The sequence below is a fragment of the Anomaloglossus baeobatrachus genome, chromosome 2 (genome assembly GCF_048569485.1).
Source record: "Anomaloglossus baeobatrachus isolate aAnoBae1 chromosome 2, aAnoBae1.hap1, whole genome shotgun sequence".
Lineage (NCBI taxonomy): Eukaryota > Metazoa > Chordata > Amphibia > Anura > Aromobatidae > Anomaloglossus > Anomaloglossus baeobatrachus.
The window spans coordinates 265,325,871-265,470,049 of NC_134354.1; the positions used below are offsets into that span (position 1 = coordinate 265,325,871).

A 144,179-nucleotide genomic window follows, 5' to 3' on the forward strand; every position below is an offset into this window, starting at 1 on the left:
CAGCCCAGAGCGGCCTCCATGGTCGTTCTCCTCCGAGCCCAGCGCGGCCTCCATGGAGGCTCTCCTCCGAGCCCAGAGCGGCCTCCATGGAGGCTCTCCTCCGAGCCCAGAGCGGCCTCCATGGAGGCTCTCCTCCGAGCCCAGATCAGCCTCCATGGAGGCTCTCCTCCCAGCCCAGAGCAGCCTCCATGGAGGCTCTCCTCCCAGCCCAGAGCAGCCTCCATGGAGGCTCTCCTCCCAGCCCAGAGCAGCCTCCATGGAGGCTCTCCTCCCAGCCCAGAGCAGCCTCCATGGAGGCTCTCCTCCCACCCAAGAGCAGCCTCCATGCAGGTTCTCCTCATAGCCGAAAGCAGCCTCAATGGAGGTTCTCCTCCCAGCATAGAGCAGCCTCCATGGAAGTATTCCTCCCAGCACAGAGCAGCCTCCATGGAGGTTTAACTCCCAGCACAGTGCAGCCTCCATGGAGGTCTCCTCATAGCCAAGCTCCCCAGCACAGTGCAGCCTCCATGGAGGCTCTCCTCACAGCCCAGAGCAGCCTCCATGGAAGTTCTCCTTTCAGCCCAGAGCAGCCTCCATGGAGGTTTTTCTCCCAGCACAGAGCAGCCTCCATGGAGGTTCTTCTCCCAGCACAGAGCAGCTTCCATCGAGTTTCTCCTCCCAGCCCAGAGCAGCTTCCATCGAGGTTCTCCTCCCAGCCCAGAGCATCCTCCATGGAGGTTCTCCTCACAGAACAGAGCAGCCTCCTCTTTAGGCCACGCTCATATCAGCGGTATTTTGTCGCAAAACCGGATCCGTCATGAATGCATTTCAGTTCCATTCATTTCCAGTGGAATCGCGGCAAGATGCGTTCACATGCAGTTGTGTATGCACGTAACCACGTGACCACATCTTGCCGCGATTCCACTGGAAATGAATGGAACTAAAACGCAATTGTGACGGATCCGGTTTTGCAGCAAATCAACTTCCTCTTCGGCAGTGTCTAGATCGGAGTTGATAGTTTCAGGGAATGACATCATTGGAAAGGGTGGGGATTCCTCATTGCCATGCAGATCTGTTACCAGTAAGGCTGCTTTCACACATCCGGCTTGAGCTCTGCGGCTCAATCCGGCTGTGCTAGCTATGCAACTGATGCGGTGAACACACCGCATCCTTTGCATAAGTTTTTCCTTTGCGGCCAGTCCGGTTTTTGCCGCTTGCGGCATGCTACTGAGCATACGCAGTGGCAAGAACCGCATGCGGCAGCCGGATGCGGTTATTGCCGCATCGCGCCGCATCCGGCTGTCATAGGCATGCATTGAAAAATGCGTCGCATCGGCCGAATGCGGCGCGATGCGTTTTTTTTTTTGCCGCACGAAAAAACGTGCCAGGCAACGTTCCATCCGGCCGGTGCATCGGCTAAATCTGCCGCATGCAGCAAAAACCGGACCGAACGCGAGCCCATGCGGCACAATGCGGCACTAATTAAAGTCTATGCAGAAAAAACGCAACCGGCAGCAAAAAAAAAAAACGGTTGCGATTTTCCTGCAAAGTGCCGGAGTGTGCCGCATTGCAGAAACCAGAGGTGTGAAAGCAGCCTAAGGCTAAGTTCACACTTCCATTATTTTGCATCAGTCACAATCAGTTGTGTGACTGATGCAACGGATGCATTGCAGATAGTGGCACAACTGATGTGACTGAAAAAATGATCTGCTTGTTCTTTTACTGTTTGATTGCTGGCCACCGGCCAATCAGTTGATCATTTACAAAAGCCGTCTGATCAGCTGATCGTTCCGGCCGCCGGAACTAGAACTGAATTTACAGTCGATCATGGTTTTTCCCTGTGCGCATGCTCACAGTACAAAAACAATCTGCCGCACACAAAAAAAGTTACATTCAGCGTTGCTCCCGCCTGACGGTCAGTCAGTAAACGACTGATCGTCACGCGGCGGATGCAACGCAGTGCCATCAGTCACAATCTGTCTCTAATAGAAGCCTATGGGGAAAAAACGGATTCCTGCTAAATATTTTGCAGGATACCGTAATTCTTCAAAGCGACGGATTGTGACTGATGCAAAACAATGGAATTGTGAACTTACCCTAAGCCGCAGCTCTGCTTTGTCTTGTGCATGCAGAGAGGACTGACCCTGAGGTGGGAGAGAAATTCAGCTTTTGTTCATTAGAGGACTCTGATCTCAAACTGTATTTAGGGGATACAACAAAGTGTCTCTTGTCATTAATAGGGGCTGTAGGTTGATTATATTTCATAGGGAATGGACTAAAGCTGTGAGCACTGTGCTGTGCAGGCTTCCATAAGGATGGGGTGATTTTTGTGGGCTTACACAGGACAGGGGGCGATGCTGCATGTTAGGGTGGCTTGCCCGTGGCAAAGGGCGATGCTGCATGTTGGGGGGAGTGGTCAGGGGGCAATGCTGCATGTTGAGGGGGCTTGCAGGGGCCGATGCTGTATGTTGGGGGGGCTTGCAGGGGCCGATGCTGTATGTTGGGGGGGCTTGCAGGGGGCGATGCTGCATGTTGGGGGGGTTTGCAGGGGGGCGATGCATGTTGAGGGGGCTTGCAGGGGGTGATACATGTTGGGGGGTTTGCAGTGCGCAGTGGGCGATGTATGTTTGGGTGCTTGCACAGGGGCCGATGTTGCATGTTGGGGGGGCTTGCACAAGGGCCAATGTTGCTTTTGGGGGGCTTGCACAAGAGGCAATGTTGAATGTTGGGGGGGCTTGTACTAGACAGGGGGTGATGTTGCACGTTGGGGGGCTTGCACAAGGTCCAATGTTGCACATTGGGGGCTTGCACTGGGGCCGATGTTGCACGTTGAGGGGGCTTGCACAAGGGCCAATGTTGCACTTTGGGGTGCTTGCACAGGGGCCAATGTTGCATGTTGAGGGGCTTGCACTGGGCGCGATGTTGCATGTTGGGGCTTGCACTGGGCAGGAGGTGATGTTGGGGGAGATTTGCATGTTGGAGTGGCTTGCATAAAAGCGGGTGATCTTGCAAGTCTGGGAAACTGGCACAAGGAACTCTGTTATGTGTTATTAATTTTCTCCCTTTGTTTTTCAAATACAGCTTGTGACTACTGGCAACAGGGTGTAATTGCTCCCCCCTGTCATCCCACCTTAGAGACAGAGCGAATAGTATCGTTTAATCCACAACATAACTCCTGTCTGTGTTCTTCAATATATTCAACAAGAAAGGATTTTTATGGTAAATGCAGAAATACAACTTTTCCAACAATTTTTACACCTAAAGCCCGCTTTACACACTGCAATGTATCTTACAATGTGTCGGCGGGGTCACGTCGTAAGTGACGCACATCCGGCATTGTAAGGTACATTAAAGTGTGTGCCAGGTACGTGCGATTGCGATTGAGCGGTAAAACGTTCATCGCATACACATCGTACCTGTCTCTAGAATTGAACGTCAGATTGTTCATCGTACCCGGGGTAGCACACATTGCAGTGTGTGACACCCCGGGAACGATGAACAGATCTCACCTGCCTCCTGCGTCTCCCGGCCGGTAATGCGGAAGGAAGGAGGTAGGCGGGATGTTTACGTCCCGCTCATCTCCACCCCTCCGCTTCTATTGGCCGGCTGCCGCGTGACGTCGATGTGACGCCAAACGTCCTTCCCACTCCAGGAAGTGGATGTTCGCCGCCCACATCGAGGTCGTATGGAAGGTAAGTACAGTTAGGTCCAGAAATATTTGGACAGTGACACAATTTTCGCGAGTTGGGCTCTGCATGCCACCACATTGGATTTGAAATGAAACCTCTACAACAGAATTCAAGTGCAGATTGTAACGTTTAATTTGAAGGTTTGAACAAAAATATCTGATAGAAATTGTAGGAATTGTACACATTTCTTTACAAACACTCCACATTTTAGGAGGTCAAAAGTAATTGGACAAATAAACCAAACCCAAACAAAATATTTTTATTTTCAATATTTTGTTGCGAATCCTTTGGAGGCAATCACTGCCTTAAGTCTGGAACCCATGGACATCACCAAACGCTGGGTTTCCTCCTTCTTAATGCTTTGCCAGGCCTTTACAGCCGCAGCCTTCAGGTCTTGCTTGTTTGTGGGTCTTTCCGTCTTAAGTCTGGATTTGAGCAAGTGAAATGCATGCTCAATTGGGTTAAGATCTGGTGATTGACTTGGCCATTGCAGAATGTTCCACTTTTTTGCACTCATGAACTCCTGGGTAGCTTTGGCTGTATGCTTGGGGTCATTGTCCATCTGTACTATGAAGCGCCGTCCGATCAACTTTGCGGCATTTGGCTGAATCTGGGCTGAAAGTATATCCCGGTACACTTCAGAATTCATCCGGCTACTCTTGTCTGCTGTTATGTCATCAATAAACACAAGTGACCCAGTGCCATTGAAAGCCATGCATGCCCATGCCATCACGTTGCCTCCACCATGTTTTACAGAGGATGTGGTGTGCCTTGGATCATGTGCCGTTCCCTTTCTTCTCCAAACTTTTTTCTTCCCATCATTCTGGTACAGGTTGATCTTTGTCTCATCTGTCCATACAATACTTTTCCAGAACTGAGCTGGCTTCAATGAGGTGTTTTTCAGCAAATTTAACTCTGGCCTGTCTATTTTTGGAATTGATGAATGGTTTGCATCTAGATGTGAATCCTTTGTATTTACTTTCATGGAGTCTTCTCTTTACTGTTGACTTAGAGACAGATACACCTACTTCACTGAGAGTGTTCTGGACTTCAGTTGATGTTGTGAACGGGTTCTTCTTCACCAAAGAAAGTATGCGGCGATCGTCCACCACTGTTGTCATCCGTGGACTCCCAGGCCTTTTGGAGTTCCCAAGCTCACCAGTCAATTCCTTTTTTCTCAGAATGTACCCGAATGTTGATTTTGCTACTCCAAGCATGTCTGCTATCTCTCTGATCGATTGTTTTCTTTTTTTTCAGCCTCAGGATGTTCTGCTTCACCTCAATTGAGAGTTCCTTAGACCGCATGTTGTCTGGTCACAGCAACAGCTTCCAAATGCAAAACCACACACCTGTAATCAACCCCAGACCTTTTAACTACTTCATTGATTACAGGTTAACGAGGGAGACACCTTCAGAGTTAATTGTAGCCCTTAGAGTCCCTTGTCCAATTACTTTTGGTCCCTTGAAAAAGAGGAGGCTATGCATTACAGAGCTATGATTCCTAAACCCTTTCTCCGATTTGGATGTGAAAACTCTTATATTGCAGCTGGGAGTGTGCACTTTCAGCCCATATTATATATATAATTGTATTTCTGAACATGTTTTTGTAAACAGCTAAAATAACAAAACTTGTGTCACTGTCCAAATATTTCTGGCCCTGACTGTACGTGTGACGGGGGGGGGGGGGGTTAATCGTATGTGTGGCACATTCAACAAATTGAACGTGCCACGGTGCCACACATACGAAGGGGGCGTTGCAAATCGCATACGAAATCGTATGCGAAATTGCAACGTGTAAAGCAGGCTTTAAGCGCATTGTGATATTTGTATCCCCGACCTACTGTCTCCTCCCCATTAACCTGTAGACTGTTAGCTCCGGAGGGCAGGGTCCTCTCCTCTTCTGTACCTGTTTGTCATTGTTAGGCTATGTGCGCACACAGCGTTTTTTTGACACTGTATTTTTGGCTGCTAAAAACGCACCCAAACGCAAAAAACGCACCGGTAAAAACGCATGTGTTTTTACCGCATTTTTGGCTGCGATTTTGATCATTGCATTTTTCTGCGTTTTTCCAATGCAATGCATGGGGGGAAAACGCAGGAAAGAATTGACATGTCCATTTTTTTTTTAAAGCTCAAAAACGCAGCTTAAAAAATCAGTTTTGTGTGGACAGCAAAAATGAAAACTCATAGACTTTGCTGGGGCAGCAAAGTTATGCAGTTTTGAGCACAAAAACGCACCCGAAAAACACGTAAAAACGCGAAAAATGCACTGTGTGCACATAGCCTTATACACTTGTATCCCTGGCCTTCTGTCTCCTCCCCACTACCCTGTAGACTGTAAGTCCCCGAGGACAGGGTCCTCTCCCCCTCTGTACCCTTCTGTCAGTGTTGGTTTATTCTCAAATTTATATCTGTACTAGCTGTAGTACCCGGGCATTGTCCGGGATAGTAACTGTGTGACGCCCCTGGACTAGTCAGGACGTCACAGGATACTGCACGCTCTTTACCTCTTAGTGCAGGACTCAACCCCCCATGGTTCTGGGTTCCTAACCTATAGTACTGCCTCCATCAGCATTCAAATCCCAACCACACCTCACACTACACCCTGTCAGACACACCAGTGGGCTGCTGAGTTGGAATAGGGCCGCCCACATAGGGGTCAGGCAGACTGGTCGGAGGGAAGTAGAACAGTGCAGTCAGCTCCAGGGGAGCAAAGGGAGAGGAAGTAAGAACAGTGTTAGTCCTCGAGTAGTGAAGAGCTAGGGGAGTGTGTGGCTCCCTGGGTGTTAGAGGTTGGGTCGCAGACGGTGGTCTGGGCTTGGAGGAGTCGGAGACCTGGTCGCAGGATATTGAGGCTGGATGCCTAGACCTGGTCTTGGAAGACAGTCAGCAGCTCAAGTCTAATAACCGGTCCAGGACCGAAAGCACGGCAGGGTACTGGACCCTAGGTCGGGGAGTAGCTTCAGGCAACCCGGCAATTAACCTGCGGAGGATAGTGACTTTATGGACCCAAGAAGCTCAGAGATCAGGGGCACTAGCGCAATGAGGGGGATAGGGTTTCCAACCCATGCAGCCCACAGAAATACAAAGCATGAGCCCTTGAGAGCACAGCTCCACTACCAACAGTATGGAGCGGGGGTCGGACAGCTTTACGCCAATGGGCCATCACAACACTTCAAACTTGTGCACGGAGGCAGGCTTCGGACTACCTGGCAGTACTATAGGGGACGGATACCCGGACAGGCTCCCCCAAGTGGGCAGCGGCACACAGAGACTTGGTTTACCTTGATGTCAGAGTCTGCTTTTCATCGCCGATGCTGCCTGAGTGAGTACATGGTTCTCTTCTGCTTTCCACTAGCCCTGCGCTCCCCTGCACCAGCCTCCCAACATCTGGAGTCCCGGGGCCTCCCCTACCTGTGGAGGGAAATGTCATCTGGCTACCCCCACTCCATCTCCCCCTTGTACTTCCATCGGCAGTGGCGGTACTCCTCTTTACCATGAACCACGGGTAGCGTCACAAACTCTCTCTACCCTGTAAATAGCCCCCTTTTCATTTGAGAGTGGCCGTGAGCCCCGGGTCCGGAGACCCTCAAGCCACAGCAGCAACCCCTGGATCCAAGCGGTTCGACCGCTGCAGGTACGGCACAACTGTCTCTTTGTCTCAAAGACAGAATAAGGATGTGATATCCAAAACGCTTCCTTCTGCTCTATTTCTCTGCCAGACATGATGAAGTTTTATCCATTATTAAATAAATTTATATATTTTTAAAGAAGAAACTATCCGACTTGATTGCTGGACTATATCCTATTTTCATTCATCTTTCCAAGTCTGTCTCTTTCCAGGTCTGTCTCTTTTCACGGTCTGTCTCTTTTCCCGTCTTTCTCTGTCTGTGCTTGTCTGTCTATTTCTGTCTCTCAGTCTGTCTCTCTCTCTCTATCCGTCTCTCCACCGACATCATATTACCTCACACAAAAGCTTCTTATACTATGAATGTCCTTTGTTTCTATCGCAACCAATCATAGCTCCTATTAATAGCCTGTAGCTCGCAGCTCCATTCACTTTAATGAAGGCAGGTTTTTAGAGAGTAACTGTGAAGTGCGCGGTTACATTTTCTTGTCAAAACATAGTCTATGACTTTCCCTGAGTCATATGGGGTGTCTGTGCAAAATTTTATGATTGTAAATGCGACGGTGCGGATTCCTTTAGCGGACACAGACACATACATACACTCAGCTTTATATATTAGATTTTGTATGTTACCCATTCCCATGTATAGCATGGAATCAATGGTCCTCTATAAATAATTATAAAAATGTATAAACATGTTTTCTCCTTTTTGTTCGAATTATTGATATACTTGTGTTTAAAATAACTTTAGAAGTATGGGATAAAGTTTAATTTCTATAGTTGTAAAGCTCGGTGTGATATTAGTGAACAGTAACTGCCGGTTAGATCTGTATTGGGCTGCGTTCACACTTTGTTGTAGATTGTTTCCACAACTTACAAAGTTCTCACATGTAACCCACACTACATTGTTCAGATCACGCTGGCAATTTATTTTCTGTTTTCAGCAGCACCCTTACACAAAACAAAAAAAAAACACGATCCTCGCTTATGCTCCCCATTTATTTGGCCCCAGTCATGTTTCTCGGTGTTTCATGCCTTTTGTGGCGACTTAGCTTTCCATATGGCCTTATTTACATCATATAGGGCGAAACATTTTTTTACAGGTTTTTTTTTTTTTTTAAATGGACGTAAGTTGCTTTTTGCTGAGGGTATCAAAATGTTCCATAGGAAGTGCTCTGGCAGAGGTCACACTACATATTTTACAGAGTACTAATATTCCTCTTAGAAATTTTGAGAAGTATTTTTAGCCGAGGAGAACATTATAAGTTGCAGTAACTCAAATCTATAGTACAGAGATGGGTATCCATAATACTAAGAACAACCCCTTTACCCCTCTTCTATCTAGCAGAATGCGGCACTTTTATCTTTTGGAATTGAGCAGCGGTGCACATGCTCAGTTTGAGCTCCATCCATCTACTATGTAGTGCACATGCTCAGTCTGAGCTCCATTCTTGTCCTATGGGGCTGCCACGTGATGTTCTGTTGGTTTTTCTGGCAGTCACATTGAGAATTAGAAGAGCAGTGGTTGGAAATTCAACTTGTTGATCCATTTTGTAATAAGTATTTCCCGTTTTTCATATCAGTGCAAGTCCCAGTGATCAGACACTGATCAACAAATTATCATCTAGCCCATGGATAGGTGATAACTTGTTTTCACTACACAAACTCTTTAAAACCCCACGATTGTTTGGCCTACTGCTCTCTCTTGAATATAACATACAGGAATACTCGGCCAAATGTACTTGTGTTCTCTATTAGAGAACAGATGTCAGCCTCCTCTGGTGGCGGCTTATCTTTGAAGAGAACTAAAGGATCAACAATGGAATTTCGAACACGCCGGTTCCTTCATATCCATTCTCAAAGAAGAGGCGGGAAGCCCCAATACACATCGGAATGTTGTCTGATCCTGCCGACTTTAGGCTTATGTGTATGGAGTTTCTGTACACAAGAGGTCCTTATAGATAGTATTGTGAGCTCAGAAATCAAGAACTTAAATGCAGCAACTCCGATCTAGTCATCTCTGTAGTGAGATAGCTAGAATGGAGATGTTGCAGGTAGGAAGGCCAGTACAGTACGAAAACTCATGGACCTAAATGCAACAACTCCGACCTAGTTAACTCTGTACTGAAACATCTATAATGGAGTTGTTGTTCACAGGATGTCCTTATAGACAGTACCGTGAGCTCAGAAATCATGAGGCTCAGTGCAGCAACTCCGATCTGGTCATCTCCGTAGTGAGACAGCTAGAATTAACTTGCTGCAGCGTGTTTCCTTATTTCTTGGCAGACAGTCATACAAGATTACAGCCCCAGTTCTTACAGAACAGAATTTTGCATGTCAGTATTAATAAAGGGGGAGGTTGAGAAACTTGGGCCATAGTGTGTATTATTTTTTTTTATATATTAATCATTTTTTTTTCATTATTATTGCCTTTTGTAATTTAAAAAAATTTACACATAGCCCTGATTGTTAAATTTTTATAAAATTCATCTTTTCTTGTATGTACACCAGCCTTGGTCACCACCACCATTTTGAAGACGTGAATCATCTAGAATCCAGTGTTGTACATTATCACGACTGTCGGCTGCGCTCTGTTACACTTCTCCCCGTGAGGTTCCGCCCACCATTCAAAAAAAACTCCATTCTAGTGACCTCAGCACCGACCTGTCCAGAGTGGGGGCTACAATGAGATCCTACAAAAAATCCACTCCACACATCCTCTCTGATATTTAGGCAAATGTTTGCTATTTTTCTTGTTTGCTTTGGATAGTGAGCAAAGGATGGGATGGAAAGTTTTATCATGTAGTGTCCCACACCCATTGGTAGGCGCCATAGTTGGTGACTCCTAACACAACCTCCCCACAAAGGGTTTTTTTTCTCTCTTTCTTACCCAGTTTCCTCCCTGTACAAATGAACAGGAAAGGTTGTGTATGCTTACCCTGTCCACAGGGGGGAGAGATAGGGGGGGGGGGGAAGACTTGCTTTTTCCCTCCTCTCTTCCCTTTTTTTTGGTAAAACCAGTGGTTTTTTTTTTACTTCTGTTGTGAATTGAGGTCTTATCTTGTCTTTGCCCTTCCCCCTTCATTCTTGTTTCTCTTCCTTTAGGACTACTGGGCTTGTGGTGGTATTGGCCTCCTGCCATTTCAAGGACAATCTGGACCCTGGTGGTCCTCATAGTACAAAGTTAACTTGGATAAAATGTCATGTGCCTGCCTTTTTTTTTCCTTTCTACCAAGCAATGGCTAAAATATTAACACTAAATGTAAAGGGTCTCAACTCTACCACTAAGAGGCGTATGGTACTGAATGACATGACAACATATTGTAGTTTTTTTTTTTTTAAATAAAAAACCCATTTCAATTCTAGTGGAAACTGCAATTTTGCCAAACATTTGTATCCCAAAATATACCTAGCATCACAGATCAGGAAAAAAGCAGGGGTGGCCATACTAATCTCTGTAACATAGCCAGTAAGAATAACATCAGAGATACTGGATCCGCAGGGAAGATATATTATATTGCAAGGTGCTTACAAGGAAATACCAATCATACTATGTAAAGGCAGAAAAAATCCAGTGAGGTAGATTATAAAACATCCAAGACTTTATTTTTTCTTATTAAAAAACATTCCACAGGGAAACAAAATTAGAAAATATAAAACCGGAGACAATTTACCGACGCCACCTCATTCGCGTCCAAACACAGACGTGTTTCGGGACTGACTCCTTTCTCAATGTGACGTTAGGATTGAGCATGCTACAGGGCTTAATTTTATAATTAAAAGACTTGTCCCGGTTTGAGATAAGGCTGCTGAATTTTCACAGCATTTCCACTGCACACTTTTAGGATTCTCTACTGCCAATGGTGAGATTGGACGGTCATATGAGCACAAGTATGCAATTTGTATACTTCTGGCCACATTCTGACTAGAAGTGTCCGGCTTCACTCAATTCATTTTCATCGATCAATGCCACACATGTCTATTCGGCACATGACTGCATGTATGTAAATAGCATACTTGTGGTTTTGTTACCTCCCACTCTCACCCCCGGCACCAGATAATACTGACAGACTGCAGTGTGAGCTCTGTGAGAACTCATTAGTCTGTAGTCCCACAGAGTGACACATAGTGACTGTAAACTCATCACAAACTTGGGATGGCCCCTTTACTTCTCCTAACATTAAAGAACATAGTTCCCTTTAAATTGGCAGATGGCACAATACTTTTAACATAGCCCTGTATAATGTAATCTTACAAGTTCTGAGCGGTTACATTTGTACAGGATCAGGACTAAACAGCACAGGAATACATCAACTGAGAGCCACCAGAGGTACAGAAATATATCACCAGAGCATCAGTACAGAAACAGCATCAAAACTCTCATCAGTACAGAAACACATCACTAGATCCCCCATCATTACAGAAACACATTACCAGAACCACCATAGGTACAGAAACAAAGCATCAAAATGCCCATCAGTGCAGAAAGTCATCATCAGAACCGCCATATAACCTGTTATGATTCAGTGACCGAGGAGGATCAGAATAAAGACCAACACTAGGAAACCCAGAATGTACCAGAGTGGTTGGAATCTCAGCGAACTGCAGACCTACCACTAGCACACAACTAGAAGTAGTCGTGGAACGTGCCTACGATGAGCTGGTCGCCTCGACACAGCCAGAGAACTAATTATTCCTACAGAGAGAAATACAGGAAAGGCTAATCTGCCTCGGAGCAGTCCCCAAGGATATTGATAGCCCCCCACATATAAAGATTACGGTGATGTAGGAAAACACAATACACAGGTAGAAAATAGAGTCAACAAACATGAGGCCCAAACTATCTAAATAGGAAAGGACAGAAAAGAACACGCAGCCATGCAATACCCTAGATGCAATACCCTAGAAAAAGAACCAACATGCCTGATATGAAAAAATACTAAGCCCACATGGACTCTCCCCCACTATAACAGTACTCTGGTGTTACTGGAATCCAAACAAAACACTAATATAGAGGAAGGACTAACATTAATACCAAGCATAACAAAACAAAATACATAGCAGAATATGGAGCAAGGTACACAGACATTCCCAGCAGGGAAGCCTTAGTACCTAAACAGAAAAACAACAAAAAGGTGGAAACCACCAGCGGAGGTACAAGAACCAACTTATCTGAAAGTTGTTCTGGTAGACATAGAAGGAAAGGCTGGCTTCAGAATGTTCTTAGCACACAGGAGACAACATTGAGCACCGGACAGGAACAAGAGAACACTACTCAGTTATATAGGCCCAATCAGAAGAACCTGATGCCAATCATCCCCAGCTGTCTGGTTTCTATTCAGCAAGCCCCAAACTGGCACCCAGTCCAAATGTATTCACAACAATAACCCCTCATCAGTACAAGAATACATCACAAGAATCGGTACACAGTTCATCAATTGTAATGTCCGGTCAGCCCTGTATATATATATATTTCGCATGAACCTAGAACTTCCAGTATGTCCTTAACAATGGTAAGAAGATACTGGGAGTTGTAGTTATCAGGCTACAGACCATACAGGTACTGATGAGAATGTCAGTATCACAAGAAGGGAATTTTGTTTACTTACCGTAAATTCCTTTTCTTCTAGCTCCTATTGGGAGACCCAGACAATTGGGTGTATAGCTTGTGCCTCCGGAGGTCACACAAAGCATTACACTTAAAAGTGTAAACCCCTCCCCTCTGTCTATACACCCCCCCGTGCATCACGGGCTCCTCAGTTTTGGTGCAAAAGCAGGAAGGAGGAAACTTATAGATTGGTCTAAGGTAAATTCAATCCGAAGGATGTTCGGAGAACTTAAACCATGAACCAAAGAACAATTCAACATGAACAACATGTGTACACAAAAGAACAACAGCCCGAAGGGAACAGGGGCGGGTGCTGGGTCTCCCAATAGGAGCTAGAAGAAAAGGAATTTACGGTAAGTAAACAAAATTCCCTTCTTCGTCGCTCCATTGGGAGACCCAGACAATTGGGACGTCCAAAAGCAGTCCCTGGGTGGGTAAAAGAATACCCCGGTAATAGAGCCGAAAGACGGCCCCTTCCTACAGGTGGGCAACCGCCGCCTGGAGGACTCGCCTACCTAAGCTGGCATCTGCCGAAGCGTAGGTATGCACCTGATAGTGCTTCGTGAAAGTGTGCAGACTCGACCAGGTAGCCGCCTGACACACCTGCTGAGCCGTAGCCTGGTGCCGCAATGCCCAGGACGCACCCACGGCTCTGGTAGAATGGGCTTTCAGTCCTGAAGGAACCGGAAGGCCAGAAGAACGGTAGGCTTCAAGAATTGGTTCCTTGATCCACCGAGCCAAGGTTGACTTGGAAGCCTGCGACCCTTTACACTGGCCAGCGACAAGGACAAAGAGCGCATCCGAGCGGCGCAGGGGCGCCGTACGAGAAATGTAGAGCCGGAGTGCTCTCACAAGATCTAACAAGTGCAAATCCTTTTCACATTGGTGAACTGGATGAGGACAAAAAGAAGGTAAGGAGATATCCTGATTGAGATGAAAAGGGGATACCACCTTAGGGAGAAATTCCGGAACCGGACGCAGAACCACCTTGTCCTGGTGAAACACCAGGAAGGGGGCTTTGCATGACAGTGCAGCTAGCTCAGACACTCTGCGAAGTGATGTGACTGCCACTAGGAAGATCACCTTCTGCGAGAGGCGAGAAAGAGAAATATCTCTCATTGGCTCGAAAGGTGGTTTCTGAAGAACCATTAGCACCCTGTTCAGATCCCAGGGTTCTAGCGGGCGCTTGTAAGGGGGGACTATGTGGCAAACCCCCTGCAGGAACGTGCGTACTTGCGGAAGCCTTGCTAGACGCTTTTGAAAAAATACAGAGAGCGCCGAGACTTGTCCCTTAAGAGAGCCGAGAGACAGCCCCTTTTCCATTCCGGATTGAAGGAAAGACAGAAAAGTGGGCAAGGCAAATGGCCAGGGAATAAAACCCTGATCAGAGCACCAGGATAAGAAGATCCTCCATGTCCTGTGGTAGATCTTGGCTGACGTTGGTTTCCTGGCCTGTCTCATAGTGGCAATGACCTCTTGAGATAACCCTGAAGACGCTAGGATCCAGGACTCAATGGCCACACAGTCAGGTTGAGGGCCGCAGAATTCAGATGGAAAAATGGCCCTTGAGACAGCAAGTCTGGTCGGTCTGGTAGTGCCCACGGTTGACCCACCGTGAGATGCCACAGATCCGGGTACCACAACCTCCTCGGCCAGTCTGGGGCGACGAGGATGGCGCGGCGGCAGTCGGACCTGATCTTGCGTAACACTCTGGGCAGCAGTGCCAGAGGAGGAAAGACATAAGGCAGTCGAAACTGCGACCAATCATGAACTAAGGCGTCTGCCGCCAGAGCTCTGTGATCTTGAGACCGTGCCATGAATGCCGGGACCTTGTTGTTGTGCCGGGACGCCATTAGGTCGACGTCCGGCTTCCCCCAGCGGCAACAGATCTCTTGAAACACGTCCGGGTGAAGAGACCATTCCCCTGCGTCCATGCCCTGGCGACTGAGAAAGTCCGCTTTCCAGTTTTCCACGCCCGGGATGTGTACTGCGGAGATGGTGGAGGCTGTGGCTTCCACCCACAGCAGAATCCGCCGAACTTCCTGGAAGGCTTGCCGACTGCGTGTGCCGCCTTGGTGGTTGATGTATGCCACCGCCGTGGCGTTGTCCGACTGAATTCGGATCTGCCTGCCTTCCAGCCACGGCTGGAACGCCTTCAGGGCTAGATACACTGCCCTTATCTCCAGAACATTGATCTGAAGGGAGGACTCTGGCTGAGTCCAGGTACCCTGAGCCCTGTGGTGGAGGAAGACCGCTCCCCACCCTGACAGACTCGCGTCCGTCGTGACCACAGCCCAGGATGGGGGCAGGAAGGATTTCCCCTTCGACAAAGAAGTGGGAAGAAGCCACCACTGAAGGGAGGCCTTGGCTGCCCGAGAAAGGGAGACGTTCCTGTCGAGGGACGTCGATTTCCTGTCCCATTTGCGGAGAATGTCCCATTGAAGAGGACGCAGATGAAACTGTGCAAATGGAACTGCCTCCATTGCTGCCACCATCTTCCCTAGGAAGTGCATGAGGCGTCTCAAGGGGTGCGACTGGGCTCGGAGGAGAGATTGCACCCCTATCTGTAGTGATCGCTGTTTGTCCAGCGGAAGTTTCACTATCGCTGGGAGAGTATGAAACTCCATCCCGAGATATGTCAGCGATTGTGTCGGTGTCAGTTTTGACTTTGGGAAATTGATGATCCACCCGAACCTCTGGAGTGTCTCCAGAGCAATGTTCAGGCTGTGTTGGCATGCCACCCGAGAGGGGGCCTTGACAAGAAGATCGTCCAAGTAAGGGATCACTGAGTGTCCCTGAGAGTGTAGGACTGCAACCACTGTTGCCATGACCTTGGTGAAGACCCGTGGGGCTGTTGCCAGGCCGAAAGGCAGTGCCACGAACTGAAGGTGTTCGTCCCCGATGGCGAAACGCAGGAAGCGCTGATGCTCTGGTGCAATCGGCACGTGGAGATAAGCATCCCTGATGTCGATTGAGGCTAGGAAGTCTCCTTGGGACATCGAGGCGATGACGGAGCGGAGAGATTCCATCCGGAATCGTCTGGTTTTCACGTGTTTGTTGAGCAGCTTGAGGTCCAGGACGGGACGGAAAGATCCGTCCTTTTTTGGTACGACAAACAAGTTGGAGTAAAAACCGTGACCCCATTGCTGAAGGGGAACGGGGATAACTACTCCTTCTGCCTTCAGAGTGTTCACCGCCTGAAGGAGAGCATCGGCTCGCTCGGGGGGCGGAGATGTTCTGAAGAAACGAATCGGAGGACGAGAATTGAACTCTATCCTGTAACCGTGAGACAGAATGTCTCTCACCCATCGGTCTTGGACATGTGGGCACCAGGCGTCGCAAAAGCGGGAGAGCCTGCCACCGACCGAGGATGCGGTTTGGGGAGTCCGCAAGTCATGAGGAGGCCGTTTTGGGAGCGGTTCCTCCGGCGGTCTTTTTAGGACGTGCCTTAGACCGCCATGAATCAGAGTTCCTCTGACCCTTTTGAGGCCTGTTGGACGAGGAGAATTGAGACCTGCCTGAGGGCCGAAAGGACCGAAACCTCGATTGTACCTTCCGTTGTTGAGGTCTGTTTGGTTTGGACTGGGGTAAGGATGAGTCCTTACCCTTGGATTGTTTAATGATTTCATCCAATTGCTCGCCAAACAGGCGGTCGCCAGAAAACGGCAAACCGGTTAAAAACTTCTTGGAAGCAGAGTCTGCCTTCCATTCACGTAGCCACATGGCCCTGCGGACTGCCACTGAATTGGCGAATGCTACCGCTGTACGGCTCGCAGAGTCTAGTACAGCATTCATGGCGTAGGACACAAACGCCGACGCCTGAGAGGTTAATGACACAACCTGCGGAGTAGCGGCTCGTGTGAGTGCATTAATCTCAGACTGACAAGCTGAGATAGCTTGTAGTGCCCATACGGCTGCAAATGCCGGAGCAAAGGACGCGCCGATAGCCTCATAGATGGATTTCATCAGGAGCTCTATCTGCCTGTCAGTGGCATCCTTGAGTGATGCACCATCTGCCACTGCAACTATGGATCTGGCCGCCAGTCTAGAGACTGGAGGATCCACCTTGGGACACTGAGCCCAACCCTTGACTACGTCAGGGGGGAAGGGATAACGTGTGTCATGAAGGCGCTTAGTAAAGCGCTTATCCGGAAAAGCTCGGTGCTTCTGGACTGCGTCTTTGAAGTCGGAGTGATCAAGAAACGCACTCCGTGTACGTTTGGGAAACCTAAAATGAAATTTCTCCTGCTGAGAAGCTGACTCCTCAATCGGAAGGGGTGGAGGAGAAAGATCTAACACCTGATTGATGGACGCTATAAGGTCGTTTACTATGGCGTCCCCTTCAGGCGTGTCAAGGTTGAGCGCTGCGTCAGGATCAGAGTCCTGATCTGCCGCATCTGCTTCATCTTCCAGAGAGTCCTCATGTTGAGACCCTGAGCAGTGTGATGAAGTCGAGGGAATCTCCCAGCGAGCCCGCTTCGTCGGTCTGGGGCTGCGGTCCGTGTCGGAGTCCTCCCCGTGGGACCTATGAGTCGACCCAGGAGCACTTTGCTGCTCCGACCGAGGGGGGCATGGGGACAATGAATCAACAGTGCCCGGGGCCTGTGTTACAGGTCTGGACTGCAAAGCTTCCAGTATCTTAGCAGACCATCTATCCATAGACTCAGAAAGTTTGTCAGCAAATACTGCAAACTCTGTCCCTGTCACCTGGACAGTAGGGGCCGGAGGTTCCACCTGGGCCGGGGGTCCCACCAGTGGCTGAGACTCCGGCTGAGTGAGTGTCACAGGGGCCGAGCATTGCACACAATGAGGGTAGGTGGAACCTGCAGGAAGCATTGCCGCACATGAGGTACAGGTTGCAAAGTAAGCCTGTGCTTTGGTACCCTTGCTTTTTGCGGACGACATGCTGTTTCTCCTCTTAGAATAACTCCGTGAGGGTATATAGCCAAACGCTAACAGTGTGGCCGTACAGAGTAAATGTATACACTATAAGCATATAAATATACAATTCGGCACCCAGGGGGACAAGCACTTAGTAACAGGTGCGGCTTACCGACCGCTCTCAGCGGTTGTGTGACTACCAGATCCCTGCCTGGGCCTCCCAGAGCTGTGGAGCTCAGTTGTCTCCCCTCTGAAGTTCTCCAGCGTCTGAAGTGCTGATAGCAATGGCTGCCGGCGTTCAGAGAGGAGGAGGGAGCCGTGGGCGTGCCTGTAAAAGTGCGGGAATCTGGTGCCCCACGGTGCTCAGTGAGGGGGGAGGAGGATACAAAGTATGCTCCTGCCCTCAGCGCTGACGTCCAGTGCAGCGTCCCGCCCTTACCCCTGACTGGCAGGCCCGGGGGCGGGAATATGCGGCACTAGGCCGCAAAAGCCGGGGACTAAAGTTATAAGCGCGGCCGGCAAACAAGCGCGGCCAGCGCGGTAGTCCCGGCGCACCAACACACCCAGCAGCTGCTGCAGTGTCCATTACACAGGCGCTCTATGCGCCGTCCCCAAGGGGACACAGAGTACCTCAGAGTAGCAGGGCCTTGTCCCTGATGATACCCGGTCTCCTGTCCAGCAGATTCCCCCAGGGGCTGCGGAGGGAGCGCGGTCCCAGTGCCTGGTGACCGGTCAGGATCCCACTTCACCCAGAGCCCCTAAGGGATGGGGAAGGAAAACAGCATGTGGCTCCTGCCTATGTACCCGCAATGGGTACCTCAACCTTAACAGCACCGCCGACCCGAGTGGGGTGAGAAGGGAGCATGCTGGGGGCCCTGTTAGGGGCCCTCTTTTCTTCCATCCGATATAGTCAGCAGCTGCTGCTGACTAAAATGTGGAGCTTGCGTGGATGTGTGCCTCCTTCCACAAAGCAATAAAACTGAGGAGCCCGTGATGCACGGGGGGGTGTATAGGCAGAGGGGAGGGGTTTACACTTTTAAGTGTAATGCTTTGTGTGACCTCCGGAGGCATAAGCTATACACCCAATTGTCTGGGTCTCCCAATGGAGCGACAAAGAAATAAACATTTACATCCAGGTACCCTATAGATCACATTGTCTCTAATCTGAGTTGTTCTTCTTATTTTTATCTTGTCCAGATGCCATGATGACTTTTTATGGTCACAGCGCATCTCTGCAGACTTCCATCACACTATCCCCCAATGAAGTCCTTTCTGCATACTGACCCCACCCACACTAGCAAGTCATGTCTGCATCCATCCCACCCCCATCCTACCCAGTCTTTATGTGCCATTTTTGTCATCCCATATGGTTTCATAACGATCTCCATAGTCATCACCTCTTTGCTTCCCATACGGTTTCATAACGATCTCCATAGTCATCACCTCTTTGCTTTCCATACTGTGTCCACACCCATCCCCTCTCCTCATACTGCGTCTGCACCCACGCCTAATCCTCATACTATCTGCACCCATCCCCCCTCACTCCTCATGCTGTGTCCACACCCACCCCCCTTACTTTTCATACTGTCTGCATCCGTTCCCCCCTCACTTCCTTCCTATACTATGTCCGCACCCATTCCCCCTCACTTCCCATACGGTGTCCACACCCATCCCCCTCACTTTTCATACTGTATTCACACCCATCCCCCTCACTTCTCATACTGTGTCCGCACCCATCCTTCTTCCTTTTCATACTGTATCTGCATTCATCCCCCCTCACTTTTCATAGTGTCCGCATTTAGCCACCCTTACTTTTCGTACTGTGCTTGCACCCATACCCCCTTATTTCCTTCCCATACTATGTCTGCACCCATCCCCCTCACTTCCCATACGGTGTCCACACCCACTCCCCTCACTTTTCATACTGTATCCGCATTCATGCTCTCCATACTGTCTTTAAATTTAACTCATTGCTCCCCATACTCCCCCTCCATTCGGTCCCCATACTGTGTGCGCATTAATCACCCCCTTGCTCCCTATTCTGAGTTCAATGGTCCCGTTTGCTCCACATCCCCTAATTACAATCACTCTTCGGTGTCTTCAGCTCCATTGGAGCACTTTCCACCAGCTCTGTGTGCTCCTTTGCTGCGTCAAGGAGTGACATCAGCAGCGTGATAAGCTCACCAGATCACGCAGTTTCTGTCGCCGGGTCAGGACTTGTACTGATGTCTAATAGACGCTAGTACAGTGATCCCTGGGAGCCGGAGCTGTAGATTCTGCGAGCCGCAGTCAGCTTGACAGCGGCTCAGAGAACGCCCGACTCCCATGCAGTCGCTGGGGAGACACCACGGAACCCCGCATTAAGCGCCCCTGCCTCTACAAATTACAAATGGCACTGGTCTTCACCCCCTGCCCTTTGGGCCCAGTGAGCAAAGATGAGTACCGTGTGCTTCTGCAGCTGAAGCAAGGCAGAGCCGCCCCCCGCCTCCAGTCCAGCACATAGCTAATTTGCATGTTCTGCCCCTTCTCATGCAAATTAGCCATGCATAGTAGCCTAAGGGACAGGCCCCCCTCTTCCCCGGGCCCCATACACCAGTCATGGTTTTAATGCACTGATGGCAGCCCTGGATAGAGAACTCCTGGAATCAACTCCATTCTAGTGGTTTCTATGATGAGCTGTCTAGGTTGAAGTTGATTTCTGAGGACCTCACTCCATCAGTGAACTGTGTAGAATGGAGGGAGATCCTCAAAAAAATATCCCCTCCGATCTAGTCACTTCACTGGTGAGCCGTCTAGAATGTAGTGGCTACAGTGAGGTCCTCAAATAATCCCCTCCAATGTAATCTGTACACTGGTGAGCCATATAGAATGTAGTGGCTACAGTGAGGTCCTCAAGTCTAGAATGTGGTGGCTACAGTGAGGTCCTCAGTCTAGAATGTAGTGGCTACAGTGAGGTCCTCAAATAATCCCCTCCAATGTAATCAGTACACTGGTGAGCCATATAGAATGTAGTGGCTACAGTGAGGTCCTCAGTCTAGAATGTGGTGGCTACAGTGAGGTCCTCAGTCTAGAATGTGGTGGCTACAGTGAGGTCCTCAGTCTAGAATGTGGTGGCTACAGTTAGGTCTTCAGTCTAGAATGTGGTGGCTACAGTGAGGTCCTCAGTCTAGAATGTGGTGGCTACAGTGAGGTCCTCAGTCTAGAATGTAGTGGCTACAGTGAGGTCCTCAGTCTAGAATGTAGTGGCTACAGTGAGGTCCTCAAATAATTCCCTCCAATGTAATCAGTACACTGGTGAGCCATATAGAATGTAGTGGCTACAGTGAGGTCCTCAGTCTAGAATGTGGTGGCTACAGTGAGGTCCTCAGTCTAGAATGTGGTGGCTACAGTGAGGTCCTCAGTCTAGAATGTGGTGGCTACAGTGAGGTCCTCAGTCTAGAATGTGGTGGCTACAGTGAGGTCCTCAGTCTAGAATGTGGTGGCTACAGTGAGGTCCTCGGTCTAGAATGTGGTGGCTACAGTGAGGTCCTCAGTCTAGAATGTGGTGGCTACAGTGAGGTCCTCAGTCTAGAATGTGGTGGCTACAGTGAGGTCCTCAGTCTAGAATGTGGTGGATACAGTGAGGTCCTCAGTCTAGAATGTAGTGGCTACAGTGAGGTCCTCAAATAATCCCCTCCAATGTAATCAGTACACTGGTGAGCCATATAGAATGTAGTGGCTACAGTGAGGTCCTCAGTCTAGAATGTGGTGGCTACAGTGAGGTCCTCAGTCTAGAATGTGGTGGCTACAGTGAGGTCCTCAGTCTAGAATGTGGTGGCTACAGTGAGGTCCTCAGTCTAGAATGTGGTGGCTACAGTGAGGTCCTCAGTCTAGAATGTGGTGGCTACAGTGAGGTCCTCAGTCTAGAATGTGGTGGCTACAGTGAGGTCCTCAGTCTAGAATGTGGTGGCTACAGTGAGGTCCTCAGTCTAGAATGTAGTGGCTACAGTGAGGTCCTCAAATAATTCCCTCCAATGTAATCAGTACACTGGTGAGCCATATAGAATGTAGTGGCTACAGTGAGGTCCTCAGTCTAGAATGTAGTGGCTACAGTGAGGTCCTCAGTCTAGAATGTAGTGGCTACAGTGAGGTCCTCAGTCTAGAATGTAGTGGCTACAGTGAGGTCCTCAGTCTAGAATGTAGTGGCTACAGTGAGGTCCTCAGTCTAGAATGTAGTGGCTACAGTGAGGTCCTCAGTCTAGAATGTAGTGGCTACAGTGAGGTCCTCAGTCTAGAATGTAGTGGCTACAGTGAGGTCCTCAAATAATCCCCTCCAATGTAATCAGTACACTGGTGAGCCATATAGAATGTGGTGGCTACAGTGAGGTCCTCAATCTAGAATGTGGTGGCTACAGTGAGGTCCTCAATCTAGTTTGTGTTGGCTACAGTGAGGTCCTCAGTCTAAAATGTGGTGGCTACAGTGAGGTCCTCAGTCTAGAATGTGGTGGCTACAGTGAGGTCCTCAGTCTAGAATGTGGTGGCTACAGTGAGGTCCTCAGTCTAGAATGTGGTGGCTACAGTGAGGTCCTCAGTCTAGAATGTGGTGGCTACAGTGAGGTCCTCAGTCTAGAATGTAGTGGCTACAGTGAGGTCCTCAGTCTAGAATGTGGTGGCTACAGTGAGGTCCTCAGTCTAGAATGTGGTGGCTACAGTGAGGTCCTCAGTCTAGAATGTGGTGGCTACAGTGAGGTCCTCAGTCTAGAATGTAGTGGCTACAGTGAGGTCCTCAGTCTAGAATGTGGTGGCTACAGTGAGGTCCTCAGTCTAGAATGTGGTGGCTACAGTGAGGTCCTCAGTCTAGAATGTGTTGGCTACAGTGAGGTCCTCAGTCTAGAATGTGGTGGCTACAGTGAGGTCTTCAGTCTAGAATGTGGTGGCTACAGTGAGGTCCTCAGTCTAGAATGTGGTGGCTACAGTGAGGTCCTCAATCTAGAATGTGTTGGCTACAGTGAGGTCCTCAGTCTAAAATGTGGTGGCTACAGTGAGGTCCTCAGTCTAGAATGTGGTGGCTACAGTGAGGTCCTCAGTCTAGAATGTGGTGGCTACAGTGAGGTCCTCAGTCTAGAATGTGGTGGCTACAGTGAGGTCCTCAGTCTAGAATGTGGTGGCTACAGTGAGGTCCTCAGTCTAGAATGTGGTGGCTACAGTGAGGTCCTCAGTCTAGAATGTGTTGGCTACAGTGAGGTCCTCAGTCTAGAATGTGGTGGCTACAGTGAGGTCCTCAGTCTAGAATGTGGTGGCTACAGTGAGGTCCTCAGTCTAGAATGTAGTGGCTACAGTGAGGTCCTCAGTCTAGAATGTGGTGGCTACAGTGAGGTCCTCAGTCTAGAATGTGGTGGCTACAGTGAGGTCCTCAGTCTAGAATGTGGTGGCTACAGTGAGGTCCTCAGTCTAGAATGTGGTGGCTACAGTGAGGTCCTCAGTCTAGAATGTGGTGGCTACAGTGAGGTCCTCAGTCTAGAATGTGGTGGCTACAGTGAGGTCCTCAGTCTAGAATGTCGTGGCTACAGTGAGGTCCTCAGTCTAGAATGTGGTGGCTACAGTGAGGTCCTCAGTCTAGAATGTGGTGGCTACAGTGAGGTCCTCAGTCTAGAATGTGGTGGCTACAGTGAGGTCCTCAGTCTAGAATGTGGTGGCTACAGTGAGGTCCTCAGTCTAGAATGTGTTGGCTACAGTGAGGTCCTCAGTCTAGAATGTGTTGGCTACAGTGAGGTCCTCAGTCTAGAATGTGGTGGCTACAGTGAGGTCCTCAGTCTAGAATGTGGTGGCTACAGTGAGGTCCTCAGTCTAGAATGTGGTGGCTACAGTGAGGTCCTCAGTCTAGAATGTGGTGGCTACAGTGAGGTCCTCAGTCTAGAATGTGTTGGCTACAGTGAGGTCCTCAGTCTAGAATGTGGTGGCTACAGTGAGGTCTTCAGTCTAGAATGTGGTGGCTACAGTGAGGTCCTCAGTCTAGAATGTGGTGGCTACAGTGAGGTCCTCAATCTAGAATGTGGTGGCTACAGTGAGGTCCTCAGTCTAGAATGTGGTGGCTACAGTGAGGTCCTCAGTCTAGAATGTGGTGGCTACAGTGAGGTCCTCAGTCTAGAATGTGGTGGCTACAGTGAGGTCCTCAGTCTAGAATGTGGTGGCTACAGTGAGGTCCTCAGTCTAGAATGTGTTGGCTACAGTGAGGTCCTCAGTCTAGAATGTGTTGGCTACAGTGAGGTCCTCAGTCTAGAATGTGGTGGCTACAGTGAGGTCCTCAGTCTAGAATGTGGTGGCTACAGTGAGGTCCTCAGTCTAGAATGTAGTGGCTACAGTGAGGTCCTCAGTCTAGAATGTGGTGGCTACAGTGAGGTCCTCAGTCTAGAATGTGGTGGCTACAGTGAGGTCCTCAGTCTAGAATGTGGTGGCTACAGTGAGGTCCTCAGTCTAGAATGTGGTGGCTACAGTCAGGTCCTCAGTCTAGAATGTGGTGGCTACAGTGAGGTCCTCAGTCTAGAATGTGGTGGCTACAGTGAGGTCCTCAGTCTAGAATGTCGTGGCTACAGTGAGGTCCTCAGTCTAGAATGTGGTGGCTACAGTGAGGTCCTCAGTCTAGAATGTGGTGGCTACAGTGAGGTCCTCAGTCTAGAATGTGGTGGCTACAGTGAGGTCCTCAGTCTAGAATGTGGTGGCTACAGTGAGGTCCTCAGTCTAGAATGTGTTGGCTACAGTGAGGTCCTCAGTCTAGAATGTGTTGGCTACAGTGAGGTCCTCAGTCTAGAATGTGGTGGCTACAGTGAGATCCGCAAAAATGTAACACCAATCTAGACGCATCCCTTCCTCGTCTCCCCGTCCAAGGAGTGCGGTCACGTGACGTCAGTCATTCTTCCCATCAGCCAATCGAGTGTACGAGGGCCCAGGCTCCGCCCTCTCCCACGTGACTCCGCAGTCCCGGCTCTTCTCCGCTGTCAGTGCTCGGTACCGGTTGCTGTGACCACTGCGGCTGTCACCATGGTGCTGGAGCTAGATCTGTTCCGTGCGGATAAAGGTGGGAACCCCGAGCTGGTGAGAGAGACGCAGAGGAAGAGGTTTAAGGATCCGGGCCTGGTGGACGCCTTACTAGAGGCAGACACTGCGTGGCGAAAGTGTGAGTATCACGGACGTGTTCTCCGCGACCATAGAGCGCTGTGGGAAGGCTCCACTATCCACACACAGGTGACCAGCGGACGGTCCGGGAGCCGGACCCTGCGCTCCATGTGCTGGACCGAGAGCTGATGCAATCATGCAGCAAGCTGACTGCAGGGGCGTGGTCATAAGACGTGACGTGCTGTCATGGCAACTGTCGTGGGGCGGGGTTCTCCAGGGGGCGTGGTCTTGTTAGGTACCAGCTGATCCTATACTCTTCTCGAGAGCCGGTGCATGTGCGGGAGGTGACAGCGCCATCTACCGGAGCCCCAGCAGGCCGGGCACTGCCGCGGGTCTATGGCCAGCAGCCCCAACCGCGCCCCGTGCCTTATATGCCACAGAAATAATGCCCCCACACAGTATGTGCCCGATCATGGCTTCTACCGGATACTCCCCAACACAGAAAGATGCCCCCCACACACAGTATTCTGCCCCCCACAGCCCACCCTCCACACACAGTATAATGCCCCCCACAGCCCACCCTCCACACACAGTATTCTGCCCCCCACAGCCCACCCTCCACACACAGTATTCTGCCCCCCACAGCCCACCCTCCACCCACAGTATTATGCCCCCCCACAGCCCACCCTTCACACACATTATGATGCTCCTCACAGTGCCTGGATACACAGTATGATGTCCCCCGCAGTATGCACCCGATACACAGTATGATGTCCCCCGCAGTATGCCCCGATACACAGTATGATGTCCCCCGCAGTATGCACCCGATACACAGTATGATGTCCCCCGCAGTACGCCCCTGATACACAGTATGATGTCCCCCGCTGTATGCCCCCGATACACAGTATGATGTCCCTCGCAGTATGCACCCGATACACAGTATGATGTCCCCCGCTGTATGCCCCCGATACACAGTATGATGTCCCTCGCAGTATGCACCCGATACACAGTATGATGTCCCTCGCAGTATGCACCCGATACACAGTATGATGTCCCCCGCAGTATGCACCCGATACACAGTATGATGTCCCCCGCAGTACGCCCCTGATACACAGTATGCTGTCCCTCGCAGTATGCACCCGATACACAGTATGATGTCCCTCGCAGTATGCCCCCGATACACAGTATGCTGTCCCTCGCAGTATGCACCCGATACACAGTATGATGTCCCTCGCAGTATGCACCCGATACACAGTATGATGTCCCCCGCTGTATGCACCCGATACACAGTATGATGTCCCTCGCAGTATGCACCCGATACACAGTATGATGTCCCCCGCTGTATGCCCCCGATACACAGTATGATGTCCCCCGCAGTATGCCCCCGATACACAGTATGCTGTCCCTCGCAGTATGCACCCGATACACAGTATGATGTCCCTCGCAGTATGCACCCGATACACAGTATGATGTCCCCCGCTGTATGCACCCGATACACAGTATGATGTCCCTCGCAGTATGCACCCGATACACAGTATGATGTCCCCCGCTGTATGCCCCCGATACACAGTATGATGTCCCTCGCAGTATGCACCCGATACACAGTATGATGTCCCTCGCAGTATGCACCCGATACACAGTATGATGTCCCCCGCAGTATGCACCCGATACACAGTATGATGTCCCCCGCAGTATGCCCCCGATACACAGTATACTGTCCCTCGCAGTATGCACCCGATACACAGTATGATGTCCCTCGCAGTACGCCCCTGATACACAGTATGAAGTCCCTCGCAGTATGCACCCGATACACAGTATGATGTCCCTCGCAGTACGCCCCTGATACACAGTATGAAGTCCCTCGCAGTATGCCCCCGATACACAGTATGCTGTCCCTCGCAGTATGCACCCGATACACAGTATGATGTCCCTCGCAGTATGCACCCGATACACAGTATGATGTCCCCCGCAGTATGCACCCGATACACAGTATGATGTCCCCCGCAGTACGCCCCTGATACACAGTATACTGTCCCTCGCAGTATGCACCCGATACACAGTATGATGTCCCCCGCAGTATGCCCCCGATACACAGTATGATGTCCCCCGCAGTATGCCCCCGATACACAGTATGATGTCCCTCGCAGTACGCCCCTGATACACAGTATGAAGTCCCTCGCAGTATGCCCCGATACACAGTATACTGTCCCTCGCAGTATGCCCCCGATACACAGTATGATGTCCCCCGCAGTATGCACCCGATACACAGTATGATGTCCCCCGCAGTATGCACCCGATACACAGTATGATGTCCCCCGCAGTATGCACCCGATACACAGTATGATGTCCCCCGCAGTATGCCCCTGATACACAGTATGAAGTCCCTCGCAGTATGCACCCGATACACAGTATACTGTCCCTCGCAGTATGCCCCCGATACACAGTATGATGTCCCCCGCAGTATGCCCCCGATACACAGTATACTGTCCCCCGCAGTCCGCCCCCGATACACAGTATACTGTCCCCCGCAGTCCGCCCCCGATACACAGTATACTGTCCCCCGCAGTATGCACCCGATACACAGTATGATGTCCCCCGCAGTATGCACCCGATACACAGTATACTGTCCCTCGCAGTATGCCCCCGATACACAGTATACTGTCCCCCGCAGTCCGCCCCCGATACACAGTATACTGTCCCCCGCAGTCCGCCCCCGATACACAGTATACTGTCCCTCGCAGTATGCACCCGATACACAGTATGATGTCCCCCGCAGTATGCCCCCGATACACAGTATACTGTCCCCCGCAGTCCGCCCCCGATACACAGTATACTGTCCCCCGCAGTCCGCCCCCGATACACAGTATACTGTCCCTCGCAGTATGCCCCCGATACACAGTATGATGTCCCCCGCAGTATGCCCTCGATACACAGTATACTGTCCCCCGCAGTCCGCCCCCGATACACAGTATACTGTCCCCCGCAGTCCGCCCCCGATACACAGTATACTGTCCCTCGCAGTATGCACCCGATACACAGTATGATGTCCCCCGCAGTATGCCCCTGATACACAGTATACTGTCCCTCGCAGTATGCCCCTGATACACAGTATACTGTCCCTCGCAGTATGCCCCTGATACACAGTATGAAGTCCCTCGCAGTATGCACCCGATACACAGTATACTGTCCCTCGCAGTATGCCCCTGATACACAGTATGAAGTCCCTCGCAGTATGCCCCTGATACACAGTATGATGTCCCCCGCAGTCCATCCCTGATACACAGTATGATGTCCCCCGCAGTCCATCCCTGATACACAGTATGATGTCCCCCGCAGTCCGTCCCTGATACACAGTATGATGTCCCCCGCAGTCCATCCCTGATACACAGTATGATGTCCCCCACAGTCCGCTTCCGATATATAGTATGATGTCCCCCACAGTCCGTTCCTGATACACAGTATACTGTCCCCCGCAGTCCGTCCCTGATACACAGTATACTGTCCCCCGCAGTCCGTCCCTGATACACAGTATGATGTCCCCCGCAGTCCGCTTCCGATATATAGTATGATGTCCCCCACAGTCCATCCCTGATACACAGTATGATGTCCCCCGCAGTCCGTCCCTGATACACAGTATGATGTCCCCCGCAGTCCGTCCCTGATACACAGTATGATGTCCCCCGCAGTCCGTCCCTGATACACAGTATGATGTCCCCCACAGTCCGTCCCTGATGCACAGTATACTGTCCCCCGCAGTCCGTCCCTGATACACAGTATGATGTCCCCCGCAGTCCGTCCCTGATACACAGTATGATGTCCCCCGCAGTCCGTCCCTGATACACAGTATGATGTCCCCCACAGTCCGCCCCCGATATACAGTATGATGTCCCCCGCAGTCCTCCCCGGTACACAGTATGATGTCCCCCGCAGTCCGTTCCTGATATATAGTATGATGTCCCCCGCAGTCCGTCCCTGATACACAGTATACTGTCCCCCGCAGTCCGTCCCTGATACACAGTATACTGTCCCCGCAGTCCGTCCCTGATACACAGTATACTGTCCCCCGCAGTCCGTCCCTGATACACAGTATACTGTCCCCGCAGTCCGTCCCTGATACACAGTATACTGTCCCCCGCAGTCCGTCCCTGATACACAGTATGATGTCCCCCGCAGTCCGTCCCTGATACACAGTATGATGTCCCCCGCAGTCCGTCCCTGATACACAGTATGATGTCCCCCGCAGTCCGTCCCTGATACACAGTATGATGTCCCCCACAGTCCGCCCCCGATATACAGTATGATGTCCCCCGCAGTCCTCCCCGGTACACAGTATGATGTCCCCCGCAGTCCGTTCCTGATATATAGTATGATGTCCCCCACAGTCCGTTCCTGATACACAGTATACTGTCCCCCGCAGTCCGTCCCTGATACACAGTATACTGTCCCCGCAGTCCGTCCCTGATACACAGTATACTGTCCCCCGCAGTCCGTCCCTGATACACAGTATACTGTCCCCGCAGTCCGTCCCTGATACACAGTATACTGTCCCCCGCAGTCCGTCCCTGATACACAGTATACTGTCCCCCGCAGTCCATCCCTGATACACAGTATGATGTCCCCCGCAGTCCATCCCTGATACACAGTATGATGTCCCCCGCAGTCCATCCCTGATACACAGTATGATGTCCCCCACAGTCCGCTTCCGATATATAGTATGATGTCCCCCACAGTCCGTCCCTGATACACAGTATACTGTCCCCCGCAGTCCGTCCCTGATACACAGTATACTGTCCCCGCAGTCCGTCCCTGATACACAGTATACTGTCCCCCGCAGTCCGTCCCTGATACACAGTATACTGTCCCCCGCAGTCCATCCCTGATACACAGTATGATGTCCCCCGCAGTCCATCCCTGATACACAGTATGATGTCCCCCGCAGTCCATCCCTGATACACAGTATGATGTCCCCCACAGTCCGCTTCCGATATATAGTATGATGTCCCCCACAGTCCGTTCCTGATACACAGTATACTGTCCCCCGCAGTCCGTCCCTGATACACAGTATACTGTCCCCCGCAGTCCGTCCCTGATACACAGTATGATGTCCCCCGCAGTCCGCTTCCGATATATAGTATGATGTCCCCCACAGTCCATCCCTGATACACAGTATGATGTCCCCCGCAGTCCGTCCCTGATACACAGTATGATGTCCCCCGCAGTCCGTCCCTGATACACAGTATACTGTCCCCCGCAGTCCGTCCCTGATACACAGTATGATGTCCCCCACAGTCCGTCCCTGATACACAGTATACTGTCCCCCCGCAGTCTGTCCCTGATACACAGTATACTGTCCCCCCGCAGTCTGTCCCTGATACACAGTATACTGTCCCCCGCAGTCCGTCCCTGATACACAGTATACTGTCCCCCGCAGTCCGTCCCTGATACACAGTATACTGTCCCCCGCAGTCCGTCCCTGATACACAGTATGATGTCCCCCGCAGTCTGTCCCTGATACACAGTATGATGTCCCCCACAGTCCGCCCCCGATATATAGTATGATGTCCCCCGCAGTCCTCCCCGGTACACAGTATGATGTCCGCCCCGGTACACAGTATGATGTCCCCCACAGTCCGTTCCTGATATATAGTATGATGTCCCCCACAGTCCGTTCCTGATACACAGTATACTGTCCCCCGCAGTCCGTCCCTGATACACAGTATACTGTCCCCCGCAGTCCGTCCCTGATACACAGTATACTGTCCCCGCAGTCCGTCCCTGATACACAGTATATTGTCCCCCGCATTCCGTCCCTGATACACAGTATACTGTCCCCGCAGTCCGTCCCTGATACACAGTATACTGTCCCCCGCAGTCCGTCCCTGATACACAGTATACTGTCCCCCGCAGTCCATCCCTGATACACAGTATGATGTCCCCCGCAGTCCATCCCTGATACACAGTATGATGTCCCCCGCAGTCCATCCCTGATACACAGTATGATGTCCCCCACAGTCCGCTTCCGATATATAGTATGATGTCCCCCGCAGTCCTCCCCGGTACACAGTATGATGTCCCCCACAGTCCATTCCTGATATATAGTATGATGTCCCCCGCAGTCCGTCCCTGATACACAGTATACTGTCCCCCGCAGTCCGTCCCTGATACACAGTATACTGTCCCCCGCAGTCCGTCCCTGATACACAGTATACTGTCCCCGCAGTCCGTCCCTGATACACAGTATACTGTCCCCGCAGTCCATCCCTGATACACAGTATACTGTCCCCGCAGTCCATCCCTGATACACAGTATACTGTCCCCGCAGTCCATCCCTGATACACAGTATACTGTCCCCGCAGTCCATCCCTGATACACAGTATACTGTCCCCGCAGTCCATCCCTGATACACAGTATACTGTCCCCCGCAGTCCGTCCATGATACACAGTATACTGTCCCCCGCAGTCCGTCCCTGATACATAGTATACTGTCCCCCGCAGTCCGTCCCTGATACACAGTATACTGTCCCCCGCAGTCCATCCCTGATACACAGTATGATGTCCCCCGCAGTCCATCCCTGATACACAGTATACTGTCCCCCGCAGTCCGTCCCTGATACACAGTATACTGTCCCCCGCAGTCCGTCCCTGATACACAGTATACTGTCCCCCGCAGTCCATCCCTGATACACAGTATGATGTCCCCCGCAGTCCATCCCTGATACACAGTATACTGTCCCCGCAGTCCATCCCTGATACACAGTATACTGTCCCCCGCAGTCCGTCCATGATACACAGTATACTGTCCCCCGCAGTCCGTCCCTGATACATAGTATACTGTCCCCCGCAGTCCGTCCCTGATACACAGTATACTGTCCCCCGCAGTCCATCCCTGATACACAGTATGATGTCCCCCGCAGTCCATCCCTGATACACAGTATGATGTCCCCCACAGTCCGCTTCCGATATATAGTATGATGTCCCCCACAGTCCGTTCCTGATACACAGTATGCTGTCCCCCGCAGTCCGTCCCTGATACACAGTATGATGTCCCCCACAGTCCGCTTCCGATATATAGTATGATGTCCCCCACAGTCCGTTCCTGATACACAGTATACTGTCCCCCGCAGTCCGTCCCTGATACACAGTATACTGTCCCCCGCAGTCCGTCCCTGATACACAGTATACTGTCCCCCGCAGTCCGTCCCTGATGCACAGTATACTGTCCCCCGCAGTCCGTCCCTGATACACAGTATGATGAAGCAGCCACAAGGTCCACATAGAGGGGTGGCCTCCTACTAGGACATCTTCTCGTTTCGCATGTATGCTTCTCTTAGATTATAAACACTTACACTCCCCTTCTGTGATGCCGCCGTTCCAGCGGTGTCAGCGTGCGCTCTCCTGAAACTCAAGTGAGGTTGTAATGTCACACAAGCCCCGCGCCAAATCGGCACGGAAGGTGAGTATACGTTTTTTTATTTTAACAATAGCAAACATGTAATGAGAAGCTGTTGTCTTAGTAGTGGAACACCCCTTTGAGTAAAATTGGGCACATGTGCTCTCCAGACTACTCATAAGATATGCTGCAATAATTAACTCTTGCAGTGTATTAGGCCTGTACGTGTGTGCTGTGTCTAATAGCCTTCTGTATATGGTGACCTGGGAACCATTATTTCTTGAGTATCATTTGCAAAGCATCGACTGGAAAAACCCCATCGCTGAATAAACCACAGTGTCTTTTTCCCATTGAATCAATAGGAAGCTTATTTCATGTATTTGAAGGCTTTTTTTCATTATTAATGAGTGAGCACTCCCATGCTGGGTACTCGTAATGAGCAGTTGGATTCTCGGATGGCGCAACTTGAGCACCGAGTATAATGGAAGTCAATAGGGAACTCAAGAATTTTTCTGAATATTTCCCGGAAAAATGCTTAAGTTTCCCATTGACTTCCATTACACTTGGTTACTTGAGTCGCTCCCATCCGAGCACCCGATCATGGTAGTGCTCACTCATCGCATGCCTGGTCACAATTGAGTGCAGAATTTGAGTGGGTGAAAAGCTGGGACAGTTTGGCTTGGATCCAGGCTAGTGTAGCAGAGTATCCGCAGTATGCTCCAGCTCACAACCCACTGCTGATGGTGCGGACATGGGTGACAATAAATGACCCCGAGCTGGCCAGCCAAACACATCGCTGCAGCGGGGGCTCGGCAGGTCGCTGTGTGATGTGTAATCAAAGGGCACGGTGACCTGAAAAATATAAGGGCCAAAACAACTTGTACTAAGGGAACAATCTATTCTGGTGGACAGAGAGCAATCGTTGGTTATTTAGTCCACATTTTTAGGGCTGGAATCTCAATAATGTTTTCAATGGCATTTTTGTGTGCGTTTTTAAGTGTATTGCTGCGGTCCGATTTTCTTTTTATAATATAATACGAGAATATCTCCATGTGTAGAGCTCTTTTTGTGGACAGTGGTGCTTTGATCAAAGCGTGGTAGTTTTATAATGTATTTCTCCAAACCAAGGAATGCCTGTCTGTGTGTGTGTGAGACGACACAAAACTGATCCATATTATTTGTAATTCCAGGCAGATTTCAGGCAGATGCTTTAAACAAGTCCAAGAATCTGTGCAGCAAAAGCATTGGAGAAAAAAAGAAGGTAAGTGGAAGGATGAAGGTCTTATTGTTGAGCCTATAAGTGGCTTATATCCTATGGTTTCCACAATAAGTTATTGACGCTGTGTATTCTTGCTGTGGGAAAAAAAAAAAAAACGCAGCATCTTACACTTTTAACAAAGCAGCTCATGTCCCATGTGTTTCCCCCCCCCCCATTATTTACACTACATTATTTACACTATGTAAACTGTCCTGCGAGTGCTTTTGAAATCCACAACACGTCAATTTCTCTTGGGGGTCCACAGTTTTATGTGCAGCTTTTCCCAATAGATTTTCATCAAAATCGCAAGTAAAAAAACACACGTCTTGTGTTTCCACGGTGGAAATGCACTAAACACACATTTAACCCTCTCATGACTATTTTAATAAAGTTTTGTTGAAGTGAAATACTAGAAAATATAAAAAAATAGTAGCTTTTATACAAAACATGACATACCAAGAAGAGATAAAAAAAAACGCAACATCCAAAAGTGCATGTAAAAATAAACCGCGAGTAACCTAATTTATCTAATAGATGCAGTAAATGCACAGCATCAAAAACCATGAGAACGATAAGACCTTTCACCAAAAATGTTTCATTTTGACCTGGACACATGATGTAATAATGGCAGAAGAGCTGATTAAGACATTATTTATTTTTAAAATGTTGCCTCCCTGTTGCAGAGATATCAGCAATTAAGTGTCTGGCATCTAATGAGTTAAATTTAGTTAAGACCAAGTGAGTGTTAGTGGAAAGTTTTCGCTGGGGGAGTGTACTTCTGCCTCCTATATGACACTGACCAATCATAAGCCGGCAGTACATAGCTGTGCAGAAGTCCTGTGATGATGTGACTAGGGGTCATATGACCTGAGTGCACAGGCTCCTGTCAGGCGGAGTGCACAGCCTAAATAAAATACACAGGCGTGTGGAAATATTTGCAGGAGTTGTACTATATAAGTTTCAGCTTCGAACCTCTGCTCACATTCTGTGCAGCTGTTTGTCCATCACACAACCAGGGTAGATCAATGGAGGTCCTCATTCAATTACTAAAAGCAGTAATGAAGATCCATAACCACTTTTCTTTATTGTGATTGCAGAAAAAGGAACCTGTTGGTGACAACGATGTTCTTCCAGACGATATATGTAATGTGGAGGAAATAACAGCAGATATACTTAGTGTAAGTGTACCTTCGCTTCAAAGGCATGCTTATTTTTTTACTTTATTTTGCAGCTACCTTAAAGGAATGCTCCCCGGGATCAGTTCAGTAAGAGCCCCCCACTGCACGTCAGTTGGATTGTTGAGGTCTGGACTTTATCTGGGTCATTACAACCCCTCAATTCTTTTTTTTTTTTTTTTTTTTTTTTGTCTGGCATCCTGATGTGCTTGGGATGATTCTAATGTTGTGTGACTCGATGTCGGCCAAGCACTAGTTTTTGAATAAATGGCCTTTCCTATGGCTCTAGAATACTTTAGTGTGTACATCGATTCAATGACTGCAAGGTTCCCAGCTCTTGTGGCTACAGAGCAAGCACAGTTTATCACCCTTCTGCCACCATGCTTGATAGTGTGTATGGTCTTTGGGTGGATTTGCCAAACGTGATGCAGGTCATTATAGATAAATATCTCTACTCTGGACTCTTATGGAACAACGTCCTCTGGACAAAAGTCTTCTGGTTTGTTCAGATGCACCTGTACAGACTTTAGCTGTGCTGCAATGTTATCAGATAAGAAACTTTCTTTTGGCAACCCTTCCAAACAAGCCTTGGTTGTTCAGCCTTTGTTCGATTACTATCATGAATTTGACCATTAAACATGTAAATTGAGACCTTTTAGAGTCACAGCCATAGCCTTGAGTTTTTGCAATTTTTCTGCATTGAACAGTCTGTCTGACCGTTGTTTGTCTTGGCTGGGTATGTCCTTTCACCTGAAGATTGTTACTTATCTTGACTGTTTTCAGTTTGTGTAGATTGATGTACTCCAAATTGTTTGGAATTGGCCTTATAAACATTCTCAGAATTATGGGCAGCAAACAATTGCTTCTCTAAGATCATTGCTGATATCGTTCCTCCCTGCCATTGTGTTATGCATGACTGCTAAAGAGCAGTAAACTGCCAGAACATTTGCTTTTATATACTGAACAAAAATCGAAACGCAACACTTTAGTTTTTGCTTTCATTTTTCATGAGCGGAACTCTAAAACCGAAGACTTTTTCTGTGTTAGTGAGTATTTCTCCATTGCTGAGATCATCCGTTCACCTCATAGGTGTGGTATATATCAGGATGCTGATTAGGCAGCATGATTATTGCCTTAGGCTGGCCACTATAAAAGACCACTCTAAAGGGCTTTTTACACTCTGCGAGATCGCTAGCGAGCGTACCCGCCCCCGTCAGTTGTGCGTCACGGGCAACTCGCTGCCCGTAGCGCACAACATCGCTCGGACCCGTCACACTACTTACCTGCCTAGCGATATCGCTGTGACCGGCGAACAGCGTCCTTTCTAAGGGGGCGGTTCGTTCGGCATCACAACAACGTTACTAAGCGGCCGCCCAATAGAAGCGGAGGGGGTGGAGATGAGCGGGACGAACATCCTGCCCACCTCCTTCCTTCCTCATTGCGGGCGGCCGCAGGTAAGGAGAGGTTCCTCGTTCCTGCGGTGTCACACATAGCGATTTGTGCTGCCGCAGAAACGACGAACAACCTGCGTCCTGCAACAGCAATGATATTTGGGAAATGGACAGCGTGTCAACGATCAACGATAAGGTGAGTATTTTTGATTGTTAGCGGTCGCTCGTACGTGTCACACGCAATGACCTCGCTAACTAGAACCGATGTGCGTCACGAATTCCGTGACCACAACGATATCTCGTTAGCGATGTCATTGCGTGTAAAGCGGCCTTAAAGCTATGTGCCCATGGGAGAACGTACCTCCGAACTTTTCTGCAGGTATTTCCACAGGTTCACGCACTCTTCGGAATCCACAGCTATCCATTGCTGCGGTATATCTGCAAAGTTGTTGCGGTAAACCTGCGGAAACAGTGCAGATTTCGTGCAGAATTCCTGCGAATTTCTCGCCCTGTGTCTCCATAGTGGAGGAGCGGGAATTCCACAGATGATTCCGCATGAATTGACATGCAGTTACGTGCTGCTGCATGAAATCCACAGCATTTTTCACAGCCGCAAAAATTGCAGCATTGATACAGCACTCCCCAAATCCCATAGGATAACATGGGGAGTGTGTGTACTTGCGTAGACCTGCAGATTTATCTGGAAATTCTAGAAAATCCTCGGGTTTTCCGCAGCAAAATCCGCAGGTACGTTCTCCCGTGGGCACATGGCCTAAAATGTGTAGTTTCATCACGCAGCACAATGCCACAGATGTCGCACGTTTTGAGGGAGCGTGCAGTTGGAATTCTGGGTGCAGGAATGTCCGCCAGAGCTGTTCTCCCTGAACTGAATGTTCATTTCTCTACCATATGCCGTCTCCAAAGGGGTTTCAGAGAATTTGACAGTACATCCAACCGGCCTCACAACCGCAGACCATGTGTAACCACACCAGCCCAGGACCTCCCCATCCAGCATCTTCACCTCCAAGACCGTGTGAGATTAGCCATCCGTACGGCTGCTGCAATAATCAGTCTCCATAACCAAAGAATTTGAATTTCAGCACAAACTATCAGAAACCGTCTCAGGGAAGCTTATCTGTGTGCGCATTGCTTTCATCGGGGTCATAACTGACTGCAGTGGGCAAATGCTCACATGCAATGGCGTTTGGCACGTTGGAGCGGTATTCAATTTACGGATGAATCCCATTTTTCATTGTGCAGGGCAGATGGCAGACTGTGGGTATGGTGTCATGTAGGTGAGCGGTTTGCTGATGACAATGTTGTGAATCGCGTTGCCCATGGTGGCGGTGGGGGTTATGGTATGGGCAGGCGTATGTTATGTATAACGAACACAGTTGCGTTTTATTGATGCCCTTTTGAATGCAGAAAGCTACTGTGATGAGATCCCGAGTACAGATGGGCAGACCTGTGGAAGTTCGGTTTGGTGGGTTCTGCTGGACTTTATATAAAGTTTGGTTTGGGACCCTGACTTGACCTGAACCCCAATGAAAGCCACTAATTGGCAGTTCGGGTCTCTGCCCACATGTGGCCAGCCATAGTCAGATAATTTCCAGGGGAGTGTGAGCGTGTATAATATATATGTGTGTGTGTGTGTGTGTGTGTGTGTGTGTGTGTGTGTGTGTATATATGTATGTGTGTGTGTGTGTGTATATATAGATAGAGAGAGATATATATATATATATATATATATATATACTCGTGTGAGTGGTTTGCCTATGTAAAGCACCCAAACTCCGAATCCGAACTATGGTTTTGTTTTTTTTGTTTTTTTTTTTTTTTTTTGTTTTTTTGTAAAGTCTGTGTTTTGTATAAACACCGAACCTTGGGTTCGCTCACTTCTAATCCTGAGGCCCAGAATTGTGCCATTTATTTTTACCTTTTATTATGGCCAACTAAGTCACACCTGTGTAATAATCATGCTGTGTAATCATCATCTTGATATGCCACACCTGTGAGGTGGATGGATTATCTCCGCAAAGGAGACAAGCTCACTAACACAGATTTACACAAATTTGTCAACAATATTTTAGAGAAAAGGACGTTTTGTGTGCATACAAAGATCTTTTCAGCTCATGAAAAATGGGAGGAAAACCAAAATTTGTGTTTTTATATTTTTATTCAATGTACTTGTCGATGAAGAATGTATCTAGGGCATTTGATTAGCAGATCCTGTCAGTGACATGCCCGCTTAATTCCTATGGAAGCAGTAAAGGTGTGCTCAGATTTTGACTGCTTCAGCATGTTAGCTGACCCACAGACCCCTTCATACTAATGTGCATGGCCTGTGCATGGCCCGCTGCTGAGCACTCCCAGCTCTGCTCTCCCTAGTGGCAGGTTTGCTGCGGTGCAGCTTTGCAGCACTCCCAGCTCTGCTCTCCCTAGTGGCAGCTTTGCAGCACTCCCAGCTCTGCTCTCCCTAGTGGCAGCTTTGCAGCACTCCCAGCTCTGCTCTCCCTAGTGGCAGGTTTGCAGCACTCCCAGCTCTGCTCTCCCTAGTGGCAGGTTTGCAGCACTCCCAGCTCTGCTCTCCCTAGTGGCAGCTTTGCAGCACTCCCAGCTCTGCTCTCCCTAGTGGCAGGTTTGCAGCACTCCCAGCTCTGCTCTCCCTAGTGGCAGCTTTGCAGCACTCCCAGCTCTGCTCTCCCTAGTGGCAGCTTTGCAGCACTCCCAGCTCTGCTCTCCCTAGTGGCAGCTTTGCAGCACTCCCAGCTCTGCTCTCCCTAGTGGCAGGTTTGCAGCACTCCCAGCTCTGCTCTCCCTAGTGGCAGCTTTGCAGCACTCCCAGCTCTGCTCTCCCTAGTGGCAGCTTTGCAGCACTCCCAGCTCTGCTCTCCCTAGTGGCAGCTTTGCAGCACTCCCAGCTCTGCTCTCCCTAGTGGCAGGTTTGCAGCACTCCCAGCTCTGCTCTCCCTAGTGGCAGCTTTGCAGCACTCCCAGCTCTGCTCTCCCTAGTGGCAGCTTTGCAGCACTCCCTGCTCTGCTCTCCCTAGTGGCAGCTTTGCAGCACTCCCAGCTCTGCTCTCCCTAGTGGCAGGTTTGCAGCACTCCCAGCTCTGCTCTCCCTAGTGGCAGCTTTGCAGCACTCCCAGCTCTGCTCTCCCTAGTGGCAGGTTTGCAGCACTCCCAGCTCTGCTCTCCCTAGTGGCAGGTTTGCTGCGGTGCAGCTTTGCAGCACTCCCAGCTCTGCTCTCCCTAGTGGCAGCTTTGCAGCACTCCCAGCTCTGCACTCCCTAGTGGCAGCTTTGCAGCACTCCCAGCTCTGCTCTCCCTAGTGGCAGGTTTACAGCACTCCCAGCTCTGCTCTCCCTAGTGGCAGGTTTGCAGCACTCCCAGCTCTGCTCTCCCTAGTGGTAGGTTTGCAGCACTCCCAGCTCTGCTCTCCCTAGTGGCAGGTTTGCAGCACTCCCAGCTCTGCTCTCCCTAGTGGCAGGTTTGCAGCACTCCCAGCTCTGCTCTCCCTAGTGGCAGCTTTGCAGCACTCCCAGCTCTGCTCTCCCTAGTGGCAGGTTTGCAGCACTCCCAGCTCTGCTCTCCCTAGTGGCAGGTTTGCAGCACTCCCAGCTCTGCTCTCCCTAGTGGCAGGTTTGCAGCACTCCCAGCTCTGCTCTCCCTAGTGGCAGCTTTGCAGCACTCCCAGCTCTGCTCTCCCTAGTGGCAGCTTTGCAGCACTCCCAGCTCTGCTCTCCCTAGTGGCAGCTTTGCAGCACTCCCAGCTCTGCTCTCCCTAGTGGCAGCTTTGCAGCACTCCCAGCTCTGCTCTCCCTAGTGGCAGCTTTGCAGCACTCCCAGCTCTGCTCTCCCTAGTGGCAGCTTTGCAGCACTCCCAGCTCTGCTCTCCCTAGTGGCAGCTTTGCAGCACTCCCAGCTCTGCTCTCCCTAGTGGCAGCTTTGCAGCACTCCCAGCTCTGCTCTCCCTAGTGGCAGCTTTGCAGCACTCCCAGCTCTGCTCTCCCTAGTGGCAGCTTTGCAGCACTCCCTGCTCTGCTCGCCCTAGTGGCAGCTTTGCAGCACTCCCAGCTCTGCTCTCCCTAGTGGCAGCTTTGCAGCACTCCCAGCTCTGCTCTCCCTAGTGGCAGCTTTGCAGCACTCCCAGCTCTGCTCTCCCTAGTGGCAGGTTTGCAGCACTCCCAGCTCTGCTCTCCCTAGTGGCAGGTTTGCAGCACTCCCAGCTCTGCTCTCCCTAGTGGCAGCTTTGCAGCACTCCCAGCTCTGCTCTCCCTAGTGGCAGCTTTGCAGCACTCCCAGCTCTGCTCTCCCTAGTGGCAGCTTTGCAGCACTCCCAGCTCTGCTCTCCCTAGTGGCAGCTTTGCAGCACTCCCAGCTCTGCTCTCCCTAGTGGCAGCTTTGCAGCACTCCCAGCTCTGCTCTCCCTAGTGGCAGCTTTGCAGCACTCCCTGCTCTGCTCTCCCTAGTGGCAGCTTTGCAGCACTCCCAGCTCTGCTCTCCCTAGTGGCAGCTTTGCAGCACTCCCAGCTCTACTCTCCCTAGTGGCAGGTTTGTAGCACTCCCAGCTCTGCTGCATCCTCCTGTTTGGGGACTGTCTCCCTGGCTATAGGGAGATGCGCCCAGATTTGCTGGAATTTCTATCATTATGTCCAGCAGAGTTCTGCTTCCCTGTCCTATCCCCTAGTAGCAGGTGCCTTATTAGACTGGTCCTCCCTGCACCCTGGGTCTCCTCTTTAGTATTCTTTAGTATTGGTTTGCTTGCAAGTTCTGTCTGTTAGCCCCGTTTTGCTCTGTCTGTCCACCTGCTTGCAAGTTCTGTTGGTCTGTTCTGACTGTTTAGCTTGTTTCTGTGGCTTGCTGGTCTTGTCTGTGATATGTCTGTCTTTATTTTCTTCTGGTTACTGGATTTAAGTTTCCATTTTGGCTCTGTGTTGTCCCTCTTGGTTTGCCTCCTGTTCTGTCCTGACCTCTCCTGGTCAGTCCTTGTCTGTGTCTTGTATTCATTGTGTTGTCCCTTGTGTCTGGGTTCAGCCTTACGTCTCTTACACCCTGACCCTCTGGTCAGATGCTTCAGGCACTAGGACTGCCCTGGGGTGGTACCTGGCGACTACCTGCAGCCTATCCTCACCACTAGAGGCTCTAGTGAAGGCCAGGTAGTCGCTTAGTCACACCCGACCTCACAGGGTAAACCTGGTCCCAATAGCGCAGTGGGTTCAAATATTCCGCTCTGGCTGTAACATTAGCTTGTTTTAATTACTCTGTTTTTTTTCTTAATTGTACCTGTGATCACCACATCTGCCTTTTAATAAAGACTGTATAGCCCTCAGTAGTGACGGCCTAGTCTAATAATTTAATATACCATTACTTGAGTCTCCTACAGACAGTGAAAAGAGTGGCACTAGGGGAATAATACCCCTACTGTTTAGCCCTTTTCCCCTCTCCCTCCTTACTCATTTGTTTTTCACTCATCTTATTGCATTATATATTAATGACTTTAATGTGTTTTACTTGTTTCAGTCGTTGACAGTGACTCAAATCTTGAAGTTGCGGATAGTAATAGATGAAAAAATAGCTGAAACGGATGCCGAGCGCTTGCGTTTAGAAGCTGCAAGGTTTGAGTGTCTGAGAGAAATCGGAAACTTGCTTCATCCCAGTGTCCCGATCAGTAATGATGAGGTATGTCATTCACCTTCAGCCGAAAACACAAATCTATTCAGCAGCAACATATGGTTTAAAGGGAACCTGTCACCAGATTTGGGGCCTATAAGCTGCAGCCACCACCAGTGGGGTCTTATATACAGCATTCTAACATGCTGTATATAAGAGCCCAGGCCGCTGTGTAGAATGTAAAAATCACTTTATAATACTCACCTAAAACGGTCGCTCTGCGGTGGAGTTGGGCCATATGGGCGTTCTTCTGAAGCCTCTGTGTGCATGATGCGTCCTATGTCCTACACACTCGCCGGTCCAGCGCAGGCACACTACAATACTTTGATCTGCCCTGCTAAGGTCAGATCAAGGTGCGCTTGCGCAGGACCTCCATGCTGGCCTGTGTGCATGACATAGGACACGTCGTGCACCCAGGCTTCAGAAGAAGGAGGACAAAGATGGTTGAAAGAGGGGGCGCTGGCACCGGAGAACGGAGACGCCCATATGACCCAACTCCACCGCACCGCCCCTTAGGTGAGTATCATAAAAGTGATTTTTACGTTCTACACAGCAGCCTGGGCTCTTATATACAGTATTCTGGAATGCTGTATATAACAGCCCACTGGTGGTGGCCACCGCTTATAGGCCCCAAACTGATGACAGGTTCCCTTTAAGGCAGGATTTTTTTCTGATTTTTCATAAATAAAGATGCATTCAGCTAATTATAAAAGATTTTGTCTTAATCACAAAATATAAGATAATCATACTAGTTTAGGTAGAATGCTCCTTTACTATGCTAATGGCAGCTTGCACACCCAAAACCTCTGTCCCTGGGAAACACACCCCTTCAATCAGAGGTCCAGTACTCGATTCGGGTGTAGTTTTTGATACAGAGCAGATTCTCATGAATCACATATCTGCCATTATTGAATCTTCATAGTTACATCTGAGAAACATTGCAAGAATTAAACTCCGATATCCACTAGAAGAGCGGTCACAACTGTTAAATGCTATCATACTTATCCTGTTGAATGTTTGTAGTGACCTACAGTATGCCGTACGTAGACCTCTCAGACGGACACTGTAAAACAAGATATAGATCACATCCGTTAAGTTTGGGAAGAAATACACCACTTAAGGCCTTAAAAGACATTAGAAGCATCGTTCGGCCAATTGCTTGGCTGAGAGACATCTCAACTGTCTCTGCCATACAGAGGAGTGCTCATGAAAGTCACCAATAGACATCTCTGGGCAAACACAATGACCGTCAGTCTGGGATTGGACATGCCTGATCGACGTCTCCTCCTCTGACAATCCGTCAGGGTGACCCCCCATACACATTTGAGAAGGGCTCCCCTCAGTATGATTTCAGTGGAAAAGCTTTGGCAGTCATTCTACTGGTAATGGGGGCTCTGGGTGTCACTACTGTTAGGGGGGTAGGAGCTGGATGTGGCTCTTGATCCTCTCTAAAGGCCGCTTTACACGCTAGCGTGCGTACCCGCCCCCTTCGTTTGTCGGCACATCGCTGCCCGTGGCGCACAAAATCGCTTGGACCCATCACACTACTTACCTGCCTTGCGACGTTGCTGTGACCAGCGAACCACCTTTTTTCTAAGGGGGCGGTTTGTTCGGCGTCACAGTGACGTCACTAAGCGGCCGCCCAATCGAAGCGGAGGGGCGGAGATGAGCGGGACGTAACATCCCGCCCACCTCCTTCCTTCCTCATTGCCGGTGGCCGCAGGTACGGTGAGGTTCCTCGTTCCTGCGGTGTCACACATAGCGATGTGTGCTGCCTCAGGAACAACGAACAACATCGTACCTGCAGCTGCAACGATATTTGGGAATAGGGGGGCATGTCACCGATTAACGATTTTGCGACCTTTTTTGATCGCACGTAGGTGTCACACACGACATCGCTAATGCGGCCGGATGTGTGTTACGAATTCCGTGACCCTAACGTCATCGCTTTAGCTTTAGCGATGTCGCTGCTTGTAAAGCGGCCTTTAGCCCTGAATGTGGCTCTCAAGTTCAGAAAGGTTGAGGACCATTGAATTAGTGTTGGCCGAATTTTAAGTCTTTTGTGAGAAATGCCCTTTACAAACGCTACTTGTTATAGTCTTTAACACCACAAAACAGTTCCAAAAATACATTACAAATATAAATAAGATACGGTTGCTTATTTTATCTTTGCAACTACAGGAGAACTCTGAGTCTGTATCAAATACACACATTTATTTCTGCATAAATCCTTTAGACAAAGACAAAACACAATATTTAAATGTCATGATCCCAATTCACATTATAAAAAAAAAAAGCAGATAGATCCAACAAACATGATTACTCCTCCCTATTATTTTAGATTCTTTACTATATCTCTATAATCAAATGTGTTTCGTATACTCTTTAGATTTGTCAGATTAGGTTAAACACTTTGAGATTGATTGTGTATTAATTAATATACTGCCATACTATTCCAGCCACTAATATATTGTGCCCTAGATTTTCTACATATGGAACAACATGCCCCAAATACTAATTAACGCAGTTTTAAATCCATGTATAAAGACATTTAATTATTGGCAGTATATCTCCTTGAAAAAGCAAAATGTGAAACGTACGTTGAGGATTGACCTGAAGAAATCTGTTACAATATGGGTATTTATCAACGCTCTGTTATCCTATATAGATATCTCTGAATATGTCTTATTTTTTGGTACTGATTTTTCTTGATTAACGTTATGGGTTAAGGCAATACCAATACAATAGGTACTTTATATGAAGTATTGAGATTTATAATATGGAGATATACTGCCATCTAGTGGCCATTAATTAAATGTCTATATATGGATTTAAAACTGCATTAATCAGTATATGGGACATGTTGTCCCATATGTAGAGATATCTAGGGCAGAATATATTTGTGACTGGGATAATATGTCAGTATATTAATTAATACACAATCAATCTCAGTGTATAACCTAATCTGATAAACCTAAAGAGTAGAAGAAAGACCTTTTGATTTTAGACATATAGTAGTGATAATCTAAAATAATAGGGAGGAGTAACATAATCATGTTTGGATCTATCAGCTTTTTTTATAATGTGAATTGGGATCATGACATGTAAATATTGTGCTTTGTCTAAAGGATTTATACAGAAATAAAATGTGTGTTTTTGATACAGACTCCGAGTTCTCCTGTGGTTAAATTGTTATAGTCTTTGTTACTTTGCCTCATTTCTGTACTGTTGATATTTTAAAGGGAATCTGTTTTTGGTGCCTTTTTTCAGATCAGCATAATGTAGGCAAAGAGACCCTGAATCCAACGATGTATCACTTAGATCAATAGTTCAGCTGTTCTGACACAATCAAAGATTTTAGTTTTAGCATATAGCAGAGCTTAACAAGCTGCCCTGTCCACACCAGGCTCTCTATGTACATTTCTATAGTCAGAAGCTGCTAATCACAGAAGGGGCAGAGTCAGATTTAAGATCACACACTCCTCAGACCCGCTAATGATAAAGCTAAGAGGCTTAAACTAAGGCCTAAGACACACGGCATGAAAATCGGAGTGAGTGCAATGCGATTGCATTCCACTTGGACCAATATTAGCCTATGTGCCAGCTCCCATGAGCGATTATTTTGTAATCGGACCGAGAAAACAATGGCAGCATGCTGCAGGTGCAATGCGATCCTTGTTTCTCTCCCACCCATTCAATTCTATGGGGGGAGAGAGAGAAAGATCGCACTGCACTCGCAGTACACCGGTGTACCGCGAGTGCAGGGCGAGAAAGGCAGTAGCCGGCAACGGAGGAGAGAGGGAGATATTTCTCTCCCTCCCCTCCGCAGCCACGGCCCGCCCCTCCTCAGTGCCGGCCCGCCACCCGCAGCTGTGGTCCGATTGCATGATCGGATCTCAGTCGCAGTGACACTTGCATGACATTTGGCTCCTGCTGTGCTGCCAGCGTGACCCGAGTGTCATGCGAGGATCACAGTAGTCCACTGTGTGGCCCCGGCCTAACATTACAGGTAAACAAAAACACATTTTGTGATAAGCGACACAGGGCTAAAATCCATATGTTAACCCCTACAGCATGCTGTCTATAGATTATATAGCAAAACCTGCTGACAGATTCCCTTTAAGCATAAATTGAAATCATGGAATAAAATCTTTCTGATGTTTTTGTGTCTAGGACAATGATAACAAAGTTGAACGATTGTCAGGGGATTGTACTCAACAGAAGAAATACTCCCATGTGGATCTTGTCACTATGGTGGATGGCTTTGAAGGAGAGAAGGGGGCAATAGTTGCCGGAAGCAGAGGGTACTTTCTGAAGGTGAGTTCTCCGAAGTGAGCTGTCAGTTTGAAAGTCTGGACCAGACCCCAATCAGAGGACAATAAAACTTTCACACTGCTTATCTATGAACTGCTGCAATATTTATGGCCACAACAGTTTGGCCTCTTGCCATAGTGATAGTTCTGCTTCCCATAACTTGTTTTATTTACTGCCCCATTCTATGTCCTGTTGTGTATAAATATGTGACTCTTCAGATTTTGTGTTATATTGAGCCTGAAGAAGAGACCAGAGTAGTCTGGAAAGCTTGCTATTATTACCATCTTTTCAGTTGGCCATTAAAAGGTATCAACTACTGAGGACTTCAGTTCTTTTAAACAATTTTTTAGTTTGAAAGTAGTAATATAGGTGATTTATCGGTCCGAAGGTAGCCGCAAATCTGACAATTCTAAAATATGGGAATATCAGCTTAACCCCTTCATGACAGGACCAGTTTCCAGAATATTTTTTTTCTTCTCAGCGCCATAACATTTATATTTCTGAATTTACTTAGCTAGATTAGGGATTGTATTTAATTTTTTTTTCTCTGGCCGAGATGTAGTTTTTCCCGCTTCTTCTTTTTTTTTTTCTTCTTTTTCTTTTAATGTCCTGGAAAAACAGGAAAGAAATTTCAAGTGATGTAAAATTGGGAAAGAAAAAAAAAATGCATTCCACCAGTGTTTGAGTCTTGTGTTCATGGCGTTATTTGTGTGATTTAAAAATTACTCGTCAGAACGATTCTCTGGGATTACAGTGATGCCAAACTTGTATAGTGTTTTACACACTTTAGGCTGCTTTCATACTTGCACAAGAGCTCAGCATGCGCAGTGAAAAAAAAAGGATTCCGCCGCTCAAAAAACGCTACATGTTGCGTTCCTGTTGCCTGAGGTCCAGTCGTTCCACGTCTGATCCGTCACGCGGCGGATGCAACGCAAGGCCATCAGTCGCAATCTGTCGTCCATACAAGTCTATGGGGAAAAAAACGTAATTCCTCAAGGCGATGGATTGCAACTGATGCAAAACAACGCAAATGTGAAAGCAGCCTTAGTGGTTAAATGGGTTTTCTGACCGGTATCAAAAGTGGATAGTGGTAAGCGTTTGGGAGAAAAGATGTGCCGAGTTACCATGAGCCTGTTGAAGATTTCCATTCCTGTTATGATGGTACTCCTGTGAAAGCCAGCTTCTGGCTGATGTTCATAGTATAGTGTGATTTTTGGAAAAACACAGAACTTCTATGTGAAAAACTGACACTTGAATGAGCCTTAAAATGACTACAAATCCGTTGATCATCAGTAGTGATGAGCAAGCATCTACCATGCTCGGGTGCTCATTACTCGTAACAAGCAGTGGTCGAGACTCGCACACCAAAGTATATTGGAAGTCAATGTGGGATTCAAACACTTTTCCAGATGGAGGCCTAGGTTTACCGAATATTTATGCTTATTATTTAACTAGTCTCATTAAACAGACCCAAAATAGTCTAATTACCGAATTTAAAAATAGTTTGGTACATATAGAAAAACATTATAATCGAAACTTTCCCAAATCAGATATCATTTTGGCCCAACTTATAAACACACAAAAAACATTAACTAAATTTCAAACAAGTAAAGCAGAACTTTGGGCATGGAAATCCCTATTAAAAACATTGATGAAAGATAATGTACCTTTGGAGGATATTAAATGTTGCCCAATTGAAACAATACAAATTCTGACACCCAAAATGAACATAATAAAATGGAAACAATACAACATAAACAATTTTCTCGACCTAATAGAAAATAACAAAATCTTGCCCTTCAAAAACATACAAAGTAAATTCAACATCCCAAATAAAGAGAAATAAATTTGGTACCGTATAGAAAATTTTCTTACAAACAAAAAACCTAGATTTCAGCTTTCTAAACCCCTAATAAATTTATTGAATAATCCATTAAACCAAATTATTTGGAAAACCAGTAATATATATTCCTTGCTAAATGAAGATTATGAATTTGAGAAAAAGCTAAACCTAAATAATTGGGAGAAAGATTTGCACAAGGAATTCCCTATAAGTACATGGAAACAAGCTCTGGAAACAACTTATGCAACTGTAACCTGTGCTTCTCTTCAGGAGACATATTATAAAGTGTATTCCAGATGGTACTATACCCCTCTAAAGTTGTGCAAGTTTTCTGCTGAAAACTCACCACTATGTTGGAGAGGTTGCGGGAAAAATGGATCCTTTATCCACATTTTCTGGGGATGTCTTTACTTAAACCCTTATGGAAGAAAGTCAGAGACCTCTTAAAGCAATTGACTACAAAAGATATAAATCTTACTCCAGAATTGGTTATTCTTTCCATAGGGTTAGAAGAATATGAGAAAAAGTATAGATAAATTGTCTGTCACATTTTCTTAGTTATTAAGAATTTATTAGCAGCCAACTGGAGAGAAGAAAGAATCCCATCTATTTCAGAAGTTACGGACAGGGTTTCAGCTCATAATTTATATGAGTATAATATTGCGTTAAAAGAAAAAAACTATCAAAGATATAAAATAAAATGGTCTCTTTGGTCCCAGAAATACATGCCAAACCTTGTTTTGAATTAGTTCCTTGACATTATCTAAATAATATAAATGTAATATGTTATTTCTTTGTCGCTCCATTGGGAGACCCAGACAATTGGGTGTATAGCTTCTGCCTCCGGAGGCCACACAAAGTATTACACTTTAAAAAGTGTAACCCCTCCCCTCTGCCTATACACCCTCCCATGCATCACGGGCCCATCAGTTTTATGCTTTGTGTTGAAGGAGGCACACATTCACGCAAGCTCCACATTTTAGTCAGCAGCAGCTGCTGATTGTATCGGATGGAAGAAAAGAGGGCCCCCCACAGGGCCCCCGGCATGCTCCCTTCTCACCCCACTAAGTCGGCGGTGCTGTTAAGGTTGAGGTACCTATTGCGGGTACAAAGGCTGGAGCCCACATGCCGTTTTTCCTTCCCCATCCCTTAGAGGCTCTGGGAGAAGTGGGATCCTAACCGGTCACCATTCACTGGGACCGGGCTCCCTCCGCAGCCCCTGGGGGAATCTGACGGACAGGAGACTGGGTATCATCAGGGACAGGGCCCTGCATCTATAAGGTACTCTGTGTCCCCTTGGGGACGGTGCATGGAGCGCCTGTGTTACAGACGCTGCAGCGGCTGCTGTGTTTTTGTGAGACCGGGACTACCGCGCCGACCGCGCCTGTTTGCCGGCCACGTTATTAAATTTAGTCCCCGGCTTCTGCGGCCTAGTACCATAACTCCCGCCCCCGGGCCTGCCAGTCAGGGGTAAGGGCGGGACGGCCGACTGGACGTCGGCAGTGAGGGCTGGAGCATACTTTGGTGTCCTCCTCCCCCCTCACTGAGCACTGTGGGGCACCAGATTCCCGCACTTTATTAGTAACGCCCACGGCTTCCTTCTGCCGGTGGAGGATTTCAGAACGAGCTCTGCAGCTCTGGGAGGCCCAGGCAGGGAATCTGGTGGACACACAACCGCTGTGGGCGGTCGGTAAGCCACACCGGTTACCAGGTGCTGGCCACCCTTGGGTGCCGAAGTGTGTGTGTGTGTATATATATATATATATATATATATATATATATATATATATATATATATATATATATATATATATATATAATATATTGTATACATTTTCTCTGTTCGGCCGCATTATTTGCTTTTGGCTATATACCCTCACTGATCACTCTAAGAGGAGACAACAGCATGTCGTCCGCAAAGAGCAAGGGTGCCAAGGCACAGGCTTATTTTGCAACCTGTACCTCTTGTGCGGCTATGTTACCTGCAGGTTCCACCTACCCTCATTGTGTGCAATGCTCGGCCCCTGTGGCACTCACTCAGCAGGAGCCTCGGCCACTGGTGGGACCCTCGCCTCAGGTAGAACCGCCGGCTTCCACTGTCCAGGTGGCAGGGACAGAGTTTGCAGTTTTGGCTGAGAAACTCTCTGAGTCGCTTTCACAATCCATGGCTCAGTCTATGGACAGATGGTCTGCTAAGATACTAGAAGCCTTGCAGTCCAGACCGGTAACACAGGCCCAGGGCACTGTGAGTTCATCGCCCCCAGGCCCCTCTCGGTCGGCGCAGCAAAGTGCTCCTGGGGTGACACCTAGGTCCCACGGTGAGGACTCCGACACGGACCGCAGTCCCAGACCGGCTAAGCGGGCTCGCTGGGAACCTTCCCCGACTTCATCACGCTGTTCGGGGTCTCAGCATGAGGACTCTCTGGAGGATGAAGCGGAGGTCGCAGCTCAGGGCTCTGATCCTGACGTTGCTCTCAATCTTGATACACCTGAAGGGGACGCCATAGTAAATGACCTTATAGCGTCCATCAACCAGGTGCTAGATCTTTCTCCTCCAACTCCACCTATAGAGGAGTCGGCTTCGCAGAAGGAGAAACACCAGTTTAGGTTTCCCAAACGTACACGGAGTGCGTTTTTCGATCACTCTAACTTCAGAGATGCTGTTCAGAAGCACAGAGCATTTCCGGACAAGCGCTTTACTAAGCGCCTTAATGACACACGTTACCCCTTCCCCCCTGACGTAGTTAAGGGTTGGGCTCAGTGTCCCAAGGTGGATCCTCCAGTCTCCAGACTGGCGGCTAGATCCGTAGTATCAGTGGCAGATGGTTCATCGCTCAAGGATGCCACTGACAGGCAAATAGAGCTCATGATGAAATCCATCTATGAAGCCATAGGCGCGTCTTTTGCTCCGGCCTTCGCAGCCGTGTGGGCACTCCAGGCTATCTCAGCTTGTCTGTCTGAGATTAATGCGGTCACACGTACCTCTGCTCCGCAGGTTGTGTCTTTGACTTCTCAGGCGTCGGCCTTTTCGTCCTACGCCATGAACGCCGTCCTGGACTCTGCGAGCCGTACAGCGGTAGCATCCGCCAATTCGGTGGCAGTCCGCAGGGCCATGTGGCTACGCGAATGGAAGGCAGACTGCTTCCAAGAAGTTCTTAACCGGTTTGCCATTTTCTGGCGACCGTTTGTTTGGCGAGCAATTGGACGAAATTATTAAACAATCCAAGGGAAAGGACTCGTCCTTACCCCAGTCCAAACCAAACAGACCTCAGCAACGAAAGATACAACTGAGGTTTCGGTCCTTTCGGCCCTCAGCCAGGTTCCATTCCTCCACGTCCAACAGGTCAGAGAAGGGCCAGAGGAACTCTTCTGCATGGCGGTCTAAGTCACGTCCTAAAAAGACCGCCAGAGGAACCGCCTCCAAGGCGGCCTCCTCATGACTTTCGGCCTCCCAAAACCGCATCCTCGGTCGGTGGCAGGCTCTCCCGCTTTTGCGACGCCTGGTGGCCACATGTCCAAGACCGATGGGTGAGAGACATTCTGTCTCACGGTTACAGGATAGAGCTCAGTTCTCCTCCTCCGACTCGTTTCTTCAGAACATCTCCGCCCCCCGAGCGAGCCGATGCACTTTTTCAGGCGGTGAACACTCTGAAGGCAGAAGGAGTTGTGATCCCCGTTCCCCTTCAAGAACATGGTTGCGGTTTTTACTCCAACTTGTTCATGGTGCCAAAAAAGGACGGATCATTCCGTCCCGTTCTGGACCTCAAACTGCTCAACAGACACGTGAGAACCAGACGGTTCCGGATGGAATCTCTCCGCTCTGTCATCGCCTCGATGTCCCAAGGAGACTTCCTAGCATCAATGGACATCAGGGATGCTTATCTCCATGTGCCGATTGCACCAGAGCATCAACGCTTCCTGCGTTTCGCCATCGGGGACGAACACCTTCAGTTCGTGGCACTGCCTTTCGGCCTGGCGACAGCCCCACGGGTCTTCACCAAGGTCATGGCAGCAGTGGTGGCGGTCCTACACTCTCAGGGCCACTCGGTGATCCCTTACTTAGACGATCTTCTAGTCAAGGCACCCTCCCGGGTGGCATGTCAACACAGCCTGACCATTGCTCTGGAGACTCTCCAGAGGTTCGGGTGGATCATCAATTTCCCAAAGTCAAAATTGACACCGACCCAATCACTGACTTACCTCGGGATGGAGTTTCATACTCTCTCAGCGATAGTCAAGCTTCCGCTGGACAAACAGCGTTCGCTACAGACAGGGGTGCACTCTCTCCTTCGGGCCCAGTCACACCCCTTGAGGCGCCTCATGCACTTCCTAGGGAAGATGGTGGCAGCAGTGGAGGCAGTTCCCTTTGCGCAGTTTCATCTGCGTCCACTTCAATGGGATATTCTCCGCAAATGGGACAGGAGGTCGACGTCCCTAGACAGGAACGTCTCTCTTTCACTGGCAGCCAAAACCTCTCTTCAGTGGTGGCTTCTTCCCACTTCTTTGTCGAAGGGAAAATCCTTCCTGCCCCCTTCCTGGGCTGTGGTCACGACGGACGCGAGTCTGTCAGGGTGGGGAGCGGTCTTTCTCCACCACAGGGCTCAGGGAACCTGGACTCCGACAGAGTCCTCCCTTCAGATCAATGTTCTGGAGATAAGGGCAGTGTATCTAGCCCTAAAGGCGTTCCATCGGTGGCTGGAGGGCAGGCAGATCCGCATACAGTCGGACAACGCCACGGCGGTCGCGTACATCAACCACCAGGGCGGCACACGTAGTCGTCAAGCCTTCCAAGAAGTTCGGCGGATTCTGCTGTGGGCGGAAGCCACAGCCTCCACCATCTCCGCAGTTCACATCCCGGGCGTAGAAAACTGGGAAGCAGACTTTCTCAGCCGCCAGGGCATGGACGCAGGGGAATGGTCTCTTCACCCGGACGTGTTTCAAGAGATCTGTTGCCGCTGGGGAACGCCGGACGTCGACCTAATGGCGTCTCGGCACAACAACAAAGTCCCGGCATTCATGGCACGGTCTCAAGATCACAGAGCTCTGGCGGCGGACGCATTAGTTCAAGATTGGTCGCAGTTTCGACTACCTTATGTATTTCCTCCTCTGGCACTGCTGCCCAGAGTGTTACGCAAGATCAGGTCCGACTGCCGCCGCGCCATCCTCATCGCTCCAGACTGGCCGAGGAGGTCGTGGTACCCGGATCTGTGGCACCTCACGGTGGGTCAACCGTGGGCACTCCCAGACCGACCAGACTTGCTGTCTCAAGGGCCATTTTTCCATCTGAATTCTGCGGCCCTCAACCTGACTGTGTGGCCATTGAGTCCTGGCTACTAGCGTCCTCAGGGTTATCTCAAGATGTCATTGCCACTATGAGACAGGCCAGGAAACCAACGTCCGCCAAGATCTATCACAGGGCTTGGAGGATCTTCTTATCCTGGTGCGCTGATCAGGGTTTTGCCCCCTGGCCGTTTGCCTTACCCACTTTTCTTTCTTTCCTTCAATCAGGAATGGACAAGGGTTTGTCTCTCGGCTCTCTCAAGGGACAAGTATCGGCGCTTTCCGTGTTTTTTCAAAAGCGTCTAGCCAGGCTTCCGCAGGTCCGCACGTTCCTGCAGGGAGTTTGCCACATAGTCCCACCTTACAAGCGTCCGCTAGAACCCTGGGATCTTAACAGGGTGCTAACGGCTCTTCAGAAACCACCTTTCGAGCCAATGCGGGATATCTCTCTATCACGCCTTTCGCAGAAGGTGGCCTTCCTAGTGGCAGTCACATCACTTCGGAGAGTGTCTGAGCTAGCAGCGCTGTCATGCAAAGCCCCCTTCCTGGTGTTTCACCAGGATAAGGTGGTTCTGCGTCCGGTCCCGGAATTTTTCACTAAGGTGGTATCCCCTTTTCATCTCAATCAGGATATCTCCTTACCTTCTTTTTGCCCTCATCCAGTTCACCAATGTGAAAAGGATTTGCATTTGTTAGATCTCGTGAGAGTACTCAGGCTCTACATTTCTCGCACGGCGCCCCTGCGCCGTTCGGATGCGCTCTTTGTCCTTGTCGCTGGCCAGCGTAAGGGGTCGCAGGCTTCCAAGTCAACCTTGGCTCGGTGGATCAAGGAACCGATTCTTGAAGCCTACCGTTCTTCTGGGCTTCCGATTCCTTCAGGGCTGAAAGCCCATTCTACCAGAGCCGTAGGGGCATCCTGGGCATTGCGGCACCAGGCTACGGCTCAGCAGGTGTGTCAGGCGGCTACCTGGTCGAGTCTGCACACTTTCACGAAACACTATCAGGTGCATGCCTATGCTTCGGCAGATGCCAGCCTAGGTAGGCGAGTCCTTCAGGCGGCGGTTGCCCACCTGTAAGAGGGGGCCGTTTTCGGCTCTTTTTATCGAGGTATTCTTTTACCCACCCAGGGACTGCTTTTGGACGTCCCAATTGTCTGGGTCTCCCAATGGAGCGACAAAGAAGAAGGGAATTTTGTTTACTTACCGTAAATTCCTTTTCTTCTAGCTCCTATTGTGAGACCCAGCACCTGCCCCTGTTCCCTTCGGGCTGTTGTTCTTTTGTGTACACATGTTGTTCATGTTGAATTGTTCTTTTGGTTCATGGTTTCAGTTCTCCGAACATCCTTCGGATTGAATTTACCTTAGACCAATTTATAAGTTTCCTCCTTCCTGCTTTGGCACCAAAACTGATGGGCCCGTGATGCACGGGAGGGTGTATAGGCAGAGGGGAGGGGTTACACTTTTTAAAGTGTAATACTTTGTGTGGCCTCCGGAGGCAGAAGCTATACACCCAATTGTCTGGGTCTCCCAATAGGAGCTAGAAGAAAAGGAATTTACGGTAAGTAAACAAAATTCCTTTCTTCCGAATGTGTTTATATACTGTGCTAAATGAATATGAGTTTATAATCTTGCTTGACTTTGAAACTTAACAAATTGCCTCAACGTTTTCCTCCTTCCCTTTCTCCTCCCCCTTTATATTCCCTAACTCCTTCCATTCCCACTTCCCCTCCAATACCCCTTCCCATCCACTTTTAGCTTACCCTTTCTTCCCTTCCTCTTCCCCTTCTTTGTTATTTCAACAATATTTTTAAGAATGCATTTTAAATACTTCAATTACCCCCTCCCCTGTTATTGTAAACCCCTTAAAATTTAATAAAGTATACAAACACTTTTCCAGGAAATCTTTTGGAAAACTGCCGAGTTCCCCATTGACTTCCATTATACTCGGGTACTCGAGACCCGCCCATGACAGCGTCCAATTTGCGCGTTACAAGTACCAAGCATGATAGTGCTCGCTCATCCCTAATCATCAGAGTTCATTTACTTGCTGCTGTTTTCATTGCTTTTCTGTAAAAGTTGATTGGAAACAAATCTTTTCCATAAAAGTATACTTGTCGTAAATCGGTGTTTGTTACTTTTTCCCCTTCGTTCTCTTTCTCTGTAGGGTCCATTGGTTTTTTTGGAACAAGCTGTTATCCAGTATGCACTTCAGACATTGGCTGCAAAAGGTTACACTCCTATCTATACACCATTCTTCATGAGGAAGGATATAATGCAGGAAGTAGCCCAGCTAAGCCAGTTTGATGAGGAGCTGTATAAGGTGAGTGTTTACAATTAGTCCATCAGTCGTGCCCACCTGCTGCCATGAATGGGCACACTAGTGTGTGGTAACACTGAGGTGCCTAATTCACCCTGCAGGAGAGCATTGCTTTTGGCCATAACGCAGCGTGTTACTCCAGTCTCAGACTTTCTGTAGCACTATCGACTGGTATCTGCAGTCCACAAGATTGAATATAACTCCATATATTCTTGTAGATAACAATAGTTTATTAGTTAATCTCCCTATGTACCACTACAAAATATCTCCCTGGAATCGTAGCCCTAATCCAACCAAGCTCCCAGAAGAACATATGATAATACTTCACTATTTCCAGAAAAAGTGGAGTTCTATTGCCCATACTTTGCTCTACATGTCTTGCACTTTGCTGAGATTTACCAACCTGATTAGAGTTTTTTCATCTTCCTTCCTATTGTTATAAAAAGATAACACATTGTGGTGCTTCAGGTGGCAATTACAGGGATTGGGTCACGTGTGACAGTGGAGAGAAGTCTGACTGCTCAGCGTTTGGAAAGAACCTACTTTCTTCGGCGCTCCATTGGGAGACCCAGACGATTGGGTGTATAGCTACTGCCTCCGGAGGCCACACAAAGCATTACACTAAAAAGTGTAAGGCCCCTCCCCTTCTGGCTATACACCCCCAGTGGGATCACTGGCTCACCAGTTTTCTGCTTTGTGCGAAGGAGGTCAGACATCCACGCATAGCTCCACTGTTTAGTCAGCAGTAGCTGCTGACTATATCGGATGGAAGAAAAGAGGGCCCATATAGGGCCCCCAGCATGCTCCCTTCTCACCCCGCTGGTGGTTTGTAAGGTTGAGGTACCTATTGCTGGTACGGCGGCTGGAGCCCACATGCTGTTTTCCTTCCACATCCCCCTGAGGGGCTCTGAGGAAGTGGGATCTTACCGGCCCCAAAGCCCTGAGGCCGGGCTCCATCCACAGACCCATTGAACCTGCTGGATACGGAGCTGGGTACCGTTCAGGGACATGGCCCTGCACCATTCAGGTACTCTGTGTCCCCGTACACACAGGCACAGCACACTCCAGACTTGCTGGGTGTGCTAGTGCGCCGGGGACAGTAAAGGGTTACAGTCACTGCAGCCTAGCTGAGTGACTTTATGTATTGGGAACTACCGCGCCGGACGCTCCGGGAGCGGCGGCGCGGCTGGGACTTGTAGTGCGCCGGGGACTTAGCGCCGACCGCGCTTTTACGGCGGCGGCGCTTATAAATCCAGTCCCCGGCTTTTGCGGCCTAGCTCCGCTTCGTTCCCGCCCCCACCCTGTCAATCAGGGTAGGGGAGAGACGCTGTACACTCAGCAGCGCCGAGGGCTGGAGCCTTATTTACATGCTCCAGCCCTCTCACTGGACACTGTGGGACGCCGGTTTCCCGCTCTGACTTGGGGGCACGCCCACGGCCCGCCCCTACCCACACGAGCTGGAGAAGGACGCCGGCAGCCATTCCTGCAGTCCGAGCTGAGAGATCGGACTCTGGGCAACCAGGCACAGGACTAGGGCGACCACACACCCGCTTATAGGCGGGCGGTAAGCGGCACCTGAAGTGCTGACCCCACTAAATACCGCAGTTGTCCATTTGTATTTTATGCTTACACTGCATAGGTCGCTATTTTTGGCTATATGCCCTCTTAGATGGCGACACATCAGCAGCAGGAAAGCAGGGGTGCTAAGGCACAGGCTTTCTATGCTGCTTGTATTGCATGTACGGAAGTGTTCATGTGTATTTATGCTTGTATGCTATACACTGCACTGTACGGTCGCTAGTCTGGGCTATTTTCGCCTAGAATGACTAGACTACAGCAGCAGAAAAGCAAGGGTGCTGAGGCACAGGTTTTTTCTATGCTGCTTGTATTGCAGGGGTTGCAGTGTTCATTTGTACTTATGCTTGTATGCTATACATTGCACTGTATGGTCGCTATTCTGGGCTATATTCCCCTAGATGGCTAGTCTACAGCAGCAGAAAAGCAGGGGTGCCAAGGCACAGGCTTTCTATGCTGCTTGTATTGCATGTGCTGCAGTGTTCTTTTGTACTTTATGCTTGTATGCTATACATTGCACTGTACGGTCGCCATTCTTGGCTCTATATCCTAGATGGCTAGCCGGCAGCAGCATATAAGCAACACAGGCTTTCGATGCTGTTTTTGCTGCATGTGATACTGTTCCACGGCACTGAACCCCATTGTGTGCAATGCTCCCCTGTAGCACTTGGTCAGCCGGGGTCTCTACTAGACGTGGCCAAAGGAACCACCTGTCAACCCTGTCCAAGGACAGGGATGGAGTTGCAATGGGATAGAGACTTGCAGTCCGGACAGGCCATGGGCAATCTGGATCATTGCTCCCTGGCCACCCTCATTTGGAATAAAATCGGTGCTCCGGGGGGGGTCCCAGGAGGCTCTCTGTATGATGAGGCAGACGTAGCTCATCAGGACTTTGATCCTGACACCGCTCTCAATCCGGATACACCGGATGGTGACGCCATAAGGAATGATCCTATAGCGTCCATCAATGGATTGTTGGATCTTTCTCCCTCAGCTCCCCCAGCGGAGGAGTCAGCTTCACAGCAGGAGAAGTCCCATTTCAGTAGCTCAAACGTATATTGAGTATTTTTCTGGCCACGCTGACTTCAGAGAAGCAGTCCAGGAACACCACGCTTACCAGATAAGCGTTTTCTCCAAACGTATTAAGGATACACGTTATCCTTTTCCCCCTGACGTGGTCAAGCGCGGGACACAGGGTCCAAAGGTGGATTCTCCAATCTCCAGGCTTGCGGCTAGAGCATAGTTGCAGTGGAGATGGGACTTCACTTAAAGCTGCTAGACAGATGGACTCTGGTTGAAATCTGTCTATGAGGCTATCGGCGTGTCGGTTGCTCCGGCATTTGCAGCCGTATGGGCACCCTAAGCTTTTCAGCTGTTCTTGCACAGCTGGTCTTGAGCATATGTACATTTGTGCCGCAGGGGCGTCCGTAACCTCGCAATGTCTGCATTGCGACTTACTCTATTAATGCTGTCCTGGAAGGACAGTCGAGGTTTCGGTCCTTCCCAAGCTCGGGCAGGTCCCAATTGTCCTCGTCCAAAAGAGCTGAAAAGCCTCAGAGGGGCTCAGCTTCCGGGGGCTCAATCACGCCCAAGGAAGGCAGCCGGAGGAACCGCTACCAAGGCGGTCTCCTCATGACTCTCAGCTCTCTCATCTCTCCGCATCCGCGGTTGATCGCAGACTCGCTCGCCTTTGGCGACATTTAGCTGCCACAGGTCACAGACCGGTGGGTGAGGGACATTGTGCCCACGTGCACAGGACAGAGTTCTGTTCTCGTCCTCCGACTCGATTCTTCAGAACGTCCCCACCGAGCCACCGAGCCGATGCTCTTCTGCAGGCAGAAGGAGTGGTAATCCCTGTTCCTCTTCAGGAACAAGACACGGTTTTCCTCCAATCTGGTTGTGGTGCCAAAAAAGGACGGCTCTTTCCGTTCCGTTCTGGACCCAAAACTGCTCAACAAGCACGTGGAGGCCAGGCGGTTCCGGATGAAACCCTCCGCTCCGTCATTGCCTCAATGTCTCAAGGAAATTTCCTAGCATCAATAGACATCAAAGATGCTTATCTCCACGTGCCGATTGCTACAGAGCACCAACATTTTCTACGTTTTGTGATAGGAGACGAACATCTCCAGTTCGTAGCTCTGCCATTTGGTCTGGCGACAGCCCCACGGGTGTTCACCAAGGTCATGGCGGCAGTGGTAGCAGTCTTGCACTCACAGGGACACTCTGTGATCCCTTACTTGGACGATCTACTTGTCAAGGCACCCTCTCAAGAGGCATGCCAACTCAGCCTGAATGTTGCACTGGAGACTCTCCAGACGTTCGGGTGGATCATCAACTTCTCAAAGTCAAACCTGTCACCGACCCAATCACTAACGTATCTTGGCATGGAGTTTCATACCCTCTCAGCGCTAGTGAAGCTTCCGCTGGACAAGCAGCGGTCACTACAGACCGGGGTGCAGACTCTCCGTCACGGTCAGTCGCACTCCTTAAGACGCCTCATGCACTTCCTCGGGAAGATGGTGGCGGCAATGGAGGCGGTTCCGTTTGCGCAGTTTCATCTGCGTCCTCTTATTGGGACATTCTCCGCCAATGGGACGGGAATTCAACATCCCTGAACAGGAAAGTATCCCTTTCACAGACGGCCAAGGACTCTCTGCAATGGTGGCCTCTTCCCACCTCATTATCACAGGGAAGATCCTTCCTACCACCGTCTTGGGCGGTAGTCACGACAGACGCGAGTCTGTCAGGGTGGGGAGCAGTGTTTCTCCACCACAGGGCTCAGGGTACGTGGACTCAGCAGGAGTCCACCCTTCAGATCAATGTTCTGGAAATCAGAGCAGTGTATCTTGCCCTACTAGCCTTCCAACAGTGGCTGGAAGGGAAGCAGATCCGAATTCAATCGGACAACTCCACAGCGGTGGCATACATCAATCACCAAGGTCGGCAAGCCTTCCAGGAAGTCCGGCGGATTATGATGTGGGTGGAAGCCACGGCCTCCACCGTATCCGCAGTTCACATCCCCGGCGTAGAAAACTGGGAAGCAGACTTCCTCAGCCGCCAGGGCATGGACGCAGGGGAATGGTCCCTTCACCCGGACGTGTTTCAGGAAATCTGTAGCCGCTGGGGAAGGCCGGACGTCGACCTAATGGCGTCCAGGCACAACAACAAGGTCCCAACCTTCATAGCACGGTCCCGCGATCACAGAGCTCTGGCGGCAGACGCCTTAGTGCAAGATTGGTCGCAGTTCCGGCTCCCTTATGTGTTTCCACTTCTGGCACTCTTGCCCAGAGTGCTACGCAAGATCAGATCCGACTGCAGCCGCGTCATACTCGTCGCCCCAGACTGGCCAAGGAGGGCGTGGTATCCGGATCTGTGGCATCTCACGGTCGGCCAACCGTGGGCACTACCAGACCGACCAGACTTACTGTCCCAAGGGCCGTTTTTCCATCGGAATTCTGCGGCCCTGAACCTGACTGTGTGGCCATTGAGTCCTGGATCCTAGGGTCTTCAGGATTATCCCAAGGGGTCGTTGCCACCATGAGACAGGCTAGGAAGCCCACGTCCGCTAAGATCTACCACAGAACGTGGAGGATATTCTTATCCTGGTGCTCTGCTCAGGGAGTGTCTCCCTGGCCATTTGCATTGCCTACCTTTCTTTCTTTCCTGCAATCTGGGTTAGAAAAAGGTTTGTCGCTCGGCTCCCTTAAAGGGCAAGTCTCGGCGCTATCCGTCTTTTTTCAGAAGCGTCTAGCACAACTTCCTAAGGTGCGCACGTTCCTGCAGGGGGTTTGTCATATTGTACCCCCGTACAAGCGGCCGTTAGATCCATGGGATCTGAACAGGGTACTAGTTGCCCTCCAGAAGCCGCCCTTCGAGCCTCTGAGGGAGGTTTCCCTTTCTAGACTATCACAGAAAGTGGTTTTTCTGGTAGCGATCACATCTCTTCGGAGAGTGTCTGAGCTAGCAGCGCTGTCTTCCAAGGCTCCCTTCCTGGTCTTCCACCAGGACAAGGTAGTGCTGCGCCCCATTCAGGAGTTTCTCCCGAAGGTGGTATCCTCTTTTCATCTTAATCAGGATATCTCTTTGCCTTCGTTTTGTCCTCATGCAGTTCATCGGTATGAGAAGGATTTACATTTGTTAGATCTGGTGAGAGCACTCAGAATCTACATTTCCCGCACGGCGCCCCTGCGCCGTTCGGATGCACTCTTTGTCCTTGTCGCTGGTAAGCGCAAAGGGTCGCAGGCTTCTAAGGCCACCCTGGCTCGATGGATCAAAGAACCAATTCTTGAAGCCTACCGTTCTGCTGGGCTTCCGGTTCCATCAGGGCTGAAGGCCCATTCTACCAGAGCCGTGGGTGCGTCCTGGGCATTGCGACACCAGGCTACGGCTCAACAGGTGTGCCAGGCAGCTACCTGGTCGAGTCTGCACACTTTCACCAAACATTATCAGGTGCATACCTATGCTTCGGCGGACGCCAGCCTAGGTAGAAGAGTCCTGCAGGCGGCAGTTGCCTCCCCGTAGGGGAGGGCTGTCTTCGCAGCTCTAACATGAGGTATTTCTTTACCCACCCAGGGACAGCTTTTGGACGTCCCAATCGTCTGGGTCTCCCAATGGAGCGCCGAAGAAGAAGGGAATTTTGTTACTTACCGTAAATTCCTTTTCTTCTAGCTCCTATTGGGAGACCCAGCACCCGCCCTGTTGTCCTTCGGGATTTTTGGGTTTTTTCGGGTACACATGTTGTTCATGTTGAACGGTTTTTCAGTTCTCCGATGTTACTCGGAGTGAATTTGTTTAACCAAGTTATTGGCTTTCCTCCTTCTTGCTTTTGCACTAAAACTGGTGAGCCAGTGATCCCACTGGGGGTGTATAGCCAGAAGGGGAGGGGCCTTACACTTTTTAGTGTAATGCTTTGTGTGGCCTCCGGAGGCAGTAGCTATACACCCAATCGTCTGGGTCTCCCAATAGGAGCTAGAAGAAAAGGAATTTACGGTAAGTAACAAAATTCCCTTCTTTTTGCGCCATGATCTGCCATATTTACTGATACCAATTTGGTAGTTACGATGATTTGATCACCTCCTTATTGCAATGTTGTGGTAGCCAAAAAAAACCTCTGTCACGGGGTCCTTCTCCCATATCACACAATCAACAGAGCAAGAGATGAGTGAAAGATCAAAAGAAAATTTATTCCATACAATCCAGAATGTCCATCAAATAATCCTCCACACAAAGGGTGAAATAGTCCAGTAATGGCATAAATGTCCCGGGGATGAGTCACAATCCTCCAGCAGTCCTTTTCCAGGGAAATCGGGATGTCTCAGTCTCTCTGGGGTGTTAGCCTCTCCTCAGAGGATCAATCTAAAGGTGGTGTCACACACAGCGACAACGACGTCGCTGCTACGTCACCATTTTCTGTGACGTTGCAGTGACATCCAGCAACGAGCTGGCCCCTGCTGTGAGGTCGCCGCTCGTTGCTGAATGTCCAGCTTCATTTTTTGGTCGTCGCTCTCCCGCTGTGACGCACACATCGCTGTGTGTGACAGCGAGAGAGCGACGAAATGAAGCGAGCAGGGAGCAGGAGCCAGCATCTGGCAGCTGCGGTAAGCTGTAACCAAGGTAAACATCGGGTAACCAAGGTGGTTACCCGATATTTACCTTCGTTACCAGCCTCCACCGCTCTCATGCTGCCAGCGCCGGCTCCTGCTCTCTGCACATGTAGCTGCAGTACACATCGTGTAATTAACCCGATGTGTACTGTAGCTAGGAGAGCAAGGAGCCAGCGCTAAGCAGTGTGCGCGGCTCCCTGCTCCCTGCACTGTGACATGTAGCTGCAGTATACATCGGGTTAATTAACCCGATGTGTACTGTAGCTAGGAGAGCAAGGAGCCAGCGCTAAGCAGTGTGCGCGGGCTCCCTGCTCTCTGCACTGTGACATGTAGCTGCAGTACACATCGGGTTAATTAACCCGATGTGTACTGTAGCTAGGAGAGCAAGGAGCCAGCGCTAAGCAGTGTGCGCGGCTCCCTGCTCCCTGCACTGTGACATGTAGCTGCAGTACACATCGGGTTAATTAACCCGATGTGTACTGTAGCTAGGAGAGCAAGGAGCCAGCGCTAAGCAGTGTGCGCGGCTCCCTGCTCTCTGCACTGTGACATGTAGCTGCAGTACACATCGGGTTAATTAACCCGATGTGTACTGTAGCTAGGAGAGCAAGGAGCCAGCGCTCAGTGTGCGCGGCTCCCTGCTCTCTGCACATGTTGCAGCACAGCGACGCGTGTCGTTATGATCGCTGCTTCGGCTGCTGTGTTTGACAGCTAAGCAGCGATCATAACAGCGACTTACAAGGTCGCTGCTACGTCACAGAAAATGGTGACGTAACAGCGACGTCGTTGTCGCTGTCGTTTAGTGTGACCCCAACATTACTCCTCTTCTCCTGCTCAGCCAGACTGACAAATCCCCCAGGTAAACAGAGAGTTTAGGTGGATCCCAGGCCCCCTTCCCCAGACCTAGGGACACAAACCCAGCAGGGGATTAACAGGCAAACAAAGCAATGTGCACAGAATGGACAACAGAGCACGGTGCCTAATATACAAACCTACACAAAATGGTACATGACCCACAATGTCACACCATCACACCCTCACAATTCGTGCATTTTGTTCTCCACCGTTCCGCCATTTACTGATTTAGATTAATTTATTTAATATTTTGATAGGATTTTTCTGAATGCACTGATTCCAAATATGATGTTTTTTATTATTATTGTGTTTCTAATGTGGCAAAAGGTGAGTAATCTGAAGTGGGTTTTTTTTTTTTAATTTTTTTTTTCAAAAACATTTTTTTACTGTATTTAATGAAGCTGCTATCATCTGATTGCTTGTGTTATACATAGCAGTGCATTAGCACTGCTCTGTATAACTATAATCATGATCATCTGTAAACGACAGCCATGGACAGGTGTTCACATGAGTCATGATACACAAGGGATATCATCTGACCCCCGGCTATCATGACAACCCATCAGCGCCCCGCAATCATAGTACTGGCACACCGGTGGGAGCATAGTATGACGCCCCCCCCCTACCGGCGCATGTTAACTGCTGTTGTCAGAGATTGACAGTGGCTTTTAACAGGTTAATAGCTATGGACAGGGAAATGTTAAACACGTGGCTGTTAGAGGCACGTGATGGCTCATAAAATCAGCTGTCATGTGCGGGTAAAGATGCGGGCTGTTAAGTCGAGCCTGCATCAAGGCCAGGAAGCCATACCAGTACGTCACATGTTTTTTTTTAAGGGGTTTAAGAAAAACCCACGTCCATATGTAGGTAAAAAAATCCACAGCTAATTGAGTGCATCATGTTAAATATGGTATGTATTTTTATAGTTTTGATTTTTAACCCTTTCATGCACAGCGGTGCTAATTCAGTTGAATACTGATACTACATTATGTAGTGAATGTTTGATCCAAATATGCAAATAATCTGCTGCCTATATGGCCTGTGTGAATATACCCTCAGTGTGTGCTATGACTTCCATGTTGGACGCCGCATTGAGAACTTCAAATTATTTGTCTTTTTAAATCATCGCACCACAAAACATAGATTGCCGACCCCTTGGACTAGAGTCACCGTAGCTTACTGGTAGTTCAATATTTGAAAGTAATTCCTCGCTTGTTAGACAATAACCGAAAACTGATATATTTTTTCTTTTTACATTAGGTAATTGGAAAAGGTAGTGAAAATCAAGATGATAGCTCCATTGACGAGAAGTATCTGATTGCTACGTCAGAACAGCCAATTGCTGCTTTACATCGGGATGAGTGGTTGAAGCCTGAAGACTTGCCGATCCGATATGCCGGTCTGTCTACCTGCTTTCGTCAAGAAGTGGGTTCCCATGGAAGAGATACTCGGGGAATCTTCAGAGTTCACCAATTTGAGAAGGTAAATGAAAGCTAAGGATATGATTCATCTTTATCTCCGCACAATCGCCAGAAAAAATGAGTCCGTATTTCTTGGTTTATATAAATATATTTTAAAAACCATTAACCTTGATCGGTAGATCTTTCTGTGACATTGCAGAGCATCCAGTCTACATTTTAAACAACAATTTGAAACGATTTCTTGGTCTATTTTGCTGACACTTTAACCCCTTCCCGACATATGAAATTCTTTCTTCTTCACTGGACCCTGTTGTGGAAACATTAAAAGGAATAAACAACAATCCCTTACATGTTGGGCATTTCATGTTTCACTTGTTATTTAGTTTTTTAACCTATCTGTTCCTTTTATTATCCTTTTTTCTTAGATTGAACAGTTTGTTTATGCATCGCCTCATGATAACAAATCATGGGAGATGTTTGAAGAGATGATCACGACAGCAGAAGAGTTTTACCAAACACTGGGCATTCCATACCGAATTGTCAACATTGTATCAGGTACACCTATGCTGCTCCTTCTGTAGATTTGCCTTAAGAATGTTTTCAGTATGTGATGTGAGGGAATGAAGACCCCATACACATTTAACTGTCGTCGGAAGAAACCCGCCAATGTATATAAGAGACCCATGACAGAGTGTGTCTGGGAAGATAAGGATCTTTAATACTTGCTGATGTATTGGGATGACACCCTACCATTGTGCATACAATGGAGAGGTCTCCTGAAGTTGTTTGTACGTTATACATTGCCCTTTATTTTTGTGGCAAATTCTAGTAGGTGTGTTTATGTGTTTACAGGAAACTCTGAAATATTTTAATGACAACGTAATGTAGGCAAGTAGATTCTGAATCCAAAAGTGTAACACATAGATTACTGTTTGAAGCCATTCTTAAACAATCAAAGAATTTAGAACCAGGAACACAGCAGAGCTGATTGAGCTTCCCTGCCCACACCTGTCAATAGTGATTGTGCATTACCTGTGAGGTGTCAATCACAGCATGGGCCTTTCAGACTGCCATGCACTTGAGTTTCTAGTTCTGTAATGTTAATCACTGGCTAATATACCCTTTAGTCTAACCATTGCACACACTCAAGCACACACACAGATAAGAAACACATAGTTGCTTTTCTTTGTCGCTCCATTGGGAGACCCAGACAATTGGGTGTATAGCTTCTGCCTCCGGAGGCCACACAAAGTATTACACTTTAAAAAGTGTAACCCCTCCCCTCTGCCTATACACCCTCCCGTGGTTCACGGGCTCCTCAGTTTTATGCTTTGTGTGGAAGGAGGCACACATCCACTCATGCATTCTCATATTAGTTATGTCGGTTGGAAGAAAAGAGGGCCCCCAAGGGGCCCCCGGCATGTTCCCTTCTCACCCCACTACGTCGGCGGTGTTGTTAAGGTTGAGGTACCCATTGCGAGTACAAAGGCTCTGGGAGAAGTGGGATCCTGAGCGGTCATCCATTTACTGGGACCGTGCTCCCTCCGCAGCCCCTGTGGGAATCTGCCGGACCGGAGTCTATTCAACCTCAGGGATCGGGCCCTGCAACTCTAAGGTACTCTGTGTCCCCATTGGGGACTGTGTGGAGCGCACCTTCTTCCCGGACGCTGCGGCAGCTGCTGAATTGAGAAGGCCGGCGGACTTCCGCGCCGACCGTGCCTGCTTGTCGGGCGCGGTCTCAAATTTAGTCCCCGGCTTCATCGCGGCCTAGTCGCAAAAATCCCGCCCCCCGGGCCTGCCTGTCAGGGGTAAGGGCGGGTCTGCCGACCTGACGTCGGATGTGAGGGCTGGAGCATCCTGCATGTTTCCTCCCCCCTCACTGATCACTGTGGGGACCCCAGATTCCCGCACTTTCCTGGCGCCGCCCACGGCTCCACTCCTCCCCTGAGAGCTCCGGCAGCCATTTTTTGGGCATTCTGCCGGTGGAGGATTCTCAGGAACAGCTCTGCAGCTCCGGGGGACCTAAGGCAGGGAATCTGGAGGGCACACACACGCCGCTTGTTAGCGGTCGGTAAGCCACACCGGTCACCCGGTGCTGGTCCCCCCCTAGGGTGCCGGAATAGATACATATTTATATATATATATTTCTGTTCGGTCGGGCTGTATACCCTTTTTTGCCCATATACCCTCAGTGATCATTCTCCTAGGAGACAACAGCATGTCGTCCACAAGGAGCAAAGCTGTTAAGGCACAGGGTTTTTTTGCGGCCTGTACCTCTTGTGGGGCTATGTTACCTGCGGGTTCCACCTACCCTCACTGTGAGCAATGCTCGACCCCTGTTTCGCTTGCTCAGCCGGAGCCTCGGTCACTAGTGGACCCCTCGGCTCATGTAGACCCCCCTGCTCCCCCTGTCCAGGCGGCAGGGACAGAGTTCGCCTCTTTTGCTGAGAAACTCTCTGAGTCACTTTCACAATCCATGGCTCAGTCTATGGACAAATGGTCTGCCAAGCTGCTAGAAGCTTTGCAGTCCAGACCGGTCCTTACACAGGCCCCGGCCCCTGTGGGATCGTCGCCTCCAGGCCCCTCTCGGTCCGCGCCGCAGCGTTCTCCCAGGTTGGGCCCTAGGTCCCACGTGGAGGACTCCTGCCCGGACCACAGTCCTAGACCGGCTAAGCGGGCTCGCTGGGAATCTTCCCCGACTTCTTCACGCTGCTCGGGTTCGCAGCTTGAGGACTCTCTGGAGGACGAGGCGGACGTCGCAGCTCAGGGCTCTGACCCGGACGTCGCCCTTAACCTTGATACACCTGAAGGGGACGCCTTAGTGAATGATCTTATCTCGTCCATCAACCAGGTGTTGGATCTCTCACCCCCGCCTCCTCCTGTAGAGGAGTCGGCGTCTCAGCAGGAGAAACACCAGTTTCGGTTCCCCAAACGTACACGTAGTGCGTTTTTCGATCACTCTAACTTCAGAGACGCTGTCCAGAAGGCCAGAGCGGTTCCGGACAAGCGCTTTACTAAGCGCCTCACTGACACGCGTTACCCCTTCTCCTCTGAAGTCGTTAAGGGTTGGGCTCAATGTCCCAAGGTGGATCCTCCAGTCTCTAGATTGGCGGCTAGATCTGTGGTATCGGTTGCAGATGGCTCATCGCTAAAGGATGCCACTGACAGGCAGATAGAGCTCCTGGTGAAGTCCATCTATGAGGCCACGGGCGCGTCTTGTGCCCCGGCCTTTGCAGCCGTGTGGGCACTACAAGCTATCTCAGCTTGTCTGGCTGAGATTAATGCTGTCACACGTAATTCTGCTCCGCAAGTTGCGTCTTTGACTTCTCAAGCGTCAGCTTTTTCTTCCTACGCCATGAACGCAGTCCTAGACTCTGCTAGCCGTACAGCTGTGGCATCCGCTAACTGTGGCAGTCCGCAGGGCCATGTGGCTGCGCGAATGGAAGGCAGACTCGGCCTCCAAGAGGTTCTTGACCGGTTTGACGTTTTCTAGCGAACGCTTGTTTGGCGAACGATTGGATGAGATTATTAAGGAATCCAAGGGAAAGGACTCCTCCTTACCCCAGTCCAAACCTAAGAGACCTCAGCAACGGAAAATACAATCGAGGTTTCGGTCCTTTCGTCCCTCCGCCAAGCCCCAATCCTCTTCGTCCAGCAGGCCGGAGAAAGGCCAGAGGAACTCCGATGCGTGGCGGTCCAAGTCACGCCCCCAAAAGGCCGCAGGAGGCACTACCTCCAAGGCAGCCTCCTCATGACTCTCGGCATCCCCTAGCCGCATCCTCGGTCGGTGGCAGGCTCTCCCGCTTTGGCGACGCCTGGTGGCCACATGTTCAAGACCGATGGGTGAGAGACATTCTGTCTCACGGTTACAGGATAGAGTTCAGCTCTCGTCCTGCGGCTCGTTTCTTCAGAACCTCTCCGCCCCCCGCTCAGGCCGACGCACTTTTTCAGGCAGTGGACGCTCTGAAGACAGAAGGAGTTGTGACCCCCGTTCCCCTTCAGGAACGTGGTCGCGGCTTTTACTCCAACTTGTTCGTGGTGCCAAAAAAGAACGGATCATTCCGTCCCGTTCTGGACCTCAAGCTGCTCAACAGACATGTGAGAACCAGACGGTTTCGGATGGAATCTCTCCGCTCGGTCATCGCCTCGATGTCACAAGGAGACTTCCTAGCATCGATCGACATCAAGGATGCTTATCTCCACGTGCCAATCGCACCCGAACATCAACGCTTCTTGCGTTTCACCATCGGGGACGAACACCTTCAGTTCGTGGCATTGCCTTTCGGCCTGGCGACAGCCCCACGGGTTTTCACCAAAGTCATGGCATCCGTCGTGGCGGTCCTACACTCTCAGGGCCACTCGGTGATTCCCTACTTAGACGATCTCCTAGTCAGGGCCCTGTCTCGGGTGGCGTGTCAACACAGCCTTACCGTTGCTCTGGCGACTCTCCAGCAGTTCGGGTGGATCATCAACTTCCCGACATCCAAGTTGACACCGACCCAATCACTGACTTACCTCTGGATGGAGTTTCATACACAGTCAGCGGTAGTCAAGCTACCGCGGGACAAACAGCTTTCTCTCCAGGCGGGGGTGCAATCACTTCTTCTGAGTCCGTCACACCCCTTAAGGCGCCTCATGCACTTCCTGGGGAAGATGGTGGCAGCGATGGAGGCAGTGCCGTTCGCGCAATTCCATCTACGGCCACTCCAATGGGACATTCTCCGCAAATGGGACAGGAGGTCGGCTTCCCTCGACAGGAACGTCTCTCTTTCCCTTGCAACCAAGACGTCACTTCAGTGGTGGCTCCTTCCCAATTCTCTATCGCAGGGAAAATCCTTCCTACCCCCAACCTGGGCTGTGGTCACCACGGACGCGAGCCTGTCAGGGTGGGGAGCGGTTTTTCTCCACCACAGGGCTCAGGGAACCTGGACTCCGAGAGTCTTCCCTTCAGATCAATGTTCTGGAGATAAGGGCAGTGTATCTAGCCCTATTGGCTTTCCATCGGTGGCTGGAGGGCAGGCAGATCTGTATCCAGTCGGACAACACCACTTTCGTCGCATACATCAACCACCAAGGCGGCACTCGCAGTCGTCAAGCCTTCCAGGAAGTCCGGCGGATTCTGCAGTGGGTGGAAGCCACAGCCTCCACCATCTCCGCAGTTCACATCCCGGGCGTAGAAAACTGGGAAGCAGATTTTCTCAGTCGTCAGGGCATGGATGCGGGGGAATGGTCTCTGCACCCAGAAGTGTTTCGAGAGATCTGTCGCCGCTGGGGAACGCCGGACGTCGATCTCATGGCATCACGGCAGAACAACAAAGTCCCGGCATTCATGGCACGGTCTCAGGATCACAGAGCTCTGGCGGCGGACGCGTTAGTTCAGGATTGGTCGCAGTTTCGACTGCCTTATGTGTTTCCTCCTCTGGCGATGCTGCCCAGAGTGTTACGCAAGATCAGGTCCGACTGCCGTCGTGCCATTCTCGTCGCTCCAGACTGGCCGAGGCGGTCGTGGTACCCGGATCTGTGGCATCTCACGGTGGGTCAGCCGTGGGCGCTTCCAGACCGCCCAGACTTGCTGTCACAAGGCCCATTTTTCCATCTGAATTCTGTGGCCCTCAACCTGACTGTGTGGCCATTGAATCCTGGCTCCTAGCGTCTTCAGGGTTATCTCAGGATGTCATTGCCACCATGAGACAGGCCAGGAAGCCAACGTCCGCCAAGATCTATTACAGGTCTTGGCAAATCTTCTTATCCTGGTGCTCTGATAACGGTTTCCCTCCATGGCCGTTTGCCTTACCCACTTTTCTTTCATTCCTTCAATCCGGAATGGACAAGGGTTTGTCACTCGGCTCTCTCAAGGGCCAAGTATCGGCGCTCTCCGTATTTTTTCAAAAGCGCCTAGCCAGGCTTCCGCAGGTCCGCACGTTCCTGCAGGGAGTTTGCCACGTAGTCCCACCTTACAAGCGTCCGCTAGAACCCTGGGATCTTAACAGGGTGCTAACGGCTCTTCAGAAACCACCTTTCGAGCCGCTGCGGGATGTCTCTTTATCACGCCTTTCGCAGAAGGTGGCCTTTCTAGTGGCAGTTACATCACTCCGGAGAGTGTCTGAGCTTGCAGCGCTGTCATGCAAAGCCCCCTTCCTGGTGTTTCACCAGGATAAGGTGGTTCTGCGTCCGGTCCCGGAATTTCTCCCTAAGGTGGTATCTCCTTTTCATCTCAATCAGGATATCTCCTTGCCTTCATTTTGCCCTAATCCAATTCACCAATGTGAAAAGGATTTGCACTCTTTGGATCTGGTGAGAGCACTCCGGCTCTACGTGTCTCGCACGGCGCCCCTGCGTCGTTCAGATGCGCTCTTTGTCCTTGTCGCTGGCCAGCGTAAGGGTTCGCAGGCTTCCAAGTCAACCTTGGCTCGGTGGATCAAGGAACCGATTCTCGAAGCCTACCGTTCTTATGGGCTTCCGCTTCCTTCAGGGCTGAAAGCCCATTCTACCAGAGCCGTGGGTGCGTCCTGGGCATTGAGGCACCGGGCTACGGCTCAGCAGGTGTGTCAGGCAGCTACGTGGTCTAGTCTGCACACTTTCACGAAACACTATCAAGTGCATACCTATGCTTCGGCAGACGCCAGTCTAGGTAGGCGAGTCCTTCAGGCGGCGGTTGCCCACCTGTAAGAGGGGGCCGTTTCGGCTCTTTTTTTATTGAGGTATTCTTTTACCCACCCAGGGACTGCTTTTGGACGTCCCAATTGTCTGGGTCTCCCAATGGAGCGACAAAGAAGAAGGGAATTTTGTTTACTTACCGTAAATTCCTTTTCTTCTAGCTCCTATTGGGAGACCCAGCACCCGCCCCTGTGCCCTTCGGGCTGGTTGTTCTTTTGTGTACACATGTTGTTCATGTTGAATTGTTCTTTTGGTTCATGGTTTTCAGTTCTCCGAACATCCGGATTGAATTTACCCTAGACCAATTTATAAGTTTTCTCCTTCCTGCTTTTGCACCAAAACTGAGGAGCCCGTGATCCACGGGAGGGTGTATAGGCAGAGGGGAGGGGTTACACTTTTTAAAGTGTAATACTTTGTGTGGCCTCCGGAGGCAGAAGCTATACACCCAATTGTCTGGGTCTCCCAATAGGAGCTAGAAGAAAAGGAATTTACGGTAAGTAAACAAAATTCCCTTCTTTGTTTATTAACTCTTACAGCATGCTGTCCTCAGCTTGCATAGCAAAAACCTGCTGACGGATTACTTTAAAGCACTACTCCCAATATTTTGTTAGATTTAAAGCACCATTCCAGCGCTAAAATCAAAGGTCCCAGTTTCTGGTCTTATTCTCAACCTCTGGCGTTTTCCTATTGTGCCATTTTGTTACTAACTTCTTACTGGCTGAAAGTCAGAAGTTACATCACAAGGTCTCGATGCAACTATGAGAGCCAGTATGAGGCCAGAACTATCCTCTCAGTGATGTATTGAGTTGTGACCTTCGGCACACTCCATGAAACACTGCAGCTGCCGGCAGGTCAGAAATCACTGAGACCGACTAGAGCGGCACCGGAAAAAGATGGAGACGGCGGCATGTGAGTGTAAGACAGGGGGCAGGGGACTTATATGTAAAGCACTACTCTAGCGCTAAAATAAAAAATACGCTGGTGTGGTGTTTTACTTCTTCCTTCTCGTAATGATTTTCAGTTCCAGTCTTTACAGTAAATAAAAACAAAAAAACGTGGAATTGTTTGCGTATTATGTGTAGACTAAAGGGCCAGAGTGAAAATTAGATTTTTCTTTGTGTTCACATCAAAGGTAGAAAAAAAATATAAAAGAAATGTTTATATTAAAATCCCGATTTAAACAAAGTGTCAGTTACTGATGAAACAATTCCTTTCATTTTTTTTAAGGTTCATTAAATCATGCAGCAAGTAAAAAGTTGGATTTGGAGGCCTGGTTTCCAGGCTCTGGTGCCTTCAGAGAGTTAGTGTCCTGTTCTAACTGTACTGACTATCAGGCTCGAAGACTGCGGATTCGTTATGGGCAGACTAAGAAGATGATGGACAAGGTAATCTAGAAAATGATATATTAAGATTCATACTACTATATCCACTCTATTTAGTAGAGCTAATGCTTCTGTGCATACAGCTGCAGACACAGTTCTCCCTTCTCTCTGCACATCTGTCCCTCTGCAGCTCTCCTTGTATATATGCACAAGTGGAGAGGATATGTGTGTACACACATTCTGATGTATACCCTGGCTAATATATGCACATCCTACTATGTTCCCTTTATTTTATACATACTTCTTTGAGTGCAAAAAGAAACGTGTTCCAGCTCACCGCTCTGGTGTATAAGTCTGAGGAGTAGACCAGCTGATCCTGCACCGAAATCCCAGGTACAAGGGGATAATAGCAGATACAAAGTAACGAAAATCCAGCGGATCACAGGCAGATGAATTAAAAACTTTCCTTTATTTTCATCGCATTAAAAATGGATAGACAGCATCCACAAGGCACAGTTCATCCAACGCGTTTCGACATAACGCAGTGTCGTAAGTTCTTATTCTTGGATCCATGAATAAGAACTTAGGACACTTCGTTATGTCGAAACGCGTTGGATGAACTGTGCCTTGTGGATGCTGTCTATCCATTTTTAATGCGATGAAAATAAAGGAAAGTTTTTAATTCATCTGCCTGTGATCCGCTGGATTTCGTTACTTTGTATCTTCTTCTTTGAGTTTTACTTCTGTGCACTGTATCAGTGACTTGTCTGCAGCGGTGTCCTGGACAAGGTGTAATGCTAAAGCTGTGGGAGTGGATACGGTGGCATTACAGGGGATGTGCTCACTGCTGACTTGCAGCCGCCCAGCACAAGGGCTGATGGGAAATGTAATCAGAAGGGAATAGGGGAATCTGATGCCAAAGAACAGGTAGTGAAGCAGAAAGGTATAAATCAACATGGCAATGGCCTGAAAGGTGAAGCATTATCCTTAAGGCCCTGTCACACACAGAGATAAATCTGCAGCAGATCTGTGGTTGCAGTGAAATTGTGGACAATCAGTGCCAGGTTTGTGGCTGTGTACAAATGGAACAATATGTCCATGATTTCACTGCAACCACAGATCTGCCAAAGATTTATCTCTGTGTGTAAAGCGGGCTTTAGACCTTTATGGTCACAATGGCTTTCTCCACTTACAGCCCATTTTCCTGTGGGCAGTAGTCCCATGAGGCCTTCTTCTGGTTTAGCTCCTATCACAGCAGTGGCAGGGCGTGTCAATAGTTAAAGCTCCATGCTGATAAGTACAAGGCCCCACTCCACCCTTAAGATCGCTCTTTCTTCCTCTCCATCAGGATGCATGTGTCGTAATGTGAATTAGGATAAAGGGGAGGAACATCAGGGCTGATGTCCTTTCGACAGGCCAATGCTTCAGAGGTTCTGTATGGGATAAGATAGGACACAGTGGGGACGTCCTGTGACCACGGGGCACAGAGAAGAACCGTGATGGATGTTGTTTGCAAAATTGTTTGGTCTGCTGGTTACAAAACCATAGAGAGAAAGCAAAAATTGTGTAGATCAAGTGTATAATAATAATGCTAGTCCATTAATATAGTACAAAATGTGCCAAATACCAAGGACCAATCCTAGCAGACCATTCGGTACTTGGACCAAGGAGGATTAATATGCCCATGGGTCCATTTGGTCCCATTTGAGTATATTTTTTGCATGTGGATAATTTCTAATATGCGAGGCAATATTCTGTATTGTCATTATGACTATTATTATAGTTGTGATATACTGTCTCATGTTTTGTTGTTCTTATTAACAATTACCATACTACTAATTCCATATTGATTACATAGAACAATTGTCTAGCACTTTATATTTAATCCAGTCTCTTTTAGACAAATATTACATATACAGTATATTCATATTTTCTTTGGATTTTTCTACTTTTGTGCGGACACTACCCCAGTGTGGTGATATTTACATTAGATTACTGCATTTTGTAATATATTTGCTGCAGATAACTCATGGTCCTTTATTTAATTTGACAGCATTTCTTATACTTTTTGTGCATATTTTGATTTATATTGCATGTATTCTATGCATCCATATTGCCAATATGAATTGCCATTTGGATTAATGTAACCATTGTGTTGCCCACTTTTTTTTACCTGGTCTCACATTTACTCTGTGCACCACTTCCGTTGTACATATTACATCATGTTCATGCATATTTGTCCTTTTTTTTTTTTTGTTTTTTTTTAACTTGGTTTTATTTTTAACCAATAATAAATGTTCCCTGCTGTGTGTCATACCGCTCCAAAACAGATACATGAAAGAGTTCTAAAAGTAATTAAAAGTTTGTCTCCTTTCATCTTGCATGGTTTTATAATCAAGGATAGATTCACTGAGAAAAAACAAAATTAAAGGTCCAGTCACCCATAACGAGATCGTTACTACGTCACAGTTTCCGGATCGTTGTTAAATTGTTGGTGAGATTGTTGGTGAGATGTCAGTCATTTTCCCAACTACTTTAGTAACGATGCAGCGACCTCTATAACTATCTCGTTGGTCGTTGGGACCCTGTCACACAACAGCTATGTAACGATTCCGACCTCGAATAGGGGCGTAGTGTTTGACGCTTGGTGGCCAATACTGCGTTCAGATTAGGCGGCCGGCCTAGAAGGCAACTTTGTATCGCTTCGTCCTTTGTCCCTTTTTGAGCCTTGCTTTGAGGATACAACCTGCGACTCCACCCGGATTCATTCGTACTTTGTTCCCGGTTGCTTGCTTGCTTTTCGAATCGAAGCTGCATCTTCACCCGGATTCATCCCTCCTTCATTCTATCCTCAAAGCAAGGCTCAAAAAGGAACAAAGCATGAAGCGATACCCAATCAGAACGCACTACTGTTCTCAGCGCCAACCAATCGGTGCAGAGGAGGTGCGGAAAAGGTGACGCAACTACACGCCTACGTGTCACACTTTAAGCTCTCATCTAGGTCGTTAAGATTGTTGGTAGGTGTCAAACATACAGATCCATCCTGCCCAACAGGACTCCAATGAGCCAAAAATGGCCCAGGACATTCAGCAACGACCAACGATCTCACAGCAGGGGGCGGATCATTGGTATGTGTCAAACATAATGAGATCGCTGGTGAAGTTGTTGTTTCATCACAGAAACTGTGACGTAGCAACAATGTCGTTAGCGATCTCGTTATGTGTGAAGTGGCCTTAAGGTCCAATGTGAAGATAAAACCAAAATTGTTTGTTAATCATAAAACAAAGTAAAAAAAAAAAGGACAAATATGCGTGAACACAATGTAATATGTAAAAAGACAAACCTGTGGAATCACACTAAAGTTCCCGGAACACCTGACAAATTTATTTGTGTATCACGTCAATCTATGTGTGGGTAAATAGCCCCGACATTTGCATGAAATTTGTTTAATCTCATCTATATTACTGTTAGTATATCACACTGCAGATTTACCAGTGGAAAACGATGCTACGTATCCCCAACTAATACACCATGTTACCCTTCTAATAAAGGCATTGTCAAGATTAGACATGTTGTAACCTCTAAAGACCATTACATTTTTGTTACAGGTGGACTATGTGCATATGCTAAATGCTACAATGTGTGCTACAACACGGACCATTTGTGCAATTTTAGAGAATTATCAAACTAGTGAAGGAATTATTGTACCTGAAAAACTAAGAGATTTCATGCCTCCTGGTAAGGATGAGAGACATTTATTACCGATTATGGATGACTTTGTAGGCCAATGTTAGCAGTTTGAACTGAATACATTGGAGAATTGGGAGCCAATGAAGGGATTTGCAGTTGGGACAAGTGGAAGAGCAGTGAGGAGAGAGGTGGATTAGTTGGTCCACAGAGTTCCCATCTCTAAGATCCTATCCCAATATGTAGTAGGTGTAATAATAATATCAGCAAATACCTCCAATTAGAAATGTTTTACAGTTCTCCTGATATAGCCATGTCTCTTACCTCATGTGCAGGGCATTGCAATTTAGACATCTATGGTTACAGCAACAAATAACTAACTCACTATATGAGTGTGGCCGTAACCTTGGATACCTAAGCTGCACTGCCCTGCACATGAGGTAAGAGACATGGCTATATCAGGAGAACTTTACTACATTTCTAATTGGAGATAAATACTCTGACAAAGGGGATCAAAATGGAATCCTTTAAAAATAGAGCTGAAAACAAGGATTTATTAAAAAAAAAAAAAAAAAAAAAATATTTTATGATATCTTAAAAATAAGAGAAGATGATACAGAAAACAAACAGGGGTACCTGATAAATAACTGAGACTGTATACCAAGGTAAGTATACAGCATACTGTTATACAAAAAACTGATGCTGAAGTAAAGTAGACATATCGCACAAGTGTTAATAAGTAACATTAACCACTTAACTATCTGGTTTAGCGGGATTAAAAATGTGTAAAAATTGCAATGTGTAAAAATTGCAAAATTTATAATTTTTTTTTTGTCAAATTTTCTCTATAGCTTCATCCACAAACACAAATCATTTTAACCAAAATTTACTGCTAACATAAAGTACGTGTCATGAAAAAAAAATCTCAGAATCACTAGAATATGTTCTAGAGTTATTAAAAAATTTGACCTGGTTAAGAAGGTGAAACTAGGCTAGGGGGTGAAGGGGTTAAGCAGATGGCACACATCGGAAAGGAATACATGCTATTTGGCTTTTGGAATGCAGATTTTGTTTGCATAGATTGAGTGTCTAGCAAAGCCTCTGAGGTGGAAGAATAACAGGCTAATTTCTCTAGAAAGGCAACTCTGTGACCTCTTCCCCCTCCGTTCAGTGTGACGCTGGATTCTCAGGTTCTGGCCCCATTGTGGCTGGGCCTCTCTGGCATGCAGATCGGTACGGTACGGTAACAATAGCAGTTAAGAACACCTTCAGTGTTAATGACAATGTGTCTAGGCAACGATTTCCAACATAATAGGCAAACTATGGTGAAAAATTACACAAAGCAGTTGGATATCTGATAATCAATCTTCAGTAGTTCATCCAATACCTTCTATTGAGCAAGAGTGGAATGTTCTCAGCTACATACACACTATAAACATATACTGTATTTTCCGGTGTATAAGACTGGGCGTATAAGACGACCCACAACTTCTCCAGTTAAAATATAGAGTTTGGGATATACCGTATATATTCGAGTAATGTACCGATTGTTTAGTAATGTCCCCTGCAGTAATCTGCCCATTGTATAGTAATGTGCCTATCCTTGTCCCCCCTTGTAGTAATGAGCCCATTATTTAGTAATGTCCTCCTATTGGTCCTCTTCTTGTCCCCTATTATGCCGTTGTTTACACACAATAAACATTATTTTCACCTGTCCTCCGTTCCTGCGGTGACCTCAGCTGTTTCTTGTAGACCGCAAGGCACATAGACCCCTCCGTGATAGCGTCCGATGCACGGGGCCGCCGCCTCTGCCGTCATGGCTTTACTGCAGTTGAATGCTTTGCGGTGCCGTAAAGCATTCAACTGCAGTAAAGCACTGACAGCAGTTGCCCCGTGTACGGGATGCGATCATGGAGGAATGCTTCTTGCGGACCGCAGGCCCATAGACCCCTCTATGATCGCTTCCTGTACACGGGGCCGCCGCCGCTGCTGTCAGTGCTTTACTGCAGTTGAATGCTTTACAGCACCGCAAAGCATTCAACTGCAGTAAAGCCATGACGGCAGAGGCGGCGGCCCTGTGTATAGGACGCTATCGCAGAGGGGTCTATGGGCCTGCGGTCTGCCAGAAGAAGCTGAAGGCACCATGGGAACGGAGGACAGGTGAGAATGTTTGTGTGTAAGAAGGGGACCAGTAGGAGGGCATTACTAAACAATGGGCTCATGCAGCACCATGCACCGCCGTTTAAGACGACCCCCAACGTTTGAGAAGATTTTCGGGGTTAAAAAGTCGTCTTATAAGCCGGAAAATACGGTACCAAAAGGCAGCAGTGAGGAGGAGACTTTTCTGTTCCAGCTGTGGTCTGTCCCACAGCAGTATGTTCCTGCCCTTTACACTTTGTGAAACCACCCAATTGGATAATGCAGTCGCCTGTCACCGGTTAGAGGGCGTGATAGATTCTGCTTATTAACCATCTGTGGTTCCTTTTAGCGCAGGGGGAGCGATAATTACATATTTACATCTGAACAAACAATTGGTCTTACACGTACGGACTGGAGGAAAATAAAGTGTTACTCTATATGGTGTCTTCTCACACCAACCTGACAGCTGATACATGCTGCAAAATCCAAGGGCAGCATATATCAGAGGCTGATTTCAGCCATATGTTTAACTCTGAAACACATATCAGAAAAAAAATGTTTAAGGGTATGCACACACTGCAGTTTTGTTTCTCCAGCGAAAAAACGCATCCTCTGGCAGAAAAACGCATAAAAAAAGCATGCGTTTTTGCCTGAGCTTTTTTAACATTGTCAATGGTAAAACGCAGAAAAGAATTGACATGCTGCTTCTTTTTTCTGCAATCAAAACTGCAAGCAAAAAAGAAGCTACATGTGCACAACCTTTCGGATATCTCATCGACTTTGCTGGGGAAGCTTATACATGTAATTTTGGGCCACAAACTGCACCCAAAACTGCACAAAAAAGCAGCATGCGCACAAGGCCACTGTGAACCATGCTACCACAGAATAACAGTCGAACAAATGGTTTCCTGGTGGCTTCTCCCCACCCGCTATCCTGAAGTGACTAGTCTCTGTCTTCTCTCCCTAATATCAACTTATTGTCACAGTTTTGGCATACGGGATCACAATTTAGGGCACAACCCTTTCCCACTCGCTTACCATCATGCCTAAAATGTATAATACATGTGGTACAAGGTGTGTAAGACAGTTTTTTTGGGGGACAAATATTAACTAGAATTTAGTGATGAGCGAAGCCTAAGATGCTCGAGTGCTAGATACTTGAAACGAGCAGGTCAGACACTTAGACGGGCTTGACTCTAGTACCGAGTATAATGGAAGTCAAAGGAAAACTCGAGCATTTTTTCAGAAGAATCTTCCAGAAAAATGCTTGAGTTTTTCATTGATTTCCATGATACTCAGTACTATAGTCGAGCCCGACCTCCTTTCAAGTACCGAGCACTTGAGCACCTTAATGCTCGCACACCACTAGTGAAATCACCAAAAAACAAATACAAATTAGCCAATTAAAATGTAGATATTTTAGGTAAACAAATTAAAACAAGCAATAAACAATGTGACTAAAAGGCACCAACAGGGACATCAGGGGAGAGAAAAGATGAGGTGTAATTGTACACAGGCTATAAATAGCACTACTCCACACTAACAGGGATTTACCAATATAAAGCACATGTGTGGATCACAACCGAGTAGGAATGGGGCAGATATAAAAAACAATAATGTACAATCATCAGAGAGGTAGAAAGTTAATATCTGAAAAAATATCAGTAGACAAAACTCGGTTGTAAATTACCTAGTGGCATCTCCTCCGGCTGGTGCGGGCGCCCGTCCCTACACGTGTTTCAGCATAGAAGCCTTCATCAGGGGTCGTGGCATCAAACCAGCAGAGGTTACATTATATACGCATATCGGCCAATTGGCTGTCAGGTGGCAATACTAACCGAAGTTGATGGATAGCGCATGAATCCAATCAGAATCACGAAACCGTGAGCACATAGCGCCCCATCATCCAGGAAACAAGGTGTGTGACGCGAGCAGGCTCCGACCACATGACAAGTCACGTGATCGGAACCTGGTAATGTGACACAGCTCGCCCGGGATGCGTTTAACTAGGTCTCCCGCAGTCTCTATCCCAGGCAAGCTGTGTCACGTGACCGTGTTCCGATGCATGCGCTATCCATCAAATTCGGTTAGTATTGCCACCTGACAGCCCATTGGCCAGTATGCGTATTTAATGTGACCTCTGCTGGTCTGACACCACTCCCCCTGACGAAGGCTTCTATGCTGAAACACGTGTAGGGACGGGCGCCAGCACCAGCCGGAGAAGATGCCACTAGGTAATTTACAACAGGGTTTTGTCTACTGATATTTCAGATATTAACTTTCTACCTCTCTGATGATTGTACATTATTGTCCTTTATATCTGCCCCATTCCTAATGGGTTGTGATCCACACATGTGGTTTATATTGGTAAATCCCTGGTAGTGTGGAGTAGTGCTATTTATTATAGCCTGTGTACAATTACACCTCATCTTTTCTATGCCCTGATGTCCTTGTTGGTGCCTTTTAGTCACATTGTTTATAGCTTGTTTTAATTTTGTTTAAATAAAATCTACATTTTAATTGACTATTTTTTGTATTTGTTTTTTGGTGATTTCAATTGTTTGTATTGCATATAGCCTGGGCCATTGGCCCTTTCTACTACCATGCTTGGGGAATACTGACTTTTGCACATTCTTTCCGACTTTCCCCTTGTGTATTGGCATTTTTTGGTTACTCGCTCACCACTAGTAGAATTAGAAAATAACCCTATTCTGTTTTCTTAGTTTTATTTTAATAAGCAATTTTTTACTCCCCTTCAGGATTGAAAGAAATAATCAAATTTGTTAAGCCAGCTCCAATTGATGAGGAACTTACAAAAAAGCAAAAGAAGCAGCACGGAGGAAAGAAAAATAAGAATTCTGGTTTAGAATCTCAAATGCAGAATATGGATGTGAATAATGCATAAATACTCCACAGTCCATTCTTCTTATGGATGTCCAGCTGGCTGATTGCTTCTCAACATCGACCAATATTGAACTACTGTTAAATGCAGATCTATTGTATAACTGTTACTGGTCTTCAGATCGTTTCCAAAAATAAAATACAAACCTAGTATGTACAAAGCTTTTAATGATGTTGACTACAATGGCAAGGTGAGATGGAATAAATAGGCTACAAATGTAAATGTACCAATTGTAGTCAGAGTGTTCAATTGGCTGCAGAATCACTGATTTTTCAGGATTCTCATTAGAGGACACAGAAACTATGGGTGATGGCAGCTTAAGCCAGAAGGCTGACCATAACATAACACAAGTCAGCTCTTTTTCCACCAGCTGCATTCACCTAGTGGTGCAGGTTTAACAGTCTAGTTTAGGGGCCCTGTCACAGGGTCCTTCTCGGATATCACACAATCAACAGAGCGAGAGATGGACGAACAATCCAAAGATCATTTATTCCGAGCAAAATCAGACTGTCCATAAAATAATCCACCACACAGAGGGTAAAATAGTCCAAGAACACAGATACAGTCCAGTAAGCAATAAATGTCCAGGTCCCTCTAGGGAACGTCAGCTTCTCCCCCAGAGGCTGAATCTTCCTGCTTCTCTCTTGTAGTTCTCAGACAGACTGAATAATACCACCCGGTAAGCAGAGAGTTTAGGTGGATCCCAGGCCCCCTCCCCCAGACTTGGGGACAAAAGCCCGGCAGGGACTGATTAACCTGCAAACAGAACATTGTACAGACAAGGAATACACAGAATGGACAGAGCACTACGCCTAAAATTCAAACCTACACAAAATTATACACAACCCACAATATCACACCATCACAGGCCCCATACACAAGCGACAGCTGATTTTTCGGCCATTTGTTCATCTGGCAGATATCTCATGTCGTTCCAGACTCGATCCTGTGATTTCTTGCTGCTTGGTGGATTTTCTTCCTTACTGAGCCACAGCCTGGTTGGTCTCCGTCCCACTGTTGATGGTTCTCTTGTCTTTTGCTTTTCTTCCTTTGGTTTACTGTTTAGTCAGGTGATTCTCAATTTTCTATTTTGTCTCTGTCCTATCACATCCCAGGTGGGGCTATTTATACTCACCTTGCACCTGCCTTCTCTGCTGTCTAGTTTTTGGATGTTTGATAAGGAGATCCAGCCCTGAAACAAAAGGATTTTGCCTGCTAAGCAGAGACCAGTTATTTCTTTATCGTTCCTTTATGGGAGACCCAGACCATGGGTGTATAGCTTCTGCCTCCGGAGGACACACAAAGTACTACACTCAAACGTGTAGCTCCTCCCTCCTAGCATATATATATCCTCTGGTAGCCAGTCCTAGCCAGTTTCAATGCTTTGTGTTCATCAGGAGGTCACACACACATGCATTCTCTGATTTTTGATTTTTTTTTGGATTTCAAAGATTTGGAAGAAAAGCGGGTCCAGCTGGACTCCCGGCATGTCCCTTCTCACCCCACTGTGTCGGCGGTGCTGTTAAGGTTGAATTTACAAGGCTGGAGCCTTCACATGCCGCGCTCCTTCGCCATAAACCTCGGGCTCTGGCTTGAAGTGGGAGCCATCTCGGTTCTCACTGCTTTGCAGGAGACCGGTCTCCATCAGCAGCCCTTATGGATCCTGCCGGAAGGAGCGTTTAAGGGTATGTGCGCACGTTGCTTTTTACCTGCTTTTTACCTGCTTTTTTGCTGCTTTTTCTTCTGCGCTGTTTAATGCCAAAATGGATGTGTTCTTCTATTCAAGCAAAGTCTATGGGAATTTGGGTTTCTTGTTCACACTATGTTGTTCAAAATGCTGCCTTTTTGTGGCAGAACTTTGGTCAAAAACTCAGCTTTTCAAAGAAGCAACATGTCAATTGTTTTTGCCATTTGGGTTTTGCACTGCAAAGCTGAGTTTTTGACCAAAGTTCTGCCACAAAAAGGCAGCATTTTGAACAACATAGTGTGAACAAGAAACCCAAATTCCCATAGACTTTGCTTGAATAGAAGAACACATCCATTTTGGCATTAAACAGCGCAGAAGAAAAAGCCGCAAAAAGCAGGTAAAAAGCAGGTAAAAAGCAACGTGCGCACATACCCTAACCCCTCTCCAGGGACATGGCCCTGCGTCTCAAAAGCTAAGTATTGAGACGTTTTTACCACAGAAAGTGGTCCTTCCAGGGGTCCCTTGTACTTTATTTATTGGGGAGAGTGTGTTATATCACTGTGTTAACATTTCCGGCCGGTTCTCCAGTTTTCACTGGAGAACCGCGCCGACGGTGCCTGCACGCTGGCCGCATTTTTAAATCTAGGCCCCGGCTTCGCCTGAGGCCTAGTTTCGATTCTCCACCCCTGCATGTCAGTCAGTGTAGAGGGACAGCGTGGCTCCGCCCAGCGGCTGTTCAGCACAGGGAGCGGACACTCCTCTCTGAGGAAGGATTCCCTCCCCTGTATACTTCATTTGCCCGCTCTCAGAGTAGGCCCCGCCCCCTCTCCTCGCTCCGGTCGCCATTTTCTCAGCGTTATCTGTGTCTGCATAGGCACAGAGATACCTCATTGTGACAAATGGGGGCCTGGGCTGGGGAACTGGAGGGCACAGAAATGTATGTTAAACGGTCTGGCAAGCCACAACCTCCAGTTGTGCAGCTGCTTATATTCTCTGTTTATATACTCTGCTGGGGGTCGTTCTGGAGATGCATTCTCTCACAGAGCCCCCACTTCTGCAGCATGTCTCACATCAGAGCAAGGCTGCAAGGCTGTTTTCTTAATATACACTGCATGTAGACTCGTACTGTCTGTACCGAGCACATAAATACAGTGATTCCTCAGCCTGGAGGGTCCCTCCAGCTGCTCCGGCTCAGGTGGTGCTGAGCATGCATTAGCCCCCTTCTTAGGGCGCTTCTGCTGCTACGGCTCGCTCAGCAAAGCTCTCAGAGGACTCTTCATCTGGTCTCAGACCCCGTCCTCCTAAAATGGAGACGCAGGGTCCCCTGTCCTTCCCCGTCCCGCAGCTCTGATTCACGAGCTGACTCACTGGACAAGGAGGATGTCCTTACTGGGGGCTCGGACGCTACTTCATGTACCATTGATCTGTCCGAAGGTGATGCAGATGCTAATGATTTGATTGCGTCCATTATATTTGTACTGGACCTCAATCCGCCTGTATCAGGGGAGTATCCCCCTCTGGCAGAAAGGCATCAGTATACCTTAAGAGAACAAGGAGTGTGTTCCTTAACCACTCCAGTTTTCAGCCCACTGTGACCAAGCCCAGAGCCTGTCCTGACAGACGCTCCCAAAGCGTGGTTCGGATGACTGTTCCCCCTTCCACCAGAGGTGGTCAAGGAGTGGGCTCATTCACCAAGGGTGGTCCCTCCGGTGTCTAGTGTTTCAGCCCGGATAGTTGTATCAGTGGCTGACGGCACCTCCCTAAGGATCCACATTACTTCGGTACTGGACCTCAACCCGCCAGTATCAGAGGAGCAACCCTCTCTGGCAAAAAGGCACCAGTTTTCCTTGCCTAAGAGAAAAACGAGTGTATTTCTTAACCACTCCAGTTTTCAGGCCACTGTGACCAAGCCCAGGGTCTGTTCTGGCAAACGCTTCCCAAAGCGTGGTTCGGATGACGGTTTTCCCCTTCCACCAGAGGTGGTCAAGGAGTGGGCTCATTCACCAAGGGTGATCCCTCCGGTGTTTAGACCTCAGCCCGGACCGTTGTACCAGTGGCTGATGGCTCCTCACTTACGGCTTTCCTGTCCGACAGGTTGTCCTTCTGGCCAAATCTGTATGGAGGCGGCAGGGGCCTTGTTTCCCTCACAGGGACCCTATGCCGAAATGGTTGCCTTAACTTCCAGACTCCAGTTTTTTTCATCCTATGCCATATCTGCCATGCTGGAGACTCCCACCGCACTGCGGTGGCCTCGGCTAATTTCCTCGCTATCCGCAGGCTCCTGTGGCTTCAGAAGTGGAAGGCGGATGCTTCTCAAGAAGTTCCTTGCTGGGCTCCCTTTTGCTGGGACCAGTCTATTCGGGAACAACTGGATGAAATTGTTAAGGAAGCTCTTGGCGGGAAGAATTCTTCTATGCCATAAACCTATACCAGGAAACCTGTCCAGGGCAGGAATCAGTCGAGGTTTCGTTCCTCCATCTGATCGTGCTCTAAGCTCTCGGCCTCGTCCGAGGACCGCAGGAGATGCTGCCACTAAGTCAGCCTCCTCCTGGCTATCTGGCCACGCCAGCAACGTCCTTGGTCGGTGGCAGGCTCTCCCATTTTGGCGACGTATGGTTTTAACACGTCTCCGATCAGTGGGTGCGAGATACCATCTCCCACGGCTACAGGATAGAATTCTATCCAGCCCGCCAAACAGATTTTTTCTGTCAACTCCCCCCTGCTCTAAGGCCGCCGCCTTCTCACAGGCTGAGGCATTCTTGCAGGCCACTGGAGTAATTGTACCGATTCCCGACTGGGAACGGTTCTGAGATTTCTGCTTAAATCTATTCCTTGTACCCGAAGAGGGCGGTGCCTCCGACCTGGATCTCAAGCTTCTCAAGCATGTTCAGGGCATTTTCGCATGGAGTCTCTGCGGTCAATCAATGACCCAAGGAGATTCCCTAGCATCCATCGACATCAGAGATGCCTATCTGCATGTGCCAATCGCAGTTTTACACCAGCGTTGGCTACGTTTTGCAATCAGAGTGGTCCGATTCGTGGCTCTTCCCTTGGGGTTAGCCACGGCCCCTCGAGTATTCTCAAGGTCGGGGCAGCTGTGATTGCGGTCCTGCACCCCTAGGGGTTGGCAGTGATCCTTTTATCCTAGACAGCCTTCTAGTCTGGGCTTCATTCACTGCAGACTGGTAGCGGAGTACCTCGCTCACTCTCGCCACTCTAACCAATTCGGGTGGTTTGTCTTCTGTCCAAGTCCACTCTGACTTCGACCCAGAAGTTCACATACCCAGGGACGCAATTCGAGACTCTGTCGGCACTTGTGAAGCTGCCCTTAGTCAAACAGCAGTCCCTCCGCTGGCGGTCGACGTCGTTCCATCAGGCACCTAATACAGGTGCTGGATCGGATAGTGGTTTCAATGGAAGCGATTCCCTTGCCCAGTTCCATCTGCGTCCTCTGCGGCTGGATATTTTCCGCTGTTGGAACAAGCGGACTCCCTCCTTCACGGAGTGGTGGCTTCGCCACAGACCAGGGGCTCGTTTTCACTTCGGCCCCTCTGTCTCAGGGACGCTCCTTCCTGGCTCAGTCCCGGGTGATCCTCACCAAGATGCTAGTCTATTCGGCTGGGGAGCAGTATATCTCCACCATGGAGCGCAGGGCACTTGGACTCTGTCCGAATCAGCCCTCTGGATCAATGTGCTGGAATTCAGAGCTGTGTTTCTAGCTCTCTAAGCCTTTCACCATCTGTTGGCGGCCAGGCACATTCGAGTCCAGTCAGACAACGCTACAGCGTTTGCCTACATCAACTTCCAGGGCGGGACACTCAGCCGCCTGGCAATGTTGGAGGTTCATCGCATTCTTCAGTGGACGGAGGACTCCTAGTCCACCATTTCCGCAGCCCACATCCCAGACGTGGATAACTGGGAGGCAGATTGTCTCAGCCGTCAAACCGTGGCTCCACGATCCTCAGGTTTTTGCGGCAGACGCACTGGTTCAACTTTAGTCCCAGCTTCGTCTGTCTTATGTGTTTCACCCTCTAGTTCTTGCCCAGAGTCCTGCGCAAGATCAGAAAGGAGGGCCGTCGGGTCATTCTCATTACTCCAGACTGACCCAGGCAAGCTTGGTACCCTGACCTGCTCCGTCTGTCCGTAAAGGTGCCATGGCATCTCCCGGACTGTCCCTCTCACGAGGTCCGTCTTTTCCGCCGGGATCTGCGGCTCTCATATTAACGGCGTGGTTTTTTGAGTCCTGGATCTTGACGACTTCTGGTATCCCTCCTGAAGTCATCTCCACTATGACTCGAGCTCGGAAGTATCCTTTGGCTTTTTGGCCTTGCCGACCCTCCTGTCCCTTCTACAGTCCGGTCTGCAGCTAGGACTATCCCTCAATTCCCTTAAGGGACAGGTCTCGGCTCTGTCAGTGTTGTGCCAGCGGCGTATCGCCCGGCTGGCTCAGGTGCGTTCCTTCATGCAGGGCGCATCTCACATCATTCCGCCTTACCGGCGGCCTTTGGAGCCCTGGGACCTTAATTCGGTCCTCACGGCTTCTGGAAACCCCCCTTTGAGCCTCTTAGGGAGGTTTCTTTGTTTAGTATTTCACAGAAAGTGGTCTTTCTAGCGGCCATAACTTCCCTCAAGAGAGTCTCTGTTTTGGCTGCACTCTCTTCGGAGTCCCCCCTTTTTTGGTTTTTCATCAAGACAAGGTGGTTCTCCGTCCGACTCCGGATTTCTCCCTAAGGTGGTTGCTGCTTCCACCTTAACCGGGGCATTTTCCCTGCCTTCCTTTTGTCCGGCTCCTGTTCATCGCTTTGAACAGGCGTTGCATACTCTGGATCCGGTGCGGGCGCTCCGGATCTATGTGTCTCGCACCGCTGTTCTTAGGCGGTGCACCTCTCTTGTGTGCTGACCACTGGTCAGCCTAAGAGCCTCTCGGCATTTAAGCCGACCCTGGCTCGTTGGTTTAGGTCGGCTATTTCCGATACCTACCAGCGTACTCAAGTGCCTTTCTCGTCGGGGATCAAGGCACACTTGACCAGAGCTGTTGGTGCCTCTTAGGCTTTCAGGCCTAGGCTACGGCTCAGCAGGTCTGTCAGACTGCCACTTGGTTTAGTTTGCATACCTTTTCGTAGCACTACCAAGTGCATGCTCATGCTTCGGCATATGCGAGCTTGGGCAGACGCATCCTTCAGGTGGCTGTCGCCCATTTGTGAAGTTAGGTTTCGCCTACTTCTCAGTGTTTCTGTTTATTCCCACCCATGGACTGCTTTGGAACGTCCCATGGTCTGGGTCTCCCATAAAGGAACGATAAAGAAAAAGAGAATTTTGTTTACTTACCGTAAATTCTTTTTCTTATAGTTCCGACATGGGAGACCCAGCACCCTCCCTGTTGCCTGTTGGCAGGTTTCTTGTTCCGTGTGTTTATCACCGGCTGTTGTTGTAGACAGAGGTTCCGGTTACTCCGGGTTTAACTCTATCTCTACTTGTGGGTGGATGTCCTCCTTCAGCTTTTGCACTAAACTGGCTAGGACTGGCTACCAGAGGGTGTATATGCTAGGAGGGAGGAGCTACACGTTTGAGTGTAGTACTTTGTGTGTCCTCCGGAGGCAGAAGCTATACACCCATGGTCTGGGTCTCCCATGTCGGAACTATAAGAAAAAGAATTTACGGTAAGTAAACAAAATTCTCTTTTTTTTACTTCTGTGTTTTTCTTTTTTATGGTCATGCCTGAATGTGTTCGCACCCTTGAAATTGTTCCAGAAAATAAAGTAATTCTCACAGAAAATTATTGCAATTACACATGTTTTGTTAACAGATTTATTTCCTTTATATGTATTAAACCAATACACATACATAGGGAAGGGGGGGGGGGGAAGGTAAATTGGACACAATTTCACACAAAACCCCCAAAATTGGTCTGATAAAATTGCTTTGTTCCCGTTGTGTACAATGCACAAAATAATCAAGGTTTGCAACCCATGGCACAGTACCTAATCTCCCTGGACATGGACGGCAGAAAAAAAATTGATGAAAGGTTGCAATGCAGGATACTCTGAATGGTGAATAAGCAGTCCCAATCATATAAAAAAAATATTCCAGCTGTTCTGCAGGCTTATCAGTGTCGGCACAAACTATTTGTCAGCATTTGAATATATAGTTACATAGTTACATAGTTACTTAGGTTGAAAAAAGACCTAGGTCCATCTAGTTCAACCTTCCTCCACCAGTTCTACATTTAGTCACTAAGTCATTTATAACCAACAATGTTTTGTGTACTGAGGAAATCATCCAGCCCTTTTTTAAAAGCTGTTATAGTATCTGCCATTACTACCTCTTGTGGTAGGGCATTCCACAGTCTGACCGCTCTAACTGTAAAGAACCCTTTCCTATTTAGGTGTCGGAATCGCTTTTCTTCCACTCGCAGTGAGTGCCCCCTGGTCCTTAGTATTGTTTTCGGAAGAAATAAGTTATGTGCCAGTCCTTTATATTGACCACACATGTATTTATACATATAAATGAGATCTCCTCTGAGACGTCTTTTTTCTAAGCTAAACATATCTAACTTTTTCAATCTGCCATCATATGGGAGGCCTTCCATTCCTTGTAATAGTCTAGTTGCCCGCCTTTGAACTGACTCTAACTTCTGAATGTCCTTTTTAAAATGTGGAGCCCAAAACTGGATCCCGTATTCCAGATGTGGCCTTACAAGTGATTTATAGATGGGTAACAATACGTTGGGATCACGGGATCTAATCTCTCTTTTTATACACCCTAGAATCTTGTTTGCTTTAGCAGCTGCTGCCTGACATTGAGTGCTGCTGCTCAGCTTATTTGTAATGAGAATACCCAAGTCCTTCTCCTGTTCTGTAGTCCCGAGTTTACTTCCATTTAATGTATACGCAGCTATAGGATTACTCCGTCCTAGGTGCATTACTTTACATTTATCAACATTAAATCTCATTTGCCAAGTATCTGCCCATTCTGACATCTTATCCAGATCTTTTTGTAATATTGTACTATCCAGGTCAGTTTTTAATATCCTACATAGTTTGGTGTCATCGGCAAAGACTGACACTGTACTATCAATCCCATCCACAAGGTCATTAATATAGAGAGTAAAAAGAATTGGTCCTAGCACAGATCCCTGCGGCACCCCACTGCTGACTATAGCCCATTTAGAGAATGTAGCATTTATGACTACTCTTTGTTTCCTATCTTTTAGCCAATTCCTTACCCAGTTGCATATTGTGTCCCCTAGTCCTTGCTTCTGGAGCTTTAGTATAAGGCTATTATGTGGTACAGTATCAAATGCCTTTGCAAAGTCCAAATAAATCACATCAGCTGCATTACCAATATCCAGGTTTGCACTTACCCCCTCATAGAACCCCAACAGGTTGGTTAGACACGACTTAGAATGAAATGGAATGCTATGGAAGGAGACCCAGCAGGATACCACTACTGACAAACATAAAAAGCTAGACTGCACTTTACTAAGATGTACATGAATAAACCAAATCCTTTTGGGAAAGAATCTTGTGGACAGATCAGACCAAGATAGAGCTTTTTGGTAAAGCACATCATTCTACTGTTTATGGAAAATGGAATGAGGCCTTCAAAGAAGAAAACACCGTACTTACAATCAAATATGGTGGAGGTTCAAAGATATTTTATGGTTGTCTTGTTGCATCTGACACTGGGTGCCTTGACTGTGTGCAAGGAATCAGGAAATCTGAAGATTACAAAAGAATTTTGGGTTGCAATGCAGTGCCCAGTGTCAGAAAGCTGGGTTTGTGTCCTAGGTCATGGGTCTTTCAGCAGGACAATGACCCCAAACATACTTCAAGAAGCACCCAAAAATGGATGGAAAAAAGCACTGGAGAGAGTTCTGAAGTGGCCAGCAATGAGTCCGGATATAAATTCCATTGAACACTTGTGTAGAGATCTTAAAATTGCTGTTGGGAGAAGACACCCTTCATATATTAGAAACCTCGACCAGTTTGCAAAAGAAAACTGGTCCAAAATTTGAGTTGAGCGGTGTAAGAAGCTTGTTGATTGTAATCAATAGATTCCTATAACCGTCATTTATTGCAAAGGGTGTGCAACCAAATATTAATTTGAGGGTGCCAACAATGTTGTCTGTCCTACTTTTGGACTTTTGTGTGAAAATATGTCCAAGTTGTCTTTTTTTTTCCCTCCTATTTTTTCGTGTTGTTCCAATACACACAAAGGAAATAAACATGTGTATAACAAAATGTATAATTGCAATAATTTTCTGGGAGAAATACTTTTTCTGTAACAATTTCAAGATTCCATCACTTTCAACAATGACTGTATCTTTCCAACACCAGTGCACCCAGAACAACTAGCAGTTCTGGGTGCTTATCTAGAATCCCTAACTTACAGTCCATGCATCTACATCTAGTAGCACACACAAACAGATCTTTAGAAAAAGTGTTTCTAAAGAACATTTATGAGATGCTAATTAGGGCAGTGATTGGATGCAAGTGCGTTAGTTCCTTGGCTAGTCAGCCCACTTAGCATGTTATCACACGCCTATGGGAGTGATAACATGCTTTACATTACCCAGCGTCATGGCAGCGCGATACAAAGCTGCACTGCTGTTTTGTACCAGTCAGCGTGGAGCTTCTTTGACGTCAGGTGTATGCGTCCCAGCTTCAAAGATGCTCTCTTCCCATGTTCAAAATTCGTCCACACATCCAGTCATGTGCACTACTATGAAGCTGGGACACATACATCCAGCTTCTGACAGGAGTAATGCTCATGAACAGAAGTGCGTACGACTTCCGATCATGGGCAGTGAGTGTCTCTGAAGCCAGGATGTATATACCCAGCGTCAAAGAAGCTCAATGCTTACGGGTACAAAGCAGCACACATGCGTGGCTTTGTATCGCGCTGCTATGATGATGGGCATTGTAAAGCATATTCTCACACCCACAGGGGCGTAATAACATGCTAAGTCGGCTGACTAGCCAGGGAACTAACGCCTCTGTGATTAGTCACTGCCCTCATTATGATCTCATAAATGATCCTTAGAAATACTTTTTTTTAAAGGTCTATTTATGTGCTACTAGATCCAGGGACTGTTTGGTAGGGATTATTGATATGCACCCCGAAGTGCTAGTGGTTCTGGGTGCACAGGGGCCCTGACAGGTTTCCTTTAACTCGTTCCTCAATTAGTTTGGTGTCATGGGTGTACCCACTCTGGGGAGACCTCTGGCGAGTCTGGGACCAGAAGGTCACAACACCCTATTATATAGAGGTCTGCAGCTTGTGTTTAAGTGTATCTACTTTAATTTGGTGCTGTAGGGGTTAAGGACTCTTTCCTATATAGCTATCCTATGGCGTTTTAATCTCAGGTGCAGCTGTTTGAGGTCACTCCCCTTCACTATAAAAAGTCACATGTCTTATCATCTGATTCCAGTTGTAGAATCTTATCATTCTTATGCTGACCACTTTGGAAGGAGCCAGTCTCTGGAAGAAGCTATGACAATTGCAGCTGTGGTGTTTAGCTGAATTTCCCTGATCCATGCTGAGACGTACACACCATAATGACGGTGCTGTGACATCCAGTCTGTGGAACACAAAACTGGAAGTGGCGCCAGATGCAATGGAATGCATGGCGTCACGGTCCTTGAAACGCACCATCTATGGAGCCACTCACATCACTGGACCGCATAACCATTAGACTTATTTTAGTCTTTATTTATTACCTGGCTGACAATGAAGTAGAGGTTCTGGATTAGCCCCCACAGTCCCCAAACCTCAACACAATGGAAAACTTCTGGGTAGAGATGAGGATTGTCTATAAAATCAAGGTGGTCTCACAATCAGAGTTGTAGTGGATGATGAGATATGGAGTTTGAAAGTCACAACTTCAAAACATTGTTACTCTTTTTGCTCATCAGTGTTACAGTTGGGTACCACAGGAGTCAGTTTTGGGCCCCTTTTTTTAAAATATTTATTAATTACCTTGTAGAGATAATACAGAGTAGAATTTCAATGTTTGCAGATTTTTCTAAACGCTGCAAGATAATCAACACAAAGGGAAAACAATTAAATATTACAGAGGGATTTATGTAAACTGGAGGCTTGGGATTAGAAATAGTAAATTAAGTTTATTGTAGATCGGGGTGTACAATATTTTTTAGTTTAGGGGCCATATTGTCATACTGAGTCCAGGGCTATAAAAAATTGAAAGGGGTACTTTTAGACATCAGAAAAAACAAGTTTTGAGTATTTGAGAAGGATTTCGAGAGTTTCTGCTACAAAAAAAAGTGAGTGTGGATATACCCAATTGCACTGGACTGAGATTTTTGGACACTAAAATCAATTAAATCCTCATCATAAGCTCAAAACTAAGTTTTGAGTATTTTTCAGTTTTAACGTGAAGCATGTTATGGCCTACTACTATAGCGTTGCGGACTCGCAAAAAACTGGGACGGGCGGGTCTCTGCTCTCTTTTAAATAAAATCCGGTCCAGAATCCGCCCCCATATAAGTATAGGGAGCAGAATCCGGAGATTAACAATGGTGGTAGAAAGGATAGAGGAAAGGGAGCGCACTTGGTGGACTTAACCAAGGCTTCGGCATGGCTGTATGCTGTTTCCAGGCCTCGCATTCACTGCATGGGCCTCTGATTACAGTCAGACGCGCAGTCAGACACATCCTCACTCTGAGTGTCAGCGTGTCAGCTGACTGTATCCAATCACAGACGCCAGGACATCTGGTATGCGGGGAAAGCAGTGTAAAGGAGCCCATACACTCTAGCATCTACCGTGAGCCTAGAAAGTATGGGCTCCATCCAGGTTAGTGGGTGTGACTGGTTTGGTTAGTGGGCGTGGTGATGTTTGCCCCCCCTGCACACCCACTATCTGGGGGTCTAATCTCCAGCCCCCGCATAAACAGCTCCATGCCCACTTGGAGTTAGAAAAATAATGTTTATTCTGGCTGGAAACATCGGAGTGCATTTTGAACACCCCCTATCATGTGATAGGGGTTGTGTTGAAATGACATATCTAGAAGGACCCCATACCCTCTAGCATTTACCGTCAGTATCGTGGTATGAGAATAAATAAATAAAACTATTGGTGCAGGGTTCCCCCCCCCCCTCAATATTCTGATACCCAGCACAGATAAAGCCCTGCACCTATCTTGGCTGTGTATCAAAAGAAGAGGAACCGCATGCGTTTTATTTTTTTTTTTTTTTTATTTAAATAATTTAAAAAAAATGATGTGCGGTTCGCCCAATTTTGATACCCAGCCAAGATAAAGCCCACAGCTGGGGCTGTATTCTCAGGCTGGAAAGACCCAGCCTAAAAATATCAGCCTCCAGCCACCCGGAATTGCCGCATCCATTAGATGTGACAAGCCCTGCACTTTATCAGCTCTTCCTATTTCCATGATACGATGGCAATCTGGGTAATAAGGGCTTAATAACGGCACACAGCTGCTACTAAACCCTATATTAATGATGGCAGCGTCTATGACACCTGCATCATTAATCTGTAAATTAAATTAAACACTCAAAGAAATCCTTTATTTGTAATAAAATACAAAAAAACACTCTTTCTTTGTCGCTCCATTGGGAGACCCAGACAATTGGGTGTATAGCTTCTGCCTCCGGAGGCCACACAAAGTATTACACTAAAAAGTGTAACCCCTCCCCTCTGCCTATACACCCTCCCGTGGATCACGGGCTCCTCAGTTTTATGCTTTGTGTGGAAGGAGGCACACATCCACTCATACATCTCCATTTTAGTCAGCAGCAGCTGCTGATTTTATCGGTTGGAAGAAAAGAGGGCCCCCACAGGGCCCCCGGCATGCTCCCTTCTCACCCCACTAAGTCGGCGGTGCTGTTAAGGTTGAGGTACCCATTGCGGGTACAGAGGCTGGAGCCACATGCCGTTTTCCTTCACCATCCCTTAGAGGCTCTGAGTGAAGTGGGATCCTAACCGGTCATCCAGTCACTGGGACCGGGCTCCCTCCGCAGCCCCTGTGGGAATCTGCCGGACAGGAGTCTATGTATCCTCAGGGACAGGGCCCTGCATCTAAAGGTACTCTGTGTCCCCATGGGGACGGTGCATGGAGCGCTTGTTTCACAGACGCTGCAGCAGCTGCTGGTTGGTGAAGACCGGGACTTCCGCGCCGACCGCGCCTGTTTGTCGGCCGCGGTATTAAATCTAGTCCCCGGCTTCATTGCGGCCTAGTACCATAACTCCCGCCCCCGGGCCTGCCAGTCAGGGGTAAGGGCGGGACGGTCGACCTGACGTCGGCAGTGAGGGCTGGAGCATACTTTAGGTGTCCTCCCCCCCTCACTGATCACTGTAAGGCCCCAGATTCCCGCACTTTAATAGTCGCCGCCCACGGCTCCCTCCTCCCCTGAGAGCTCCGGCAGTCATTTTTATACAATTCTGCCGGTGGAGGATTTCAGGAACGAGCTCTGGGAGACCTAAGGCAGGGAATCTGGTGGACACACACTCCGCTTTGGGCGGTCGGTAAGCCACACCGGTCACCCGGTGCTGGTCCCCCTAGGGTGCCGGAGTATATATATATATATATATATATATTTGTATATATTTTCTCTGTTCGGCCGGGTTGTTTGCTTTTGGCTATATACCCTCAATGATCACTCTCCTAGGAGACAACAGCATGTCGTCCACAAGGAGCAAGGGCGCTAAGGCAAAGGTTTTTTTTGCAACCTGTACCTCTTGTAGGGCTATGTTACCTGCGGGTTCCACCTACCCTCACTGTGAGCAATGCTCGACCCCTGTTGCACTTGCCCAGCCGGAGCCTCGGTCACTAGTGGGCCCCTCGGCTCAGGCAGACCCTCCTGCTTCCCCTGTCCAGGCGGCAGGGACAGAGTTTGCAGTTTTTGCTGAGAAACTCTCTGAGTCGCTTTCACAATCCATGGCTCAGTCCATGGACAGATGGTCTGCCAAGCTACTAGAAGCCTTGCAGTCCAGACCGGTCCTTACACAGGCCCCGGGCACTGTTGGATCATCGCCTCCAGGCCCCTCTCGGTCTGCGCCGCAGAGTGCTCCCGGGGTGGCCCCTAGGTCTCACGTGGAGGACTCCTGCACGGACCACAGTCCCAGAACGGCTAAGCGGGCTCGCTGGGAATCTTCCCCGACATCCTCACACTGCTCGGGGTCTCAGCTTGAGGACTCTCTGGAGGATGAGGCGGATGTCGCAGCTCAGGGCTCTGACCCTGACGTTGCTCTCAATCTTGATACACCTGTAGGGGACGCCATAGTAAATGACCTTATATCGTCCATCAACCAGGTGCTAGATCTCTCTCCCCCAGCTACACCTATAGAGGAGTCTGCTTCGCAGCAGGAGAAACACCAGTTTAGGTTTCCCAAACGTACACTGAGTGCGTTTTTCGATCACTCCAACTTCAGAGATGCTGTCCAGAAGCACAGAGCTTTTCCGGACAAGCGCTTTACTAAGCGCCTTAATGACACACGTTACCCCTTCCCCTCTGACGTAGTTAAGGGTTGGGCTCAATGTCCCAAGGTGGATCCTCCAGTCTCTAGACTGGCGGCTAGATCTGTAGTATCAGTTGCAGATGGCTCATCGCTCAAGGATGCCACTGACAGGCAGATAGAGCTCCTGGTGAAATCCATCTATGAAGCCACAGGTGCGTCTTTTGCCCCGGCCTTTGCAGCCGTGTGGGCACTCCAAGCTATCTCAGCTTGTTTGTCTGAGATTAATGCGGTGACACGTACCTCTGCTCCGCAAGTTGCGTCTTTGACTTCTCAGGCGTCGGCTTTTTCGTCTTACGCCATGAACGCCGTCCTGGACTCTGCTAGCCGTACAGCGGTAGCATCCGCTAATTCGGTGGCAGTCCGCAGAGCCATGTGGCTACGCGAATGGAAGGCAGACTCTGCTTCCAAGAAGTTCTTAACCGGTTTGCCGTTTGCTGGCGACCGATTGTTTGGCGAACGATTGGATGAAATTATTAAGGAATCCAAGGGAAAGGACTCGTCCTTACCCCAGTCCAAACCGAAGAGACCTCAGCAACGGAAAATACAACCGAGGTTTCGGTCCTTTCGGCCCTCAGCCAAGTCCTCATGACTCTCGGCATCCCCTAGCCGCATCCTCGGTCGGTGGCAGGCTCTCCCGCTTTTGCGACGCCTGGTGGCCACATGTCCAAGACCGATGGGTGAGAGACATTCTGTCTCACGGTTACAGGATAGAGTTCAGCTCTCGTCCTCCGACTCGTTTCTTCTGAACATCTCCGCCCCCATCTCGGGCCAGCGCACTTTTTCAGGCTGTGGGCGTTCTGAAGTCAGAAGGAGTGGTGATTCCCGTTCCCCCTCAGGAACATGGTCACGGCTTCTACTCCAACTTGCTCGTGGTGCCAAAGAAGGACGGATCATTCCGTCCCGTTCTGGACCTCAAACTGCTTAACAGGCATGTGAGCACCAGAAGGTTTCGAATGGAATCTCTCCGCTCAGTCATCGCTTCGATGTCACAAGGAGACTTCCTAGCATCAATCGACATCAAGGATGCTTATCTCCATGTGCCGATCGCACCCGAGCATCAACGCTTCCTGCGGTTCGCCATCGGGAACGAACACCTTCAGTTCGTGGCACTGCCTTTCGGCCTGGCGACAGCCCCACGGGTCTTCACCAAGGTCATGGCATCCGTTGTGGCGGTCCTACACTCTCAGGGCCACTCGGTGATCCCTTACTTAGACGATCTCCTAGTCAGGGCACCTTCCCGGGTGGCGTGTCAACACAGCCTGACCGTCGCTCTGGAGACTCTCCAGCAGTTCGGGTGGCTTATCAACTTCCTAAAGTCCAAGTTGACACCGACCCAATCACTGACTTACCTCGGGATGGAGTTTCATACTCACTCAGCGGTAGTCAAGCTACCGCTGGACAAACAGCTTTCGCTGCAGACAGGGGTGCAATCTCTTCTTTGGGGTCAGTCACACCCCTTGATGCGCCTCATGCACTTCCTGGGGAAGATGGTGGCAGCAATGGAGGCAGTGCCCTTCGCGCAGTTCCATCTGCGCCCACTCCAATGGGACATTCTCCGCAAATGGGACAGGAGGTCGACGTCCCTCGACAGGAACGTCTCTCTTTCCCTTGCAGCCAAATCCTCTCTTCAGTGGTGGCTTCTTCCCACTTCTCTATAGCAGGGAAAATCCTTCCTGCCCCCATCCTGGGCTGTGGTCACGACGGACGCGAGCCTGTCAGGGTGGGGAGCGGTTTTTCTCCACCACAGGGCTCAGGGAACCTAGACCCCGATAGAGTCTTCCCTTCAGATCAATGTTCTGGAGATAAGGGCAGTGTATCTAGCCCTAAAGGCGTTCCATCGGTGGCTAGAGGGCAGGCAGATCCACATACAGTCGGACAACGCCACGGCGGTCGCGTACATCAACCACCAGGGCGGCACGCGCAGCCGTCAAGCCTTCCAGGAAGTCCGGCGGATTCTGCTGTGGGCGGAGGCCACAGCCTCCACCATCTCCGCAGTTCACATCCCGGGCGTAGAAAACTGGGAAGCAGACTTTCTCAGTCGTCAGGGCATGGATGCGGGGGAATGGTCTCTTCACCCAGACGTGTTTCGAGAGATTTGTCGCCGCTGGGGAACGCCGGACGTCGATCTCATGGCGTCACGGCACAACAACAAGGTCCCGGCCTTCATGGCACGGTCTCAAGATCACAGAGCTCTGGCGGCGGTTCGTTAGTTCAGGATTGGTCGCAGTTTCGACTCCCTTATGTGTTTCCTCCTCTGGCGATGTTGCCAAGAGTGTTACGCAAGATCAGATCCGACTGTCGTCGCGCAATTCTCGTCGCTCCAGATTGGCCGAGGCGGTCAGCCGTGGGCGCTTCCAGACCGCACAGACCTGCTGTCACAAGGGCCGTTTTTCCATCTGAATTCTGCGGCCCTCAACCTGACTGTGTGGCCATTGAGTCCTGGCTCCTAGCGTCGTCGGGTTTATCTCAGGATGTCATTGCCACTATGAGACAGGCCAGGAAACCAACGTCCGCCAGGATCTATTACAGGTCGTGGCGGATCTTCCTGTCCTGGTGCTCTGATAAGGGTTTTACTCCCTGGCCTTTTGCCTTACCCATTTTTCTTTCATTCCTTCAATCCGGAATGGACAAGGGTTTGTCTCTCGGCTCTCTCAAGGGACAAGTATCGGCGCTCTCAGTATTTTTTCAAAAGCGCCTGGCAAGGCTTCCGCAGGTCCGCACGTTCCTGCAGGGAGTTTGCCACATAGTTCCACCCTACAAACGTCCGCTGGAACCCTGGGACCTTAACAGGGTGTTAATGGCTTTTCAAAAACCACCTTTTGAGCCGCTGAGGGATGTCTCTTTATCACGTCTTTCGCAGAAGGTGGCATTTCTTGTGGCAATCACCTCACTCCGAAGAGTGTCGGAGCTTGCAGCGCTGTCATGCAAATCCCCTTTCCTGGTTTTTCACCAGGATAAGGTGGTTCTGCGTCCTGTCCCGGAGTTTCTCCCTAAGGTGGTATCTCCTTTTCATCTCAATCAGGATATCTCCTTACCGTCATTTTGCCCTCATCCAGTTCACCAGTGTGAAAAGGATTTTCATTCATTAGATCTAGTGAGAGCACTCCGGCTCTACGTGTCTCGCACGGCGCCCCTGCGCCGTTCAGATGCGCTCTTTGTCCTGGTCGCTGGCCAGCGTAAAGGTTCGCAGGCTTCCAAGTCAACCTTGGCTCGGTGGATCAAGGAACCGATTCTTGAAGCTTACCGTTCTTCGGGGCTTCCTCTTCCTTCAGGGCTGAAAGCCCATTCTACCAGAGCCGTGGGTGCGTCCTGGGCATTGCGACACCGGGCTACGGCTCAGCAGGTGTGTCAGGCAGCTACCTGGTCTAGTCTGCACACCTTCACAAAACACTATCAAGTGCATACCTATGCTTCGGCAGATGCCAGTCTAGGTAGGCGAGTCCTTCAGGCGGCGGTTGCCCACCTGTAGGAAGGGGTCATTTTTCGGCTCTCTTTTATTGAGGTATTCTTTTACCCACCCAGGGACTGCTTTTGGACGTCCCAATTGTCTGGGTCTCCCAATGGAGCGACAAAGAAGAAGGGAATTTTGTTTACTTGCCGTAAATTCCTTTTCTTCTAGCTCCTATTGGGAGACCCAGCACCCGCCCCTGTTCCCTTCGGGCTGTTTATTCTTTTGTGTACACATGTTGTTCATGTTGAATTGTTCTTTTGGTTATGGTTTCAGTTCTCCGAACATCCTTCGGATTGAATTTACCTTAGACCAATTTATAAGTTTCCTCCTTCCTGCTTTTGCACCAAAACTGAGGAGCCCGTGATCCACAGGAGGGTGTATAGGCAGAGGGGAGGGGTTACACTTTTTAGTGTAATACTTTGTGTGGCCTCCGGAGGCAGAAGCTATACACCCAATTGTCTGGGTCTCCCAATAGGAGCTAGAAGAAAAGGAATTTACGGTAAGTAAACAAAATTCCCTTCTTTTCACCACTTTATTAACCCCCAACACCCTGCAGGTCCGACATAATCAACACGATATCCCATGGCAATTCCAGCTCTGCTACATCTGAATCTCACAGCGAGTGGCCTAAAGGGGGCTTTACACGCTACGATATCGTTAATGTTTGGTCGTCGGGGTCAAGTTGTTAGTGACGCACATCCGGCGTCATTAACGATATCGCAGCGTGTGACACTGACCAGCGACCTTAAGCGACCTCAAAAATGGTGAAAATCTTTCACCATGGAGAGGTCGTCCCAAACTCAAAAATCGGTAAGGGTTGTTTATCTAGGTGGTTCATCGCTCATGCGGCAGCACACATCGCTATGTGTGACACCGCAGGAGCGAGGAACGTCTCCTTACCTGCCGCTGGCCACAATGCGGAAGGAAGGAGGTGGGCGGGATGTTACGTCCTGCTCATCTCCGCCCCTCCGCTTTGATTGGCCAGCCGCTTAGTGACGTTGCGGTGACGTTGCTGTGATGCCGAACGTCCCTCCCCCTTGAAGGAGGGATTGTTAGGCAGTCACAGCGACGCCACCGACCAGGTAAGTATGTGTGACGCTGCCGTAGCGATAATGTTCGCTACGGCAGCGATCACAAACAATCGCATGCACGACGGGGGCGGGTACTTACACGCTCGCTATCGCTACAAATTGCTTGCGATATCGCTACCGTGTAAAGCCCCCTTTAGAACAAGAATGCCCGCTGTGAGCTCTAGAGAATGAATGAGCCACAATGAACGATGACTGCAGGCTGATTCCGTCACACAGGCTGGGGGTGCGTCTGACTGCAACCAATCACAGAGGCCAGGCCTGTCGGTGGGCAGGGAAAGCTGTACATTTGAAATAAGCGGCCCAGGGACGCCCCAGGAGCAGCAAACAGAAGCGCAGTAGCAGTTTACAGCCAGGCCGGAGCCTGGGTAAGTATGAAGCACTAGCTTCATTCTTATTTTCTCTAGTAACCCTCCACGACAGCACCAGAGGAGTTAACTCCAAGCCCTAAGTGGAACAGGAAACACAAACAGGTTAAAAATCCCTCCCCACCTCCCATCCCCAGTGTTGTTTCCTGTCCCTACTGGGGCATGAAGAGGACCTGTGGTGCTCTGTGGCCGGTGACTAGAGTTCTGCGGGAAAGGGGCAAAATTGATCTTACCACCAGGCAGCTGAGGTCGGAGCTTTCCGTTTCCCTCCTCCATCGCTGCTCCCGTCTCCCCTGGATTCAGGACCTGCCTGCTCTCCCTGTGCCTCACATGAGGTAAAGCAGAGCATGGCCGACACGCCGGGGACCTCTTTGAGCTCCTCGATACCTCATCCTTGCTAGCGCGCAGTGTCGATGGCATGAAGGAAGTGACGTCACCGGCGCACGCCGCGATGATGTACTTCCGGGAATATTCGTTCCACCCTGGAACGCACGCGCTGTTTCAGCCCCACTGCAGCACCAATGGGTTCGCCTTCTCATGGAGAGACCTACCTGGATCGTCTGAGGAGGAGGAGTCGCCCATATGGGATTATGGCGCTGGAGCCTCGCACTCACATGTAAGTGCCTGGTTTGAAGACATCCTAAAGTAGGACTGCATAATGGGTGATCTTCCCCACTCTGTGCTGTAGAGCCCAGCGCTACCCCCGATCCAGTAAGTATACTGACTGGGGGACGGTCGGATCGCATGTATATGGGTACATATACCCCCCCTTTTTTAGGGGTCAGTGCCTTAGAGGCTCTTCTCTCCCTCTTTTCTGGGAGACAAGAATCCTGGCCCCGAAAGGAGAAAACGTCTAGCCGCAAGTGTATCATGTGCGCTAAAAAACCCCGTCTTCCCATAGTAAAAAGCTGTGTCACCCCTACACTGATCAGGTGGTCAGGGAAGAACATCCTTCCCTTATTATCAGATCAAAAATCTAGTGCACTAGGTACAATTCTCTCTAGCCTCCTCTCACACCCTACCCTCAGGGGCCTGGCCCCGAAGAAAGGAAGCCAAACCCAATTAAAGTATTGGTCTCTGCCTCGGTGGAGGACCCATACTTCTCTCCCAGACCCTTAGGTGAGGATTATGACTTAAGGGTGCTTTACACGCTGCGACATCGCTAGCAATCTCGTTAGCGATGTGACATGCCAGATCGCAGATACGATCTGCCGAGATCGCACATATGTCGTTTTTGTAGCGCCGGTCACATGTGCGATCTCGGCAGATTGCATCTGCTATCTGGCGTGTCACATAGGTAACAAGATCGCTAGCAATGTCGCAGCGTGTAAAGCACCCTTTAGTGTCAGAATCAGAAGGAGGGCCTGAAAATGAAAGATACTTCTTCTCAGGAGCTGTGGGGACGCTGTTCGAGATACCATGGGGGTTAAGGTAGAAAAGACTACAAAGCCAGCATAGGAGGTAATGCTTGGTGGTCTGAAAGCTCAAAAGAGCAGGATTCTCCTGTTCATAAGAATATCCAGGACTGAATCCTTCAGAATGGGAGGCTCCAGAGAGATTCCTAGGCACTCCCTGGGAGCTTAGACACCGTTTTCCCACTTGAGGATCATACGGCCGGAACTTGGGAGCTTCCTAAAGGGGACATCTACTGTAGGTCTCTAGAGTTACCAAAAAGACAGCATTCCTTTTGAGGATATTTCACAGCTCAGGGACCCAATGGACAGGAGGATTGAAAACCTGTTCGTGAAATCGTGGGAAACCTCATTAGTTCTAAGGAACACTAATGTGGCCTCTACATGGGTATAAGATCCCTATATATGTGGCCGGGACGACTTGATAACCACCTCTCTTGGGACATCCCCCAGAGAAGACCTATTAGCTTCCCTTACACTGCTTCAGAAAGCCACAGGGTTCCTAGTGGACACCTCGGCTGAATCAGTCCATGTTGCTGCTAAATTAGCCGTACTTTCTAACTCCACAAGAAGAGCCCTATGACTCAAACTATGGAGCGGGGATGCAACTTCTAAGATTAAAATTTGTTACATCCCCTTCCAGGGAAAGTACGTTTTCAGACCAGCTTTAGATGACCTTCTAGACAAAGTCACTAAAAAAAAAAATTCCGGAACAAAATCCCAAGAAAATGTTTTCATGCCCTCAGGGCCAATCCTCTCATTGTAGAGGAAAGAGTTAATGCTGTTTTACATGCGTCAATATCTCGTGCGATCGCATTTGCAATCGCACCCGCCCCCATCGTTTGTGCGGCACGGGCAATTTGTTGCCCGTGTCGCACAATGTTGTAACCCCCCATTACACGTACTTACCTTCCAAACGACCTCGCTGTGGGCGGCAAACATCCACTTCCTGAAGGGGGAGGGACGTTCGGCGTCACAGCGACGTCACACAGCGGCCGGCCAATAGAAGTGGAGGGGCGGAGATGAGCGGGACGTAAACATCCCGCCCACCTCTCTCCTTCTGCATTGCCGGCGGCCGCAGTTAAGCTGCAGTTCATCGTTCCCGGGGTGTCACACGGGTCGATGTGTGCTGCCTCGGGAACAATGAACAACTGGCAAGCAGAAGGATGTTCAATATTTTGAAAATGAGCGACGTGTCAACGAGCAACGATAAGGTGAGTATTTTTGCTCGTTCACACTCGCTCGTAGCTGTCACACGCTACGATATGTCAAACGATGCCGGATGTGCGTCACTTACGACGTGACCCCGACGACATATTGTTTGATATATCATAGCATTTAAAGCCCGCTTAAGTCATAGCGGTGGAGCTACCCCAAGGGAGGAAAAGGTAGAAGTATCTTTTCCTCCCAGGAAATGCAAGAGCGTACTGGAGGACATCTATCGAGAGTCTTCCACCAATGCTCAACAGTCTCTTGGAGACAATGGGTTCTGAACGCCATCAAAGACGAAATGAAGATAGCGTTCACCTACTTTCCTCTACATCACCTGGCTATCACCCACACTTCTACTCAAGGCTGGCAAAAATTACTCATGTCAGGCCTTCAAGACCTGCAAAACTTGGGGGTGTTATCACCAATCAATTTATCTAGTCCTTCCCTGGGACTTGAATAGAGTCCTTAAGGGCCTAACACAACAGCCCTTTGAGCCTATCACCTCAACAGATCTAGAACCCTGTCCTGGAAAACTGTATTCCTAGTAGCAATTACATCAGCCAGACGAGTTGGTGAAATACAGACCACTACTAGACAGCCGTACCTAAAAATCCTGAACAACGGAATTATTTTCCGTCAGGACCACTGATTCCTTCCGAAACTAGTATTGGATTTTCTCAGATCCTAAGGTATCATACTACCATCTTTCTGTCAGAATCCATCTGATGATAAAGTGGAATTTCATTCCTTGGAAGTACACAGGGCGATTTTATACTACCTTTAGAGAACCGATCATGTGAGGAAGGATCATAATCTCTTTGTCCAGATCATGGGGCGGAATAAAGGTACAAAGCTGCCAAGAACAAAATTGCCAGCTAGAGCACTCAGCGAAGCTTACAAAAACCAAGCTCTACTTCCTCTGGAAGACTTCACAGATCATTCTACCAGATCAGTGTTTGTCTCTTCGGCCGAAAAGGCCGACGCTTCCATCAAGCAGATATGCAGAGCCGCTATCTGGTGATCAGTCCATACCTTCACAAAAAACTGAATTTACTGTTTAAAAAGGACTTAGGTGGGGGGCAACGATAGCCTCTAGGACCTTACAGCCAAAGTCTAAGTTATGTTAGTTGGTAGTTCTCCTGAGTTGCTGTCATGGAGGGTGACTAGAGAAAATTAGTTCTTACCGGTAATTCAGCAACCCTCCACTACAGCACAGATATTCCCTCCCTACCTGTTGCAAAAATGTAATGGTTTATTACTGATTTTAAAGTTTGAACCATTCGTACCGGTGTAGTTACTTGGAAGAAACACTGGAGATGGGAGGTGGGGAGGGTTTTTTAACCTCTTTGTGTTTCCTGTCCCAATTAGGGCATAGGGTTAACTCCTGTGGTGCTGTCGTGGAGGGTTTCCTAGAAACTGAATTACTGCTAAGAACTAATTCTATTTTCTTTATTTTTCCTTTATTTTTTTATTTTTTCTAGTTCTGGATCCAGATCAAACACCCGGAATCTCGGACTCGCGTCCGGCACGTGAGCAACTTTGAAGCTGCGCGGATCTGGACTTCTTCAGTCCAGGTCCACTCAGCCCTACTTGCTACATAATCAAAAGCACCATCAGTACAGTAATACATCACCAAGCTTAGTACCGTGATCAATTGCAGTTATAATATTAATCTTTAGTTCTATAGCGCCAACATATTCTGCAGCGCTTTACAATTCAGAGTTTCATATACAAACAAAAATAAGTAACAGTTACATAACATACTATAATTAAAGCAAAAATAAACATAACCCCACTGGTAAGAACTTACAATCTACAATGGAGTGAGGTCATTTACAATGACAATCCAGCCATCTCCAAACAATCGGGGGCTAGATAACGGCTGCATGAACCAGTCATAAGCCAATCTTTCTAATGGTTTGGTTATAGTGGAGTTTGAAGAAGATTTAATGTTCTGAGAAATAGTGGAGGAGATATGTGTCACCCAGGGCTATGGGGTACTCAGTCCCGGGCCGTATATGTACGGGAATACTGTGTCACGGGTATGCTATGGCCGATGCCATACAGGGGAGATGAAAGAGTTTATATCATGAAGCCACTTGCGGGTTGCGGCTAAGTAGTTGGAGCCGTCGCTGCACAGTTTATGTTCACTGGGGCTGGTGGTGATGGCAGCTGGGATGTTGGGCCCTCCGCAAGTAGGGCTGATCCCCAGGGTGTAGATGATGGGGTACGACATGGGAAGAACGAAGACTACACGATGGGAATGCAATGCAACTCTGGTTTTTACTCACAGCAGATGGTGTTGCTGGATAGCTGGTTCAGACCTCTGGTCCCTGTAGTCCCAGTGCTGGTGTGGTACCCAGATGGCTTTTTTCCCCTGCACCACTCTGTCGTTTTGTGGAACCCATTAGCTTGGAGCATTTGGGAGTCTCCTTCTGTCAGTTGTCAGGCTCTCGTCCACACGGCAGTGTGAAACCTGTAGGGTCGGTATTCAATTCCGGTCCCTGGCTCAATCGTTACTGCTGGTGCCCCTGGATTCTTGGGTCAGTGAGGTCCATGAAGGTCCCCTCACTGTGCAGGTATGTTCTAGGCAGTTTAAAATGATCACCTAACTTAGGGCCCTGTCCCCCGTCGGTTCCTTAGTTCCAGGGGTACCTCGTTGTACCCTCCCTGGCAACAACACTCCTGTACTAGTCAGGCCACCATTACATGACCCCGTCTTGAGACACGTCCGTCTCCTTCACTCTACTTACTACTCACTCTTCTGTCTCCTTTCCTCCCCCCAGATTGTTGGCTAGTGGACTGGATTGGCTCCACCCCTAGGTTGCCATCCATTGGGTTCCCAACTAGTCAGTCATCCCTTTCTGGGTGAGGGAACTGGGGATGTTACGAGTATATGTGTTGATTGGTACCGGCATTAAGCTTCCAGGTCCCTGGGGGCAGTCCCTGCATCCATGACAGGATGCAGTACCTAGTAGTGCCCTGAGGGGTTCAGGGGCACTACAGATATATATGACTTGATTTTGATTAGGGAGGGTGATAGGCAACCTTAAAAAGATGTGTTTGTAAGGCGCATCTGAAGCTGTGCGATTTGTGGATCATTCTAGTTTGTTGGGGTAGAGCATTCCAGAGGATTGGTGCAGCTCTGCAGAATTCTTGGAGTCGGGAGTGGGAGATACGGATTAGTGCAGATGTTAGTCGAAAGTCGTTTGCGGAGCTTAGAGAATGGGTAGAGTGATAGACAGAGATAAGGGTGGAGATGTAGGGGGTGCCATGTTGTGAAGAGATTTGTGGGTGGGAACAAGCAATTTAAATTTGATCCTATGATGTGTGGGCAGCCAGTGTAATGACTGGCTAATCATTACTCGGACGCTTCTGCTCTGTGCCAGATAGGTGACTCTGGCTGCAGCATTAAGGATGGACTGGAGAGGAGAAAGACTGGGGGGAGGAGGGAGGCAAATTAAGGTTGTGTGCCTATTATCAGGGTTCACAGCATTTTGGACACAGCGTGTTTTTGTTGCATCCAAAATGCTGCATTGTACAGTACAAGCACAGTGGATCGGATTTCTAGAAATCCCATACCCAGTGTGCTTGTTTTTCCCGCTGCGAAAACTGACCTGCGGTGCGGCCTCCCAAGCAGCAGTATGTCAGTTCTTTGCTGCTGAAACGCAAATGTTCTTCGCATGTTTAACACAGCAATAGACAGCAACTGCCGAGCCCGGATCGTGGGCACAAGCAGCTGCGGTCTCCTGCGGAGGAGATTCGCGGCCACGCAGGTCAAGACCCGCAGTATCCAGGACGTAGCAGATCTTGATCATGAGCACATACTTTAATAGAGAATTACAGTAGTCAAGGCAGGAATGGATCTGGGCCACAGTGAGGGTTTTTGTTGTTTCTGTGGTGAAAAAGAGGCGAATTCTAGAGTTGTTCTTCAGATGCAGGCAACAAGAGCGAGACGAGCAGGGCTTTGCACACTACGACATCGCAGGTGCGATGTTGGTGGGGTCAAATTGAAAGTGACGCACATCCGGCATCGCATGCGACATCGTAGTGTGTAAAGCCTAGATGATAAGATTAACGAGCAAAAAATCGTCGTAATCGTATCATCGGTGCAGCGTTGGCGTAATCCATAATTACGCTGACGCGACGGTCCGATGTTGTTCCTCGCTCCTGCGGCAGCACACATCGCTGTGTGTGAAGTCGCAGGAGCGAGGAACATCTCCTACCGGCGTCACCGCGGCTTCCGTAGGATATGCAGAAGGAAGGAGGTGGGCGGGATGTTTACATCCTGCTCATTCCCGCCCCTCCGCTTCTATTGGCCGCCTGCCATGTGACGTCGCTATGACGCCGCACGACCCGCCCCCTTAGGAAGGAGGCGGGTAGCCGGCCAGAGCGACAGTCGCAGGGCAGGTGAGTGCATGTGAAGCTGGCGTAGCGATAATTTTCGCTACGCCAGCTATCACACGATATCGTACCTGCGACGGGGGCGGGGACTATCGCGTGCGACATCGCAGCATCGGCTTGCGATGTCGCAACGTGCAAAGCCCGCCTTAGACCCCCCATGATACACTTGTATCACATGAACCTGAAGTTCTCAGTGTGTCCTTAACAATGATAAGGAAATACTGTGAGTTATCAGTCAGACTGCAGACCATTCAGGAAACACAGTACTAATGAGACGTAGTAATTATTACAAATAATCAGTTACATCCAGGTACCTTATAGATGACCTCTTCTCTGATTGGAGTGGCTCCCATCTCTTTTGTCTCCAACCCTTTTGTCTTAGTACTGGCACCATGATGACTTTTCACATCCACAGCTCATGTCTGCGGACCTCCTTCTCAGGCCTTCGGCCGCACATCCCTACATGGTGCCCTGAAAAATAAAAGTATTATTATACTGCACTATAAATAAAAATATCTCCTATGCTGTACCTCAAATAAACAATTGACCTCTTACTGTGCTTCCTGCACAAAATATACCTCTACACTGAACCTCTCTATAATGTCTCCCACAACCTGCACAGCTCCATAAATTCCCCACACCCTGCACCTCTATAATGTCCCCCACTTCCTGCATGGCTCCATAATGTTTATGTGTTGTAGGATTACTTTGTTCCCAAATCCTTTATGGGGGACCCCCTTCCAGGCCCATACTCCTCTTGCGTCCACTGCTTAGGATTCCTGGTAGGCTAAGGCTCTGTGCATTCCATCTGCCTACTGGATGCTAGTCCTCAGGTATCCTAAAGGTTGCTTCAGGCCAGTCAATCCATTTTCACTGTAGCGGGGGTTAGACTTCCCCTACATGTTTCTGGAGTGTGCACTCGCTGATCTCAAACTGTACTCTGACTAAACTCTGAGGTAACGCAGTTATGTGTGCTAAGACTTTACCCACCGTGCTATTCTGAGCAGTAACAAGCCTAGTGAGGAGTTTAACTTTTGGTGTACCAGTGTATGCTGCATACCTCATGTAAACTTCATATAAATTGTGTTAATGTGTGAGGAAACGACAACTTTGAGGAAGATAAATATGGCGGCGATGAAGTTTAAGATGGAGGAGAATGGCGCAGTGGAAGGAAGAAGCTCCACCCATCATGGGTATAGCAGTTTGCAAAGGGCATCAAAATACACCTTGATGAAGAGATGCCCTGAATTAAAAAGACACCCTGTGGTGAGTGGAGCCTGCCCCTGGTGGGCGTGATGCAGAGAGCAACCTCTGCCAGCCCTGTGTGCTGCTGAGGAATGGGAGGCGACGAAGAAGAAATGGGCAAAGAAGTCGGAAGTGGCAAGGAAGACAGACACACCTCGCAGAACGCGAGTGCAGCTGCACCGAAAAGTTTGTAGACCGAGACTGCTGCATGTCAGGACAATCCGCCACAAATGGCATGAATGCAGAGTGGCCATGGAGTGTGAGGCGGTGCGACCTGGAGGCTTGTGGACCTGGAACCTGCCTCCACAGGGGACCCCTGCTCCAATGCAAAAGCTGTTGGCCATGGAGACGGCTGCCTCCAAACTGCACAGCCGCAGGGAGAGACTGCGACTGATACAGGCGCGACTGCTGGAGAGAGAACCCGACCCTGTATGGCAGAAGGTAGAAACAGTGCCTGCCACAGTGTTTGAAAGTGAATTAGCTGCGACATCAAATAACGGGTCCATCACGCAGCTGAAAGCCGAGAATGCTGTGATGATAGAAACAGACACTGTTGTGATGCTTGAACCCAGGCTTCAGATAAAGGAACTGCCGGCTCCAGAACCCCTGGATGTGAGCGGCCTCCAGAGCATGTGAATTGCTCCCGCTAGTTGTGCTGGTTGCACTGAGATACCAGGAACTGTGTTATGTTCCTGAGGGCGGTGGTCTGGAGACCCCTGCAACAGTGGGCCAAGGAGGTTTGTTTTTCTTTTACATTTTTCCCCTCCCCAGTTCTTCCCCCAGATGGAATGCCAAATTGTGGCCCACGAAAGGGTTCACGCCCCTTCCCAGGACCCTGTGACAAGGACTGCCCTTTGCCCCATGGACTGCCCCATTGCCACATGGACTGCCCCTTTGCACCCTGACCTCATCCTACAACATTTGGGCAACATGTTGTCAGAGGACCATCACGCACAAAAGGGGATGGGAGAAACTGGAACTTTGTGGGCTTGCTTAGACCTGTTGGAACAAGGGACTGATGACCCAAGGACTTGTTGGGTCCTGTTGAAAGAAATCTGATGACGCAATGGACTGTTTGGGCTATTTGCAGCGTTTGAAGGACTGTGTCCAGGGGAATAGTGGGTCCCCTGTGGTATCCCCCTATTGCAACAGTAAAGAACTGTACCCAGGGTTTTGGGCCCCCTGTGTGGTGCTATTTTATCTTGACTGGCACATTTTTATTTCAAAATATGTGTATATCCCAAGGAAAACGTTATAAACAATCTAAGTGTATGGTATTCGTGTATCTTTTGTTTTTTTGGTCAGTATAGTCAGGGATGACCATATTCAAAGAGGGGAGGAGTGTAAGGAGGTGGTCAGTGTACCAAGGATTCAAAGAATTTCCTCCCCTGAAAACCCTGACCACAATGTTAATAACACTTTGTAATTGATGTTTTAAAAGATTTTATGCTGGTATTCTATATGGTTATGCAGGTAAAATATATCTTTGTACCGTGTTAGCCAGTAGAAACAAAAAATAGTTTGAAAGAACTGAAGTCCTCATTGGTTGATACCTTTTAATGGCTAACTGAAAAGATGGTAATAATAACAAGCTTTCGAAACTACTCAGGTCCTCTTGCCATAGTGATAGTTCTGCTTCACATAACTTGTTTTATTTACTGCCCCATTCTATGTCCTGTTGTGTATAAATATGTGACTCATCAGATTTTGTGTTATACTGAGCCTGATGAAGAGACCTGAGTAGTCTCGAAAGCTTGCTATTATTACCATCTTTTCAGTTAGCCATTAAAAGGTATCAACCACTGAGGAATTCAGTTCTTTTAAACAATTTTTTATATGGTTACATAGTTACATAGTTACTAAGGTTGAAAAAAGACATAGGTCCATCTAGTTCAACCTTCCTCCACCAGTTCTACATTTGGTCACAAAGTCATTTATAACCAACAATGTTGTGTGTACTGAGGAAATCATCCAGCCCTTTTTTGAAAGCTGTTATAGTATCTGCCATTACTACCTCTTGTGGTAGGGCATTCCACAGTCTGACTGCTCTAACTGTAAAGAACCCTTTCCTATTTAGCTGTCGGAATCGCTTTTCTTCCACTCGCAGTGAATGCCCCCTTGTCCTTAGTATTGTTTTCGAAAGAAATAAGTCATGTGCCAGTCCTTTATATTGACCACACATGTATTTATACATATAAATGAGATCTCCTCTAAGACGTCTTTTTTCTAAGCTAAACATATCTAACTTTTTCAACCTGTCGTCATATGGGAGGCCTTCCATTCCTTGTAGTAGTCTAGTTGCCTGCCTTTGAACTGACTCTAACTTCTGAATGTCCTTTTTAAAATGTGAAGCCCAAAACAAAATCCCATATTCCAGATGTGGCCTTACAAGTGATTTATAGAGGGGTAACAATACGTTGGGATCACGGGATATAATCTCTCTTTTTATACACCCTAGCATCTTGTTTGCTTTTGCAGCTGCTGCTTGACATTGAGTGCTGCTTCTCAGCTTATTTGTAATGAGAATACCCAAGTCCTTCTCCTGTTCTGTAGTCCCTAGTTTACTTCCATTTAATGTATACGCAGTTATAGGATTACTCCGACCTAGGTGCATTACTTTACATTTATCAACATTAAATCTCATTTTCCAAGTATCTGCCCATTCTGACATCTTATCCAGATCTTTTTGTAATATTATACTATCAAGGTCAGTTTTTAATATCCTACATAGTTTGGTGTCATCAGCAAAGACTGACACTTTACTATCAATCTCATCCACAAGGTCATTAATAAAGAGATTAAAAAGAATTGGTCCTAGCACAGATCCCTGCGGCACCCCACTGCTGACTATGGCCCATTTAGAGAATGTTCCATTTATGACTACTCTTTGTTTCCTATCTTTTAGCCAATTCCTTACCCAGTTGCATATAGTTTCCCCTAGTCCTTGCTTCTGGAGCTTTAGTATATGGCTATTATGTGGTACAGTATCAAATGCCTTTGCAAAGTCCAAATAAATCACATCAGCTGCATTACCAATATGCAGGTTTGCACTTACCCCCTCATAGAACCCCAACAGGTTGGTTAGACACGATTTATCTTTCATGAATCCATGCTGTCTGTCAGTTATTATATTATTTTTTGCAACATATTTTTGCATGTCATCCCTTAAAATGCCCTCAAAAACTTTGCATACTACTGATGTCAGGCTTACTGGACGGTAGTTGCCTGGATCTATCCTCTTACCTTTCTTAAATATCGGTACCACATCAGCAATCCTCCAATCCTGAGGCACCAACCCTGTTACAAGCGAGTCTAAAAAGATAAGATACAGCGGTCTGTCAATTACGGAGCTCAATTCCCTCAATATTCGTGGATGAATGCCATCTGGCCCTGGGGATTTGTCAATGTTTAATTTACTCAGACGTAGGCGTACTTCTTATTGTGTTAAATTAATTATATCGGGTGGTGAACTTTGATTTTTCACTTGTTGAATGATGTCTGGTACAGTCAGTTCCTTGGTGAACACAGAAGAGAAATGCCTATTTAATATCTCAGTCTTTTGTTTGTCCTCTATAACTAACTTGTTATTATATTTTAAGGGGCCAATACTATCCTTTGTTTTCCTTTTGGCATTAATGTATTTATAAAAGATTTTGGGATTTATTTTAATGTCATTGGCGATTTTTGTTTCAGTAGCTAGTTTTGCTTGTTTGATTTCTTTTTTGCATTGCCTATTGATATCTTTATACTCCTGAAATGCTATTTCTGTATTCTCAGCCTTCAAGATTTTAAACGCCCTTTGTTTTTGTTTTATTATACTTTGTACAGTCTTATTTATCCATAGTGGTTTCTTTTTATTCCGGGACGTTTTATTACCAGAGGGTATACGTTTTTTACAGGACTCTAGCAGTATATCCTTAAACTTTCCCCATTTATGTTCAGTATCCCCAGTTACCATGACTTTGTCCCAATCTACACATTTAAGCTCTTCCCTTAATTTGTTGAAATCAGCTTTCCTAAAACTCCAGGTTTTAGCATTTCCCCTTTGAAATGTTTTATTGAATATTACGTTGAAGCTTACCATATTATGATCGCTGGTGCCCAAGTGCTCCCGGACCTGTAGAAGTGCTCCCGGACCTGTAGAAGTGCTCCTGGACCTGTAGGTTATGCAGTAAGTGTGGCACCCACCGGCTGGCACCCACCGATAATGGAATAATGCCAGATTTAGGAAGCTGTCTGAGGACCGCAAAGCCTGTAGTCAGGTGACTGGATTGTCTCAAGCTGGATTCCTTCCTTAGGTAGTCTTTGATATCTCAGCCAAATCCTTGCATTCGATGCTGAAGTCCATATAGTATTATAATCCAGGTTCGGTTATGGCTTGCCAATCGGATCCGCAGGTCCTAGATTCATAGCATGTAGCAAGAGTCTACCCGGGCAATGAACAGTCCTCCTTCTTATACCCCTAAGCTCTCCATTCAGACCATTGGGGTCTTCACGATTGGTGGATAAGACTGGTCTCTTATTGGCTAGATTTCAAGCCGTTTACAAAATATCCAGAGACGAGGGAGAGACAGCTAAGTTACATCACAAGCAATTCATCACAAGCAAGCAGCACTAGCAATTCACATAGTAATATAATGGGATGTTCGCATAATTGATTTGTCTGGTTGTCTGACCTTCACTGGCCAAGGCAATTACATGAGTCAACAAGAACTGTAACACTAGACTCCTAAGAGTCTTTTAGAAACAATGAGGGGCTTATCCCCCGTCTATAAACAAACTATCTTCATGTCTGGCTGAGTTTTAAGAAACTTAACCCATGCTAGGCACTGACAGAGTCCATGTCGTCACAGCCTGTATCAGGACCAGGGGATTGCATGACACACTGACCACAACTACAGTGCCCCCTGTGCCTCCTGTTTACAGGTGGCTATCAGAAGTTTAACCAGCAGGTCCAAGGGGGTATATAGTAATCACAGAAGTATAGCAAGATGAATGCACAATATGAAGAGTCCAATAGCAGTTCATTATGGTTACTGCAACTGATGAGGTAATATTTCAAAAGCATACAAACACATTCAACCACTAAACCGAACTGTGAGCATGCTGAGGTTCATGCTAACATTGAATACACGAGGTTTAACTCTAGACTGTGCTTAATTTGAGGTTCTTGGCTCAATCTATGTATTCTCATTGGCAGCAACAAGCCATCTAGTGGCCGGAAAAGGGTACAGCATTGTATTGAATATAATGTATGACCAAATGCCTTTTGTAAAAGAAATGTTTAGATGCAGGGTCAGCAGTGTGGTTCGCAGATAGCAAGATGTAGCACAGTTAGAGATGTTGCTAGATAGAAGTGCTGTTAAAATGCAGTAAGGCCGGGTAGCTTGGCTGCATTTTCACAACAAGTGCACCAGGGATTAAGGATAGGTTTAGCCCCTGGGAGCAACTTTGGGAACTAGATCCCTGGGAGACAGGAAATGTATTGAGAGAAAGAAGATGGCTGCCTAAGGAGCAGGGTGGTTGTGGTGCCGGAGGTGGACTGGTCATCTTATGAGCAGGTTTGTTGTCGACGGCCTGCTGGACAATATAGGGCTTTCACGGGACCCACCAAGCACAAGGAAGAGAGCAAAGCTAGGACCCTGGTGTTGGATGGGGGGAGACTAATTGGCTGGTAACAGAGTGCAGCCAGGAGATCTGAGACAGCAGAAGTACAGTATAGTAATAGAGTGCACAGGAAGGAAGTAACAGATAAGGAGAGAGGAATTTCAAGTGACTGCATTTTGTATGAGAACTCTGCCATCGAACGTACAGTAAAGTTGGGTTAATGGGAAGAGACTGCATTTATGTCTTCTTCTTGATTGCCTCTACATTAGTAGATAGAAGAGACGAAGTTACCCCAAGTGGCAAGTAAGTGGATGAAGACCAAATGTTCACAGGCCTGATAATCTGCCTGTGTGGAGACACGGAGGTCAGTGGGTGCTCTCGTCCGCTGGCCTGGCCACCTTTAGAAAGACAGCATGACCCAGAGCTCATCCCAACTGAATGCCCAACCACCATAACCATGGGTGGAACACTAATCAGACAACACAGGATGAGGGTATCACAATATTAAGACTTTATTGGGTCCCCAAACAATTAATGGCACATAGCACATAACCAGCAAAACCGCAAAATGTAACTGGCAACAGTTTCTCACCCTTCCGCTGGCTCACCAGGGATTAGAATGTCAGTGCCTCAGAGCTTCCAGAGCTACTTACTCCAAACCAACAGCACTCGGCTTTCGGCTAGCACCCACCGAGAATGGAATAACGCCAGATTTAGGAAGCTGTCTGAGGACCGCAAAGCCTGTAGTCAGGTGACTGGATTGTCTCAAGCTGGATTCCTTCCTTAGGTAGTCTTTGATATCTCAGCCAAATCCTTGCATTCGATGCTGAAGTCCATATAATATTATAATCCAGGTTCGGTTATGGCTTGCCAATCGGATCCGCAGGTCCTAGATTGGTAGCATGTAGCAAGAATCTACCCGGGCAATGAACAGTCCTACTTCTTATACCCCTGAGCTCTCCATTCAGACCATTGGGGTCTTCACGATTGGTGGATAAGACTGGTCTCTTATTGGCTAGATTTCAAGCCGTTTACAAAATATCCAGAGACGAGGGAGAGACAGCTAAGTTACATCACAAGCAATTCATCACAAGCAAGCAGCACTAGCAATTCAGATAGTAATATAATGGGATGTTTGCATAATTGATTTGTCTGGTTGTCTGACCTTCACTGGCCAAGGCAATTACATGAGTCAACAAGAACTGTAACACTAGACTCCTAAGGGTACCTTCACACTTTAGCGATGCAGCAGCGATCCGACCAGCGATCTGACCTGGTCAGGATCGCTGCTGCATCGCTACATGGTCGCTGGTGAGCTGTCAAACAGGCAGATCTCACCAGCGACCAGTGACCAGCCCCCAGCCAGCAGCGACGTGCAAGCGACGCTGCGCTTGCACGGAGCCGGCGTCTGGAAGCTGCGGACACTGGTAACTAAGGTAAACATCGGGTATGGTTACCCGATGTTTACATTAGTTACCAGCGCACACCGCTTAGCTGTGTGTGCAGGGAGCAGGGAGCCGCGCACACTGAGCGCTGGCTCCGTGCTCTCCTAGCTACAGTACACATCGGGTTAATTAACCCGATGTGTAATGCAGCTACATGTGCAGAGAGCAGGGAGCCGCGCACACTGCTTAGCGCTGGCTCCCTGCTCTCCTAGCTACAGCACACATCGGGTTAATTAACCCGATGTGTACAGCAGCTACATGTGAAGAGAGCCGGAGCCGGCAGCACAGGCAGCGTGAGAGCGGCTGGTAACTAAGGTAAATATCTGGTAACCACCTTGGTTACCCGATGTTTATCTTGGTTACAGCTTACCGCAGCTGCCAGATGCCAGCTCCTGCTTCCTGCTCGCTTCATTTGTCGCTCTCTCGCTGTCACACACAGCGATCTGTGTGTCACAGTGGGAGAGCGCCTTTGAAGAAAACGAACCAGGGCTGTGTGTAACGAGCAGCGATCTCGCAGCAGGGGCCAGATCATTGCTCAGTGTCACACACAGCGAGATCGCTAATGAGGTCACTGCTGCGTCACAAAAAGCGTGACTCAGCAGCGATCTCGGCAGCGAGCTCGCTGTGTGTGAAGCACCACTAAGAGTCTTTTAGAAAAAATGAGGGGCTTATCCCCCGTCTATAAACAAACTATCTTCATGTCTGGCTGAGTTTTAAGAAACTTAACCCATGCTAGGCACTGACAGAGTCCATGTCGTCACAGCCTGTATCAGGACCAGGGGATTGCATGACACACTGACCACAACTACAGTGCCCCCTGTGCCTCCTGTTTACAGGTGGCTATCAGAAGTTTAACCAGCAGGTCCAAGGGGGTATATAGTAATCACAGAAGTATAGCAAGATGAATGCACAATATGAAGAGTCCAATAGCAGTTCATTATGGTTACTGCAACTGATGAGGTAATATTTCAAAAGCATACAAACACATTCAACCACTAAACCGAACTGTGAGCATGCTGAGGTTCACGCTAACATTGAGTACACGAGGTTTAACTCTAGACTGTGCTTGATTTGAGGTTCTTGGCTCAATCTATGTATTCTCATTGGCAGCAACAAGGCAACCTCTTCTGATGCATACTTACATTAAACAGATCTACATTTCCTGGGCTAATGCCTCAAAATTTAAGGGACAAGTTCAGCTATACCTGGCTCTAATTAAAAACAGCCTTGGCCAGATAGGAAGAGTACTTAACAAACATGGAAGAAGTCACCACCCCAAATGTATGATGCAGCAAACTACATTGATCAGCACCATCTAGCAAAGGGAAATAATTGCTTACACATAAATTAAGGTGCTCAGTGCGGTCACATCTGTTTGTATTCTACAGCAACATGCACCAACACATTTAGCTTATTTCATCAGAAGCTGCAAAACTACTGCATATTGAGGGAGATGAATACTTCCATTTAGTTGAGCTTTTCTTCCATCATCCAAGGCTAGTTTTAATTAGAGGAAAGTATAGCTGAAATGTACCCACTCTAAAAATGTGTGCATATTTCAAGGAGAGAGAAATGTAGGTTCCCATCTCAAGAGGTCACGTTTTATGCTGACAAATGCTCTTAAAATATGATCAAAATGTGCAAAAGGCACTCAGATTCTAAAGTATAGTCTATTTAATAATAATGCAATATGAAATTCATATATTCAATGTTTGCAAGTGAGGAGTGAATTCTAAATGATGGAAAGAAACACACACAGAAAAAATAAGTAAATTTGAACAGACTCCCCGACACTCCCATGTTAACCAATTTATTGAATATACAAATTCCTTGACATTCCGACGTAATGCATTTGGTGAATAATGTTAGATTGACCTAACGGTCACAGCTGTTGCCAGCGATGTCCGAATGCGGAGAGAGTACCGGTAACCCCCCCTCTGCTATTCCAGCCTCAATGAAAACAGGGAAACGCTGTTATACACATAAGACCTGGAGATGTGCGGCTCCCAAATAGAACTGTATTGATTTTGTTTACATTACAAAGTTATACAAAGTTGATTAGGGCGTAACTATGCAACATACATATTCATTAACCTACATTCATTAAAGGCGTGGATTACATGTTCCCAGCAAGAGAAATTAACATAATGACTTTTATTCCCATAACAGTCTATAACATTTCTTCTTCCCATAATAAGATGTTTTTCAGTTGTTTCTAAGTCAAAACATTCTGTGTCCTTGAGTTTGGTCTCAAAGTTTGTTACGTAAATAAGTCTGGTCTTGTTCTTGCAAAGAAGAATGAATTTCTATTATTTTTCTAACCAGTGAAAAAGGTTAACTCTTTCCTCACAATAACTACGCCCCCACAATCCCTCGTTCATCAATTTATTACTTAAAAAGAAATCTTGGAAGTTCTGACATAATCCAATGGAGTAATGTCCCAGGATGCCCATCGATTCCTATGGAGCATCTGTCTAAGTACGTTCTCAGATGCAGCCCACTCCTAGTGTAGAGCTTGCAGCCAACAGAGAAGTAAGCCCAGTTCTCCAGAAACCTAAAACACTCCTTTCCACACCAATTCCTGAGCCACTTATTTACTGCCTTAATCTCCTTCTGTCACTCTGCTGACCCTTTAAACCCAAACTTCCACTGCAAGCACACGCACACAGTGTTCACTGCTGAATGCTGCGTGCACATGCATTGAAGGACGGAGTTCAAATGTGGGCGGAGTTAGCGTACGATGATCTCTTCTCTGACATAGGACCAGGAAGTGCAGTATGTCCCCCAGTAATGTGTATGCTCCCCCAGTAATGTGTATGTATGTGCAGCACCCTGCACCCTATAGTGTCAGGTGTTGCTAATAAACAACAAAATCCCAGGCTCCTAGAGTTCAGTGCTGGCAACCGACAACATACATTGAAATTGTCCACTTCCCAGCCCAGGCAACAGGTTAGCAACGGGTTTAGAGGGGTTGCTGCCCATTGGCTGGGACCTGGCCTATCGAGGAGCTGGAAGCCCAGGGAGGGGACTGGTGGAGTGGTCAAAGAGTCAGTTAAAAATAACAGTTTTTTAGTAAAAAGAAGGAGGACTGGAGGATGTATGTATGTGTGGAGGCTCAGGTCCACTGCAAGGGCCTGAGGTGGTCTTAGTTGGCGCATAAGGAGTGGTCGCCAGGGAGTCGAGTAACAGGAACTCCAGGGACCAGGGCATGGCAGGGTACAGAGCCTTAGGCCAGGTGGAAGTTTCAGGCCCCTCTGGCAAGTCTGCAGGTGACGGGGACTTTCATGGTTCATCACCACTAGAGTGTCCAGAACACAGTGGCAGAGAGGGCACCAGGGAGCAACACGAAGGTCTAGCCCCGCATCTGTTCACGCCACCTGTCATACGGGCCAGCAGCAGCAGGAGAGAGAATAAGGGAGAGACCCAAAACAGCTTTACGCCACGGGGACCCCCAACTACGAGGTGCCAGAGACAGAGCCAATGGAGCCACAGGACCAGCACTGGACAAAGGGAACCTGGGACCCCTGCAACCAGCACCAGGCTGCATCTTACCACCTGTGTCAGTAAAGAACTGGTTAACCTTCAGTCCCTGTGTGGTCTCCATTACTGCTGCATTCCTCCATTATGAACTAACATACTACTACAACCACCAACATCCTCCCCTGGGGCACCGCTCTACTTGCGGAGAGTGATAACATCCAGGCTGCCCTATACCATCAGCCCCAGTGGTGAGATATTGTTCAACGGCGGCTTCTACACATTGCCGCATACCGCAAGTGGTGTCACGGACATTAAAAACTATCTATCCCCTGTAAATATAACCCCTTTTACAAGCGGCCCCTGTGGTCACGGAATCGGCCACTGGCCACCCCTGACTTACAATCTGAGAACCGGAAGCCCAGGTCCGATCAGCTCCCCTGCAGGCCCTGGGGCGCGGAATATGTCCCCCCTAGTAATGTGTAAATGTCCCCCAGTAATGTGTACATGTCCCCCAGTAATGTGTAAGCCCCCCAGTAATCTGTATAACCCCCAGTAATGTGTATGTCCCACCAGTAATGTGTATACTCCACACCAATGTGTATTCCCCCCGTAATATGTATGACCCCCCTGTAATGTGTATGCCCCCTCAGTAAGTTATATGTGCCCTCCTGTGATGTATATACAACAGACTCAGTGTGCCCTGTGTGGCCTTCTCTGCTAGCAAGTGACATTGTCGGGCTGTCACACAAACAGAATTAAAGGTGCTGTGCCTGGCAGTATCACGGCTAGGATACACTGCCGCACAGTGCACTGTGCGCTGCCATGTCTGTTAGGGCTCATGCGCACGTACCTGCTGAATTTTCTGCAGCGATATGACAGCACATGTGCGCGTCAAATCGCTGCAGAAACACTGCATAATGGATGCAGTTTTTTTGTTAAAAAAAAGCCAATTTCATGCGCTATGGCTGCTGCCCCCACCATAGACAGAGTGTGAGATGCATCCAGAACGCAGAAATAATTGACATGCTGCTTTTATGAACGCACGGATTTGGGTCAAAATTTTAGCATCCAAATCGCTGCGTTCATAAAAGCATCGTGCGCACGTATCATGCACAATCTACATAAATTGTGCTGGGGACGCAGGACGCATGCATTTACGCTGCAGTTCAATACGCATCGTAAATGCATGCAATTACGCAACGTGCGCACGAGCCCTTAGGCCATGTGCGCACGTTGCGTTTTTTCATGCGTTTCCGCAGCGTTTTGAGCTGCAGCGTTTTAAAGCAAAATTGCATGCGTTTTGATTTCCAGGCAAAGTCTATGGGAAATAGGGATTTCTTGTGCAGTCAAAATGCGGCAAAAACGCTATAAAAACGCATGCGTATTTCCTGCATTTATGTGGTCAAAACCAAATTTGACAATGACAAATTCTGCCAGGGGATGCGTTCATTTCTGCAAGGTACTGAACGCAACGTGCGCACATGGCCGAGCAGCATGCCCTGCACAGCCACATACCTGGGAAGAGCTTAGATGGGAGACAAGCGGGGAAGGTGACTGAGACCTGTTGCCAACTTTCTCATATTAAAAATATCTCCAATGTGTCTATGTGTGCATGTATAATGTGTATACCTATATATGTCAGTGTATAGGACTGTGTATATATTTATGTCTGCTTATATATTTTTTGTGAATTTTGTCATCAAATATGTATATGTGTGTCGTGGGTAGGGAGGACGCTGCTGCGCTGCGCCTGCTAAGGCTCGGGTCCGGCGCTGCTGCAGCTGCTGCTCAGTGGCTCGAGCGGTGGGCCGGATCCGGGAACACGAGCGGCGCTCCTCGCCCGTGAGTGAAAAGGGTGGTTGGTTTGGGGGATTTAGTCCGTGACGCCACCCATGGGTTGTGGTGAAGATGGGCACCACCGCTGCTGGTGACGGGGATCCCGGGAGCGATGGTAGGGAGCAGCTGGGATGTTTCTTTCCCCCTCTGTGGGTAGGGGTCGGTGGTCCCGGGGCCCGGTGGGGTGACGGGGAGGCAGGGTTGGGGAAGTGCAGGGTTGCAGGGGCAGCGCGGTGCGGTGCCGGATGGCACGGGCGTACTCACTCAGCAAGAGATGCACAAAGTCTCTGGTAAACCAAACGGCTGGATGGACGGGTCCCGCAGCCGGCTGCTGTGTCTCTCCCCGGACAGGTGATGGCGGCTGTCTTTCCCTGCACCTTTGTGTACTGTCTTGACTACGATGGGTCCCCAACGGTAGTCCGCTCCCTGGTGTATGGATGCCGGAGGAGCTCGTTTGCCCACAGGCGCTGGCCCTTGGGTCTCTAGCCTTAGGCGGTAGCTGTTTACCCTCACGGTGTGGGCGGTTGCCTTCTAACGGGTCTTTGGCTGTTAGGAAACCCCTGGGGTTCCTGTCACACTCGGATTTGACTGTTGACGGCGGCTCCAAGCCTAGCCGGGGTCCGATGGCCCTGCCTGTGTGTGCTGGCTTCACTTCGCTCCCCGGTCGGTACCGGCGGGCCGTCGCCCGTCCCCGGTCCTACGGTTCCGCGTTGATCCACCACTCCTGCAGACGGCCACCACCATCTGCCAACCTTGTTGTCAGTGCCTGGGCCACAAACCCAGACACTCTCCACTTTACTCCTCTCACTTCAACCTCTTGAACTGATCTGTCACTTTTCCCGCCTCCAGGCCTGTGAACTCCTCGGTGGGTGGGCCCAACCACTTGGCTCCGCCCCACCTGGTGTGGACATCAGACCCTGGAGGGAGGCAACAAGGGTTTTGTGTTTGGCTAATGTTACTGTCTAGTGGGGCTGGGTGTGTGTGTGTGTTTTACCTGTGACGACCAGGCTAGTCCAGGGCGCCACATGTGCATATGCTTGTATGTGTTCATGTTTGTGTATGTGCGAGTCTGCATGTGCATGGGGCCCACTAAGGCTCTTTCACTCAGGGCCAATGAAAACCTGGAGCTAACCCTATGTGAGGCCTCCGTCACACATCCGTGCCCCCGGTACGTGTTTGCCATTTTTTACATATACCGGAGACACGTACACATGGGGACCTTGGTAATCCCAATGGTTAGGAGACACATAAGTATTTAGGAACTGAACGTGTGTCCGTTCCGTACTTACGTATCTCCGTGAGTTCCATACGCTCACATGTCCGTGTTGCTCCGGCAGTACGGGTGTCACGCGGCCCGCACACGTACCACACGGATGTAGTGTGGATGCAGTTCCATGTGACACGCGCCGGAGAAACACACGTCAGGTTAAAAATAAAAAAACCACACACTCACCTCCACGAGCCCTGCAGTATTTGCTGCGGCTGTCACCTGCATCCGTCCCCCAGTGAATTTTAACAACACATCTTCACTGGGGGCCGGAAGCAGTGTCAGCGGGGTGTGGCCAGTGCCGGACGCTGTCATTCAGCACCACATACAGCTCCGGAAGAATTAGGTAAGGCGGGGCTTTCCGTTCTCCGTGTGTTATTACGTATAACACACGGAGAACACGTACATGCCATAAACACAGCACACGGGGAACAAACCACCCTTTTAACACGTACGTGACAAAAACGTTACGTTTTGTCACGTAAGTGTGGCAGAGGTCTGAGTCAGCTAGCTGCCTCACTGCCCTGCAGCTCCATACTATGATCCTCTTCCACATCTACCCCAGCAAACTCCTTTCCAAATTGGCAATAGATCTTAGTGTTGCCAGCTTCTCATTAAGATCCAAGTGCACAATGTGCACACATCTCGCACAGCAGTATGCACCCTCAAACGGCTGTTCAAAGATTGCATACATGTGACAAGATGTACACTGGATGGCATTGTTAATAATGGAGCACATTTTCCTAAGGCGGATTGCACAAGACAGAAGTATAATCAAATAAATACAAACAGTTAAGGCTGGTTTACACACAGCAACATCGCTATCGATGTCGCTGCCGATCGCATCCCCCCCCCCGTTGTTTGTGCGTTACGGGCAAATCGCTGCTCGTGGCGCACAATATCGCTAGGCCCTGTCACACGGACTTACCTTCCTAGCGACGTCGCTGTGGCCGGCAAACAGCCTCTTTTCTAAGAGGGCGGTTTGTGTGGCATCACAGCGATGTCACACGGCAGGCGTCCAAAAAAAGTGGAGGGTCGGAGAGCAGCCGCATTAAAGACACGCCTACCTCGTTGCCAGATTATGCAGGTACGGTGTTGTTCGTCATTCCTGGGGTGTCACACGTAGCGATGTGTGCTGCCTCAGGAATGACGAACAACCTACGTCCACAATGACCAACGAGATTTTGAAAATGAACGACGTGTCAACGATCAACGATTAGGTGAGTATTTTTGATTGTTAACACTCGCTCGTAGGTGTTACACGCAACGACGTCGTTAACGAGGCCGGATGTGCGTCACGAATTCCGTGACCCCAACGACATCTCGTTAGCAATGTCGTTGCGTGTAAATGGGCATTTATTCAGTACAAATTACTTCCTTCTAAATTCTCTGATTCCAAAGTCACTGAATCACAAGTGACACACTTAATCTAAATTACACTTAAAAACAAATTACAATCACCCGCTCTTTCACACTCCCAGGGGAAGATGATTTAAGTAGTTTTCTTTTCCCTTAGCTGCAATACAACTTACAACTCACTGCAGTGTTTGCCTTCATTTATCATGGAGTTCTTCTCCACCAGATAATTCACCAATATGAGATTAGTAGGGGTCCAACACATGGAACCTCCATCATTCAGCTGTTATTTATATCTATGGCCACTAGATGTAACTACTTTGAATGGAGCTGTACGGTAAATCTCCAATCGAAGTGCAGTGGCCATTGCCCAGTACCGGAGAACAGCTCCTATTCAGATGAGGTCAGGTGGGTCTAACACATGGAACCCCAATCAATCAGCTGGTATTTATGCCGATGGCCACAAGATGTAAATACTTTGAATGAAGCTGCATGGTGAAATGTAGCGGCCATTGCCCAGTACCGGAGAACAGCTCCTATTCAGATGCACATTGTGCTAAATTTTTCACCTGATGAAGAGGGAATGATAAACGCCATGAAATGTTTCATTAGCCTTTTTTTTTTTAAATTGAAGGGATGAATGCTCATTTGTTTTAGATACTGTAGTCATGTTTCTTTCAGGGTTGTATATAAATAGTAAAAAAGAAATATACAAAGAACTGGACACTAGTTTGCCTCCATTTACCGTGGAGTCCCTCTCCAATTACCGTTGGCACACTAAAGGGACAAGTCGCCCCACCGTAGGCAGTGTTCTCTCTTGCAGTGTTTTTTAGATATGACATTTATTAGTTCTTATTTCAAGCAATGACAGTTTTACTGTTGTACCTAAAATTTTTATGATCTCCTTCTAAACGTATTTAGGGCAGTGAGGGACTAGCGCTCATTGCCTCTGTGATGATAGACATGGCAACAAGTAAGCAGCAGGGACGAGCTGAGATCTCCGGCATCAATAAATAAATGTCAGGGCTGGAATATGTCGCTGCAGAGCGCTTCATGGCGAGGATACTAAGTGCCTTGTAGGTCCGCAGTGCAGGTTGTTACTTAACTGACAGAAAGTATCTGATAGCTGCAAGACTAAAGCTGGGCTCCTACAGGAGACCAAAAAGTGTGACATAAAGATTCTGGGAGGTTTTATGTACATAAAATGTAATACCTGTATATTCTAAAAAATTCTGCTTGATTTTCATAATTAGGAATATCCTTTTTTTACATCTTGAGGCTAAACCTGTACAGATCTAATCCCTCTGACAGCTAAGGGTTTTCAGCAATTGTATCCAGCCGAGAAAATCCTAAACACATTTGTAGCACCCATCTCCCTACAATTTGTGTGTGTCAGGCTAGGTCTCATTTTCACATAGAAAAGTGTGACGATTTTTTGCGCTTGTGTGCACAAGTCCTCAGAAAAATCAATCAATCTGAAGTCCAGGCTGATTGTGTCACAGATGATTGTCTTGATTGGATACAATTGGAGCAGATCCTCAGCTGTGTGATATCTTACAACAGGTTTTAGATTTTAGGGCCAAAAGATGTGGGTAAAAAAAAACAGCATCTGCTTAAAGGGAACCAACCACAAGGATTTTGCTATAGAAAGTAAAGGCAGTGTCAAATTGGCACTAGGATGCTGAATCCAGGCATGTCTGCTGTAGAAAGATGGGCTGCTTGATTGCTGAAATATCTGCAATCAAAGTTGCAGGAATACACTGCACTTTGATTGACTTGTGCATTGTGGGTTGGGGCCTTTGGGTTGGGGCCTTTGTTCACTCGCCCCTGTCTGCTGTCCTGAGGAAGGGCGGGCTGAGGGAGAAATGCCAGGGCATCTACTGGCTAACACACTACAAAGATATATTCTACCTAGTGAACCAGATAAATCTCTGATATGTGAATGAGCCCTAATACCTGGTATAATTAATGATCACAATAGATTCAGGGTCAAAAACTATTCTTCTCTGAGCCATCGCAGAGAATGTGGAAACAAAGGCTGTTAGTTATTCCATGTTGTGAGATTTTCATGTACAGTCAGTAGGTGCAGTCAAGAACTAGTTGTGTTTTCCTCTATAATCTTGTCCAGGATTTCTTTTTTGTCTTCTAATGGCTTGAACACATTGAAAATATTAAACACACTGATGCACACCCCTCGCAGGTCCAGCGCTGCCTTTCTGCCTCAGTTTTTGTCTTTGTTTATTTGCTGCAGTAATGATGTCATAATTACAGCATAAGTGACCAGAATAGCCAATCACTTTGCCGATGGAGACAGCTCAAACTATTGAACGCAGCGGTTAGCTGAGGTGGTCACTTGTGATGTATTCATAAAGTGGTCACCTCTTCAGCCAGTAAACACATGACAACACAAGGCCTACCCATTAAATTAAAGACACCACACTTGAATAAAGTAAATGGCATAAAATGGCCGTGACATTTATTAAGGGTTACATAATAAATAAATTAATTAATAAATAATTAAAACCAATATTTTATTAAAATTCTTCCATAACCATATACCATAAACAACCAGTCCGCCAGTAAAACTGGCGACTTTACCCAATACTTTCAAAAAGAAGTCCATAACCAACCAGTCCACCAGTAAAACTGGCGACTTTCCCACTAACAAATGTCACGACGAGAGCAGTTCATGAAGTAGTCTTTCTCCAGGGGGGGAGGGTGGGTGTTCTTCTTGATCTTCAATTCTTCTGACAGCCAGCTGACGGAAGCAGCTACTTTTATAGTTAAAATTACCCGCACTTTCTCCCAGCTGATCCAATCAGCTGGCAGCAAAAACGGGCGCGCAAAAACCAGACTAAACCTGTCAGAGCCAGAATACCTCAGAGCCACTGACTGAAAATTTGTTAACCCTTTCTGCACCTGAATAAAATGTTAACCAAATTCACAACCAAATAGTGAGGCCTGTGTTATCATGCGGTCGCTACGGCATACAAGATACCGTGCTCTGAACATGACAACACAAGGCCTACCCATTAAATTAAAGACACCACACTTGAATAAAGTAAATGGCATAAAATGGCCGTGACATTTATTAAGGGTTACATAATAAATAAATTAATTAATAAATAATTAAAACCAATATTTTATTAAAATTCTTCCATAACCATATACCATAAACAACCAGTCCGCCAGTAAAACTGGCGACTTTACCCAAACGCCAAGGACTAACAGTCCTTGGCCCACCCCCACTAACAAATATCACAGCCATTTCTCGATACAATTTTGGAGCCCTAAATTGAATATGTCCAATCCCACGTCTGACAGATGGACTAAATCATCCCTGTAAAGGCCACTCAGAAAACCTTCCAGATCAAGATGTCTGTAGGTTGACCCATTTATAACTGGTAAAAACCTTTCCATGGCACGGTTTATCCTTTTCCGAATCCGCTCCCGGAACCTCAGCCTGTCACAATGCCACTGCAAACGGGGAACGATTTCGGAAAAGACCAAACCCGCATCAGGAAACCATGACCTAATGATTGAAAGGTCTCTTCGCATGGCAGCAATCAGATCAAGAGTTTTCACTTTTCCAATATCATTCCCGCCCAAGTGCAAAATGATTAAATTTGGAGAAGGCCACAATGTTTTTAAACAGCTCATCTCCTTCATCAGTCCGTCCCAGCTCATACCTCTAACGCTGTACCACAAAATGTTAAAATGTTCAATATTAATGGCTAAATTCTCTCCATATGACCTTCCTGATGCTCTTCTCTTGGCCCAAAATATGTAAGAGTGTCCCACTATCCAAATGACAATGGGACCTACAAAAAAGAAAAAGAAATTTTATACTAACAACCTTGGACGGACATAAATTTTGTAACGCTTTGACTCCCATCTCCCAATCCCCATAATTTTACTAGCCGGTAACCCCCTTATGGCTGCTTCCGTAGCTGCCCCTATACGAAAAGAATGGGATGACAGTTTAAGATGCTCTAGATTCAGTTTAATCAAGGATTTTTTAAAAACTGAAATAAACTGAAACACTGTCACCGGACTCCCATCCTGATGGATAGGAAACGCCCCATCAAATGGAGGTCTAATTTGAAGCCAATTGTTAACATTGGAGACAGGACAAATAACTGAATTCTTTATCCGAAATAACCTGACGTTTGATCCCAAACCATCCTGATCAGACTTAGACCTACCAATACAAATCCTCAACGACTTATCAGTAACAAAAACATCTGAAAACATCAATCCTGACAACCGACTCCTACTAACAGAAACTAACTCACTAATCCTAAAAGCTCCAAAATATGCTAAAACGAATGCCACCCTAAACACCATTGACTCAAAGTCATTAACGCAAATATATGGCAACACATTCCACAATGAGAGCAATAACTTAAGCGAAATAGGTCTACGATTATCCGGCTTCCACGTCCTTTTCCTATAACCTTTCAATGCCTGTTGAACTGGGAAAAAACTCTTCAATGACAACAGACCATGCAATCTCAAGAAAAAAGACACACCTGAAAAAATATTAGAAACTGACCCCACCGCTAAATTCTTTCTCATCAAAAAATCCAGAAATTCAAGCGCTAAACCCACATTACTCTGAAAACAATCCACTTTATGAAAAACACAAAAATTCTGCCATTCTAACCATGCGGCCGAATACCTGGCCCATGTTGAATCAGCAATAGACCTCTTAATAGCCGAAACAACTAAGCCATCACTACATTCCATAAAGCTTCTGGGCACGGGCTCCCGAGAGAAATTGCCATCGGTTCCATACAAAAAAGTTCTTCCCGATCCTGCAGAGACAGAGCATTGTCCAACTTATTAACCCTGTCTGATTCCTGCTATCTGATACCAACAGCATCCTTTGATTTGACCACAACTTACCCCAGACCTCAACCAACCGCAAAACTGGAAATAAGGACATTACCGTACTATTGCCCGTCACAACACTAACCTTCCAGTAATTGCGCCAAAACTCAAATAAGAATTCACCTTGACAAAAAACACCAAAACCGTACTCACCCTGACCAAAAAACAACTACAAAACGTAGGAAAGTTCAAAACTCCCGCTGAAAAAGTACCGCCACATAAACAAATCTTCCTTAAGCTGATGTGCCAAACTAATATAAGAACCCGAAGATGATAATCCCTGAGTATCAGCCTTCTGTCTGTCTAGGAAGCGCCTTAACCAACCCAGCATGTTTTGTAACCTCACTAGAGTCGCCGCCTTTAAAAATGGACTCTTTACTGTTGTGTTGCTGCTGGTTACTCTGATTCTGTTTCTTAAAGCATTTGATGACGGCATGATTGCCCCCGCAGAAGGAGCACTCATGCCGAAATCTGCAGTTAGATGCAAACTTACAATTTGATTCATTATAAGCGAAACAAAATCCTTTACTAACAGTAGAATTATTAATACTCTGTCTACCAAACTGTCTATGCTGTCAAGGTGCTGAAATAACCCCGAACAAACAGAAGGGTTCCTTTCCCCTAAAACAGAGGAAAAGATGCAAAATGCCTGCAGCCAGTTATGAAAAGATCTAAGGGGACCTTTCTTCCTATCATCCAACTCCGTCTTATCCTCTTTATTAACATTTTCTCTGTTAGACGGAAGCAGAGAAAATAAATCAATAAATTCCCCCTTATAAATCTTTTCTTTAACTGGCTGCGGCAGATGAAAACCCAGGGGAGACAAGTCACATGTCAATGCCTCTTTAAATAAATAACCAGGCAATGACATGGACTCCTGACTACCAATAGGGGCTGCACTACCCCCCCTAGGCGTCCCTCCCCCTGCTAACAATTCTCCTAACACCTTCCTAACTACAGACTCCATACTAACAGACAGAGGGTCGACACACGAGACAGACAGGGGAACATTGAACATCTCACCCCTCCTTCTGCTCTGCGATCCTCGGCCCTCCTCTGGAATTCCATCTTCTGCAGCTGAGCCACGCTGACGATCCTGTTCTCTGGCTCCAGCTGGCAGATCATCCTCTTCAGACGGGGAGTCAGACCAGGGGGCCCCCGTCGCTCTTCCGGCCTCCGGCACGCTCACACTTGCTGGTGCAGCCCTGCACCTGCTAGGATTTTCAAATCCCTGGGTCAGCGCCGCGCTTTTACGACGGCGCTGACTAGATGATCCACTCTTCCTCTTCCTGGACACATGACCGGGTGCAGGAGGATGACTTGCTGGGATTTCCTCAGTCAGCGCTGCCATCTCCTCAGGAGCGGTGAGTTGAATCACCGCAGCGTCGCAGTCCATCTCTTCCTCAGCTTCTGCTGGCCGCCTGGGCACCGCCAGGCATTGTTTAAGCCAGGCTTCTCCGCCGACCTCGCTCGCCCTCTTCATGAACTCCTGTAGCAGGCTCTCCATCAGCTGTTCTTCTTGATCTTCAATTCTTCTGACAGCCAGCTGACGGAAGCAGCTACTTTTATAGTTAAAATTACCCGCACTTTCTCCCAGCTGATCCAATCAGATGGCAGCAAAACGGGCGCGCAAAAACCAGACTAAACCTGTCAGAGCCAGAATACCTCAGAGCCACTGACTGAAAATTTGTTAACCCTTTCTGCACCTGAATAAAATGTTAACCAAATTCACAACCAAATAGTGAGGCCTGTGTTATCATGCGGTCGCTACGGCATACAAGATACCGTGCTCTGAACAGACCAGAGTGATGGTGGAGAGGCCGTGTTGACCTGCGGATGATGAATATCCATGTGTTTATTATTTTCAACATGTGCATGCCTTAAAGGCCCCGTTACACGCAATGACATATCAAACAATATGTCTTCGGGGTCACGGAATTCGTGACGCACATCCGGCGTCGTTAGCGACGTCGTTGCGTGTAACACCTACGAGCGAGTGTTAACAATCAAAAATACTCACCTAATCGTTGATCGTTGACACGTCGTTCATTTTCAAAATCTCGTTGGTCATTGTGGACGTAGGTTGTTCGTCGTTCCTGAGGCAGCACACATCGCTAAGTGTGACACCCCGGGAATGATGAACAACAGCTTACCTGCGTCCTCCGGCAACGAGGTGGACGAGTCGATAATGTGGCTGTTCTCCGCCCCTCCGCTTCTATTGATGGGCCGCTGTGTGATGTCGCTGCGACGGCGCATGAACCTCCCCCTTAACGAAGAGGTTGCTCGCCTCACACAGCGACGTCACTAGGAAGGTAAGTACGTGTGACGGGTGTTAGCAATATTGTGCGCCACGGGCAGCGATTTGCTCGTGACGCACAAACGACGGGGGCGGGTGCTTTCACGAGCGACATCGCTGCGTGTAAAGTCCCCTTCAGAAGAAGAAAACTGTTCCTAGACAATCCCTTTTGATCCATGGGATGAGACCAGTGATCCAAATCTCGTGTCTCTCTAAAGGCTCGTTCATGTAAACCGTATTTTCGGTTTGAGTACTTTCCATGGGACAAATAGATCACACTCAGACCAATGTTATTCAATAGGGCAATGCTGATAACCGATTTTTTCACTGACCAAATCTGCATGGGATAAAAATCGTAGCATGCGATAGTTTCTTCCATCGATGGTCTTGTAAATTATTAATAGCTGCTGTAAAGAAACTGTTTGCAGCCCTGTGCAGTCCATATGCCATCAGAAAGCAAACAGATGACAAGTGAAAGAAAATTGTCAGAGGTTTCTGAATGAAGCTGAATGTGTATAATACACTCGTGTTAACTTGCTCTCACTGTTATGACGCTACAGCTCAGATAGCGGTGGGCTCTCAGGACATGTTGGGAGTTGCAGGTTTGCAACACCTGAGGAGACACAGGTTTGAAATCACTGACTTGTGACTTGTGCAGATATTGTAGTGACATAGAGTACTGTACAAATGTTTTAGGAAAGCGGGGACAAATGGGAAAATGTCAGAATGAAAATTAAAAGTATTAATAGTATATATTTATCAATAACAAAATGGAAAGTGAATGAAAAAAATCTACTATCTGATGTGACCATCCTCCATACTTCAAAAACAACATCAAAGCATCAATTCTAGGTCCACTTGCACACTGTGAAAAAATTGTGATTGAAGTTGTTCTAAATATTTTGCACAAAATCTTCTTGTTTAATCTGATTGCCTGTGTTGTATTTACTCCGTAAGTCTTATTATTCATTTTTTATACCCTTTATTGACTTACTGCCACATTACCTTTAAAATGAAGCTCTACAATCAGATATTGTGTATAATATAGAATTATATTATTTATCTGCGGACACTGCCTTGCTTAGATTGCACAATAAGTATATATTATCAGTGCCCTGATACTTCATTTGGGATAAGTACAAGATTATTATGTCAATCACCCTATTTCATTCATTCTTTTTCTCTTGCCAATCATGCTTTTAATCTTTGTTTTTGTCAACAGCCTTATATGTTTTGTATCAAATAAAGCCAGATTTATAAATAAATAGCTGGGTGTGCACATGTTTTACTATGCAGCTTTTTTCCTCTCATGTTACAATTCATTTTTTGCATAGTTCTTCTTAGCACCCATCCCTTTATTTATATATATATATATATATATATATATATATATATATATATATATATTACCCTGTGGTGCCCACTACTTCTTTTTTACAAAAGTGTTGTGAGGAGCAGTGTATGGGGGATATTATGTAGAGATGCAGTGTGTGTATGGGGGAATATAATACAGAGGAGCAGTGCGTGTGTGTGTTGGTGGATATTGTACAGAGGGGCAAAGTGTGTGGGAGGATATTATAAAGAGAGGCAGCTAGTGTGGGGAAATAGTATACAGAGGGGCAGTGTATGTGAGGCAGAGAGGTAGTGTGGGGGGATATCATACATAGGGGCAGTGTTTATGGGGGGATATTATACAGAGGAGCAGTGTGTGGGGTGGATATTATACAGAGAGGCAGTGTGTGTGAGAGAGAGTTATTGTACAGAGGGTCAGTGAGTATGGGAGGATATTATACAGAGGTGCAGTGTGTATGGGGGATATTATACAGAGTGGCATTATGTGTGTGGGCATATTATACATAGGGCAGTATGGAATAAAAATTAAAGAGAGGGACAATGTAGAGGGTGTATTATGAAGAGGGGCGGTGTAGGGGATGTATTATTAGTTTTCTGAGGGAAATACTTAATTTTCTGGAACAACTTTAAGGGTTTGTTGCTATCCGTTTTTTTCTGGTAAATTTTGTCAGATATATGCAGCCGTGAGCAGCATACTGCAATTTTTTCCTCAGGATGATTACAGTTGATTGGAGGGCAATGGGATTTTTTTTTCCCTCATTGCACTTGTCTTTTTCATATGCAAGTGGGAGTGAGCCCTAAAGGTAATTCTACTGTTTTATATTTAATTGAATTCAACAACTTTCCACTTCTGGTATGAATTAATTCAGTGGACATCTGTAGAAAATATTTCAACAATTTACAAGTTGTGTTTGCATTCTCTAAGGAGTCCGCTGGGTGGCAGTGTGACAACACAAATCAATGGAAGCTGCTGCTTCATCTTTATACTGCAATCATATCTCATAGCTGATCAAATCTTCAGGAGAAGGTCTAGACAGATTTCCAGAAAGGCTGCAACTATCGGTCAGTGGGCAAATAATTGCTTGTACATACCTTATTTGCATACTTGTGTTTCGTTATACACTGCCGCATACATATGGTATTGTGAGATTGTTTAAAGTACTCACTTAAGAATTGGACCATCATGTACCACAAATGCTTTGTAAACTTACAAATTCATAAAAAGTGCTGGAGTTTCTTACAAAAGCATCTGACTAATAGCATTTCTGCAGAGGCACATGCCACACAGAAGATGAGCCAAATTCATTAAGTGGCGTGTGCCTCCAGTGGGCTCTTTATTGTGACTGGCATGCACAACGTCATTCTTAATGAATCGGTCCCAGCGTGTTCCTTGTAGCAGAGCAGTGAGGAACCTTAGTGTATACATAGTTTTCCTATCTCTCTCCCTATCAGTTGAATCTCTTTATTATTCTCTTTTCCTCATATACTGTCAGTGATTGATCACGGTGGTTATAGTGATGCTGCTGCATTTCAAATACACATTTTTTTTTACATTCTTCATGTAGAAAGTGGCCACCAACATTGCTAAAAGGAAAACTAACAACCTTGTGACTGTCACACATGGTGCGTGTCACAAGCTACTCATTGTTTCATGCTTTTTAAATTGGTCAAATTTGACATACTGTACATATACTGTATACCACACCTGTACTCAGGCTTGGTTTTTGGTGTGCCATGTCCCTTGCAATTCTTATTGTTTGTTACATGAGCAGATAATCAATGAAATGATGTACAATGCAATTGCGACTCACGATCAGTAAATGACATCAGACATGTCTAATATCATGTTAAGTATAGGGGCTCCCATACAGCGGTCCAAAACTCATACTGGGCATAACTTAGCCCAAATTGGTCAATAAGACCATTGCACAGACTCAAAAAGACATGTATAAAGTAAGAGAATGAGAGTCATTAAGTGCTAAAAAAAGTGGGTATAATTTTATAACTATAGTTTCTTATGTGCAACCAGCAAAAAAAAAGAAGATAAAAATACAGAGGGATATGAAACACATAACAGGACAGCCAAACAAATGAAATTGAGAACTGACCGATTACATAAGCATAACATGCGGGCCACCACAGAGACGGCAAGCGCGCCAGCAACAGGAAGACACGGGCGCGCTGCGCGTACAGAGGTATGTGAACGTGGAAGGTGTAAACAAAGGGGCTGGACTGTGACTCTCTGCAGAATTAAATAGAGAAGTTCTAAACAGCATAGATTACAAAACATAAAGGCAGTGAAAACGTAACACTAATACAAGGACCATATCCGGTATTCTTATTAGCTTGATTGTTGTCATAATACAGTAAGTCCGGAGGAGGTAAAAGTCCAGTTTCAAGAGAAGAGAGGGGCAACAGTCCAGACAGACAGAATGCTGAAAATATATATAGAAAGCATGGAGGTTACAAGACTGGGCACAAAAAATGGATGTATGAGCTTTTTATCACTGTAATATAGAACAACCGAATATGGCATATAAAAGAGAGAGAAAGGGAAAGCACAGCAATAAAATGATGATTAACCCCTTCAGCCCCGGGGCACTTTCCGTTTTTGCGTTTTTGTTTTTTGCTCCCCTTCTTCCGAGAGTCGTAACTTTTTTATTTTTCCGTCAATCTTGCCATATGAGGGCTTGTTTTTTGCGGGACAAGTTGTACTTTTAAATGAAACCATAAGTTTTACCATATGGTGTACTGGAAAGCAGCAAAAAAATTCCAAGTGTGGAAAAATTGCAAAAAAAGTGTGATGGCACAATAGTTTTTGGGATGTTTTATTCACGGTGTTCACTATATGGTAAAACTGATGTGTGGGTATGATACCTGAGGTCGGTGCGAGTTTGTAGACACCAAACATGTATAGGTTTACTTGTATCTAAGGGGTTAAAAAAAATTCACAAGTTTGTCCAATAAAAGTGGCGCACGTTTTGCGCCATTTTCCGAAACACGTAGTGTTCTTATTTTTTGGGATCTATGGCTCAGTGATGGCTTATTTTTTGCGTCTCGAGCTGATGTTTCTAATGGTAGCATTTTTGCGCAGATGCTACCTTTTGATCGCCTGTTATTGCATTTTGCGTAAAACTTGCGGCGACCAAAAAACGTAATTTTGGCGTTTGGAATTTTTTTGCCATTACGCCGTTTACCAATCAGATTAATTGATTTTATATTTTGATAGATCGGGCATTTCTGAACGCGGCGATACCAAATATGTGTATATTTATTTATTTTTTAACCCTTTAATTTTCAATGGGGGGAAAGGGGGGTGATTTGAACTTTTAGGTTTTTTGTTTTTTTTTTAATTTTTTAAAACTTTTTTTTTACTTTTTTTATTTTATTTTACTAGTCCCCCTAGGGGGCTATAGCGATCAGCAATCCGATTGCTGATCGCTATCTGCTGATCACAGCTATACCGCTGTGAACAGCAGAAATAGTCACTTTCTTTCTTCCTCTGCTCCGTGCCGAGGAAGAATGAAAGTGAAACTTCGTAGCACCAGGCGTCATCACATGACCCTGTGCTACGATGGCAACCACCGAACGTCACGTGATCACTCACGTGACGTCCGGAGGGGGCGGCGGTAAGTAAAAAAGATGGCCGCGCGCATATAGATCTCGCTGCCAGACTTTGGCAGCGAGATCTAAGGGGTTAATGTTCCGGGTGGAATGCGATTCCACTCGGAACATGTAGGCACACATGTCAGCTGTTGAAAACAGCTGATATGTGTGCCGATCCACGCCGCCTGCCCGCGGCAGGGGGCGGGGCTTACCGGGACACGATCCATGACGGAAAGATCCGTCCATGGTCGTGAAGGGGTTAAAAACAATGATAAAGGATAAAAATACACAACCCCAAGATGATTATAAAACAAACCCGGTGATGATAAAACATGGGATCATATATGTCAGAGAAACGGGGAGAGGCTCATTGTTTCATTAAGTCCCTTTGGGACCAGTGTGTCTAGGCGGTGGATCCAATGTGCCTCACATTGGGCTAGTGTCTTTTTAAGGTTACCACCCCTGGACCCACTGTTCACCATGTCATTGCCCCGCACCTCCAACAGTGCACAGTCACAGTTATGGTGGGCCTTGAAATGCCGAGGCAGGGTTTTAACTAGCGTGTTATCGGTAATTGATTTAGCTGCCTCGATGTCACGAACATGTTCCCTGACCATTATGCGGAGCTTACGGGAGGTGAGCCCAACATAGATCAGGGAACATGGGCACACAGCAAAGTACACCACATGTGTGGAATTACACGTAATGTATTTCTTAATTTGGAATGTCTTAGCCCCATCAGAAGAATAGAATGTCTTACTGCGGTTTATGTTTCTACATGCCAAACAGTGGCCGCATTTGTAACAGCCCACCGTTGGGCCCCTAGTGCCAAATGGGTTACGGATAGGGGGGACATAGTGGCTTGCCACCCAAGATGTCTCTCAGATTTTTGGCACGGCGTGCTGTAACCAGCGGAGTCTGTGGAAGGAAATCCGACAGCACGGGATCCGACAGAAGCACTGGCCAGTGCTTGTTCAGAATCCCTCTCACAGTACTCCACTCGTAATTAAAGGTGCCAATGAAACGCAGTTCGGGTTCTGAAGGACCTATCATAGGCTTACATGAGAGCAACTGAGATCTAAAGGTGTTCCTAGCACGAAGGTAGCCCCTTTTGATGGCCTGATTGCTGTAACCTCGATCCTGGAAGCGGCGCTGAAGATCAGCACACTGATGTTCAAAGGCGGTGTCTGAAGAGCAAATTCGCTTCATCCTTAGGAACTGGCCAGTCGGTACAGCCCGGATGGTGGAGGGGGTATGAGCAGAAGAATCATGCAGCAGTGCGTTGACTGATGTGTCCTTTCTATGAACATCAGTCTGTATGACCCATTCAGGACCGACTGAGATTTTAATATCTAAGAAGTCAACGCAACTGCTGCTATGCTTGTATGTCAATTTAATGTTGATGTTGTTGTTATTTAATTCCCCCATAAACGTCTCGAGTTGCTCCACAGTGCCCTGACAAAAAATCAAAATATCATCGATATACCTTATCCAGCACTGCACATGGGCGCCAGCCCCCGCACCTCCGTCACCAAAAACCAACCTCTCCCAGAAACCTAGAAAGAGATTGGCGTACGAAGGCGCACCGGCCGCGCCCATCGCAGAGCCGCTCCCCTGAAGGTAATACCGATCATTAAACACAAAAAAATGTCTAACATCATGTACTGTATTCACTGAAAGAGTTAATCTGAAGTGTAGATGTGCTCAATGTATTTTGAATATATTAGTTCATAAAGTAAACTGACCAAAGAAAAGCGAATTAGTGATGGCATTTTTGAAAATCAATTTAATGTTCTTATGTGAATAATAATAATAATGAGCTAATATCTAATGTCAATGAACAATATGACACATATACTCTCATTCCAATGCTCCAACTGGTACTGAACAATTGCCTCAGAACACGATCACTCAATCACTGAAAGCCATATTCTACCTATTTAGGATTTTAATTTACACTTCTCCTTTTGTTGATCTAATCATTGAACGAGCAAATAATCTTCACATAGATTACACAATTATCAAAAAATAATTTTTTTTTTGCTCTCATAAAATGTCACGATGTGACTGTGGGTTACCGAGGGACAGAGGCTGCTATACTGTCCCTCATGCTAGAGAACCCTAGGCTATCCCTCACCTCCAGATTACCCCTAATGGTGAAGACACCAGAGTCTCACGCCTTTCTCTACTCCTGAATAAAAGTACCGTCACACTAAGCGACGCTCCAGCGATCCCACCAGTGATCTGACCTGGCAGGGATCGCTGGAGCGTCGCTACTTGGTCGCTGGTGAGCTGTCAAACAGGCAGATCTCACCAGCGACCAGCCACCAGCCACCAGCGACCCGTGTAACGACGCTGTGCTTCGTAACCATGGTACACATCGGGTTACTAAGCAAAGCGCTTTGCTTATAGTTACCCGATGTGTACCATGGCTACGTGTGCAGGGAGCAGGGAACCAGCTTCTAGAAGCTGCGGATGCTGATATCCAAGGTAAATATCGGATAACCAAGCAAAGCTCTTTGCCTGGTTACCCGATGTGTACCTTGGTTACCAGCATCCGCAGAAGCCGGCTCCCTGCTCCCTGCCCATTCAGATCGTTGCTCTCTCGCTGTCAAAGACAGCGATGTGTGCTTCACAGCGGGAGAGCAACAACCAAAAAATGGTCCAGGACATTCAGCAACGACCGGCGACCTCACAGCAGGGGCCAGGTCGTTGCTGGATGTCACACACAGCGACATTGCTAGCAAGATCGCTGTTGTGTCACAAAAACCATGACTCAGCAGCGATGTCGCTAGCAATGTCGCTTAGTGAGACTTGGCCTTAACGCTGTTCCTCTCCCTCCCCCAAAGGAAGGAAGGGGCAGGAGTGTGATGGAAACCAACATGAGACAGACGGGGATAACAGAAACTCAGTCACACTGCATACTCACAGGAATAAACAGTAAGAAACTATCGGGAAAAGCAAGGGAAGTAATACAGCAACAAAAGAATGGAGATAATGCTGGTACAGTAACACCTTCCCAGGATGTTTTAGATTCATGAGACCTCTGCTGAAATTGACGATCAATACATATTATGAAAGACATAGCACACACTAAAGAAGGAGGAGTCTCATACATAACAAATGCCTCCTTTACCCTCTAGGACAAACCCTGGAAAAACTGGCTTTTCAGCACAAGGTCATTCCACAGTGTGTCCGTGGATCAGTGCTGAAATTCAGCACAGTAAAGGCCGCTTTACACACAACGATATCACTAGCGATCTCATTAGCGATGTGACACGCCCAGATCATTGCTACGATTTGCCGAGATCGGTCATATGATTTGGTCCGTGACGCCACCCACGGTTTGTGGTGAGGTTGGGGCACCACCGCTGCTGGTGACGGGGATCCCGGGAGCGATGACAGGGAGCAGCTGAGATGTTGTTCCCCCTTCGTCGGTAGGGGTTGGTTGTCCCGGGGCCCGGTAAGGTGTGAAGGGGAGGTACGGTTGGTGAGGTGCAGGGTCGCGGGGGCAGCGCGGTGCCGGATGGCACGGTGGTACTCACTCAGCCAAGAACAGATGCAGAGTCTCCAGTAAAACAAATGGCTGGATGGATGGGTCCCACAGCCGGCTGCTGTGGTTTCTCCCGGACGGTTGGTGGTGGCTGCCTTTCCCTGCACTTTTTGTGTAACTTCGGTCCCGATGGCTTCCCACCGGTAACCCGCTCCCCAGCGTGGATATATGCCGGAGGAGCCCTTTTGCCCGCAGGCTCTGGTCCTGGGAATTCTAGCTGTGGCGGTAGCTGTATTTCCCTGTTGCTGTTTGGACGGTTGCCTTCAGTCGGGTCTTGGCTGTTTGGAAACCCCTGAGGTTCCGGTCACTAACGGATTTGACCTGTTTAACGGCGACTCCAAGCCTGGTCAGGGTCCGCAGGCCCTGCCGGTTTGTGCTGGCTTTTCTTCGCTCCCCGGATCGGTACCGGCGGGCCACCGCCCGTCCCCGGTCCTACGGTTCCGCGTCGATCTGCCTCTCCTGCAGATGGCCACCACCGTCTGCCAACCTTGCTCTTGGTGCCCGGGCCACGTACCCGGACACGGTCAGTCTGCTCCTCTACTACCACTTCACTCCTCTCTCTTTCACCTCTCTAACTGTTCTCCCTCCCTTTTCCCGCCTCCAGGACTGTGAACTCCTCAGTGGGTGGGGCCAACCGCCTGGCTCCACCCCACCTGGTGTGGACATCAGCCCCTGGAGGGAGGCAACAAGGATTTGGTGTCTGGCTGATGTGCCTATCTCGGGGTGTGGGGTGTGTTGTTGCAGTACCTGTGAGGACCTGGCTAGTCCAGGGCGCCACAAAGGTACAGGGGGACCTGACTCCTAGCTTACTAAACATAAAGAACAGGCCCCGCCCATTTGGAAAGGAAACCCCTTTATACCCTGTACCTGTATGTGTAATATCCTGTCAGTGGACGCTGGCCCTTTAAGAAAGGGTCAATGACCGCGCGTGCACCCTAACGCGCATGCGCAAGGTCCGGGTGCCAGAAGCCAGGGCAGAAAGCGGTGCACAAGAAGCAGGAGTGCCCGGCAGAGGGCTCAGAGTCGCGGAAGGGTGCCGGGAGCGGGGACCAGGACGCCTGGAGAACGCAGGTGAGGGAGAGGAGGCAAGGAGGCTGTGGAGCGGAGGACCGGGGAGCGTGGCACGGGAGCCGGAGAGCGTGGCATGGGAGCCGGGGAGCGTGACACGGGAGCCGGGGAGCGTGGCACGGGGGCTGGGAAGCGTGACACATTGGCTTGATGAAGGCAATTAGAAGAGGAGTGAACTTTCTGGGAATGTATTATATGCTGTGGACTCTTGGTGACCCAATAGTGTTACCGGAGTGTCTTTACAATGACAGCCAGGCCAGAGAACGAGAGCACCCTCTGACCTTCGTGTCTCCATACTAGCCTTATTACTTCAGCTTCTTTTACAATCATCTCTGGAGCAGGTCATACTGCAATTGCTGTTAATAGACAAGGCTCAACAGTTCCTGAAAGCTCTGATGGTGGTTGTAGTGATGGTAAATCCTATGTGCCATCATATTAGGTTTGGAAATACTTCTCCATGTTCCAGTCCACCAAATATTTTGCAGTGTTCAGGCTCTGCAGAAAGAAGATAAGCTGTGGATGTCTTAAGAAAATCGACTAGGAGTAACGACTCTGTATCAGCACATAAAGTGACTACATCCCATTCTGTGGGAAAGCAAGCCAGGCAGAAATACTAAGCTAGCCGCCCACTAATTCTCCTCATGCTCATCTTTCTGTTGCATCCTCAAGTACTACCTGGTCAGTGTCATCATCATCATTTATTGCTTGCTGTACTCCGACTGCTTTTACTGCTCCTTCACTAATGTACAATCAGATACCTATACATGACTGTGTGGGTTAGAAAAAAATATGCAGGAAATTATGAGCTTCACTGAATAATACAGTACCAGCCGCCATTTTTCCTTGCAGAAACTCTGCCACTCCCTGGATTTGTTATTGAACTCTAAAATCATGCTTTTCCTCCATAACATTTGAAGCAGCCATAATGGACGGGAACAGTACGTGTTTTTCAAGGCTCACTAGGTCAACATTCTGAATGTTAGTAATGCCCCATGGTAAGAACAGATGGTGAAGCCTCTATGGATGGTTGGTCACTAGGTATGGTTCCAACACCACGATTGCTTGACCACCTCCTCATACAACACCTCCACATCCTCTTCAATGGATATTACGCCATCAACAATAACAACTAACCAGAAAGTTGCATCCATTCCCAACACTCACTTTATTAAGCTTGATTCCTTCCGAGCACTTTCACAGCTTATGAACATCACAAGAAAAGCCATACAGTGCTCCTCTGCATCAAGCATTAAATATCTCCCTGAATGGTCCTCTATCAGCTAAAATTCGATATTTTTGTAAGCGACAATGCCTGGAACATTGTGGCTACACTACATTTGGTCAAAATAACACATGCATGGCGTACGTGTGGCGCCTCTGGGGGTCCAGTCGCCACAGAAGTACTGTACCTCAGCCAGATGTGTGATATCCCATTCTCTGGTAAGGAGGAGCACACAGACTGAAACATACACACACACACACACACACTCTTAAGGCTGCTTTACACGAGTCAATCCATCGTGCGATTTATTTGGCAAAGTCTTTTTTTTTTTTTTTTGTTTGTATCGCTGATAGGTAGTTGTCCATATGTCACACGTTGAGTGTTGTCAATTGACCACAAAGCGCTCATCGATATATTGATTGGCCATGGCGGACGTCCAAAAGGCTCCACACATGTTTTCCTTTGGTCACTCTGTCTTTTAAATAAGCGTAATTAGGCAAACTATACAGCCCTCCGTGACGTTGTCTGGATTGTTGCACGCCCTGAATTCTTCTGACCTGCTCAATCCAGTTCTGCTAATGTGGTTGATTGGTTACATCCCATATATATAGTTTCTCTTCTGCGTCTGTCTTTGTTGCCTCGTGTGTCCTTAGCATCAATCTTGTCTGTTGTTTGTGGTCTGGTTTATGACGAATTCAGAGTATCTATCTTCCAAAGGTGGGTTAAATTTGGTTTTGTATGGTTTATTTATTGTGTCATTTAGCCGTTCACAATGGTTTTTTTTTTTTTTTTATTTTTTGTTCTTTTAAAAAGAAAATAGATTACATGTTTATTATAACAGTGTCAAATAAAATGTTCTCATATATTCATTCCCAGATGACGGCTCATTAAAACGAATTATTTTTGCGTGATTTCATTGAAAAATATCGCACATTAACCTGTCTTTGGAAAATTAAATCGCCTGAATATAGTAACAAACGCATCAAACAAGCAGCTTATGTGGATCTGATTACTATCTATAAAAACCATTTTCCTAATGAGCCTGTGGATGTAAATCTTATCAAGAAAAAAATACAAGGAATATGCACTGTATATAAAAAGGAACTCAATAAAGTCGAGGAGTCACGGAGTTCAGGGGCTGCGACTGCCGATCTTTA

General features: G+C 47.9%; 1 protein-coding gene across 1 annotated transcript; it reads left to right on the plus strand.

The window, feature by feature from the left end:
* The first annotated feature begins 24,705 nt into the window (after positions 1-24,705).
* On the plus strand, positions 24,706-81,901 carry SARS1 (seryl-tRNA synthetase 1). The gene is made up of 11 exons (XM_075335807.1): positions 24,706-24,938; positions 33,458-33,528; positions 34,623-34,703; positions 41,615-41,773; positions 45,938-46,081; positions 55,365-55,520; positions 64,808-65,029; positions 65,394-65,523; positions 72,853-73,010; positions 76,556-76,685; positions 81,533-81,901. The coding sequence occupies exons 1-11, from the start codon at positions 24,803-24,805 to the stop codon at positions 81,676-81,678; spliced, it is 1,533 nt and encodes a 510-aa protein (XP_075191922.1). The 5' UTR covers positions 24,706-24,802; the 3' UTR covers positions 81,679-81,901.
* The last annotated feature ends 62,278 nt before the right edge of the window (positions 81,902-144,179 follow it).

Excerpts from the sequence above, each read along its gene's own strand:
- SARS1 (XM_075335807.1), top strand. The coding sequence starts at position 24,803 with ATGGTGCTGGAGCTAGATCTGTTCCGTGCGGATAAAGGTGGGAACCCC. Across the intron at positions 34,704-41,614 it reads TAACAGCAGATATACTTAGT|TCGTTGACAGTGACTCAAAT; the intron begins GTAAGTGTACCT and ends TACTTGTTTCAG. Across the intron at positions 76,686-81,532 it reads AAGAGATTTCATGCCTCCTG|GATTGAAAGAAATAATCAAA; the intron begins GTAAGGATGAGA and ends ACTCCCCTTCAG.